General features: G+C 41.8%; 2 protein-coding genes across 3 annotated transcripts; both read right to left on the bottom strand.

The window, feature by feature from the left end:
- Window positions 1-16,051: 16,051 nt before the first annotated feature.
- On the bottom strand, window positions 16,052-61,425 carry slc27a6 (solute carrier family 27 member 6). 2 transcript variants are annotated; one of them, XM_038733305.1, is made up of 10 exons: window positions 60,833-61,420; window positions 59,170-59,379; window positions 53,834-53,992; window positions 49,365-49,489; window positions 40,121-40,315; window positions 25,177-25,267; window positions 24,874-25,072; window positions 23,259-23,356; window positions 22,870-23,000; window positions 16,052-18,692 (listed from the first exon to the last, which is right to left on the bottom strand). In XM_038733305.1, the coding sequence occupies exons 1-10, from the start codon at window positions 61,317-61,319 to the stop codon at window positions 18,516-18,518; spliced, it is 1,872 nt and encodes a 623-aa protein (XP_038589233.1). In that variant the 5' UTR covers window positions 61,320-61,420; the 3' UTR covers window positions 16,052-18,515. The 2 variants fall into 2 exon arrangements, with proteins under 2 accessions (XP_038589233.1, XP_038589234.1); XM_038733306.1 differs by lacking the exon at window positions 40,121-40,315 and having other exon boundaries at window positions 60,833-61,425.
- Window positions 61,426-98,058: 36,633 nt separating this feature from the next.
- On the bottom strand, window positions 98,059-125,887 carry lmnb1 (lamin B1). Its single transcript, XM_038733851.1, has 11 exons — window positions 125,538-125,887; window positions 122,772-122,928; window positions 121,794-121,919; window positions 121,483-121,653; window positions 118,348-118,473; window positions 104,737-104,957; window positions 104,411-104,639; window positions 104,210-104,314; window positions 100,108-100,227; window positions 99,528-99,635; window positions 98,059-99,277 (listed from the first exon to the last, which is right to left on the bottom strand). Exons 1-11 carry the CDS (start codon window positions 125,885-125,887, stop codon window positions 99,236-99,238), a joined length of 1,755 nt encoding a protein of 584 aa, XP_038589779.1. The 3' UTR covers window positions 98,059-99,235.
- Between the last annotated feature and the right edge of the window lie 18,292 nt (window positions 125,888-144,179).

Consider the following 144,179-nt stretch of genomic DNA (forward strand, 5'->3'; position numbering starts at 1 on the left):
TGCAGGGTTACTTGTGGTTTCTAGAGTCTCCAAAAGTAGACTAGGAGCCAGAGCATTCAGCTATCAAGCTCCTCTCCTGTGGAACCAGGTTCCAGTTTGGGTTCAGGAGGCAGACACCATCTCCACATTTAAGAGTGGGCTTAAGACTTTCCTCTTTGATAAAGCTTATAGTTAGGGCTGGCTCTGGTGAGTCCTGGACCGTTAATCAGAAGGTCGGCGGTTCAATCCCTGGCTCCCCCCTGTTGCGTGCCGAAGTGTCCTTGGGCAAGATACTGAACCCCGAATTGCCCCTGGTGGCTATTCCGCCAGTGTATGAGTGAGTGTGAATGTTAGTTTCCGTTTGAGCACTTAGGCTCAGTGTATGAATGTGTGTGACTGGTGAATGCAGATGTAGTGTAAAAGCGCTTTGAGTGGTCGAAAAAAGACTAGAAAGGCGCTATACAAGTACAGAGCATTTACATTTACATAAGCCTAGACTGCCGGGGGATTTCCCATGATGCACTGAGCTCCTCTCTCCTCTTCTTTCTCTCCTTCTGTATGCAACTGCTGTTTATTTAATCACAGTTTTCCCACCTCACAACCTCATCCCATTATTGCATGTTACTAACACAACTTCTCCCCTTTCTGGTAGTCTTGTGCTTTCTCGTCCCTCTCCTCTCTCCTCCTATCACTTCCTGCAGGTGTTTCTGGCTCTAGAGCTGTGGAGTCTGGATCTGTGGCTGCGGGTCACCTGCTGCCCCCGTGTTCCTGCTCGACACCCTCTGCTACAACAACTATTGTTACTAGTCCTATTGTTATTATTGTTATTATAATCATTAACATTACGATTATCATTATTAACACTACTATAAATATCTGTACCATTTTTCATTCAGTCCATAGCAACATACCTTTACTGTCTGTACCTCTCTTTATATATTGTGTAGGCTGCCTCCCTCCCCCCTCTCTCCTTCCATCCATCTCTCTCTCTTTCTCTCTCTCTCTCTCTCTCTCTCTCCTTCACCCCAACCGGTCGAGGCAGATGGCCGCCCACCCTGAGCCATGGTTCTGCTCGAGGTTTCTGCCTCTTAAAAGGAAGTTTTTCCTTGCCTCTGTCGCCTAGTGCTTGTTCTTGGTGGGAACTGTTGGGTTTCTGTAAATATCATCACAGAGTACGGTCTAGACCTGCTCTTTTATGAAAAGCGCTCTGAGATAAGTGTTGTTGTGATTTGGTGTTATATAAATAAAATTGAATTGAAAACACTCATTAGTAGAAAGGCTTGATGTGACAAAACTATGCTAATGCAAGTCTTTGATAGAAGATGTTAAAACCATGAAAAACATGATGACGTTAGCCTTTATTACTTTCATAATTAACTTTCCCGAGAAGACCCACAATATGGGTTTCTGCCACTATCAGTGAGGGAGCCCAGGAGGAGCCACCTCCGGGTTTCCTCTGCTCTTTGGACACAAGAGTTGCCTTTCTCTTCGTATTACTTGTCAGTAGACTTATTTTCTTTTTCATAGCATCAACGCTCCGCTGGATGCTGGATATGTGGCGGTGACTGTGTCCGCTATTTTAGCCCACTCTCTATTTTTAATCTCTCGAGTTAAGTGTTATGTGAATTTGGAATTCTTGACAGAGGTTACCAATACCTCTTGAAGGTCATGAAGTTCAATGTTAGTTGTTATTTCTGCTCCATTTTTCAGTGTATGTTTCATTAAAAAAAAACTACTAAAAAACAACAGTTATAAGGTATTTAGCTTGGCGTAACAGACATTAAAGTTGATAAGCGATGTTGGATTTAGGATTTCCTAAATTGAGATAAGAAAGGATGAAGTAAGCTAAGATATGATTTGCTTCTGTAATACCAAATTGAAAAAATCTTAACTTAAGACTTAAGATAGGAACTTTCAGAAATACGGCCCCAGGTCTGTGGACTTGGCTGCTGGCGCTGGGCCTCAAGCCCTTTTGGACAGCAGAGCTTGTAGTGCAGCGGAGTTGTGAGAGGAGTTTTTTCCTGGGGACAGAGGAGTTTGAAAAATCAGCAGGTGGGGGGTTGATATTCACAAAAGCTGGGAGGATTTTCACTTGCTAGACAAGAGGTCTGGTGGAAGGAAACATTAGCACAAGCACTCTCCTCACAGATGGCTTCCTCTGATTGAGACCGCTGATACTGATGATCATGATGCAGTTAATATGCCATGGATCCTCATTATGGACAGGAATTGATATACCAAGCAGCAAGGAAAGTTGAAAAGTGTGTACACAGACAGTCTGGTCATTCTCATGTGGGGTGCTTACAAAGCGGCTTGCAGAGGAAGCAGCAAGGGTAGACGGGCATAGGAGCTTAAAAAAGGTGCCTTGCATTACATTGGCCAATGAATGCTATGAGGGGAATCAGGTGAGCTGATTTAGATGGGAATGTAAGCTGATCTTGATTTTGTTGCGTGCCTGAACTAATGCTATGCTCAATTTCTTGCCATGTATTGGAAGTGTAATTTGTTTATGCTTTGGGACTGCTAGCGTATTAAAGTATGACTTACATTTCCATCATCAGCTTGGTACAATATACCTTCTCTTCAAAACTGAGTCTAAATTTCTAAACTTTTTACTGTAATATAATAGAACAAAGCGCTTTCAGAAATAACCGGAAGCCAGATGCAAACATGTGACTATAAAGAGGCCCCTGAGCTGTTAATATATTGACCTATTGAACACACTGACCTCATAATACCATGTGAGACACAATTGCTCCACTTTTGCCCTACAAACTGAATTGCAGTAATTAGGTTTGGCTGTTTTGGTGGTAAATTAAATTAGGCCAAGGCAACCTTAGTGGCTTGATACACATGGAATAACTTGACACTGTAGCAAAGGCCGTGGGCCAAAGGTAAAATGAATTATAATGTTTTTACAGCTTTTGTACAAAGTAGCTGAATCAGAATCAGCTTTATTGCCAGGTGTACACATATGAAGAATTTGACTCAGGATTGTACATTGCTCATGATGTGCTTACTCGTACAAAAATACCATAACACAATAATAAAATAATAACAAAAATAAAATCAGACACAAACTACAGTATAGACAACACTAATATACACACTATGAACTAAACAATATAGACATATTGACAAATAGTGCAGTGATCAGAGTGCAAAGGATGCAAGAGTAAACTATTATTCTCATATCTACATGTTGAAGGTAGATATGATATACAGATACACATACATGTACATACACTCACCTAAAGGATTATTAGGAACACCATACTAATACTGTGTTTGACCCCCTTTCGCCTTCAGAACTGCCTTAATTCTACGTGGCATTGATTAAACAAGGTGCTGAAAGCATTCTTTAGAAATGTTGGCCCATATGGATAGGATAGCATCTGGGATGCACATCCAGGGCACGAAGCTCCCGTTCCACCACATCCCAAAGATGCTCTATTGGGTTGAGATCTGGTGACTGTGGGGGCCATTTTAGTACAGTGAACTCATTGTCATGTTCAAGAAACCAATTTGAAATGATTCGAGCTTTGTGACATGGTGCGTTATCCTGCTGGAAGTAGCCATCAGAGGACGGGTACATGGTGGCCATAAAGGGATGGACATGGTCAGAAACAATGCTCAGGTAGGCCGTGGCATTTAAACGATGCCCAGTTGGCACTAAGGGGCCTAAAGTGTGCCAAGAAAACATCCCCCACACCATTACACCACCACCACCAGCCTGCACAGTGGTAACAAGGCATGATGGATCCATGTTCTCATTCTGTTTACGCCAAATTCTGACTCTACCATCTGAATGTCTCAACAGAAATCGAGACTCATTAGACCAGGCAACATTTTTCCAGTCTTCAACTGTCCAATTTTGGTGAGCTCTTGCAAATTGTAGCCTCTTTTTCCTATTTGTAGTGGAGATGAGTGGTACCCGGTGGGGTCTTCTGCTGTTGTAGCCCATCCGCCTCAAGGTTGTGCGTGTTGTGGCTTCACAAATGCTTTGCTGCATACCTCGGTTGTAACGAGTGGTTATTTCAGTCAAAGTTGCTCTTCTATCAGCTTGAATCAGTCGGCCCATTCTCCTCTGACCTCTAGCATCAACGAGGCATTTTCGCCCACAGGACTGCCGCATACTGGATGTGTTTCCCTTTTCACACCATTCTTTGTAAACCCTAGAAATGGTTGTGCGTGAAAATCCCAGTAACTGAGCAGATTGTGAAATACTCAGACCGGCCCGTCTGGCACCAACAACCATGCCACGCTCAAAATTGCTTAAATCACCTTTCTTTCCCATTCTGACATTCAGTTTGGAGTTCAAGACATTGTCTTGACCAGGACCACACCCCTAAATGCATTGAAGCAACTGCCATGTGATTGGTTGATTAGATAATTGCATTAATGAGAAATTGAACAGGTGTTCCTAATAATCCTTTAGGTGAGTGTATGTACACAGTGTGATGGAGCATAGTGCAAAGGATGCTGGAAAAAATAAATAAGACCTATGACCTTATGACTTGAGGTAGGTGTATTGGTATACAGTATATACAATATGACATAGTATGAACAGAAATGAATAAATCAATGAATGAATAAATAAATAATAAGTGGAAACCAGTAAACAGGGGCTTATTAGAGACAGAGTTACTGGGTTATTGCACAGGAATTGTTCCTGACACACTGAGTCAGAAATCAGCTGTTCATCAGAGTGATGGCTTGTGGGAAGAAACTGTTCCTGAGTCTGTTGGTTTTGGCGTACAGTGCTCTGTAGCACCTACCAGAGGGGAGAAGCTGGAACAGGTTGTGTCCGGGGTGAGATGGATCTGCAGTGATGTTTCCTGCCCGTTTCCTGACTCTGGAAATGTATAAGTCCTGAATGGAGGGCAGGTTGGCACCGATTATTTTTTCTGCAGTCCTGACTGTCCGTTGTAGTCTGTCCTTGTCCTTTTTGGTGGCAGATCCAAACCAGACAGTGATGGAGGTGCAGAGGACAGACTGGTGGCTGTGTAGAACTGAATCAGCAGGTCCTTAGGCAAGTTGAGCTTCCTGAGCTGACGCAGGAAGTACATCCTCTGCTGGGCCTTCTTGATGATAGTCAGTCAGTGTTGGGCTCCCACTTCATGTCCTGGGATATAGTGGAACCCAGAAACCTGAAGGATTCCACAGCAGACACAGGGCTGTTGAGTATGGTATTGGGGGGCTGAGCGGGGGGGCTCCTCCTGAAGTCCACGATCATCTCCACAGTTTTGAGCGTGTTAAGCTCCAGCTTGTTCTGACCGCACCAGAGAGCCAGCTGATCAACCTCCCGTCTGTAGGCCAACTCGTCACCGTCCCGGATGAGGCTGATGACCGTTGTGTCGTCAGCAAACTTCAGGAGTTTGACAAATGGGTCTCCTGAGGTGCAGTCGTTGGTGTAGAGGGAGAAGAGCAGTGGGGAGAGCACACACCCCTGGGGGGCGCCAGTGCTGATAGTCCGGGTGCTGGATGTGATGTTTGCCAGCCTCACCTGCTGACTCCTGTCAGTCAGGAAGTCTGTGATCCACAGGTGGAGGCTGGCACAGTGAGCTGGGTGAGTTTGTTGCTGAGGATGTCCGGGATGATAGTGTTGTCCACAAACAGGATCCTAGCATATGTCCCTGGAGAGTCGAGGTGTTTGATGCAGTCCCAAGTTGACAGCATCATCCACAGACCTGATAGCCCTGTAGGCAAACTGCAGGGGGTCCAGCAGGGGGCCTCTAATGTCCTTCAGGTGGGCCAACACCAGTCTTTCAAAGGACTTCATGACTACAGATGTCAGGGCGACAGGCCTGTAGTCATTCAGTCCAGAGATGGAGGTTTTTTTTGGGACCGGGATGACTGTGGAGCGTTTGAAGAAGGAGGGAACTTCACACAGCTTCAGTGATTTGTTGAAGATCTGAGTGAAGATGGGGGCCAGCTGGTCTGCACAGATTTTCAGGCAGCTTTGACCTCTTTGTGTCATTGTGTTCCTGGCCTGGTTTCTGTCCCCACTTCTGAAGGCGTCCTCCTTGGTCTGACGAAGCTGCCTGAGTTTCGCTGTGAACCAGGGTTTTTGGTTGTTGTATATGCGAAAGGTTTTTGTCTGCACACACATGTCCTCACAAAAACTGATGTAAGATGTCACAATGTCAGTTAGTTCGTCCAGGTCTGTGGCTGCAGCCTCAAAAACACTCCAGTCAGTACAGTCAAAGCAGGCCTGTAACTCCAGCTTTGACTCGTTGGTCCATCTTTTCACAGTCTTTACAACAGGTTTAGCAGATTTCAGTTTTTGCCTGTGTGGCGGGAGAAGATGAACCAGACAGTGATCAGAGAGTCCCAAGGCTGCACGGGGAACAGAGCGATAGGCGTCCTTTAATGTTGTGTAGCAGTGGTCCAGTGTGTTAGTATCCCTGGTGGGACACTTAATATGCTGTCTGTACTTTGGAAGTTCATGACTGAGGTTTGCTCTGTTGATGTCTCCAAGAACAATGAGCAGGGAGTCTGGATGTTTTTTCTCCACGTTAGTTATCTGGTCGGCCAGGTGTAGTACGCCTCACTAACACAGGCCTGAGGTGGAATGTAAACGGCAACCAGAACAAACGAGGAAAACTCCCGTGGTGAATAAAACGGTTTACAGTTTATAAATAATGTCTCTAGGTGAGGCCTGCATGATTTCTTCAACACTGTGACATCTGTGCACCAACCTTCGTTTATATAGAGTCTACCTCCCCTTGTTTTTCCCATGAGCTCCCTTTCGCGATCAGCGCGGATGAGATTAAATCCCGATAGGTGAAGTGCGCTGTCCGGGATGCGCTCGATGAGCCAGGATTCGGTGAAACAGAGGGCAGCAGATTTGCAGAAGTCCAAGTTAGTTCTGTTGAGGAGCAGCAATTTGTCCATTTTGTTGGCCAGAGAGCGGACATTCGCCAGGTGGATTGAAGGGAGCGCAGTGCGAACTCCCCACTGTCTCAGCTTAACCAGCGCGCCTGCACTTTTTCCCCTGCACTGTTTCCGTAGGATCCCATACAGAGCTGCTGCTCCTCCAACTAATAACTCCGGGAAAGTTCCAGGGTCAATAAGGAGCGGTTGAATAGTATGAGTAGTTGAAAGTCCAATGTTTAAGAGCTCTTCTATGGTAAAAGTTACCAGAGAGGGACGGCAGAAAACAGCGTTAATTAACAAAAACACAAGCAGCACTACGGAGCATAATCCCGAGGCGGCCGTCTGTGGCGCCATCTTGGCTCAGTAAATAGCAGAACACAAGCCATTGAGTTCAAGCTTTTCATTGTCTCCCTCCCCTCTCTCTCTCCTTACATCCCTCTCTTTTTCTCTCTATTCCTCTCCTGCTCTCTCTCTCTCTCTCTCTCCCTCTCTCTCTCCTTCACCCCCAACCGGTCGAGGCAGATGGCCGCCCACCCTGAGCCATGGTTCTGCTCGAGGTTTCTGCCTCTTAAAAGGAAGTTTTTCCTTGCCTCTGTCGCCTAGTGCTGCTCTTGGTGGGAACTGTTGGGCTTCTGTAAATAACATCACAGAGTATGGTCTAGACCTGCTCTTTTATGAAAAGCGCTGTGAGATAACTGTTGTTGTGATTTGGCGCTATATAAATAAAATTGAATTGAATTGAATTGAATTGTCAATAACTGAATGTCATGTGAACAGAATATGCCCCTCCAGGTTGAACATATATCACAACAACCACAAACAAAAGAGGACCCGAACAGGGAACAAATAAATAAGAAACTTAAGCAGTCGCGGCCACCCCAAGTACAGAGGGGGGTAACGGCAGATGAAGCCAGGTTCAACCTATAAAGCTTGGTGAAGGTTGAATGTGCCACAACCCTCGAAGGGGGATCAGCCCCTACCTGGACAGTGGCTGAAGGGGGTGCAGACAGAGTGCTCTGACAACCAGCTAGAGGTCCTACGAAGGCAGCAGACTTGTCCGAGGTGGACGACTTTGTCTCACCCCCCTTAAAATCTGAGCTACCAGGGGATGTGCTCACGGGGATAACCCATCATACTTCACATAAACAGTAGAAATTGCTGCCAGGCAACCCTAATGGTAGACTCGTCCCAGGGAAAAACGGTGCTGGATAAAGGACAGAGTCACAGGGATGCCACAAGTTAAAGGATTATCCCCCCCAGCTTGACACCATTCCTGAAACACCCTCCACGTGCCGCTATACTGTAGCTGTGTGGACGGGGTCCGTAAAGCCTGCAAGGAGTTCACCATGTCGCCATCGATACCAAGTGCGTGCAAAATCTGCCGCTCAAGGGCCAAACATGAAGCTTCAGGGTCCAAGGTTCCGCGTGCCAGATCTTGCCCTGCACCTGGGACAGCATATCCCGTCTGACTAGAAGCTGCCATGGGCTGTCCTCCAGCATCTTGTGGACCTCCACCATCCACGGTCTCTGTGGCCTACTCGGCGCCACCAGGAGCACCTGTGCGCATAGCAGCCTCACCCTCTTGAGGAAAACCGGCAGAAGAGGAAGTGGGGGAAATGCATATAGCCTGACAGGAGGCCACAAAAGACACAGGGCATCTGTCCCTGGTACCACATCCAGATTATCTGAGGCAGTAAGAGACACAGCATTAGGATGTGGAGGCAAACATGGAGGAGGCCGGTGTGGCATATCCAAAAGGTGGTGGTGGTGTTGCAGCCATGCATTTGATGGTCTTACACATATCCTCCCACTGCCTCTGCATAAAACAACTACACAGGTAGAAAGAAATACACAGACCTCAATAAGCAAACTTTCAACCTGAATGTAATAATAGTCCAACAGGCGGCAATAGCGCACCCACAGGGTGGCTGTTCTACAAGTGTGTGAATGTTAGTTTCTGTTTGAGCACTTAAGCTCAGTGTATGAATGGTGGATGTTGTGTAAAAGTGCTTTGAGTGGTCAAAAAGACTAGAAAGGTGCTATACAAATACAGAGCATTTACAACACCTACTGCCAGTTAGAAAAAGAGTGTTGTTCAACAATACATGGTTACAAGTTCACTGAATGAAATAAAACATCTGACTGTATGATTATTGTCACAATTAATGAGAGCTTATTAATCTACTGAGGCAGAAAACTATACTGATCAATGTAGAGGCAACAAGATAGGGATCAATTAACAATAAATGAAATGGTATGTGGTATGGTAGACAAAATCATATCAAAGAAGAGGAAGACATCTGTTGGCTACCTTTTTAAAAAAATAAATCTTACACAATGTACAGGTGTATGACAATATACAGCTTGGACAGGGGATACAACAAAGTAAAAGTTTTTAAAACTTATCATTAGATTAACTAGACTAGATACGTCAAAGATATCACCAATGTCTGCCCAGTTAGTGATGTTTTCAGTCAGGATGCTTTCTAATGCTCCTCTGTAAAAGCTGACAAGAACTTGGTACGGGAATTTGGCTTTCTTAAGCTTCCTCAATAAATATAGTAATTTTTTAGCTTTCTTCACCAGCGTGGAGATGTGAGACGACCATGTCAGGTTCTCCGTGATGCTGATTCCCAGGAACCTGAAACCTGAGTACTTGAGTGGAAAAGGCGTGTCCACCAATCCAAACTGTCTAGGGTCTGTTTGTGAGGAAATCCAGTTGCAGAGTGTGGGGATCACTTTCATGGGGAGATTGTGTTGAATGCTGAGCTGAAATCCACAAACAGCATTCTGATGTAGAAGTTATTTTTCTCAAGGTGTGTGAGGGCTGAGTGGAGGGCAGTGGAGATGGCATCCTCTGTGGATCTGTTGGTTCTGAAAGCAATTGGTGAGGGTCCAGGCTGGCTGGGATGTTGTTCTTTATGTGCCGAAGAGCTTTCTCAAAGCACATCCTTTAAAATAGTTGATAGCTCTTTATATTTGATTCGACAACAGTGGACTGGACCTCAAATAAAATACGGGTGCTGGTCATATTATTAGAAAATCATCAAAAAGTTGATTTATTTCAGTAATTCCATTCACAAAGTGAAACTTGTATAATGTATACATTCATTCCACACAGACTGAGCTATTTCAAGTGTTCATTCCTTTTAATTGTGATGATTAAAACTGACAACTAACGAAAACCCCAAAATCAGTATCTCCAAAAATTAGAATATTACTTAAGACCAATACAAAAAAAAGGATTTTTAGAAATGTTGGCCAACTGAAAAGTATGAACATGAAAAGTATGAGCATGTACAGCACTCAATACTTAGGTGGGGCACCCTTTGCCAGAATTACTGCAGCACTCCGGCGTGGCAGTGCCACAGACTGATGGACTCATTCTGTGGCACTGCTCAGGTGTTATACGAGAGCCCAGGTTGCTCTGATAGTGGCCTTCAGCTCTTCTGCATTGTTGGGTCTGGCGTATCGCATCTTCCTCTTCACAATACCCCATAGATTTTCTATAGGGTTAAGGTCAGGCCAGTTTGCTGGCCAAAAGAACAGGGATACCATGGTCCTTAAACCAGGTACTGGTAGCTTTGGCACTGTGTGCAGGTGCCAAGTCCTGTTGGAAAATGAAATCTGCATCTCCATAAAGTTGGTCAGCAGCAGGAAGCATGAAGTGCTCTAAAACTTCCTGGTAGACGGCTGCGTTGACCTTGGACCTCAGAAAACACAGTGGACCAACACCAGCAGATGACATGGCACCCCAAACCATCACTGACTGTGGAAACGTTACACTGGACTTCAAGCAACGTGGATTCTGTGCCTCTCCTCTCTTCCTCCAGACTCTGGGACCTTGATTTCCAAAGGAAATGCAAAATTTACTTTCATCAGAGAACATAACTTTGGACCACTCAGCAGCAGTCCAGTCCTTTTTGTCTTTAGCCCAGGCGAGACGCTTCTGACGCTGTGTCTTGTTCAAGAGTGGCTTGACACAAGGAATGCGACAGCTGAAACCCATGTCTTGCATACGTCTGTGCGTGGTGGTTCTTGAAGCACTGACTCCAGCTGCAGTCCGCTCTTTGTGAATCTCCCCCACATTTTTGAATGGCTTTTGTTTCACAATCCTCTCCAGGGTGCGGTTATCCCTATTGCTTGTACACTTTTTTCTACCACATCTTTTCCTTCCCTTGGCCTCTCTATTAATGTGCTTGGACACAGAGCTCTGTGAACAGCCAGCCTCTTTAGCAATGACCTTTTGTGACTTGCCCTCCTTGTGCAAGGTGTCAATGGTCGTCTTTTGGACAGCTGTCAAGTCAGCAGTCTTCCCCATGATTGTGTAGCCTACAGAACTAGACTGAGAGACCATTTAAAGGCCTTTGCATGTGTTTTGAGTTAATTAGCTGATTAGAGTGTGGCACCAGGTGTCTTCAATATTGAACCTTTTCACAATATTCAAATTTTCTGAGATACTGATTTTGGGGTTTTCATTAGTTGTCAGTTATAATCATCAAAATTAAAAGGAATGAACACTTGAAATATATCAGTCTGTGTGGAATGAATGTATACATTATACAAGTTTCACTTTTTGAATGGAATTACTGAAATAAATCAACTTTTTGATGATATTCTAATTATATGACCAGCACCTGTATATTTACAAGGAAAACAGTGGTGTGCCAGGACTTTTTGGTCATTAAGCACCCTCTGTTGGTGTTTTAGAGGCATTTCATGTCCATTCAAAATCATAGAAGTTAAAAGCATTACTTTTACAGTGTATCTCAAGAGCGCAGTGGTAATGGGCTTGCCCTTCAGATTCAAAGGTTGATGAGATAAGACATAACTTTATTAATCCCTCGTAGGAGAAATTTCGGTTGACATAGCAGCACAAAGGAATATAAAAGAACAGATGCCGTATTGTAGAACATTCAGCATAGATGTATACATAAATATAAACTGAAAGCACATTATATGCGATCAATATACAATTAACATTCAGTGTAGAAGTATTAACACACTATTTACACTATATAATCAATAATAATTTTTTACAACCATTTACCACCAGATAAATGTCTGAAATATAATCAGGAACATCCGTCAGTTGGGTGCTGATGGCTGATGGCACAAAAGAGCCTCCAAAGCGCTTTGAGGCTTGGGGCTGGATGACTTTTTGGCTGAAGGTGCTCCTGAGCTGCCTCAGCTCAGCATAGAGAGGATGAGAGGAGTTCTCCATGATGGTTTTCAGCTTCCCTCTCATCTTCCTGTCAGTCACTGTCTGAACACTGTCCAGTTCCATCTCACCACTGAGCTGGCCTTCCTCACCAGCTCGCCCAGTTTGTTGGCGCCACAAGTCCCGATGCCACCTCCCCAGCACACCACAGTGAAGAAGATGACACTGGCCACTACAGACTGGTAGAATATCCGTAGCAGCCTGGTGCACACATTGAAGGACCTGATCCTCCTCAGGAAGAACAGCCTCCTCTGTCTTTTCCTGTAAAAGGGCTCGGTGTTGTCTGTCCAGTCCAGTTTATTGTTGAGTTCACCCCAGGAACTTGTAGTTGTCCACCATCTCTACTCCCTCACCCCTTATTAAAACAGGGGTGTGGGGCTGTGTCTGAAGTCCACCAGCTCCTTGGTTTTTCCTGTGTTGAGCTGGAGGTGGTTGCTGTCACACCATCCAATGAAGCTCTCAATCAGGTCTCTGTACTCCTCCTCGCTGTCATCTCTGAAACAGCCGGCGATGGAGGAGTCGCCTGAGATCTTATTGAGGTGGCTCGATGGATCAAATCCCATTCACGGCATGTTGAACTGAAGAAATATTTCTGAAAATGCATGCATTGATGATGCAAAACTTGCTAAACTTTGCTCGCACACCAGGCAGGCCGACAACCAACAGCAAGTTGGCCGTTTTGGATTTAATAGTCATACTTGGCGAATTACATACTCCGGAGTTTAATGAACTCCTCCTAGAGAATTAGTCCGATCGACTTTGATGATTACTCATTGATGATTACACAATGTACAAATGAGTTTTGGTCGACCGGAGGTGCCCGTGGCATGTATTCAAATATCAATGATTTGTCACGAAACAGGAAGTTGCTATAACTTAAGTGTAAATGCTCACATCTGTACCAAATTTGACACGTGTGATAACAGTCCTACCTTGAAAACAGCCAACATTCACTCAAAGTCATACCGCCATGCGTCATACTGTAATATGTTGGCAATATCAACTTCAAAACTGCCCCAGAAAACCCATAACACAGTGATGATGCTATGTTGTGAAGCTTGTGTGAGTTTTCGGTCCGTGGTGGCAAAGTTCCACACTTCGCCAAGACACAGGAAGGTTTAGTATCTGTATCTCAGTATTGTAAACTGCTGCCAGTTGCATATATTCACCTCCATAAGCACAAAAAAGTTGCCACAATGTAGCTACCTGTCATTTCTCTCTCAAAATTCCATTTTTCCCCTCAGTGGTTTAGATTTACCCCTTAACTGATCCATCCATCCATCCATCGTCAACCGCTTATCCTGCATACAGGGTCGCGGGGGGCTGGAGCCTATCCCAGCTGACATTGGGCGAAAGGTGGGGTACACCCTGGACAGGTCGCCAATCCATCGTTACAGTCAAGCTCCCATTGACTCCAGCAGAAACTATTCCTTCTCTCTCCCAACTCGCAAAATCCTCTTTCCTGTCTCAAGTGTAGACACATGCTATATATTGTCATGCACAGCTGCTCAAGCTCTAACTAAAAATACCAAAATGACATCTGAAAAGACAAATGCACTTTACCATCAACAATACTTAAAATTGTTGAGGAGGGTCATTCAATAGCATAGAGGTAGAGTGTTTGTCCTTATAGTACCACTTCTGGTGCCAGACATGTTCCAGATAAGAGATCAACTCTATAAAAATACCGTCTACTGACCAATCAGTTCTCTTGGAAAATTACCACCTGTGGACGATCCCGCAGACTACTTTAAAGGCTGCTTTTCTGTTTGTTGCGGTGATGCAAATAAAATTTTGTATAGCAATATCATCCTACAGAGACTGATTGAAGTAGGCTACAAGGCCTTGTAGGTTTTTAAGATGTGACAGTAGTCTAAGCCTACCTACCGCTTTGAATGGATTTTATATTTTTTATTGCTCCCAAGTCCGTTTCAAACAGCCTGTTGCATCTGTTAAAATAAATGGGTTTCATTTTTCTTATGTGAGGCTGAATATTATGAGCATAGCATATAGTTTGTTAGGCCTATTGAAATTAAGTTTAATATGAATTTTATTTTATTATATATTTATTTTAGGTTAGTATGTATCTGGTATTATAGAGACTGGTCAAGTCTCTTTTGACTTTTGCGTAGTGGGACAAGCCTTTAGGTAATGTGGGAGAGTTTTCAGTAGCCTAAATCTTTCACCAATATTTGAGCACATTTTATGGCATGAATGGATTTTTCGTTTCGTTGCTTTATGAAGTTAATTTAGAACAATGTTTGGAACATTTGTGTTAAATAGGCTACATTAATGTAATTTTTGAAGTGACTAGAAGTTATTAAAAGGGAGTCTGAACGACCACTTATTCAGTGCCCGAGTCTTTTAAAGTGGAAACGCCGACACAGCTCAAAGACTCACTCACACTGTCTGCGATTTTCTGCATTTCTGCAGCTGTACTACTTTGACTATGTCTATTTACTACTACTACAGTTTGCTCTTTGTTTGTAAAATATGACGCTCTGCTTCCAGTAGACTTGTCCATGTTTGCGATTGGTCATCTGCCTCTAACACCGCCTCTTTTATGTAAACACGCTCATGGCTGGATTGGGAAACCCTGGGTTAACTTACCTAGCTGATAACCAGCTTCATGTGACCACTTATCACAATCTCGATTGTTAGTTAGTGAAGCCAGATAATGAAAAGATATCCTGGGTATGTTGAACTTGCTTTGTGGTTACAGGCCCCAGGTGACAGGTGAACTACTTGAGTTGATGACAACTCGTAACATTACATAATGCTCAACAGGGCTGTCTCAGGCTTTTGAAACATCAAGTGCTTAGCTCAGCCCATTCATTTTCATGCTTTCACCTGTGTGTCGAGGTGTGAGACATTCATGTTGCAGATTGTAAAGCTTTGCCGGTGCAGCTGTGAATTTGCTACGCGCTTCGGACACTGCATTAAGGTGTTATACGTCACTTCCTGTGTCCTCTTTGTGGCGCTGCAGAGCACCTGCCGCTACGACTACAGGTGGTTATTGGTGTGTAGATGTGTTCAGGGCGGAAAAGTTATGAGGCACGCACAGATTGGTACAGATTTGAGCATGTACAGTTAAGTTACGATGACTTCCTGTTTCACGGCTAAACTTCGCCACCACGCCAAGGATACGCTGTTAAAGGAAAACTTACAGGCTTTACAACATGACATCATCAATGTGTTTTGAAGTACATATAGCCAACTTGCAAGAAGTAGTTCATCACAGCGTAAACACAGTCACTTCCTGTTGTCAGCAGGTGGCCCTGTGACTACGGGTGAATTTGGGTTGTAGATATGTTCAGGGCGGGACTCTTATCAAACATGTAGTTTGGTGCGGATGTGAGCATGCAAGTTACAACAACTTCCTGTTTCATGGCGAATCATCTATTTTGGATGCCACGCCACGGGCACGCCATTTCTCGAAAACCCCATTTGTACAACTTTTAATAATCTGTGGGATTAGACTCAGCAGTGAAAATCTGAAGTCGGTCAGACTAATTCTCTAGGAGTTTGTTAAAGTACCGAGTGTGTAAATCATCCAAAAATGACCATAAAACTCATAATGGCCGACTTCCTGTTGGATTTAGGGCATCGCTCCAAGAGGCTTTTTAGTACGTCTGGACATGATAAATTTCATACATGTAGGTGTAACGTGCCACGGACGTTGCTTCGTTAAAGGTCATTTCCTGTTGCCAGCAGGTGGCACTATGACTGTGAAGAATGTCGGCATGTACATGTGTTCAGGGCGGGACTCTTATTAAACATCTAACATTTGGTACAGATATGAGCATGTACAGTCAAGTTACAACAACTTCCTGCTAGGAGTAGTACATTACAACATAAAAACGTGAAGAGAACTAAAACAGAAAAACATAGAATGGTTCTACAGTTTCTAATAATAACTAAAACAGAATTTTCACAGCACTAAAAAACAAATGGGAAAAACTTTTGATATACTTGATCTTGGCAGTATGGGGACTTTATTTTCAAATCAGTCAAGACAGTCAAGACAATATATGGTTATTTTTATTTCCTAAATACAAAATATGAACTGAACAAACATACAGTGTGTGCTGTGATTGGTAGATATAATGTGGGAAATTGTGGATTCAAATCTGATTGGCTACAGTAAAATCAGTGAAAACTAAATATCTGGATAAATGTTGATCAAATTAACATTTGACAAAGTGCCAGGTAAGCTGCAAAAACACATCTGTGAACCATTTCTTTTGTTTGTTACAAAAGTTACAATCCACATTTGATCAATCATTTCTTAAGCTATTAAACTGAATCCCTTAAAGTTAATCAATCAATAAATCAATTTATCAGTGAGTACTGATGTATTTAAGGCACTTTAATGGGAATTTAGGGGAACTATCAGTGTACAATTTAATGGAAAAATATATTATATTAAAGGTATTTGAATGGATTATCTGCACAGTTTAAGGTTGCTACATTAATTATTATAAATGTATTCATTATTTTAGTCCCAATTAGGGTATTGTATAGACCTATTAAAACCTATAAAAATATAATTCATTTGTACCTGAAAATATTTTAGACCCTTAATAAAAACCAAATCCCCAACCTGAATAACACCTTTAACTGATTATTAATGGATTAAAGGTTCAGTGTGTAATATTTCTGAGGATTTATTGACAGTGCAATATAATAACTATGTTTTCAGTGGTGTATAAAGACCTTACATAATGAACCGTGTTATTACCTTAGAATGAGCCATTTATATCTACTTAACTGCAGGTTCCCCTTACATGGAGGTCGCCATGTTTCTACAGTGGCCGAAAACAGACAAACTGCTCTCCAGAGCGTGTTTACTATGTAATTCCGGCAATGCAGATGCCTGTAATAATAATATACAGTCTCTGAGTAGTCATCTGGTTTATAAGAAGTAAGAAGAGAAGTGCAATTTGGACAAATGGAGGAGCACACCTATTATTTAGCACGTGCAAAACATGATGAAGCCAGGCGAAGTCGGGACAGATACAGACAGATGACGGCAGAAATAAAGGATATATTCATTGTGAATTTTCCCAGATAGAAGGCACTGATGCTGGACAAATATTTTCAAAGCGGAGCTGAAGTTCCCTGTTTTCTGCTGGACAGGTAATTAAGTTAGTCCACCTTTAGCGATGCAAATGAAAACTGTTGTTTAATAGCTTTAGATAGAAGCTGGGCATAATCACTGAGAGAAGTGACATGTTTCACCTGTCAATGTTGTGAAATATATAGCTGGATTATAATTTCATTAACTGTTCTCCAGTGTGTGTCATGGCTTTGCTACATCAACTTACGAGAAATGTGCCACTTGCGTTCGTGAGACAATCAGCTGATTAATAGGCAATAAAGCCTACAGAATGGAAGCTCAGATGAGACAGCTTAACTTTTACTGCCCTACAAAAAACATTTAGTTGGATTGTAATTTTTTAAATTATTCTTCAACACTGTGTTGGCCTCGCTACGTGGACAGAAAAGTACCGGTTACATTCGTGAGACAATCAGCTCACGAATCACTGTCATTGGCAATAAAATAGTACAGCATGGAAGTTCCGATCAGCCAATTTAACTTCACATTTTACTGTTCTAGTGGAAAACACTTTACAGCTGACAGCGTTATGATAACCGTGTGGAGAGGAGCCTTGACAATGCTTTCATAAATGTGGTTTATAAAGGTGCAGAAACAGTGAGTTTAAATTTTTTGTCAGTGGTCATACTAGATAAAATAGTTTTTGAGATGTTCTTCATTTACTTAGACCAGATTATAGGAACATAACATGCAACATCATATAGCACTTAATTTTTTGATGTTGCTGTTGTTTGACGGACAATTAATGATAATATTCGCAATAACATATGGTTTTATTGAATAATTAGGTAAATATAATTTCTTAATATATCTATCTAAACAAATCTATCTAATTTCTCGACTGGCTACTCTCTTTTGTCCTGTGTCGGCCACTGTAGCTATTTTATGTGCTTAGATAGAGGAGGGGGGGCGGTGAGTGAGGAGTATTTTTACAATTCATTGCAATTCACAACCCTCACCACTAGACGTCAATGGAAATTATACACTCATCTGTTAAGGGCTTTTAAATAAGGTGTTTCATTTTTTCAAATTAATGGACAAATGAAGGGATTTCTGGTTACCATAACAACTACCTTGTTTCAGGGGAAGCTTTTGATGTGTTGAAGGGTAAATTAAGCATTAAAAAATTTAAGGAGTTGTTTCACTGTGAAACACTCCGGTTCATATTGTTGATCTAATCTAAGGCATATTACTGTTCACGTGTCCAGGTAAATAATTCTACATGATTGTCAGCTCACTGGTTTCTATTAAATATAAAATACTGCAATAAGCAGAGCTAATTTCTGTCCCTCTTTTCGCTGTGTTGTGCGCTGTCATTTATAGCTTGCGTTCTCCGGAGACAATGCTCAGGTAGATACTGTCTGTTAGAGAAATGTAGCTCTTCTGCTCGTAGTCCAACACATAGAGAGGATCAGAAATTGTTGAAGGGTTGAAGCCGCTCTGCACCAGCTGGAACTTCTGCTGCTTGAAGGTGCTTGTCATTTCCATGAACTCCTGAGGGGAAAACACAGTTAGTGTAATCAGTGTCATTTCAGCTTTAATATTTATCAGATTTAATATGAAATATTTAACTGTCTAATGTTTTGGATTTAGGTCAGAACTAAAGTGATAAAATGTACAGTAGATATTGCAGGGGATCATTGCTGACAAGCTCACAATTGTGTATGCCATTACACTAGGCTCAGCTGCTACGGACACATTGACTGCATTAGAGCCGAGACGATTAGTTGATGAGTTGATCCGTCCGTTCCTCGCTCGGGAGGTCCAGGCTCTTGTCTCTCTATCTCGCGCCTGCACTTGTTGCCGCTCACTCCTGGCTGATGTTTCAACCAACAAAGTACTCCTACACTACAACGTTCCTCTGCTCCCTGCACTGGCTACTGGTGGTTGCTCGAATCCCAATCAAGAAATTGGTCCTTGTCTACCATGCTGTGAATTGTTCATGATGTGCTTGAATGATTCTTGCAGTTTGGGGGTTGTATCCAAATAGTTGAATGGTTTGGATAAAAGTATCAGCTAAATAAATGTAATGCTGCTGTCTGATGACTACACAGAAAAGTTCTGACATTCTACGAGTATTTGTATAGCACCTTTCTAGTCTTTTCGACCACTCAAAGCGCTTTTACACTACATCTGCATTCACCATTCACACACATTCATACACTGGCGGAAGGGGCAACCCGCTCTACCTCCTGAGCCACAGTCGCCCTATTATTATTATTGGTAATGTAATTCAATCATATAAAAATATATATTTTGATTTACATATTAATCTGTAGAAGAGGAAAAAATGTGAAGCAAACTGAGAGGCTAAACAACATACATTAAAGGTGTTCTGTGATTTGAGAGGAATGGACATTTCTGTTTGGTGTCTGGAGATTACCAAACAAGTGCAGATGCAAAAAACACAAAAAACACAAACAAAACCAAACTTGCGTTAAGGAAAATTGCAAACACACTGTGCTTGCCCAGGAAAGAAGGGTAAATGGCCAGTCCTATGACAGGTTGCTCTCTGCTTCCTAACCACAGCTGCGGCTACAGAAGGGCATCCTCACTACACAAAAACCCTGTAAGTGTAATGAAACTGAAACTGTCATCTCTTTGTATGGATACATTATTTTGTTTGGTTTGTAGATCTAGTATTATTCCAGACCAAGTTTTATTTGTTATTTGATTTAAAAAAGGCCCACAGATGTCAGGTACGGAAAACCCTTTTTTCTGTAAGGACTTATAAATCTGAAGCAACTTTTATCAATTACTGAAACATTCATGTATGAATGCACTGAATAAGAACAGTTTAAATGTGAAGGCAATTTTTCTATAAAACAAAAATTTATTTTAGTGTAGTGACGTTTCTTATTCCCATGGATGCACAATTGTGATAAACAATGGTGAGCTCAATAACAATAAGAAAGAAATATATTCCAGTTTAGCCACAACTGTGCAGTCCCACACAGCAGCATTATTCATTGCATTAACTCTCTCATTCATAATCCACAGGGCACTAGCAAAATATGGACACTAGATGGTGTAATACATATACTGACTAAGCATGACATGCTGTTGCAAGAGCACAGTGTTACAACACTGATTTCTGTCTCCTTTAGAATGTGTTGTTCCTCATCTCTTGTTTGTTCAGTCTGGTAAGACTTCGGACCAGTAGTTGCCAATATCAGTGCTCTCGGTTCATCCAAACACATGCACAAATGTCCTCTTTGAGCTCAAATTAGTCACAAACCATAAGCCAGTTGTTTCAAAGTGTCGGTGCACAGACTGAATCCTCATTTTATTTTTTTATTTTATCTTTATTTAACCAAAAAAGAAAACTAATTGAGATTAAAAATCTCTTTTCCAAGAGTGTCCTGGCCAAGACAGGCAGCAGCACACTTCACAAGTTTGCAGACATTAAAACATATAACATAAACGTAAAACATATAACAATTTATGATGGGAATAAATAGTGAGTTACAAGGTCATAAAATATCAAAATTTCAGATATATTTACCACAAGTGATAAACAACAAGGATCGTCCGAGTAATCATTCATAACATCTACAGCCAGTGTGTACAGCCTCCATGTCATTTAAAAGAACTTTCAAAGCAACCAGTGAAACCGGCTCCTGAAGATTCAGGACATTTTGCAGCTGATTCCAAGCGCAGGGGGACGCATACTTAAACGCTCCTTTTCCCAATTCAGTTCGGACTTGAGGGACAGACAGTAGTAATAAGTTTGTAGGTATGGGGGAAGCAGACCAAGAATAGCCTTGTAAATAAGAATGTGCCAATGATTAAGTCTACAGGTGGACAATGCAGACCAACCAACTCGCTCATACAAGGAGCAATGATGAGTAAGGGCTCTAAAGTTTGTGATGAACCTCAGAGCTCCGTGGTAAACAGTATCCAACAGTTTCAAGCTTTGAAAGGATGCATGCATGTATAAAACTTCGACATAGTCCATCACTGACATGAAAGTGGCAGCAACAAGTCTCCTTTTCAGTTTTTTCGCCAACTGCTGAATGTTAGGTTTAAAAGAGAAAGAATCATCAATTAGGATACAGAGATACTTCTATTGAGACACAGACTCAATCTCGGAGCCCTGAGAAGTAGTGGTGGGTGGAAGGTTCATTAACTGGCTGCCATCAAAAATATGCTATGAAAAAATCTGTATCATTGTATTTTTACAAAACACTGATGCGATGAGACACATCACTTGCAGCACATTACTGACTGAGAGCAGGCTTTAGAAGAAGTTTTATTTATATAGCGCCTTTCCAGAGCTCAAGGTCGCTTTACATGGTACATTTACACACTAACACACAACTTACAATCACATCTTTAGAATCTTAGGAGTAGTCTGGAATACTTTTAGCACTAAAATGGTTTGTGAGTTACTCTTTTAGGAGTTTCTCTGTAACTCAGCTACTAACAGAAATTCCTTTTAGCCTTAGAATGCTTTGTGAATATTATTTACTAATTTTAATGTAGACTTTTACTTAAACGTAAGTATTTCAGGAAGCTCAACCTGCCTAAGGACCTGCTGATCCAGTTCTACACAGCCATCATCCAGTCTGTCCTCTGCACCTCCATCACTGTTTGGTTTGGATCTACCACCAAAAAGGACAGGAGCAGACTACAACGGACAGTCAGGACTGCAGAAAAGATCATTGGTGCCAACCTGCCCTCCATTCAGGACTTATACATTTCCAGAGTCAGGAAACAGGCACGAAACATCACTGCAGATCTATCTCACCCGGGACACAACCTGTTCCAGCTTCTCCCCTCTGGTAAGCGCTACAGAGCACTGTACACCAAAACCAACAGACTCAGGAACAGTTTCTTCCCACAAGCCATCACTCTGATGAACAGCTGATTTCTGACTCACAGTGTCAGGAACAATTCCTGTGCAATAACCCAGTAACTCTGCCTCTAATCAGCCTACTGGTTTCCACTTATTATTTATTCATCATTCCCTATTTCAGTGCTGTTCATACTGTTATATTGTCATATTGTATAATCTGTATACCAAATCCACCTACCTCAAGTCATTACTCCTGCACAAAATACTTATTTATTCCAGCTATGCATGTATATCACATCCACCTCTGACATGTACATACTCCTGCATCCTATTGTGATTTTGTATTTTTGTATGAGTAAGCACATCATGAGCAATGCACAATCCAGAATCAAATTCCTCGTAAGTGTACACATACCTGCCAATAAAGCTGATTATGATTCTTTTTCTATTGTTTGTTCTGTTAAAGAACACTTTATAAAATCCACCTGTGTTTGCTGACATGTGTACAAAGTATTTCAGAATAAAAATACACATATTTGAGTATGAACAACAGTTTACAACTGGCTACTGTATGTACAATATGTAGTGTAACACTAAACATGCAAAAGACCTACTGATAAGATTATTGTAGTGTTTACGCTCACCATAGTGTTTCCCATTAAACACATCAATGTTCAATTGGTTTTTTTAAGACAGAACATTTTTTGAATTTTTGTAAGTGATTTGTGGGTTTTTGTGCTCTGTGCGAGTTTTGTATTTGTGTTTAGAGTGTTAAGAAAATGAGCCATGCTTTCAGAAAATGTATGTAAGCAATTGAGAAAAACTGTGATAAAAAACACTTGGTATGTCAGCCAGCATGTCTCTGTTTGTTACCTGAAGCCTTATGAACAGTGGACGAGCGTACGCTGGCAGATCCCTCACCACAGTGTGAAACAGTTTCTTCCCATTGAATGTGAGGCCTGGTCTTACAATCATGGCAGCCATTCCTGCTCTGCCCTCATGCCCTGTGGACAACATCCGTCATCACTCTCCAGCTCAGTGTTATTCATTGGTGGGATGTTCATTATTAGGAATGGTACTGACAACATGCATCCCAGCTTGGGCTCACTTAGCTGGACATGATTGCAATAATAAAGTTAATATATGTGGCACATTATTTAGGGAGGATTATTCTAAAACACCTATTTTATATAATTTTGTTGAGATGAGCAATATTTGGATAGCAAGGGTAGACATGCAAATACAAATACTCTTAAACATACCTGGTACTTCCACTCCATACACATTGACTTCTTGAATAAAATCCACAAGCCCAAGAGTCTCTGCTACCTCTGTCGTTGCTACATTTTCACCCTTCCACCTGAAATCAGGGGGAAATGATAGTGATTTCAGTTTCAATGGTGCAAGTATAGTAAGCTTTGCATAACACACAGTAGCTTCGGGACATAGCGCCTCTAACCTGGTAATACAGATCTTGGATTAATGCCTGCGTTCATCCCATTTACACCAAGTATTTAATCATTACTCTCTCTCATTTGAACATCATTGGGTCAGCATATTTTCTTTGCTTTGTTTTTGTTTGTAATCCTTTAGATGCCAGCCAGGGTAGAGAACACCTGTGGTTCCAGTTACTGGTTTATTAAAGACAAAAATATTGTCTGACATGTTAATAATGAAATCATGATGGAGAAACACTCAGCACTGTCTTCTGTATCACATCCAGTTCATGCTGGATCTTTTCCTGTGAATCCCCTGTGAGCAGGTGCACACAAGAGTTAATGACATAAAAGTGTCTGACAATTTATGTAACTTTTTACGAAACCAACATGTTACAGAGTGACTGACCACCTGTGAGGCGGTGAGAAAGTAGCAGGGTTAGAACTCTCTCAAGCTCGTTTTGTTCTTTCATTACATAACTACTTCTGTCACTTTTCATGTGTACAACTGAGAGGAACCCCAGTCTGTGCAAAAGTATTTGCCATTGTTTGCTTCAAGCATATGCACCTTAAGACCAACCTTTCTTTATTTGTTATTTGATTAGACAGGACACTAGAGGCTTAGATTGGACACTAGAGGCTTACCTTAAATCTCAGTTTATCATGTGAACGCACCTGCAGGATTTATCACAATCACAACTAGTTTGAAATTCCTCTTGAATTTCATTTTTACTTATAAAAGTAAAGAGCCATGAAACTAAGAACACTTCCAAATTACATAAGTTAACAATTTAGAAATATGCCTGCAATCATTCAGAAATTTCTGATGAAGTCCTGTCTCCTTTTAACATGTGTTACAGCAACTTAGTATTGCATTTTCATATGTGGGACTCACATGGACAGATTATCAAAACTGAGGCAGCAGAGTAATGATATGCTGATTTTTAGTACCTAGTATCACTAAAGCGCCAAAAACACTGAATCCAGAAGAAGGAGAACATCATTTAAAAGTTGTAACACCGCAAACAGCCATCCTCAACACTCTTTTGTGTACATTACATAACTTACATGCTAACGTAACGTGGTAAGATGACATTACATTACCTCTGTAGCTCAAATTTTTCTGGGTGATGACCCCCCACCCCCCCGTAATATGATGATAGTTATTATTATTAATAGTAATAATACTAATAATAATCATACATTTGTGTAGCCTATCATATTTAATAAATAAAATGTAGAGTGAAATGGAAGTTGTAAAAGACAAAGGTGATGATTCAAATAGATAGATGGCATAACAAGTTAGCAACAGCAAATGAGACAGCTGATAGAGTTTTGTTGTGGGTCAATAAAGGTAGAGGTTGTTTACTGTTGCAGCGTGTTTGGGTCCCCCAATGTTTCAAGATCCTAAAAACACTCGTAGAACCTGCAGTAGACATACCTGAAGGTGTCTCCTACTCTGTCTCTGAAACAGATAAAGCCCTCCTGGTCTTCAGCCATGAGGTCTCCTGTGTTAAAATAGGCGTCTCCCTTCATGAACACATTTCTCATCAGCTTCTTCTCAGTCAGCTGCTTGCTTCCAGCATAGCCAAAGAACGGGCTCATGGCACTCACTTTGGACAATAAAAGCCCTGTTTCACCTGAAGGAAAATACAGAAATACAAATACATTCCTGTAAAGTCAACTTTAAAAGAAATTCTAAAAACAAACTAAAAACAATTCATTTGTGGAGTTACACCCTTACCCCTCTCCACTCGCTGACAGAAACCATACTGATCTTTCAATGGTTCATCTTTCACCAAGTCATACTTTACAAGATCATACTTGAACAGGAGCTACAAAAAAAGTTAAAAGAAAAAAACATTACATTGGGCAGTGTCATTCAAATCTACACTAACTAATGGAATAATTTTACACTAACTGGAAAGGCAGACTTTGTTAAAGTTATTGATTGCAGCTGTGCTTTTCCTGCTAGTGCATGTCAAAATGTCTGATGTTAAAATGTTTAAGCAATTGTAAAATGTGATTTTGTTGTAGTGCTAGTAGCAGACCAAAAAATAAAACTACTTCCTGTATGTATCTAATCGATGAATGGCTGTCATGGAAAGTAGAGTATGAGAGATGCAGTTGAAAGCTCAAAAACAGAACTGCAGCATCAAGCCACCTTGGCCAACAGGAACAATACAAAGACGAGTGTTTCAACAGCCTTTGCATTAACAAAGACAAAACAGATGACACAAAAAAGGGCAGAGCTAATTCCACTCCAAACCCCAAAAGACTCTTCAGCTCGGGTGCCCCATCCACATCCTCAAAGACACTATGATGCTCAGAGGTGAGCATGGGAAGTTTTTTGCTGCTTAATCTCAGTATGATTCAACCCAGTTTAGAATTGTTGTGCAATGTAATCGGACCAAACAGCTGATCTTTCATGTTATATTCACTACATAATTCATTATTCATCAATCCTTTTCCCATCGCCTATTTGTGGCATAAACTTTATATGGACTATTCTGGACACTGTGAACTTCTTACGTATTTCGTATGTCTGAGCCACCTGGCAATTACTAGTAAAGCAGCCTGCTATAAGGAGAGGAAGTAATGTTGATTTAGAATTAGTAATGCAATCAAGTGGGAAACTTCAGGTCTGAGAAGCGAACGCGGTAGTCCCTTAAACCTGCATTCTATTGAATGGCCAGCGGGCGGCGACTCCTCTGGTTGCAAAAAGAATTCCAGTTCCATTTGAAATAATAATAAAATGACCCTACTTCTCACCTGATTTTATTACCTGAGAAAACACTTTCACAATGATTTTAAGGTCTCAATTGCTAGTTTTGTGTCTTCTTTAATACAGCGTGATGTTCATTTAGTAATTATGGCCCCATTTAGAGGAACATAGACCATAAAGCAGAGTAGGCTTCAGGGCGGGACTATCTGTGATTGACAAGTCGTTACATGGCGACCTGTCAATCAGGCTAAAGTGACTTGTATCCACTGCCCTGTGTAAATTTAACCAGCACGGCTGAAAAAGCATATTAGGAGTTGATTTTCTCTGGTGAGTACATTTTGTTTCAAGCCTGTTGTTCGCTAGACAAAATGATCATCCTGGTTAAAATGACAGTTAATGTGAATTACAGATGCACCTATCTAAGCAAGCTAGCTAGCTCCACACAGACCCGTTAGCTCCACAGTCTTTTCCAAATATGGTCACATCCAATGCCGCTGGTTGCAAAAAATCAACATGGTGGCGCCATAATGGCCAAACTTGAGGCTTCAAAATGGCAGTCCAAAAATCACAATGACTATGTCCATTTCTTTTACACAGTCTATGATTGCAATATAGCAGCCATGTGATGGTCTTGCCACAATCCTGTTTCATCCATCGTGACAAGACTTGTTAGAAGCATTATCTTTAAGTAAATGCGTTTACTAGTGATATACAGTCCCCACAAAGATTTTGGAACGGTAAGGCAAATTCCTTTGTTTTTGTTGTTCACTGAAGACATTTGGGTTTAAGATCAAAAGATGAGTATGAGAAGAGTTCAGAATTTCAGCTTTTATTTCCTGGTATTCACATCTAGTTGTGTTAAACAACTCAGGACATATCACCCTTTGTTTGAACCCACACATTTAGCAAAACTAGTGGAACATGTGACTGACAGATGGTTCTTGTTGCCGGTGTTGCCTTTTAGGTTGATTGTCCAAACATTAAACAGCTCTGCATGACTAGACTAAGTTTTCATCCTTGGTTCAACCTACAAAGACTGCATTTCCTGTTAAAGAAGACCAGAGAGCTGTCTATGGGAGAAAAGCAAGCCATTGTCAAGCTGAGAAAAGAAGGAAAATCGACCAGAGCCGTTGGACAAACATTGGGCATAGCAAGCACAACAATTTAGAATGTCCTGAAAAAGAAACAGACACAACAGACGTCCAACAGGTCGGCCAAGGAAAACAGTGGTTGATGACAGAAATATGGTGAGAGCTGTGAAGAAAACCCCCAAAACATCAAGAAGTGACATCAGCAACGACCTCCACAGTGCAGGGTGAAGGTATCACAATCCACTGTTGGAAGAAGACTCAGAGAGCAGAAATATAGAGGCCACACCACAAGATGCAAACCACTCATCAGCAGGAAGAAACGGAAGGCCAGATTGAAATTTGCAAAGACGCTCATCTCTATGAGCTGCAAAAGTTCTGGACCAAGATTAATCTCTAGCGTAGTGATGGGAAGGCCAAAGTGTGGAGAAAGAAAGGAATTGCTAATGAGCCGAAGCATACAAGCTCATCTGTGAAGCATGGTGGAGTAATGTCATGGCTTGGGCGTGCATGGCTGCTTCTGGAACAGGCTCATTAATATTTATTGATGATGGAACTGATGATGGTAGCAGCAGAATGAATTCAGAAGTGGACAGAAACATTTTGTCTGCCGATTTACGGAGAAATGAATTGAAACAAATGGGGAGGAAGTTTATCATGCAGCAGGACAATGAGCCAAAGCACACTGCCAACAAAACAAAGGACTTCATCAGGGGAAAAAGTGGAAGGTTTTAGACTGGCCAAGTCAATCACCTGACCTTAACCCAACAGAGCTGCATTTCAGCTCCTTAAGAGGAGACTGAAGGGAGAAACACCCCAAAACCAACAAGAACTGAAAGAAGCTGCGGTAAAAGCCTGGAATAGCATCACAAATGAAGAATGCAACAGTTTGGTGATGTCGATGGGTCGCAGGCTTGAGACAGTTATTGCAAGCAAGGGTTATGCCACCAAATTTTAAATGATTTACTTTAAGATTATTTGTTCCATTACTTTTGCTCACCTAAGAATGCTGTGGTCTAATACAAACGGAAATTCTGAACTCTGGTCTCATACTCATCTTTTGATCTTAAACCCAAATGTCTTCAGTGAACAACAAAAACAAAGGGATTTGCCTTACCGTTCCAATACTTTTGGAAGGGACTGAAAACAGCATATTTCTAGAGTTTATGATGAATTGTTTATTTTATTAGTTGATGGCATGTGATTGCAGCTGAAATAACATTTGTTTGTTTCCTGACATAAGCTATTATTTTATACCAATTTAATGTGTGCCCGTTATCCGGTTAGTATTCAATATACTTAAAATACTTACCCTTTCATACCTGTAAATTCAACATGTAATTCTGTGTTTGTTACAATTTTACAAAAAAGAACTGCTCAAGTAAACTTCAACAACATAAACCTGCTTCTCCTGGAATTTGTTTTTGAGAAGATGTTTAGGCTGACTGGATAGCATTGCTAGAAGCCGAAGGAGCCTGGAGGAGGCATGGGAGAGGCTGGAAGACACACATGGCTCACCAGAAGCCAGGTAACGCGCTCTTTACACCAAGCTCGAGAATTTCCCACAGGTGAGTGTGGAGCTTTTGTGGATCTTTGTCAAACTAGAAGAACTGTTGCTGGAGCTTGAGGCAGCAAAGGTGCATGGCTACCTATCTGGAATAGAATACTTAAGACACCTCCACCTGGGGCCGGAGGTCGCCAGCAGACCATGATTGTGACATTAAGAAAAGGTCAGTTTCAAGTTTTAATACAGTCTCTGATTCCAAAGTAGGTCTAAAGTGACCTTAGATAATTAAATTATCTCAACTGGCAGATGATAAATGTATTTAGTCTAATAGAGAGGAATGAATCAAAGCAATTAAATGTGTTGAGGAGTTTTCTACTGTCTCAGGCTTAAGAATGAACTTGAACAAATCTGTTTACTACACTACCGCTTAAGGACTGTGAACTATCAGAAGTTAATGGTATCCTGTGAAGTTACATACCTGGGTGTGATAAGAATGAAACAATCTGCAATAACCTAAACTTCAGCCCTATGATTGAACAAATAATGAAAAGGTTCCAAAATGCGGTGGATGAGGGATCTTTCACTGAATGGTTCTACTATCTAATGAGGGAATATCCAGATCTATGTATCCTTATCATTGGAATACTGAAATATACAAAGAATTAGATAAGATCCACTATCGGCTAACGTTAGTAAATAAATCTCTCCACATTTGCTTTTTGCCGTTAAATCCTTTCTTGCAGGCTAAAACAACAGTGGTACACAGAATAGTAACATGGGTGGCGTTAGTTGGTGAAGTAATGTGGAAAGCGTTATAATTTTCAACCAGATAACATTAGCAACTGCTCGCCGTTAGCCGGCGAGCTAACGTGACTTTCTCTGCGTTTCCCCAGCTTTACTAATGCTTTACTAACTTGGGCTGATGGGATTCAGCACATTAACCTTTTGTTGTTTTATGGTATTAGTGGACTGCATGTCGTGAGCTGCTGTTCGCCGCTGTAGTCATAGAGGCTCGGGAGCGCGCGCAGGGCTGAATCCAACTCGGAGACCTCACATTAAAAGCAGAATAGTGGCTGATGCAAGCAACGGAGAAAACAGGCGTGTGCTTAATTTCTGAGTGAGTTTTGAGGCCATTGACAATAAGGCAATGAAAACTTGATTTATTAAAATCAAAAACTTACATATAGTCCCTTTAAGTAATATTATATTTCTACTAAAATGTCAACTACAAAATCGATAAATTACCTCTGAAGTTATCAAACTTATATAAACAAGCTCTACTGGCCTGAAAATGTATAGATTGTATTTTATTCAAGCACATGATTGCTGTTATTATTCAGTCCAATAACACCAAAGTACGAATAAGATAGCGGACCAGAATCTTTTAATTTGGAACCACGCGCGAGGGCGTGAGACGGGATGCTCCACAGTCTTTGGTCGCTGCCACTAGGGGCGCTAAAGATAGTGGTCGCTGGATACTGGTTGGTGTGGTCGCTGCCACTAGGGGCGCTAAAGAGAGTGGTCGCTGGATACTGGTTGGTGTGGTCGCTGCCACTAGGGGCGCTAAAGAGAGTGGTTGCTGCCACACTGACGACTGTAATAAACCTTTTTCATAATTCTTTGTTAAATATTATATTATCGATTATGTCTACTATTGTGCACTATATATTGCAGTTTGTGTGGTTATAGCCTATCTACAGTAACAAATGATCTAGATCATAATAATTTGTTAAATATAGCCTACTAATGACTGATTATAACTATATTCTTATTGTTGCACTGTATAGATGGGTAGTGACTTTCATCCATTGTAATACAGTTGCATAGCATGATGTTTAGATTTAGATAACAGAAGACATCTACATGAGTTGTTTAATGACTCCCACATCATATCACATGTGAAACCATAAGATGATCATGGACCATATAATCAAAAACATTTTTTTGAATCACAATTTTGCCATTTTAAATAGCATCCTTAATCCTCTCTTCCATAGTGAGACTGCGGGGCCTCAGCCAGGAGACGGTAATCATCTACTTAGCTATCAGAAACAGTCATATTATTGTGTTTACATCTTCTGGTATTATTCCTAGAAAGAAACAAGATGGCTGGCTGGTCATGGTAGTTCTATATTTAAACACTTTAAATTTCAGTTTGTTGTGCCAATATTCTGTTAATTTTGGCTAGTCCCAAAATATGTGTGCGATCACCTACCAGGCTGCATCCTTTCCATCACTCATTTAATGTTTCCAGATTTTGATGTAATGAAATGAGATGAGATTCCATGTGACTTGGCCTGTTCACACTGTCAGCTGTGGCTCAGGAGATAGAGCGGGTTGCCCGTTAATCAGAAGGTTGGCGATTCAATCCCCGGCTCCTCCAGGCTGCATGTCGAAGTATCCTTGGGCAAGATACTGAACCCTGAATTGCCTCTGGTGGCTGTTCCACCAGTGTATGAATGTGTGTGAATGTTAGTTTCTGTTTGAGCACTTAGGCTCAGTGAATGAGTGTGTGTGAATGGTGAATGCAGATGTAGTGTAAAAGCGCTTTGAAAGCGCAGTCGACAAGACTAGAAAGGTGCTATACGGAGCATTTACATTCAGAAAAAGATCAGATCTGAGTCACATAAGGGCAAAAAAATCAGATTTGGGTCACATTGTCCGCCCAATTCGGACTTCAAAGCTGCTCTTCAGAAACCAATCATGGTCACAATTTGTGTGACAAGGAACAGAGAGGGGCCTTCCCACTATTTTTAGCGCCCTTAGTGGTAGCAACCAGTAGTCTGTGTGGCAGCGACCAGTGGTCTGTGTGGCAGCAATCACTATCTTTAGCCCCCCTAGTGGTAGCGACCAGTGGTCCGTGTGGCAGCCTGGCAGCAAGGCAGCAACCACTATCTTTACCGCCCTTAGTGGTAGCAACCAGTAGTCTGTGTGGCAGCAACCACTATCTTTAGCGCCCCTAGTGGTAGCGACCAGTGGTCTGTGTGGCAGCAACCACTATCTTTAGCGCAACTAGTGGTAGCGACCAGTGGTCTGTGTGGCAGCGACCAGTGGTTGGCGTGGCAGCAACCACACCACAGAATTGGCTACAACCCCCTCTCCGGAGCTCTGAGGCTCAGCCTGTCGGAGCCATTTGGACAATTCTACATGCAGATACTGAGTGCAATTCCTGTATTTTATTTATGTGTTAACATTTAACAGGTATCACTGTCGGCATATAGCTTGTTAGCTTAGCTTGTTACGCTAATTAGCCAGATACGAGCAGCCACAAGCTGCTAAGTTAGTGTAATTAACGTTAAGTAAGTAAGTTAGTGTGTTCTAACCGCAGCTTTTAATGAGTCAAAGACAAGTCAGCAAGAAGAGAGAAGCCAAAATGTAACGTTATTAGATTAACCTTAGTGTTATACATTAGGGTTAGAATGCTTTGAAGAAAAGGCGTCTGTGTGAAGTTGTAAGTAAAGGCTCAGCTCTCAGTTAGCTGATGTTATGTTAACGGTAACTATTACTAACGGGCGATGTGAGATTCAGCTACGTCCTGTAACGGAATCACTGCTCAGTTAGATACTAGTCAGATACTACTATAAGTGGCTGCATCTGATCCTGATGGACACGAAGGGTTTAAAGGCAGAGAGCCGAGGGGGGAGTGGCTGCGGAGTTCTGCCTGAAACTGTCACACCGAGGAGCACCGATGCCACTATTTGAGCTAGCTGTCTCTCCCGAGGAGAGCCGTGCACCTCCAAGTGTAACGTTACTGTTTAAAAACAATAACGTTATACTGTTCTTTGTGGGGTTCATCAGTGGGGATGATTGATTCGAAGTACATATTAAAGGCCGTTTTGAGTCATCAATAAGTTATTACACTCGGTAGATATAGCTCTCCTTGAGATTCAGCAAACAATCTGAGGGGATAACTGCGTTTGATCAGCAACCTTTCTGATAAGGAGCTTAAGAGGTGGATGCATAATTCGGCAGAACAGCTGTTGGAGGCTACCTGCAGAGATTTACATCTATCTTTTCTGTCAGCATATAATGAGCGTTTAGCCTGCAGACAGGTAGCTGGGCTGTAACTAGGGTGATGGTTTAGTTAGGGTGAGAAATTAGGAGCATGTGAGCCGCCTCTGAGTTTGTTTCTTATAAGGATCTTATTTTATATTTCTTATTGAACTCTCTTTATTTCAAGTCATACAAAACTACTTTTACATTTGTAACCTTTTAATATTGATGTTTAATTTATTGAACTATTTCTTGTGTATTAGGAATACATTGTTAAAATGTATCAGACTAATTATACATAATAAAAATCATTCTTCATTCATCATCAGTTTCCTATTTTAAATTTAAATAGTGCGATCTAAATTTAACAATATATTATAGTTAACAGATGTCAATGAAAACATTAAGATGTTATTTATAGGCTAACATTTTACATATGTTAGCAGAAAGTAAAAAATGAAAAGATTCATGTTATATACTGTTTTATTTTGACATTTCTTTAAGAGACAAATGTGACATTGACTGAGAAGTTACTCTGTAGTGAAAAACAAAGAATTATCTGCACGCTGAATAGTTTTGAAGCCCTGCAGGTGGTGTCATTTATTGCGACCTCTGAGAAGGTCTTGTGTGGTTTACATTGTATAGACTCAGCTATTTGCTACATGTGCATTCGGTCAGCTCTGAGACCTCCAAGTTTGCAAGGTCACAATAAAAACCACCTAGTGGGATTCATAATAACTCTGTGCAGATCAATCTTTGTTTCAGCACTTACCCACAGGATGGTTTGGATGTGCCCACATTATTCTGTTGTTTAAACTTGACTTAGCCACTTAGGCACTCTTATTATACAGTATATGGTTACAGGGTGTATGGCTCCTTATTAATCTTAAAGTATAAGATAGAAAGAAATACTCCTGCACACACAGAAATACACTGCATAATTACTTTTCAACATTTCATGTGAAACATGTTTGGGAGTATTTTCACTTTTTGCACTAGAATGATGTTCTTTAGCAAGAGTTCAGCTGTAATGTTTCATGTTTAATTTGTGGTATACGATTAGCTTTTCAGTAAGTAGTAAAGACAGGGAGCGCTAATATATATAGAAATTACTGCAAGAGAACCATAAACCATATCTTTTTTTAAATGGATCTATGATACAAAAATGGACAGTATTTAACTCAAAGTAAACAGAAGGAGAGAAGGCCTTTCCACATCTGTCCACCCCGTCAGCACAATGAGGACTCCCAGGTCTCTGCAGCTCTCTGGCACCAGGTGGGAGATCTGATCCACAGTGAGACTCTGGGAGGAAAATGTATAATAAATGCTTCAGGTGATATTAAATATTAAGTAAATACAGATGAGTCCTTCAAAAAAGAATATTGTGTTAAGTTAATTTTCTAACGTAATGTAATTCAAAAAGTGAATCTTTGATATATTCTAGATTCATTACACAAAGTGAAGCATTTCAAACCCTTTTTGTTTTCATCTTGATCATTACAGTTTACAGCTCTTGGAAATAAATGTATTAAAATGTTAGAATAAAGACATTTCTGCATTATAAATTATATCCAAATAAGTTAAATTACTCGTAACCGCTCATAACCAACGGTATGTAAAAGGGTTAATTGATTTGCTTCAAATTGTTCGTTTGAGCTGTAATGTTAAGTAAACTTAAGGTAATTAATAACTGATTCATAGTTAACTGTTAACGTTGGTCTCAACAAAATCTAACGTTAGTGTTGCAAAATAACGTTTCCACATTTATATATTAAAAAGCAGTTAAAACCTTGTTAAGTATAATGTCAATAATAGATATGTGAGTTATTTTAATATTCTCCGGTGTCTTACCTTGACTGTGAGCTGGTAATGTCCGTAAACTGGTAACAACACGGCCGCAGGTTCCAACCTCCACCGTACAGCACCGGAAGAGTAGCATGTAGCATTAGCTACTTAGCGGGAGCTAACGTCTCGGGTTACGTATGTAACCCTTGTTCCCCGTGTAGGGGAACAAGACACTGCATCGGTGACGACACTATGGGAACGCCTCTGGGCGTGGCAGGGCTGAACTATGAATGAAACTACTCCAATCCTATTGGTGTTACTATAACGGTAGTGTGTGACGGCGTAACCGGAGGGGGTATATAAGCACGCCGGCACATAGGACACATTAGCCCTTTCTATGAAGCAAGGCACTCCAGGCGGGGTGAGGTGTGGCGGACCGACGCAGTGTCTCGTTCCCCTTCTCAGGGAACAAGGGTTACATACGTGACCCGAGACGTTCCCCTTTGAGGGAACTCGAACTGCGTCGGTGACGACACTATGGGAACGAGATACCCACTTAGGCCATGCCGAAACCCCGCCTGCCCCCAGCGTGCAGAACCTGACGGCAGGACTAGGAGGAGAGCGCACGGGTGCCGGGTGCAGAAGGTAGGTCCAGACTGTAAAACCGGATAAAAGTGTGAGGGGTGGCCCAGCCAGCCGCGTCACACAAATCCTGGAGTGACGCCCCTGCGAGGAGGGCCCTAGAAGCCGCCATGCCTCTAGTAGAGTATGCCCTTACGGCCATAGGTGAAGGCAAACCGCGCACCTGATAGGCCAGGGAAATAGTCTGAACGATCCAGTTTCTGATGGTGTGTTTAGAAGCGGGGAGCCTTGGGGGACCCGAAACACACTTCTCTGACCGGCAGGGCAATTAATTCTATGGCCCCTTTCTTCAGCAGAGAGCGGACTTCCTGTCCCAACACCTGGCTCTGTTCTGCGTGTACTGTAGTCCCAACCATCCCGCAGAATCTGGGGGGGGCAAACCCGGAACTGCAGCCTGTAGCCATCTACTACTGTGCGCAGGACCCACAGGGAAATGTTCACGAGGCTTCGCCAAGCTTCCGCGAACTTCGCCAAGGGGACCAGCCCCTCGGGGCTGGTGGCCGGTGTCCCACGGGAATCCCCGGTGGCGCCTTGAAGTGGAGAACCGCCAGGGAAGGCTCGCCGGTGAACCACGGTTTGTGAGCCCAGTCGTGTTCCGGCTGCCGCCCCTCGGGGCGGACAGATCGTCCCGAGCGCTGAAGCGGTGGGAGAAACAACGCCTGTTGATGGAGCCACCATGAGAGAGGGGACCTCGATCGGCCTCTCTCCGGGGAAGGGGGGCAGGGAGGGGGAGGAGGCGGGGGGTGGTGGTGGTTCCCCCTACTCGAGGTCTCAGGACCTCTTCCCCCCGGGCCCGCCGAGACTGAATGACGGTCCTCAGATCCGTCTTCCCGGGGGGCTGTGGGCGAGTGCGCCGTCTTGCGTCCCAGGTTGGTTGAGGGGGATCCCGCAAAGCGACGCTGTGCTTCTGGTTGTGGCGGTAGGTGCTGGATGAAGGCTGCGTCCGCCTTTCCTGAGCTGTCGCAGTCCTGGAGTCTGACCGGCGGGGGAGATATCGCTCAAACGCCTCTCCCTGAGTTTTGCCGTGCTGGAACCTGTTGACGACAGCATCCACTGCTTCGCCAAACAGGCCAGAAGGCGAGAGGGGCGCATCCAGGAGAAAAGCCCTCTCCTTCCCCTGGATGCCTGATAGGTTGAGCCACAGATGGCGCTCCGTAGCCACCAAAGCCGCCATGGATCGGCCGATGGAACGGGCCGTTTCCTTGGTCACACGGAGAGCCAAGTCCGTCGCTCTACGGAGCTCCGTCAGGTCCTCCTCAGAGGGACCTCCCCCTACGTGACAGTCCCAAAGGAGAGCAGCCTGGTATGCCTGCAAGACAGCCATTGTGTGTAGGCTGGCACCAGCTCGACCCGCTGCCATGTAGGCCTTGCCCACCAAATCGGCCATCAACCGACATGGCTTGGTGGGGAGCGCCGGCGTCCGGAGGGATGAGGCGAGGTTGGGAGAGAGGTAGCTAGCCAGTGCCTCCTCCACTCGTGGCATCGCTCCGTAGCCGTATTGTCTGATTTCTGTAACGTTGCCGTAGTCCAGCCGGGGGGACATAGACAGCCGCGCAGAGAAGGGTTTATTCCATGATCTACACAACTCATTGTGATCATGGAAAAAATGGTAGGGGCCGACGCGGGGGTGGCACTCGGTGTTGCAGAAACCGCTCATCTAGTTTGCTGCCTACCGATAGCTGCTGCACCGCCCGTGGCCAATCAATGTGCAGCTTGGCCACGGCCCGCGTCACCACTTCGAACAACTCCTCGTATCCTGGCGAGGGCTGATGACGTTCCGTTTCCTCCATGCTAAGCACATCTAGCTCCTCAGAGCCAGATCGTGTCAGCCTCTCCGGACTCACCCCTCGAGTGGGAGAAACTGAGAAACGGGCTCCCGATCGGGAATGAGGGGAGGAGGATTCCGCGGACGAGGACCAGAAAAAGGCCTCAGCCGTTCCGGCACCCTCGCGATCTCGCATTGTGACCCCAGGATCGGACCCGCCGCGATGCCTCAGCGACCGCGGGGCCTGTGCCACTAGGGGAGCGCATCCGACCATCCTCTAGGAAGAGAGCCGCTCGAGACCTCAGGACCCTCAGGGGCAGGGCCTCGCAATGGTCGCAGGCAGCCCCCTCGAGAGCCGCCTGAGCATGCGACATCCCCAGGCGTGAGACGCACATCCCATGGGTATCACCCTCCGTGATGAAACGCTCACATGGAAAGACACACTGTCGGAATCACTTCGACATGATCTGCTGCTTCGTCTCGACGTCAGGGAGGATAATGGAGCTTCCAAACATAGCCATAGTGCCTGCTGAATAGAAAGAAGCTAATGTGTCCTATGTGCCGGCGTGCTTATATACCCCCTCCGGTTACGCCGTCACACACTACCGTTATAGTAACACCAATAGGATTGGAGTAGTTTCATTCATAGTTCAGCCCTGCCACGCCCAGAGGCGTTTCCATAGTGTCGTCACCAATGCAGTTCGAGTTCACTCTGTCACGTCGAGCTAGGCGGCAACACATCACCTCAGCTCCACCCACGACCCGCCTCTTTGCCCATTTCTGGTCATCCGGGAGTGACACACGGTGACGCGCTTCCAAGATGGCGCCGCCCAGCTACGCCCAATTCGGGCTTCAAAACTGCTCTTCAGAAACCAACGGGTGACGCCACAGACGCTACGTCCATTTTTATATACTGGGGGCCTTTCCGAAACTAGACCCTCGCCACTTCCACTCCGACACGGAGTGAACTCTTTGACCAAAGTCAGCCTCCAGGCCAAATTGAGCTCCCTAACCCGCGGAGGGTTTAAATACAGCGACAACTTTCGGATGTACTACCCTATCTCCCCTGCATAAATAGGATCTGACGTTACCGCTGCACTCACCGCTATAATACGTTAATCAAATAAATAAATAAACAGTGGTATTAAGATTCAGAATTAATGTTGAGGAAAAGTGTGTTTTTTGCAATAACGAAACTGAAAGCATTTGTCATTCAAGTTTTTTCAGATTACATTTACAAAAATTTATCTATTCTTTTATGAAAAGATTGATATTCATTGTAAAGAAAAGCCTATATATTTGAACCTCTTTAACTTAGCCTATATGAAAAACGTTACATTCACAAATACAACATTTCAGTATAAATCATATGGGCTATGCTGTTAACCTGTGAATGGTGACGTGACAATGTTTGTGTAGTTTTGAAATAAAAAATCCTACATGTTAACCGGCGAAGTCACACGGAACGCAAATTGAAAGAAAGGTCCCCCATCGTGCAGCAAAGGATGTTACACACCTTCAACAAGCCAGCATCGGTGCTAACTCGGCATTTGAGGGTTGAACAACCCACTACCAGTCTGCCCTCATTGGTTTCAGATGGCACTCAATGTGGCGGACCATCCACATGAACGCGCAAACAGAGTGGAAGTATGTAGGGAGAGGGAGTAGCAAGCAGTTTCGGAAAGGCCCAGTCTACGGTACTGATTCGCATTAAGGTTGTACCCAGGTTCCATTTTTCAAAAGCAAGACAATCTGTTATTTTCCCAGGAGTTGAGGATAAGTGTGAAAGATGTCTGAACCCACATTGTCACTTGAGCCACATGTTTTTCCTGTTGAATCTCTGATTGAATGGGCCCCTCTTACAAACCAACTGGCCCCAGCCTGGCCCCCTTAATAAAACTGGTATAGAACTGCCACTGGCCCTGTAGGGGAAATCACAGTGCCTTACTGATGTTGTGTTTTACTTAAAACTTGAGAAAGTTAAGTACACAATGAGAGGAAACACGGACAAGTTTTTTCCCCCATCTGGCAGCCTTTTCTATCATATATGTTACCAGACTAAGTTCTCTTATATTTTGCTGTATGTATAACTTTATGTAAGCCAGGGTGGGAGGGATCTGGGTGGTTTTGTTGGTTATGTTCCTTTTCTTTTTCTTATTTTCTGTTATCTGTTTAAAATCAAAATTTTAAAGGTTGCCCATTTTCATGTAACTTGATTCAGTTTTCAATAAAAAATATGTTGCAACAAAAAAAAAGTCACCTGAAGAAGGTTGTGAATGAGTTACCACCCCTGGATCCTCAAGCAGACATACTTCAGATTCTTGGCAGAGACGTTTTGAGAGTGCATAAGGTCAGGAAAAAAAAAATCAATGGGCCTCACAATGGTCATTTGCTCAGAAGTTGGACCTTGGATGGGTCAATGTGGGAGAGGTTTGTCTTGGGATTGGGGGTGTCTCTCAAGATTACAATCTTAGAGAATGGTCAACCAAGTTACCTTCATCCCTGCAGCAATCAAGTGGAGGTCAAAGAAAGATTTGGCTATATCTTTGGTCATCACTAGAGGAACAGAACCTGGGTCAGTCCATCTTCCATCACCTGAGTACCATTATTCATTTTCCGTCTGTACCACCAATACTTTTAGGGTATGAATTTCTGTGTGGATATTGTGTTGGCTGGACCCCCCAACCCTCTCTTGCCCTCGCTCTCTCTCACATGCTCTAGATGAAAAGCGCAATGAGATAACTGTTGTTGTCAATTAGCTCTATATAAATAAAATATAATTGAATATTAGCTGTCTCATCCAACTTTATTTAACACTGCTCTGCCAAAGGAAAAGCATTGATTCATAATAAAATAATTAATATGTATATCAATAAAGATCCATTGGGAAAACGCAAACATTAACCCCAAACACATTTGCTCTTTTTATGCATTGTAAGTTTTAAGAGGCCTGTAACTGAGTGTAACTGTAAAATCTTTGTCTAAATAGTAGAATAATTAGCAGTGGATGACATGTCATGGTGTATCTTTTCATTTGCCTTTTGCATCTTCTGCAAAAGGCAGAAGATTCTGGAGTCTAGAGTCTCTTGTTCTGGTCTTGCACTTACAGTTAGTACTTGCGTGGCATTCCACCCCCTCATCACATATTGCACACCTCCCACCTTAAGGTTAGCAAGCACTCACCCTGTAGAAAAAGTTGGAGCGACCCACAGTTCCAATCTTGCCGATGTGGTTCATGAAACAAAGGTTTCCCTCAGTGGAGCCGTACACCTCGCACATTTTAATGGCTCCAAAGCGACAGTGGAACTCCCGCCAGACATCCTGCCGCAGCCCGTTCCCGACTCCCATTCGCACCTTGTGAACTTTATCCACCTCTGTCTGATGGAGGGAGAAGGACGTGATGTCATCAGCAGAATACATCTGACAGAGGACAACTGATCATTTCTCAATGATGTGTAACTGCTTGCTTTTCAAGAATGTATTCCATGTACAATGGGGCCAAAAAGTATTTAGTCAGCCACTGATTGTGCAAGTTCTCCTACTTAGAAAGATGAGAGAGGTCTGTAATTTTCATCATAGGTACACTTCAAACTATGAGAGACAAAATGAGAATAAAACAATCCAGGAAATCCCATTGTAGAGTTTATTTGTAAATTATGGTGGAAAATAAGTATTTGGTCAATAACAAAAGTTCAACTAAGTCTCCAGCAGGTTTGCACACACTGTAGCTGGTATTTTGGCCCATTCCTCCATGCAGATCTCCTCTAGAGCAGTGATGTTTTGGGGCTGTCGCTGGGCAACACGGACTTTCAACTCCCTCCACAAATTTTCTATGGGGTTGAGGTCTGGAGACTGGCTAGGCCACTCCAGGACCTTGAAATGCTTTTTATGGAGCCCGAGCGGTGTGTTTGGGATCATGTCATGTTCCATCTTCAAGGCTCTCACTAATGGAAGGAGGTTTCGGCTTCGGCTTAAAATCTCACGATACTTGGCCCTGTTCATTCTTCCCTTTACACGAATCAGTTTTCCTGTCCCCTTTGCAGAAAAACAGCCCCAAAGCATGATGTTTCCTGCCCCATGCTTCACAGTAGGTATGGTGTTCTTGGGATGCAACTCTGCATTCTTCTTCCTCCAAACACGACGAGTTGAGTTTTTACCAAAGAGTTCTATTTTGGTTTCATCTGACCACATGATATTCTCCCAATCCTCTTCTGGATCATCCATACGCTCTCTGGCAAACTTCAGACGGGCCTGGACATGTACTGGCTTAAGCAGGGGGACACGCCTGGCGCTGCAGGATTTGAGTCCCTCTCAGCGTAGTGTGTTACTGATGGTAGTCTTTGTTACTTTGGTCCCAGATCTCTGCAGGTCTTTCATCAGGTCCCTCCGTGTAGTTCTGGGATTTTTGCTCACCGTTCTCATGATCATTTTGACCCCACGGGATGAGATCTTGCGTGGAGCCCCAGATTGAGGGAGATTATCAATAGTCTTGTGGGTCTTCCATTTTCTTACAATTGCTCCCACAGTTGATTTCTTCACACCAACCTGCTTGCCTGTTGTAGATTCACTCTTCCCAGCCTGGTGCAGGTCTACAATTTTCTTCCTGGTGTCCTTCGACAGCTCTTTGGTCTTGGCCATGGTTGAGTTTGGCGTCTGACTGTTTGAGGCTGTGGACAGGTGTCTTTTATACAGATAACGAGTTCAAACAGGTGCCATTAATCCAGGTAACGAGTGGAGGACAGAAGAGCGTCTTAAAGAAGAAGTTACAGGTCTGTGAGAGCCAGAAATCTTGCTTGTTTGTGGGTGACCAAATACTTATTTTCCACCATAATTTACAAATAAATTCTACAATGTGATTTCCTGGATTTTTTCCCCTCATTTTGTCTCTCATAGTTGAAGTGTACCTATGATGAAAATTACAGACCTCTCTCATCTTTCTAAGTAGGAGAACTTGCACAATCAGTGGCTGACTAAATACTTTTTGGCCCCACTGTAATTAGGGCCCGAGCACGACCGTGTGAGGTCCCTATTGAATTTGCTCGGATTATTTTTTTTTTTTTTTTTTTTTTTTTTTTTTTTCTTTTTTCTGCAAAGTAGGCCCAAATGACATGGCCTAAACATACTCGAAAACTCACCAAAATTTGCAAACATGTCAGAACCGGTGAAAAATTTCGTATTCTACAAGTTTCGCACATGGGCGTTGCAAAATGACTCGCTAGCGCCACCTAGAAAATTGGAAAAAATTAGCCCCTCGTTCACGTTCAACCTACATGTACGAAATTTTCTGGGGACATGTATCATGTCAAGACGCACAAAAAAGCCTCAAGAACCCATAGCCTAAACTCAACAGGAAGTCGGCCATTTTGAATTTTATGGCCATTTTTGGATGATTTACACACTTCGTACTTTAACTAACTCCTCCTAGGGATTTAGTCGGATCGACGTCAAATTTCTGCTGTGCCTTCTAAAGGCATTGACGATGAAAAGTTGTGCTATTTGCGCGTTTTCGTCAATGGGCGTGTCCGTGGCGTCGATGATTCGCAATGAAACAGGAAGTTGTTGTAACTTCAGTGTACATGCTCACATCTGGACCAAACTGTACATCTAGGATGAGAGTCCCGCCCTGAACACATGTACATGCCGACATTCACCCACAGTCATAGCGCCACCTGCTGGCAACAGAAAGTGACCTTTAACGAAGCAGCCCCCACCGCACGTTTCACCTACGTGCACGAATTTTCTGTGGTACGTGTATCTTGTCCAGACGCACAAAAAAGTCTTTTGGAGCCATAGCCTAAACCCAACAGGAAGTCGGCCATTTTGAATTTTACGTCAAATTTTGGATGATTTACACACTTCGTACTTTAACGAACTCCTCCTAGGGATTTAGTCCGACCGACCTCAAATTTTGGCTGTGCCTTCTAAAGGCATTGAAGATGAAAAGTTGTGCTATTTGCAAGTTTTCGTCAATGGGCGTGTCCGTGGCGTGGCGTCAAAGATCAGCTCTTCGCCATGACACGGAAGTTGTCGTAACTTCAGTGTACATGCTCACATCTGGACCAAACTGTACATCTAGGATGAGAGTCCCGCCCTGAACACATGTACATGCTGACATTCACAGACAGTCATAGCGCCACCTGCTGGCAACAGGAAGTGACTTTTAACGAAGCAGCCCCCGCCGCACGTTTCACCTACGTGCACGAATTTTCTGTGGTACGTGTATCTTGTCCAGACGCACAAAAAAGTCTCTTGGAGCCATAGGCTAAACCCAACAGGAAGTCGGCCATTTTGAATTTTACGTCAAATTTTGGATGATTTACACACTTCGTACTTTAACGAACTCCTCCTAGGGATTTAGTCCGACCGACCTCAAATTTGTGCTGTGCCTTCTAAAGGCATTGAAGATGAAAAGTTGTGCTATTTGCGAGTTTTCGTCAATGGGTGTGTCCGTGGCGTGGCGTCAGAGATCAAGTCTTCGCCATGACACAGGAAGTTGTTGTAACTTCAGTGTACATGCTCACATCTGAACCAAACTTTACGTGCTTGATAACTCTCCCACCCCGCTATGGAGGACCGATCCTGACACAGTCAGAAATAAATACAGAAATAAATAAATGCTCAATAAATAAATAAGCATCCAATTAAATACACAAAAAAATTAAGTAAATAAATAAATGTAGGTAGTAATTAAATTATACAAGGAGACATAAATGTATATATTTTAATTAGTGCCTTTACTTATTCACCTTTGTTATAATTACCTTATTTGTTTATTCAACTTTATTTATTACTAATTTTTTAATGTATTTATTTATGTGTGTGTTTTAATATTTTTGTCTGTTTTATTCTTCCTTTGTATTTATTTACCTTATTTATTTTCACCCATGGTATTTATTTCTGCCTGTCTTTTTTAAATTTTTGTATGCATTTCTGCCTCATTATGCAAATGAGGAGGGGCTGTGTCTCAAGGGGTCATCTTCTCTGCTATTGGTGGACCAGTCAGACAGGAGAGCTCCTACTCTGCCTGCAGACATCAACGATCTTGCCCCTCACACAGTCAGATGGCTTCCTTCAGTGCGCTGAGGTGTTTAACAACTCTGAAGACAATACTACCAGCAATGTCTTCCTTCTCTTTTCATGTAGACGCTCCAACAGACAGTGCTATCAGTTTGCTGCATGCATGGACACAGAACTGCGGTATAGAGAGAAGCACACGGTCAGCTGGCTGCAGCTAAATCTGGAGTGCACTCGTATTCAATTCTGTATGGTAAATTCAGTTTTAACGGAGCAGAGCGAGCTGACAGGCAGAGTTAGAGACTTTTTCTGTCCGTTTCTCTCTTTACAAAGACGCATGTTGCAGTCAGAGTCTTCTCTGAGATGCGAGCACGACATACAACACAATTTATCAAATTACACATCGGATATACAGTATGAAAATAAGATTGATTGGATTATACTCACAGGAAGTATAAAACCTGTTACATGTGTCTATTAAAAGTAAAGTAACACAAAAATGTCCGGGAAATTACTTTACTTAGATTTAAGTACTGCAGTTGTACATTTGAAATACCTTCCTACCTTTCTGATAGGAAGCCTTCTTGAGGTGGTATAAAACATTTCTTCTTATATTCTGATTTGAGTTGTGGACAACTATGACCACATGAATTAAAAAAATTAAACATTTCACTGCCCAAGTCAGCTATAACACAAGTCTTGTTCATCAGACTACATGCTGTACAATATTTGTGGACAGATTTTGTCCCAGGATTTATTATGCATTTCTTCTTCTTCGTTGCATGATTTAGAATAATAAGGTGAGAAATGGGTCTGTTCTGAGTTCATCCTGCACTGCAGCAGCTAATAAAGTCCATTTAATCCCAAAAACGCTTTTCTTTTAGGCAGGCTGGAGCAGAAAACAACTCACCTTTCTCAAGTTGTACAGTAATGTCACATGTGTATGAAGGTGGATCAAACAAGGTAATCTTAAATGTCAAAGTAGAGAGGAGCCTAGTAGGCCTATTTATTTTCATTCATTACACAATATGAATAAGCTATGCAGACAGATGTAAAGAAAGAACATCTTTTTCTTCTGTTCTCTACTTGTTATAGTTACACAGTATTAGGGGTGTGGGCTGTATTAAAAGTATCCACTGTTCTCCCATGCTCTAACACACAGTAACGATGAAATGTGTGCTGTTCTCACATTCTTCCTCTGTATGTACACATAAACAACAAGGCAGGGAAATATAAAAGGAATTTATTTTATTGTTTGGGTACATTATTGTTCAGTGTACATGGTCACATCTGAACCAAACTTTACGTGCTTGTTAACTCTCCCACCCCGCAGACATCTACACGTCAATACCGATTTATATTCATAGCGGCAAGTGCTATGTAGCTCCACATAGGGGACACAGGAAGTGACATATAACACCTTCATGCGGCGTCGGAACCGCGTAGGAAATTCACAGCCGCACCGGCAGAGCTCCAGAATATGCAACTCGGCCGGCTCACGCGCGGACGCGCTTACAAGTGCGAGGGCCCGCCCAACGCTGCTTGCAGCTTTAATTTACATGTTATCATTAATATAATAGGAATATACAGGAAAAAGGGCATTAAACTACAAAAATTTAATGTACTGAAGATAACGAGCAAAAATTTTAAAGATTCACAATCCAGCTGCTTTTATAGTATAGAAATTTCAATGTTATAATTTCAGTGCAAAGACAATGCTTTTTTTCTGCAAAGTAGGCTTAAGGATTTCCAATTTATTAATTGCAACTTGCAATTAAATTGAAATTGTTTCAATAGAATAAAGGTGAAAAAGTAGTGAAGTTAAGAAGTTAGACAGTCTGCCCATGTCTTTTTGACTTAGGTGCAAAAGTACACTTTTAAAATGATGAGGAAACAGAAAAACTAATTAACAGTGTTTTTTAGAAATCTATATATAGACATGTGATTTACTGTGTTAAAGACATCTGAAGAACAAATCAAAACCTTAAACTAGAAAAGTGCACTCAGTAAAGTGCAGGGTAGCTGAGTCCAGCGTGTATGCATGAAGTAGTGGAATAAAGGGGAGAAAGTTTATTTGTATAGTTTAATGTAAGTTTTCTTATATAGATGTATGCAATAAATCGCATGATCTTCTTGCGATTAATCGCATAGTTATGCGCAAAATTGAATAATGAATTCTAAAGTAGTGTATTGCACACTTTCAATTTAAATGTACTGCTATATACACACAACGTGGTTTGCAAACACTTTAAACAAATAAGGTGCTTTTTACCAGCAGCATTCTCTTTACACAGTAGCAATAAAATATTTCTTGTAAATCTCAACTTAAACATTAATGTAATCAAATCAAATATTAAACCAAAGCTATTTGCCACTGCCAGGGCATTACCTTTTATCTAGCTTGTCTAGAACAAGTTACCATCAGAGTCCAGTTTTCTTGGGGGGGGTTTCTGAACAGGTATCAGCAGAAACAGTTTTCTTTTATCAGGGAGCAGCAGAAACAGATGTTCAATCAGTTGCAAGTTTCCCTGTTAGAGTGAGGTGAAGTGGTCGAGCAGGTGTAGTGACAAACGGGCGTGTTCCCGTGAAACTGTTGCGGTTGTTTTCGCCTCACTCATACGCCCGCCAGCTGCCAAAGTTGAATTGTCTTGAACTTTTTGTACGTGACGCAAAGCACAACCTCACCTGTGACCCATGGTTTGACTGTATGTGTATTCAAAGCCAGTGAGCAACGGACTTTCAAAATAATAATAATTTTTTTTAAAAACTGTTAACGTGAGATAAAATAATTGTCGGCGTTAATTCATGCATAAACGTGATAATAACGTGTAAACGTACCCAAACCTATTATTATTATTTATTTATTTTACTGTGTGAACCTGAAGCAGCATTAGGCGAAACGCATCGCTCACAATAAATATAATAAAGTAATTTCAGTGTGCTTGTTTTCGTTTGTAGCTTGTAGTCTTATCCTGCGACCTACCAGCACCTGACTTTTGTTGCTGTGCATGGGGAATTTCCTGTTTTATTGTTTCTTTGTAACTTGAGCATGAGGATTCATAGATTCTACATGCAACGTCTCATGCAGATCGGATACACTACCATTTTGAAAAACAATTACACGCAGAAATAGACGTGGCCTATGTCACGAGACGCAGTTTAATTCAGGAAAAGGGTCCATATAAGGTTTTTGAATGTGTGACATAATAAGTGGGATACAGCTCAAAATGCATTTCCTTGATTGTTGCGCCACCTGCTGGTTTAGACCAAAGAATGATTTCTACATACGGAAAAATAAAAATCTGAGCGATTTCAAGAGGGATCCCAGCATCACTGGTATTGCAAAGAAGCTGGGCCCCCTTAAACAACTGACATACAATCAGCATGGGGGCTTTGGAGCCCCTGATGGTCTGATGCAGAGGGACAGTAGCCTGCTTTGCTTCAGTTGGTAATCCAGCCCTGCGTGTATCGACCACCGGTGGCAGACAACACACCTTGAGCAACACTCAACTGTGAAGGAAGAACTGGGGCCTGGACCACGAAGCAGGATTTGAGTTTATCGAGGTAACTTCGGGGTTAACCCTGGGTTTTCAGTACCACGAAGGTGGTTCACTTACCGGGGTAGATCACCATGTTAACTTATGCTGAACAGCTTCGGAGCAGGTTATGTTCCAGATAAGAGATCAACTCAAGCCGCCTTCGCAGCTCTCTTGGAAAATGACATCCCCATCTGTAGGAAAACCCACAGACTGTTTTATAGGCTGCTTTATGTTTGCTGTGGTTATACGGATAAACTCTTGTAGGCTATAGCAATATCATCCTACAGAGACTGATTAAAAGCCTTAGGCTATTGTTGCCTACAGGTTTTTATAGTAGTTGTGTTTAATATTTTTTATTTGCTACCAGTTCGTTTCACACAGCCTGACGCAGCCGTTAAAATAAATGGGTTTCATTTTTCTTATGTGAGGCTGAATATTATGAGCAGTTTGGTAGGGATATTGAAATACTAAATTTTAATATGAGGCTATCTATTTTAGGTTAGTATAGCTTTCTTATAGGCCTACTACAGAGACTGTAGTCATGTTCCGTCCCACCTTTTGCGATTTGGTCACAAAAGGTGGGACGGTGAGTTTTCAGTAGCCTAAATGTTGAGATTCAGTCTTTCAACCACTATTTGAGCACATTTTATGGCATGAATGGAGTTTTCGTTTCATTGCTTTATGAAGTTGATGTAGAACATTAATTTAGAATGTTGGGAACACTTTTGAGTGTGTTAAATTAATCTCATTTTTGAAGTGACGACTAGTTTTTTAAAGCGAGGGGGAATGGCCCGAGTTTTTTAATGTGGAGACGCCGACACAGCCGAGCTGAAACAGTAAGGCTAATATTTTCATACAGCTCATAAGAACACATCAAATCAAAGCATTATTATAGACTACGCCTGTTCATTTAGGCATTCACACTGTCTGCGATTTTCTGTCCCCCTGCATGTGTCAGCTGCAGGCGTGCCTCTAAGACCATGTCGTATATCTGTAGTGTTAAAGTTTAATCCTAATTCATAAAATATGACGCTCTGCTGACAGTGGACTTGTTCATGTCTGTGATTGGTCATCTGCTGCTAACACCACCTCTTTTATGTGAACGCGCTCCCGCCTGGATTGGGAAACCCTGGGTTGACTTGCTTTGTGTCCTCAATGATGAGTTCTATAGTATTTGCCATGTTTGCACATTGAACACAGTGCATGATGACAGCATACAAGCAGTAATCAGTACTCACGCTTGTGTGCGGACATTGCACCTTGTGAAAAGGTGCTTATGTCCTCATCTTTTATTTGACAATCAATGGTAAGGACAGTCAATGCCAACCTTCCACCCACATGGCCAAATAACAGAAGAAGAGTGACAAAGAGGACTTTGAGTTTTGCCCTCATACTGTGAGTACGTGCATGTCTATTTGTCCACCATAAGAGGATGCAAATACTAAAAGAAAGGTGTTACTTGATTTACAAGAAGCAGTGACTGTAAATGATTCTCTCTGCCTAATGATAAATGAAAATATAGGATAGACGAAAACACTAAGATACTTTGAAGATCAATGTTTTTGGTTTGAGTTTCAGAATCACGACGAAGCACTTCTTTCTAAACTTACCTAAACAAAGGAATTCCTAACAAGACATGTGAGAAAAAAGTGACTTTGTACATTTCAGAGCAAACCATTTTTTTATGTTAGGAGGGTAAAACAACACTGTCAGTTGTATTTGAGGCATTTTTATTCTAAAATGAACCATTTGGATTTTGATGTTGTCAGTAGGATTGTAATGGTATGAAATTTTTACCATTATACCTCTGCAACCCCAACTGGCCCTAGAATGTCCATGCATTATATTATTATTATTAACACTTTTAAAATTACCTTAGGCTGGTTGCAGAGGTATCTGCAGAGCTCACCGATATACTGGAAAACAGTCACTTCATGTTTCCTGCAGTCATTCCAGAACTGGGAGGCTGAGAACCTCTTCTTCAAGATGCAGGTCGCACCTGTCATAACACAGACAACAATGTCATTAAAGTCACTATTAAAGGATAAAATTTTCATATTCTCCTAGTTCCAATACTATATATATAATAATAATAATAATAAAAGCTGCAAGCAGCAATCTGATATAGGTCGCCGTGCATGGGTGCGCAAAAGTGGCTCGATTGCGCACTTTTGCATTTTCAAAACAAAAGCCCCCTCCTTTCTCTTTGGCCTACGTGCACCAAATTTGGTAGGCATATGTATTGTGTCCGGACTTAGCTGTGCATAGGCCCTTTCAGGTCATGGGCCTCAGTGCTGTTGCACTGGTGGCACTGCCTATATTTATGCCACTACATGGTTTACTTCATGCTAAACCAAAAATATTTCGAGAGTCCAATGAACTGTTTAAGTGATGTAAGAGAAGCTTTCTGATCAAATTCACAATGCTTTTCCAAATAAAATCTACTGCACACAAAGATGAAGAAAATACACCAGGCTAAATGGTTTCAGCCCAATAATCCTAAACAAAACACAATGACAACACAACAGAAAGAACCCATTTACTGAGCTCCCTGAATGGATGCACTCATTACACAAAGAGATAGAAACATTAGTGTAGGTACTCACAGCTAAACTAGAGATAGCTCAAACAGAACCTTACTGAGGTACAAAGTATTAAGAGTGGTTATCTCTTTGGCCCACTAAACTAATCGATTGTTAATAACAAGGACACCATGTCTGCAATGTTATCTTGTTTTTAATGTTAAAAAACAGTTTGATGTTAAGATAAGTTCCTTTAATCAAGTTGCAAGGGCAGCACTCCTTAATTCAAGAGTGAATTAAGGAATAAAATACAATAAAAGTGAAATCAATAATCAATCCTAATCAAATATACAAAAGAATATACACATTATATACACAATTGAAATGTAATATGATATCCTTATATAGTAGTGGATGATGTGGCATTGTGGAGTCTGATGCCTGATGCACAAGTGAGCCTCCAAAGCGCTTTGAGGGGAGGCTAGATGAGTCTGTGGCTGAAGGTGCTCCTGAGTTGCTTGACCTCAGCGTGGGGAGGATGAGAGGGGTTGTCCATGTTTGCTTTTGCATTAGGCTGAAAATCTAAACTAGCTAGCTAGTTTGTTAGCTAGCTAACTAACAAATTTTAAATGTCTTGGCCTTTGGTACGCTGAAATAGGTATTGTTCACTTTAATGATTCCATCTCTAGATATTTGTCTACATTTTTTGAGCATCAGCACAGTCCTCCTTACAATGGAACAGCTCTATGAAGGAATGACTTTATGTTCAGTATGAAAAGGGGGAATGTTTGCAGGGACCATTAACTCTTTATTCTGTTCATTTGCAGAACTCTTTTTTTCCTTGAATAAAGGAGTGAAGGTTGGCATGTGTAGACCTGGTCTGACAATGACAGAACAGCTATCCCAATGTGGAGAATCTAAAGACTAAATTTGACAAATGTGTACAAAGTTGAATACATGGCAACATCTAGAACAGGACAGCAGCCTCACCAAGGTTTGTTAGCACAACCTGTCGGGATGTTGCAAGGACATTGAACTGTCAACTTTGGTAGCAGCTGGAACAAATGCAAAGACCAAGGATTCATCAATAGGAAAGCTGATTAGAATGTGCTGCTTTTCTAAAAACTGTAACATTACTTTTGAGCTTCTTAACATGCAGATTCTACTGTACTATAATGTTATCTAAACCCAAATATGAAAGTTCATTCAGTCTTTCCATGAAGGCAACACAGCAACAATGACCTACAAACAATAATATTCTCCATAATAGTCCCCAGTGTCCACTTCCTGCACTAATTAAGCTGCTAGTTGAAGTGAAACAGCGGGTCCTCAAAGGGGTCACATAGTTTGGCAGTTACACTGTAGTCAGCAGACAGTCCTGACTAACAGTTTGCAAAGAAAATCGCTTCTCTGTACCTAACACTGAACTCAAATCATGACATGTTGTGTGGACACATGCCTTCATCATGTCATTGTCAACCTTAAAACACTCCATCAAAGTCCATTTTGTGCACAAGTTTAAAATAGAAGTGTGAGCCCCCCTTTGATATATTCTGTGACCCGGACCACCTGAAAAACATGTTAAATAATTAAATATGATGTTTGTCTAGGACCAAAGGATAAGAAGCTGTTTGTAGCTTTAGAACTGTTCTATAGCCACTGTATGTACCACTCAATTACAATTAAATTAAGCCTATGACCTATGGCAGGTTTTAATAACCAGCACTTGAAGATTTCTAAAAATGTGCCACAGCTTCATGTAAAGCGGACACTGCCAGTGGAGTTGCAATTCTCTTGGATTCCCCCAGACAAGCTGCAGCTACAAGACCGTGTCTTCAAACGTATGAAATTTGGGAATATTTTAGACAGACACTCAAACGTGGTGCTACTTGACCTCTGTGAATTGGAAATGGCTTCACTGCAGCGCAACTGCTGGGCACAAATACGTGAAGCAGCATGAACACCTGAAGCAAAAGCATTCCCAGAGCACTTTGTCTAGACTGCAGCACCGCAAATCCTGTTAACTGTTTGTCTCCACAAAAGCATGGCAAATTATCAGCAGAGGTAGTAGTCCATTAAAATGTATTGTCTAAATGTTTCTTTAACATTTATTTTCTAAATATTTCTTCGTCACCTCCACATTAAAAGTAATATCTGCCCAGCTGCTGTCATGGTAACATAACATTACTCCATGTGTCATCTAATATTAGGTCGTTTCACATTTTCTGTTTATTTAACTGCGAGAAAACAGCTGAAACTAACATTACAGACAATCTGTGACTGTCTGTACAGTCTGGCAGTGTGTATTTTCCTGCCCATCCTGCCTAAGATTGCACTAAGTACTTGGAACAGCCGACTGAAAAACTTCTTTGGGAAACTCCAGCAGAAACAGATACAGTTTGCTGGAATGACCCAGACTCGAAATGCCAGCAGATCGTGCTTCATCCAGCAATCACTGACCATCCACAGCGTGCCTGGTCGCTCTACAATCTCCTGTCCCTGGCCCTGTACGCCCCAAATCCCCAACTCCTCATTCCCTCTCCGATACCTACAATGGGTTGTGTCGCTATTACGAACGGCGCGCTGTGAACAGTTGGTGATCGTTCCCTCTGGCTGGATGAATTTTACACGTAATCCGTGCACTATGCAGCGGGAGCTCTCCACAGTGCAACACAACTTTCTAAATTCTTCCATCTCAGAGAAAAGAAGTCAGGTCGAAACGACATTTGATTTATTGACATGACAATATTATTACAATATTACAATATATTGCCAAAGCTATAGGAAAATACAAAAAAATAAAATTCAATTCATATAGTTGATCGAATAAATAAAATAATTGTATTTCTATATATTGGATAGAGAATAATATTATCTAATATTTTTCTCTACGTTTTCTTTCCTCACGGCTGTGTCTCCTTCTGGCAAAAATAACAGCAGCTCTCTCTGTGCAACACTTGGCGGTTTGCACCTTCCTTTCAAACATATTAAATACAGAGGCTGTTGCACTCACATGAAATTGCCTTTAGGCTTGGTACATCACATTGCGTGTAGAAATTTGGACAAATGGAGGACTACACGTATTATTTAGCACGAGCCGATAGTGTGTGGATCTTCGTTGCCAAAGAAGCGAAAACATGAAGCCAGACTGTGTTACGACTGTGTGGAGAGGAGCCTTGACTCTCACCTGACAATGCCTTTGTAAACTTCATGTATTATGTGGTTTATAATGGACTGTGAAGAAACAGCTTCATTTTCCTGCTATCTTTCAGTGGTCATACTTGCACTAGATGTGATAGTTTTTGAGATGTTCTTTGCATTGTAATATTCGTAATAACATATGGTTTTACTGAATAATTACGTAAAATATAATTTCTTAATAAATCTACCTAAGATATCTCATTTCTTGACTGGCTACTCTCTTTTGTCCTTTGTCGGCCACTGTAGCTATCTTAAGCACTTGGATAGGGGAGGGCGGGCATTGAGTGAGGAGTTTTTTTGCAATTCCTTGCAATTCGCAACCCTCAGCACTGAAACTTACACACTTAACCTTTAAATCTAAACTTAGACGCTAAGAATCATAGAGAAAAATGCTCCTTATAATCCAGAACTTTCCTGAGAATCATAAAGTTTTCTTCAGTATCAAAGCAATCCAGTGAACAAATACAGGTTAAAGAAACAGCTCATGTTGTCCGTCTGAAGGGGGCCCCACAGTGTCAGACTTTAAAAACCCCTGATCTAGACAGTTTGTTAGATGTTTAGATTTCATCTGACAAAACAGATTAAATGCTTACAACATATAGAGATATTCTGAGGCCTACCCAGCTCTATGGTTCCTCCTATACCTATCAAGGAAGCTGCACTGTGGTAGAGCGGCAGAGGGATGTAAATCACGTCATCTTTAGTCGCCCCAAATGCCCAAAAACCTGCTGCCGCCTTCAAGCTCTGGAGGTGAGTGACCACTGCAGCCTTAGGGAGCCCTGTGAAAATAAAAAGACATAGACAAGACAGATACTTCATTACATGACATTGCAAAATAAACACTTGATGCTTTCTGTCCATTTTAATTGCTGTGCTGCCCTATATCCAGTATTAGGATTAATTGTCTCCATGGCAACACAACACAGTGTCACACCATGCATTTCAATTGTAATTCTACCAATATAATAATTTTGTGGATACTCCTGAGAAGAAACCTAACAGGTTTCTGACTCCAATAATGAAAGTGAAAACTGAACACTGAAATGCCACCATGTCACCCGCCCTCTGTGCTGACCAGTTTTACAAACACTGTTCTGTTTTAAAGCAAATCTTCAGGTCACAGTGATATGCTTGGGATGGAAATGGTGTTGTTGTTCACACAAGCTACAGACATCTGCCGCTCTACATCTTAATAGAGCTCGACTGGTTTATCGTTTTGCAGACATTATCGGCTGATATAAGCTACTTGCATCTTCGTTTATAACAGCTGATAAATGACTATTACAAAAAGAGGAACAGAGAGTCTAGTGAATGGTCCTCTCATTTCTCCCTAGTTCATTACTTCTAAAGCAGTTAATGCTGCCCATTGCTAAATTAGCCACAAAGCCAATGCTGTGTTTATCAGTGGAGGAGCGCTAACATTAATGAGCAATTAAACTAAACTGTTTAACGTATTCTAAATATATCTGCAAGCTGCTTGTCTCTAGTAACAGACAGAAATGATTAAACCAGAGAGGACTTACTTACTGTACAAGAATCTAACACAGCTTCCTGCCTAACAAAGTTCTCTAATGTTACCTCTTCTTTTGAATGTGAAATGTTAGTGTGAATCCCAAAGTTGCAGGTTCTCCTTGTAGACTGTCATGTAGTATTAGATTAATTAAACAGCAGTGTTTCCTCTGGGACACTGCACCATAGACGATATGTTTTAGAAAGTAGTCATTGTGGCAGATTATATGTAAGGTAATACGGTAGAAGCTGCAGAACTGCAGCCTCTATTTATTAGTCACTGTAACTTACACCGTACATTTAACGTTACAGATAAACTGAGGCTTGTTGATCATTTACTCTCTGCTCTGCTCGCCTGTCATTCACTGGTCTTGTGCAGTTTTGCGTGCGGCCAACAAATGCATGCACGTTGCGGGTCTATTTCAAGTACTATTTAAAAACAATATAATATTCTCAACAACTCGGCACAACAGCAGTGAGGCTGGGGCTCCGTCTCTCTGCCTACTACAACATAGGCTACATACACAGACTGCAGGGCTACACACAAACATATACAATACGCCTACACATGCACACTGACCCCCCTTCTTTAAGGGTAATTTTGGATTTATTCACGCACTTTTAAAACATTTATTAAAAGGTGACTTCTGGTTTAGGCCATTCAAGCTTCTGTCTGCTTTACGGTTACAGTAGATAACTTCCAAAAACGTTTGACTGCAACGGATTCCTTCGCAGGGGAAAACTTTCAAAAAATATTCGCTGCTGAAACAGCCATTAAAGCTCTCCAGACACAGAATGCGACACTCCTGGGCCGGATTGAAGATCTGGAAAATTGCTCTCGCAGAGCCAACTTAAGGATTATAAATGTCCTTGAAGACAATGAAGGTAACACAGACCGTTGCCTTTGTGTTAGACATGCTCATGGAAGTTATGGGCGACAAAGTTTTCAACAGAGCACCGGCTTTGGAGAGATCGCACAGAGTGGGAAAGAAACTTGGCTGTGGATGACCGCCCCGTCCATTTGTAGTCTGCTTCCAACAGTTTCAAGAGAAGGAGCAAGTGCTGCGATGGGCCAGACAACACAAACTGAGGTACAAAAAGTCCACATTGAGAATATACCCAGATTTCAGTGTCAGCGTGTCGAAGCGGTGCGAAGGGGACAAGAAGGGGATAAAATTTTGTCTGCTGGTGATGGCGCAATGGATAAGACGCATTCCTTTGGTGTGAGAGACCCGGGTTCAATCCCCCACTGTGACCCATCTACCAATGTATCTCTGAGCAAGACAATTAACCCCTAGTTGCTCCAGAGGCGTGCGACCTCTGACATGTATAGCAATTGTAAGTCGCTTTGGATAAAAGCGTCAGCTAAATAAATAAATGTAATGCTCTGCCGGCCTGCATGGTTTTTTTTGGAGGAGAAACCCTCAAATTAAACACGCCAGAGGAGGCAAAGACTTTCTACAATCAGAAGGTAATGGTTGATGATTCTCGCTAGATTATACGGCCAGATACTAGTTATGTTGGTCGCCTGGGACAATCTTGCTATAAGTGTGTCCACCACTGCTAAGGATTTTGGAACTGGTGAGCTGGACCAGTGAACTCAATCACAATTAAGAGATGTTTTTTGTTTGTTTTTTTCTTCACCAATCTATTACATCACTATGAAATGCAAAGTTCAAAGGTAATGCAAACAACAAATGCATTTGTTGTGGTACTAAGTTACAGCTCAGGTTAATTACTTGTAACAGTCATGACCATTGTGGCTGGTACCAAAATGTTTTTATTGGGTCTGCTTAACTGTGTATATATCAGGTTTAACTGCGGTTTAAAACTATTATGCTGTCGCTAGCTCGATAGCTCCTTAGAGTTTAGGTAGTAGAGTTAGTTGGATCTCTGGAAGACAAGTCCAGGGAAGAGGCCTGCAGTTTGCCCATGTTTCAGAGGCAGACACTGGCCAAGTTATACTTTATGCTGTGTACTGGGATGTTGTATAGTGGGATGGGTCTCCTGTTGCCTTATGGGGGATTTTTTGTTTATTTATTTATTTTGGTCAAGCTTGTCCTTTTGGGGCACGGAGCTGCTGTACAGCATACTGTAACCTTTTTCTTTTTGTATAACCCAGTCCCAGTCCCGGCTATTCTCATCTGTGACACCACGATGGTGGAACGAGCTACCACACGCCATCAGAGCAGGGGCGTCCCTCTCTAACTTCTAGAAGCTCTTGAAAACTCATCTCTTCTGAGAACACTTCCTCTTATAACACCTCTAACTCCTAACCTCTAACATGCACTTCCTGTGCTCTTCTTCTTCTATCCCCTACAATGATCTTGTTTTGATTGCACTTTGTTAACTCTTACTTCCTTCCCTAGGTATCTACCCCATTGATGTGATATGTACTGTGAGCTCTTACTAGTATGTGTTGCTGCTTTTACTAGTATGTATTGTCAGATGTTGATCTGTATTTGATGCTCTGTTGATGCTTGTATGTTGTTCCTCAAATGCTTGGGATAAAAGCGTCTGCCAAATGAGGAAATGTAATGAAACTTTGTATAATGTCAACTGAGGCTAAAACGGGTGCCAGGGAGATAGGTGGAGGTGCATCTGTCCGGTTTACAAACTGAAATGTTAAGGGCACGAACAGGCTGATAAAAAGAGCGTGTACATTATCCCACTTGAAAAGACTAAACACTGAAATAGCTTTTTTTACAGGAAACATTTAACCATAGTGGACCAAATCAGGCTTAGAAAGAACTGGGTGGGGCAGTCTTTTCATTCCAATTTTAATACGAACGCCAGGGGTACAGCAATATTGATTCATAAAAAATATTATTCACTGCCTCAGAAACTATTATTTCAAACCCATTAGGCCAATTTATAATAGTGTCATGACATCTTTTTTATACACCTGTGGTACTCATAAGTGTATATGCCCCGAACTGGGATGACGTTGGTTTTATTAATAAACTAATTTTTCCCAACTTCAATTCTCACAAGCTGATTCTTGCTGGAGATCTGAACGCTGTAACTGATCCTGTTAAAGACCGTTCGCATCCCAAGTTAACGCGTTCCAAAATGTCCCGGGCCCTCTGTGACTTCTTAGATCAGACTGGTGGTATAGATCCTTGGAGGTTTTTATATCCTCACCAGAAGAAATTTTCTTTTCTCATGTCCACCATACATTCAGCAGAATAGATTACTTTTTCATAGACAAAAAGCTTCTCCCAACAGTAAAGAACACAGAATACACTGTCATCATGGTATCAGACCATGCACCTGTGATTTTAGACATCACGTTCTCCCAGTTTAGAACACAGCGCCCAGTTTGGAGATTGAATGTGGCACTGCTGGCATTTGAACGTTTCTGTGAACACTCTAAGGCACACTCAAATCAGATATTTTAAAAATGTTTTCTGTACTTTCATACATTTGACTCTTATTTATCAAAACTTTAATATACTTTGTTGTACTTTTGTTCAAAGTACTAATTATATCAATAACAAAGTTTATTTTTAAACTGCATTATGTCATGGTATCTTGGTGAGGTCTCAACATAGCAAATGTTAGGGATAAACGTTGTTTATGTTAAAATGTTAAAATCCCATATCGGTCGGGCTCTAATTTTTATTGTTAAGATGACAACCATATTATCTGCCTAGAGAGTTCATCTGTGTTTTTGTGTCTGCTGTTTCCTCCAGATGCAAATTCATAAAATGCACTACAGATTTATAAAACCGTGCATGTGTATACCTACAGGTAAATGTCTCTTTTTAAATAACATTCCACCTGGAAATGTGCACACATGAATCAGCCTCATATCCCCCTATACACGCCCACAGTGGACAATAAATGCAAAACACCTTATGAATACTGATGCATATAAATGAGCCTGCTTACCATGAATCACAGCAACAACAACTGAGAGGAAGATTAAAATTATATTTCCTGACACAGAAATGGAGGTGCTTGTGAGTTGGAGGTTACAGCAGCGGGTCACAAACAAAAGACAATTCAATGAGTTTAACAGAATGATATTGGCTTAATCCCAAAAGGGGCTTTAGGCAGAAAAGTAAACTATATTGATGATCATATCCCCAGAGTGGTTATAGCCTACCTATATTTGACGGTTGGCGCAGTTCTGACAGCTTGGTCAGCCTAATGCTGGACCCAGTTCAGCATACAGATCCAAGAGCAAACCATTACTAATTCTAACAGCTTGTGGATAAAAACTGTTAAGCATCCTGCAGGATCTGCAGCTGATGCTTCTGTACCTCATCCCAGATGGCAGGAGGGAGAAGATGTGTTGGGATGTGCTGCTGGTGTAGATCTCCCTTAGGCAGGGGAGAGGTGCACCAAGGGGCATTTTTTGCATTTACACCCCTATTGCAAGTTCTCTAACTAAACAAACATAATGGAAGTAAATCAATATGTTTAAGACTCACAGACTCACCAGTTGTTCCAGAGGTGAAGATGTAGAGGGTGGGGGATTTGAGGGAGGTGGTGACACGTAATGCAGCTGGTACAGGCTGGTCAGAGGCAGCATCGATCTTGTCCAACAGAGTGTGCACCTGTGGGTGCACACTCTGACTCTTCATGGCCCACACCTGAATGTTGTCCTCCAACAGGCTGATCAGGATGCCGTCCAGACATTCCACTAAATCTGGAAGATGGAGACAGCCAAAGGTACATTTCATGAAATTTCTACTTCATATAGGATCAGTGCTTACACTGCCCTCTTCCTGATTTCTTCTATTTTTATATATTGGTCACATTTAATTGTTTCAGATCAAAATAAATAAATATAAGACAAAGAAAACCTGAGTGTCTTGTTTCATAACTTGTTTCCTTCATAACATGACATTATTTAAAAAAACTGTATTTTGTGTTTACTCAGGTTTTCTTTGTCTTAGTTTAAATTTAGTTTAAAGAACTGAAACAATTTTGTGTGACAAATATGCAAAGATAGAAAAAATCAAATACTTTTCACTGCACTGTATTCTGTCCCACATGTTCCAGCTATTCCATGAATTCTTCTCCTGTTGCACTGGGGTTATAGTGACGACAGTGTCCCTGACCAACATCATACTTGTTTGGTTGAGCCATGATCTTCCATCCTGTCACATGGCTGCAGCATTATGAATCCTATTAACTGTACAAATAGGACTGTTCCAGCGGAACATGGGTGGAAGTTAAATGTGGGTTAACTGAATGTCATATTGTTGTATCATTAAAATTGACAGCAATTACAACACATTCATTCATGTTACAGCCTAGCCTTTTTGCATATTGGCACCGTTGACTCCCATATTGAGTAATTCAGCTGAACTCAACACAGTTCACACCAGAGTTTGAAAACAACAACCGTGACCTGTGTGACAGTGGGTGATTGAGGTTCACAACTGGGCATTATAATAAAATCAAGCACTGACTGTTTCTCGAAACTACCTGTTATTTAATGGGCCTATCAAATGTTTAGCATGTGTAAAAAGTACACTATTTGCCTCTGCAGAAACATCACTCTGAAAGGGCAATTCTGCAATAATAGGTACTTTTACATTTTATACTATAAACTATATTGCTATGTCAATACTTTTGTGAATGGTGGACTGTTAATTATTTGATAGATGTAACGTAACAAAGTATTTAGTAGTGCAGTGTGGCTACATTTACTTAAGTAAAGGATCTGAATATGTCTTCCACCACATGAGCACATATTCACTCCTGGAATGACAGCTGGCCACACTGACTATGCAAAGGATATTATAGAAATGCTACAGCACAGCATCAGTGTACAAAATAGAATGGGTTATCTATTTGGATAATGTTAGAATCCGAATTGAATGACCATGTTACTTACTTAGGATGTAGGCTACTCATTGGCTTGTGTTATTGATGACATTACACACAGCACAAATTTAAATAAAGTTAATTTCAAAACATAATATATCCTATATGCTATTTCCTAGTATCCAAGTATCAAAATATTAGAATGAAGAGATCATGGCCTAGGGGACACCTGACCTGCAAGGCACCAAAGTGATAAGAGACGGCGTTGATGAAGCCACAGTGGTGCACCTGCAGGAGAGATAAACAAGCAAAGGTGAGAGCTTTACCTGAACCAACAATCAGAGTTTTGGCTCCACAGCAGTTAAAGCAGTGCAGCAGAGACTTGGACTTGATGTTGATGTTGAGGAAAGCGACAGAGCAGCCGATCTTCGCCAACCCGAACCAAACGCACAAGAAGTCGGGCTCGTTGCTCATGAGCAAGGCAACGCAGTCTCCTCTCTTCAGACTCACTCTCTCGAGGAACACATTAGCGAGTCTGTTGCTGCGTCGCTCGATGTCCCGGTAGGTGTGGATGCTTTCATCGTAGATGACAAACGGCTTGTTGGGGATGCGGTGCGCCTGCTGGATGAACTTCTCCAGAACCGTGCACACGCTTGATGTCATCTTGAACAGCTCCAGCTTCACACCGTAGGTGATCACCTTCAACAGAAAGAGGAGGTCACTCCAAAAGTATGGGAAGCAGAGTTTCTGCAAAACATGAGCGGAGAAAACACCTGCGGCCAGAGACAAGAGCCATCCCAGAGACAGAGCCATGTCTGCGGCTTGGAGATAGCGAGAGGACGCTCATTAACTTACTGCTACATGATGTAAGCCAACGAGTCTACAAACTCCTAACATATGACCGGAACATGAGAACTGCTGCCTTCAAAATAAAAGTGGACAATTCGACATGAAGTCCTGCTTAATTAGCACCTTTCAAAACAGTTAGTGCTTTCCAAAAAAACAGAATACATTTAAAACAAAAATATAATAACATGAACTAAAATATCATAAAACATTTATGAAATAAATAAAAAGTATTTTTTAAAAGGTGGGTTTTAAAAATTGAATTAGTCCATTTAAATGAGACTTTGCAGCCCTGGTTCCTCATGCCTATGTACAATACAAGGCTGGAAACGTACATACGCCACTTCCTAAGTAAAGGTTGTGTCCTATATAAAAAAAAAATTGAATGGAGAATCTGCGATCCACCATGCAAACACATGCGCATACATAGACTGGAGAAATTAGAAACGGCGACTCACATGGCAGATGACTGAAACATTTGAAATGGATTCTCTTGAGTAAAATAAATCGAAATATTACATCTGAGTATAGTCTTAAAGCCTTTCTGAATAAACAAACACCCGTTCGATTGTTTTCCCCTGAAGTGCGCAATAAAAAACATCATATAAGATCATTTGCGGTGCACACAAAAAGAAACAGGATTTAGGATAACAAACAGAAACAGAGATATCTGTTTCTTGAAAACGGCATCAATTTAAATGTAATTTGCCCTACTGTTCACCTTATTTATGAGAATAAATTCCACTGCATGGAAGTGTTAATTAATATAATTCCCGATTAAACTGTACTAAATATTTTAGGTGTTCTTTTGCAGAAAGAACGCCTAAAATATTAGTACATTTAAATTGACGCCGTTTTCATTGCTTCAGTCGAGCAAATACTAGTGCATTTATTGTTATCACATGTTTGTTGCCTTATCGAGCCAAGGGCTGTGCTGCTTGTAAAAACAAGTTATGGAAATATAACACTATTAAATAAATCTTTCAGTGTACCACTTATCACATCAAACAATTTCTTTCTACTCATAGGCAGCCTTGTTAATTGAGTGGTTTGTTTGTTTGGTTTTGTTTGTTTGTATAGCCTAAATAAATGTTTAAACACAAATGTAATGCATTGGGTATTGTTGCGTTTTTTCAGATTTTGAGAAAGGAGAGGCTCAGTCCAATGAAAATTAACAAAAAGATTTAATTACAAAAATTAGTGAATAAAGAGATGGCATTACAGAACAAACAAATAACACTGCAGTGAACTGAAAAGTTGGTCCTCCTTTCAGATTTACAGCTTTCAGTCAAGTCCTAACAGACTGAGGTAAAGCCGCCTCCAGCAGTGGACTGAAAAGCTGCTTCTCCTCTCAGATCCACAGCTTACAGTCCTGATTCTCACAAAATAAATTGTTGATATCCTCCAGGTATGTGGGCGGGTCCATTTTCCTCCAAATGGCTTAGGTCCATAGCCATTGGTCGTTTGGTTAACTTCTTCGTCACCCAATTGGGAAGGGTGTACCTTACTGTTCTACCTTTTGGTCGAACAAAAGAGCACCGATCCCAGACGTGAACCCCCCTTCAATCTACAGGAATAAACAGTCTTTTACTCTAAACTAATCATAGAGAACAACAGGGCTTGTCTACAAAATGGTTGACACCCCATCTTAAGTGTCAATGAAACAGTCAAAACAAAACAGTCCTTCTGGCACTAAACAAAGAGGTGTAAGTTACAAAGAGGATACAAACAATCGTTTAATCAACATTCTAATGCAATTGTCTGGCCTAAAACCCAGCAGGTTTACATTTGAAGGAAAACACTGAAACACTGAAGTACATTAAGTTTGTTGTAACTTTTTAAAACTCAACAGTATCCTCTCTTTTCAAACGGGGGAATACAAATTATGTACTTTAGTCATCCCATCTTGCATGTGTCCCCCTCTACCACCATCACTACTCAGGAGGGGTGGCTCTTCCTGCAGATCGGTTCTAATGGGGTGGAGCTCCGATGCCCCCTTTCTTCCAGAGCACAAGCATTGTGTGCAAGTGTGAGTTTTATCCACCAAACAACATGCTTCAGCTTCACCAAAACGTATGTCAGTATCAGACTGGGTTAAATTTCGTTTTGTAGCTTTTCTGTCAGAAATTGCAATCCTTTTCTTCATGCAGTCAGTAAGTGGTGAATGAATGACCAGAGTTTCATATTAACAGGATTTGTGTCTATGCAGATATATAAAGTATGTATGTGTATGGGAGTCTCATTTCATATCACTTAACAGCTATCGGACTTGTGGTTATGGAGAAATGAAATGAATGTATGTCAATGGCATTTTTTGAAACATCTTTAATCTGCAATAACAGCGCCACCTATGGGCAAATTAGGGTTAACTTTGGTCCCTGGAGTCAGGAGACAATCTTGAACAATTCAGCTCAAGTTTCATGTCAATGTGACTTGTGGTCACAGATGAACAGATAATTGCTGTTACACAGCGCCACCTAGGAGCTACCACATCCCACATTGGGTGCCCAAGTATGGTGGGTGTCGATCGGCCATTCCAAATCTAAGATATGACATCACTTCCTGTTTTTTGCATTTTGACGATCAAAATTTCCTAAACAAACTTTTATCAGCTTCGTCCAGAGATGGTCCTTGTGAAATTTGGTGCTGGTGGGACTTAGAATAGGTTTTTCAGTTTTTGCAATGTTGCGAGGAAAAAATTAGAAGGAAATGGGCGTGGTCTATACCTTTATCAGAATCAGCTTTATTGCCAGGTATTTGTACACATACGAGGAATTTGATTCTGGATTGTGCATTGCTCATGATGTGCTTTGCAAAATTACAAAATCATAATAATAAAAATAAATTAAAATCAGACGCAGACTTCAGTGTAAACAACAACAAATATACACTATGAACAAAAACAATATAGACATATTGACAAATAGTGCAGTGAGTAGAGTGCAAAGGATGCAGGAGTATGTACATGTCGGAGGTGGATGTGATATACAGGTACATATACATGCATACATGTACTGGAATAAATAAGTAAAAGTATTTTGTGCAGGAGTAACGACTTGAGGTAGCTGGGTTTGGTATACAGTTTCTACAATGTGACAATATAATGGCATGAAAAGCACTGAAATAGGGAATGGTGAATAAATAATAAGTGTTAGCCAGTAAACAGGTGGCTGGTTAGAAGCAGAGTTACTTTGTTATTGCACAAGAATTGTTCCTGACACTGTGAGTCAAAAATCAGCTGATCATCAGAGTGATGGTTTGTGGGAAGAAACTGTTCCTGAGTCTGTTTGTTTTGGCGTACAGTGCTCTGTAGCACCTACCAGAGGGGAGAAGCTGGAACAGGTTGTGTCCGGGGTGAGATGGATCTGCAGTGATGTTTTGTGCCTGTTTCCTGACTCTGGAAATGTATATGTCCTGAATGGAGGGCTGGATTGCACCGATAATTTTTTCTGCAGTCCTGACTGTCCGTTGTAGTCTGCTCCTGTCCTTTTTGGTGGCAGATCCAAACCAGACAGTGATGGACGTGCAGAGCACAGACTGGATGATGGCTGTGTAGAATTGGATCAGCAGGTCCTTTGGCAGGTTGAGCTTCCTGAGCTGGCGCAGGAAGTACATCTGCTGCTGGGCCTTCTTGATGATGGTGTCCGTGTTGGGCTCCCACTTCAGATCCTGGGAAATAGTGGATCCAAGAAATCTGAAGGATTCCACAGCAGACACAGGGCTGAGTATGGTGATGGGGGGCAGAGTGGGGGGGCTCCTCCTGAAGTCCACGATCATCTCCACAGTTTTGAGCGTGTTAAGCTCCAGGTTGTTCTGACCGCACCAGAGAGCCAGCTGACCGACCTCCCGTCTGTAGGTCGACTCATCACCGCCCTGGATGAGGCCGATGACCGTTGTGTCGTCAGCGAACTTCAGGAGTTTGACAGATGGGTCCCCTGAGGTGCAGTCGTTGGTGTAGAGGGAGAAGGTATGTAACATAAGACATTTATTAAATTATATTGCATCTTATTATTATTTATCCAGTCAGTAAGATAACTCAATAACTCAATTTCACTGCTTATTTTCTGAAATCATACTGCTGTTTTTATTGACATGTATAGCCTAGCACCACTTAACCAATGTGTTTCATTTGTAGTGGATCAGCCAGTGTGGATTTGTTCATTTTATATCAAATAAATTTGGAGACCCCAAATAATTTAAATTAATAAATAATAATAATAATTTAAATAAGTTTAATTTTCAAAAAACACTATATTTTTCTCTTACTGCACATTGCTGCAGCTCCTCTTTTCACCATATGTGTTGTACGCTCCGCTCTTGAGCTACAGATTGATGCATCTTACTTGTACAAAATCTTTGTTGGGACATGCGCAGTTCCCAGGTAAGGACTACTAGCCAATCAGAAGCAGAGAAGGGCGGGTCGTAAGAAACAAGGTAGTGTGGTCCAAATCAAAGCCGCTTCAGACTGCGACCGTAACCTAGCAGATGATATAAGTTACTCTCAAGTCCACAACCACACATCATCATTGTTCCACATCTTACCATTAGGACTAAACGTTGAACTGTTGCCGGTGTTCTGATGATCTATGCTGCCTTGCCGAAAAATGCTACCATAGCGCAAATTGATAGACTCGACTACTCGGCCCTGCTCCATTTTCCATTGCAGATAGTACCTAGAGATAGTACGTAGTAGGTCGTCATAGCGATTCCATACACAACTGCCGCGACGTAATGTTTAATGCAACACACACACTAGCGATCTTAAACCGTTTCAACATTCCTCAGAATGTAAAGACAGATAAGCGGCATGAAAACTTTCCAGCTGTGTTTTCCTCTGCCGTTGTTGCTGCAGCGGTCTGTGTGACGGCGGGAGCAGAGGGCTCTGTGAGTGGGCGGCTGGCCGGCCTCACACTCTTCTCCCACGGGTTGGCGCAGGCTTCCCCCACAGCCATTCGCGGAGCTCCTCAACTCCGAAAATATTCAAGCACATTTTTGTTCCGCCATCACTTCTCGTAAAACTGTCAATATTCTAAATCTACACAGCTGATTTCTTACCTCAAAACTTCTCAGAAGTGGATTTAGTGATGAAATTCCATATGAAAACTGTAAAATATAAAACTTTCTGTTGCTGGCCTCTGTCTGGTGCAGCAATGATGATGCAGTGAATAGTGAATATTCTATCTGAACAATCAGCAGTCTGTCGTGTTTTCACGTTACATTTTAGTATCTCTCAGCTCGCTTGGAACCTCGACGGAGGTGAGGTGATACGAAAAAAAGTACCTGGAAGCAGGTACAACATTTCTACAATGGAAAACCAAACAAAGGCGAGTCGAGCCAAAGGGCCTCCGCTCAGACTAGCTTGGTTTGAGGGCGTGCCTGAACCACTAGCCCTTGGCAAGCTTTATGACGTGTTTGCATTGTGACGTCACAAGTCAAGGAAGTGAAGGGCTGGACTATGTGAAGGGCTGGACTACGAAACGAGCTGTTTTCAAGCGGTTCAGAGCAGAGTTTTCTGTGGGAGATGGGGACTCCCTTTGGGCTGGACTTTGGGCTTTTCCACTTTGCAAACCTGTTAACTGCACAAAAAAGATATATAACTCAATAAAGGAGAGGGAAAAAGCCAAAAAGCAGAATACCACCTCTTTAAAGAAATAATAATTTGCTATCTTCAGTCTCCTCATGGAACCAGAGTTCCCCCAAGAGGACAAAATAAGTATTACATCATTGTCTGTCTTCCGCTGTTTAAACTTATCGTTTTATTGTTCATAATATTCTGCCATGTTCGTATAACTTGCTGATATATATTTAAGTAAGAATGTTTAACAGCCAATATTATCCAGGAAACTAGTTAAATTCCTTTCATCTGATGTGATTCCTATGAAATGCTAACCATTTTAATGTTTAACTACTGACAATAACTTAATAGTTTCCTTCTTATCAAATGCTTAAAACCAAGAACGGTATAACCGTTTGACATTAAAGGTTTGATTGTGGGAAGATATTTGATTAAAATACGAGCAAATAGACTTTTAAAATTACAGTTAAAGGAAACAAGCCCTCAGGGGAACAAAGCCAAGCCAGACAAACAAAACAACAGAGCTCTTTGTTGCTCGCTCTCTTCTTTGCTTCTCTTCCGTTGTACTTCGGCACGTGCTCAGCGTGCTCCGTCTCCCAGCAACGCCCTAAGAAGTCCGGCCCGGCTTGCCGCAAAGATTCCTTTGTTCTTTTCAAGCCACACATGCGAAGTGCTGCGACCTCAGCTTTTCCCTTGTTTCCAGCAACTTACTTGCTTTATATTTTCTATTGTTTTGTTTGTTAAACGTTATCAGACTGTTAAGTCACGCAATTTCAATTCAAGAACAACCAAGTTCTTTTAAGCTTTATTGTAGTCAAGTGAACTTATACTGCTCCCAACGAAGTTCGGACCCAGCCATGTGCGTCCGTTACGTGAGCAGTAACAAAGGCCCATCAAACTGACAACCCGAGCCCAGGTTAAAAGCCTACCCACTGCAAGTTTTCTTTCTGAGATCTTTCTGAAATAAGAGGCTGGGTTGATGAGCCTCTGGTGAATTAAGAGCAGTAGCCTTGAGAAAGTAGGAAAGTATTAATTCAATTCAATTCAATTCAATTTTATTTATATGGCGCCAAATCACAACAACAGTTATCTCACAGCGCTTTTCATAAAAGAGCAGGTCTAGACCATACTCTGTGATGATATTTACAGAAGCCCAACAGTTCCCACCAAGAGCAGCACTAGGAGACAGAGACAAGGAAAAAATTCCTTTTAAGAGGCAGAAACCTCGAGCAGAACCATGGCTCAGGGTGGGCGGCCATCTGCCTCGACCGGTTGGGGTGAAGGAGAGAGAGAGAGAGGGCAAGAGAGGAACAGAGAGAAAGAGGGAGGGGGATGGAAGGAGAGAGAGAGGGGAGGGAGGCAGCCTACACAATATACACACAGAGGTACAGACAGTAAAGGTGATGTTGCTATAGACTAAATGAAAAATGGTACAGATATTTATAGTAGTGTTAATGATAATAATTGTAATGTTAATGATTATAATAACAACAGGATTAGTAACAATAGTTGTAGCAGAGGGTGTCGAGCAGGAACACGGAGGCAGCAGGTGACCCGCAACCGCAGATCCAGACTCCACAGCTCCAGAGCCAGAAACACCTGCAGGAAGTGATAGGAGGAGAGAGGAGAGGGACGAGAAAGCACAAGACTACCAGAAAGGGGAGAAGTTGTGTTAGTAACATGCAATAATGGGATGAGGTTGCATACAGAGGGAGAGAAAGTAGAGGAGAGAGGAGCTCAGTGCATCATGGGAAATCCCCCGGCAGTGTAGGCCTATAGCAGCATAACTAAGGGATTGTTCAGGACTCACCTGAGCCAGCCCTAACTATAAGCTTTATCAAAGAGGAAAGTCTTAAGCCTACTCTTAAATGTGGAGATGGTGTCTGCCTCCTGAACCCAAACTGGAACCTGGTTCCACAGGAGAGGAGCTTGATAGCTGAACGCTCTGGCTCCTAGTCTACTTTTGGAGACTCTAGGAACCACAAGTAACCCTGCATTCTGGGAGCGCAGTGCTCTGGTGGGGTAGTAAGGTACTATGAGCTCTTTAAGATGAGATGGTGTCTGACCATTAAGAGCTTTGTAGGTAAGAAGAATGATTTTAAATTCTATTCTGGATTTTACTGGAAGCCAATGCAAAGAAGCTAAAACATATAACACATGGTTTAACTGCACTATAGGCTGCTGAGTCCTAGTTTACCTTTTTTCACCCTTTTATTGATAGACAATGTTACATTGTGTGAAAGATTATTTGCTCCAAGTGTGAATGTTAGTGTGAAATTGAACACTATAGTATATGCCAATGTTGTTTTCAATAAAAAAACATTTGCACAAAGCAAGCTGATCCACTTTTCCATGTTGATAAGAGCATTAAAATGAAAAAAAAAATAATGGGACAAAAAGAAATTAAGGGACATTTAGAATGGATAAAAATGTGCAATTAATTGCGATAAATTGCGAGTTAACTATGACATTAATGCGATTAATCCTTCATGTGCGGACCAACATTCCTGGGGACAGTCATCCGTGCCAGTAAGAGGCTCTGCCTTGTAGCGCTCCAGATATTGCTCAATACTGTCCTCCTCTTCATCAGACGAAGACTCGTGTGAAAGCATGAGAGTTGGTTTCTTCGTAGGAGGCTCAGGCGTGACTTGGTTATCCGGCTGTGCAGGCCTCTCCCTTTCCATCTCCTGGAGCAAGGTGCGGATCGTACCCCACACCTCAGCCCTGTCAGGTTTGCTCAGACACTTGTGGTCCTTAAACCTTGAAATGATATGAAATGCAACTTTAATACAAGTACAAGTGCAGGTATAACAAAATTGCGACAATACCCCTATCTCTACAGTGCTAAATTCAAAAATACAAAGTAAAGAAGCAAGCAACCTAACAAAACAAACACACTGAGAGAAACACAATGCTGAGAATGAGGATGAGTGTAAGAATGAAGCATGGCAATCTGACCTTGGGTCAAGTGCTGTCGCAACTCTCAGCCATGTGATGTTATTCTCCTTGCGACCCTCCATGTCTGCTGCAAAGGTTCCCTTGAACTTGATCATGTAAGCTGGGTCATCCTCAGTGACCTCCATCACTCGCAACAGATGACACAATGCTGGCAGCACTGCTGAGCAAGACACAAACTTCTCTCCTCCCAGAAGTTCAGACACATAGCTACAATAATATAGAGTAGCACTTTATTGGGGAACTAGTTAGGCTTACTGTAATTCACACATAGTTCTCTCACTCACCACACTCACACTCCAATCTTTCACACATGCATAGCCTACCTGCATGCACATAAACACACACCCAATCATTAATGATACTGTTCTGACACAGGCTTACTTTGATTATCAAACAAACACATATAATGTTACATATACACACACGACACGGATACACAATAAATTACCTGAAGTGCTCCAGCACAGCCTCGAGCTTCTTCAGTTTCTCCAGCTCAGTAGCTGTTGGCAGGGCGACGTTGGTTGTGTGCACGGCCAGTGCATCTCTCAGAGGTTCAGCATTCTTCATTCATTCTTGTGCAAGTGAGTCTTTCTTCTGATGATGTGCGACTTGTTGCTGCTCGAGCTCCGCTTGGTTTGCTGGGTTGTGCTTAAAATGTCCCACAACTTTTCTGCATTTTGCCAATGCGCTGTGAAACGGGCTGTTGGTTAGAGAAACCGTGATGGCTCGGTGCACACTGTGTGCAATGCACGGCATGTGCTCAAAGGGGAGCTGCCTGGCCGCTGCAATCATGTTGCACTATCCGTGGTCAGTGAGACAACTTTGTGTTCAATGTCCCACTCTCTAGCTACTTTCATAAAGTGCTCTGCAACAGTGTCAGTGAAGTGCCTCTTTTCTGTCTTTGTAACAGTCAAAGCAGTCAAAGAGACTGCAGTTTCCACTGTGGATCAAAGTAATGGGCTGTGACCCCGAGGTAGTTGTGATTACTGAGGGACGTCCAGTAATCACCAGTGAGTGCGACTGCTTTTATCTTCTCCAATGCCTTCTGTACCTTAGCCTTCTCTGTTTCGTGCAATTTCTGTAAGCGGCTTGTAATGGTGGCTCTCAAAGGCAATTCGTAGGTCTAGTCGTTGGATGCGATGCGAATGATATCAGCTAGACCCTCGTCCTCTACAACGTTAACAAGCCTACGTGCAGTAGCCACCCATTTAGCTATGGCTGCAGTAAGTTTGTTCCTAGTTGTGGTATCCATGTGCTTCTGTCTGAATTCATCCATTGTCGCCTGGCGTTGACGAGGGGGCGGAGAATTTGCATCAGCTGTGTGCTTGGCCATCAAGTGGTATTTTAGACTGGATGTGCTGCGATGATAGCTCAGTTCACAACGACAAAACACACATATCACTTTGGTCTTGTCAATGGAACCATTTGGCAACTTTTTAAATGTAAACTTTCCATTTAGAATCGTATTGGCATCCATTTCGGTGTCTTGCGCTCGCCATCCACTCAAAATGTAAGCCCAAACAAGTGTGTGGCGTGCCTGTTGTTTTGTTTCCGGTCTAGCTAGATCCGGTGGGGTGTTGTAGTTTTTCTAACGTTATTCGTTGTTGTAACAGCATGTGAAAAAAACTACAAAGTTTGCTAGGCCAAAAACAACGTTAATCTTGCGATAAAAAAATTGACTCCATTATGGGTTTGCGTTAACGCCGTTAATAACGCGTTTAACTGACAGCACTAGCTTTAATCCTTCATCATTCCAGCCTAAACTCCTAGACAAATTTAACCGAGTTAGTATCATCTAACCTGCGTTCATTAGTTCTCCTTATCCCTATAAATCAAATTCTCCCCACAACAGAACACAATTTACATTGAACTCCACAACATTCTCATTGTTTGCCTCATGTTTGTTTAGCCATTGTTTATTTCTCTGAGGTATATTTAACCGCATTTATATCTACCTTTAGTTAGTTAATAAATTTCACTGTAATCACAGGAATTGTGTGTGTGTATTGTTTAACTCCAAGTCACTGTCACGGAGGATTTACATCCTTCGATATGAGATTGACTGATTGATTTAAGATAATTGAGCGATTATTAACTGATCACTAGTGAATAATTGTGTAATTATTAAACTATAACGCTACCCAGGGGTCCGAAGACCCTGGGCGAACTGATGGTGCCCTTTTCGAGGTTTATGAATTAATATTTTCTGAATATTAATAGTCATAATTTGTATTACAAAAGTAGATATGCTACACATTCATTAGATAGCTAGGAATAAATATACCATTTTGTACAGGTTACCCTAACCTGTACAAAATGGTATATTTATTCCTGCAGCCATGCAGCTGCCCTTATGTTTAAATTTGACAGACACCCAACTGCAGCCAGCCAGAGCAAAGCGTAGAAAGAACAATGTCAAAGGTAGACACAATCTGAATTTAGACAAGATCAGGCCATGTACATATAACAAGGTAGCAGCAGGTATAAATAATATATTTATAACTCTTATTCTTTTCCGCTTAAATCTGATACTCAGAGAAAAGAGCAGGCAGTCAGTCCAAAATAGTGTAAATCACATAGCATCCCTCAAAGGACACTGGGTTGAGTAGGAAAAAACAGACAGGATAAAGTCAGGACTACTGAAGCCCATGGATAACTCTCCTGTACAAAAAAAGCTAGTCTGAGTTCGCTATAACCACGTTATTAGCCAAATTCTAGGTAAACTTATTAGACTAGTTAAACGTCAGGTTAACTAACTAGCAAGACAACATAACGCAACTTAACCAAGGTAACGTTAAGTTAGCTAGTAATTTAAGTTAGTTCGTCTCAGACTTGTACATTGTTCTTCATTCTATTGTTAGATAAGTGTACAACTTAATACATCAGAGTTTTTTGTTGTAAGCTAAACCAAGTGATGTGGGTGATTTAGCGCTACTTACCAGATATGAAGTGAGAACTGCAGAGTCAGGCATTTTTAATTAGGTTCTCGTTCCAGTCGGTTCTTCTGAGGGCTTGTAACCATAGACGTCTGCGGTTGGCGTTAAAAGGAGTGTAAACAAAGGTTCAGACCTTTGTTTACAGATTTTCGATTCTGGCAACCCACTGCACAACACAACATTTTTCATGGGTTTGTTTTTCGGTTCCTTATGACTACTAAGTTACTAAGTTACTACTACTAGATTACTACTACTAAAGTTACTTCTACTTCAAACTACTTATTCTTCTTCGTCTTCTAATTCCAGGCAGTGCGGATACCTTTCTAGCACATTGCTGCCTCCCACAAGGCAAATATATTCCCGTTTATAATCCTGTTATTCAAGGCGGTTGCTGGTCAGCAGCGGTCAGCTTCTGCATCCAACATGCGCAGTTGCACCTGCGTGGCGTCAGTGTGACGTAGTGCGATAATTCCCCTATAGGCCTAGACTGCCAGGGGATTTCTCATGATACACTGAGCTCCTCTTTCCTCTACTTTCTCTCCCTCTGTATGCAACCTCATCCCATTATTGCATGTTACTAACACAACTTCTCCCCTTTCCGGTAGTCTTGTGCTTTCTCGTCCCTCTCCTCTCTCCTCCTATCACTTCCTGCAGGTGTTTCTGGCTCTGGAGCTGTGGAGTCTGGATCTGTGGTTGCGAGTCACGTGCTGCCCCCATGTTCCTGCTCGACACCCTCTGCTACAATTATTGTTATTAGTCCTATTGTTATTGGGTGTGAATGCTGCAAGCATTTTTTTGGACCATAACTAGTCCCACAGCTTTTGCCGTAGAAACTCCGTTCAAATACCAAGTTGTCCAGCTCAGTGGGAATGGGGTGCTATTACTTTTGTTATTGATACCTTGAATACTTTCCAAAATATTCATGGTTTTCCAGGAAAATTTTCCCATTCTAAGTGAATGGAGAGACTGTCGAAATCCTCCTCATACCTACTCCACTTTGAGAGCTCACCAATTCAGCAGACTTTCTGCTACAGACTTGATTTAAACTGTGAATTGGTCACAAGAAGTTAATCTATTAATGATGTATTCAGCGTTTTGATATATTTTATGGTTTGTTCACTGTCGCTGTCGGAGTTTATAATGGGTGTGTATTGCGTGAGTTAGAGTGGGTGACATCATCACTACAGTGTAGCAGGCTTGTGAAATCGTCTTAAACTTTTCTCTTTAACTAGCTGGCTTGACCACAATTTTAACTCTTCATGCATAATTTTACACCAGAAACGTAGTAAATTTTGTTGTGGTTCCTCACATAGGCTTTTTAAATCCCTCAGACTTATAGATTTGGCTCAGCGACCTTCCAAAGGACAAGAGTGACAGCCAAGTCCTCCATTGGAAGTAAATGGAAATATAAAGGAAATAAATTTGTGTCAAAAGTTCTGGAGCAGAGCAGAACGTACCAGTTTTTTAACTCGCTGAAGAGCTCACTTCTTTTTACTTTATCCACACAAAACTTTATCGTTCACAAATGCCTTCTGCTGCTGCTAGTCAGGTCATTTCGCCAATACGACCTATAGTTTAGTCTCTATGGAGGTTTGTTTGACAAAAAGTTTTCCTATCTGTCTCTGTTGTAGATCTGGTGACCTTGGTGATGTAGCAGATGAAAGATGGAAGGACTGGTCCCTCTGTTCAGATTGGTGGACAATTGGTGGGCAAGCTATTTTCTGAACACCTGCTTGTGTCCTCTTCACTGAACACACACACACATGCACACACATTAATACACTGACAGACACAGCACCCCCCCCCAACACCCCCCCCCCACACACACACACACACACACATTAAGACACTGACAGACACAGTACACATACATACACATACAGAGAGCGCTCAAAATATTAAGCTTTAAACTTTACTGCATGTAAGCATAACTGTGTGTCCCAGCAGGTGCACACGCACACACACACACACACACACACACACACACAAATACACACACAGATGTTCATGTTAAACATGGCCAAAGTTCTGCTCTTGGCTCTTAATGATGTCATACAGAGCCAGTTTTCCATATATGGTAATTTGCCTACAACCTCAATATTGTCCAGCTGCAAACTGTAGCACCTCTCAAACCACGCCCCTCACTCACGCCACGCCCCCTGAGCTACTGTCCGCTGCCGAACCGTTCTCAGCCTGGCAACTCCTACGCTCAGTCTGTCTGTACCACTCGGCAGCATAATTTTCCTGCTTCAGGGTCTTGGCCAATCACAGTGGGCTTTTGGAGTGGTGGGGGGAGCATCTACAGCTCATTTCAGACAGAGGCTGAAATGAAAGCTTGCATTCTGGGGCTGTAACCCAGAAATTTATTTTTGAATCATTTTGAATGATTCAAAGCGTCAGCCTTCAACAGCCAGCATTCACACCGCAATTTCTCCAGAAATTGCACTGTCTAGTTATATTTATTATAATCATTAACATTACGATTATTATCATTAACACTACTAAATATCTGTACCATTTTTCATTCAGTCTATAGCATCATCACCTTTACTGTCTGTACCTCTGTGTGTATACTGTGTAGGCTGCCTCCCTCCCCTCTCTCCTTCCATCCCTCTCTCTCTCTCTCTGTCCCTCTCTTGCCCTCTCTCTCTCTCTCTCTCTCTCTCTCCTTCCATCCCTCTCTCTGTCCCTCTGTTCCTCTATTGCTCTCTCTATGTTCCTCTCTCTCTCTCTTTCTCTCCCAGTCGAGGCAGATGGCCGCCCACCCTGAGCCATGGTTCTGCTCGAGGTTTCTGCCTCTTAAAAGGAAGTTTTTCCTTACTTCTGTCGCCTAGTGCTGCTCTTGGTGGGAACTGTTGGGCTTCTGTAAATAGCATCATAGAGTATAGTCTAGAACTGCTCTTTTATGAAAAGCGCTGTGAGATAACTGTTGTTGTGATTTGGCGCTATATAAATAAAATTGAATTAAATTCACTAATCTGCTTGCCTATTGTCCTGTAGCCCATCCCAGCCTTGTGCAGGTCTACCATTTTATCCCTGATGCCCTTACACAGCTCTCTGGTCTTGGGCATTGTGGAAAGGTTAGAGTCTGTTTGATTGAGTGTGTGGACAGGTGTCTTTTATACAGGTAACGACTTCAAACAGGTGCAGTTAATACAGGTAATGAGTGGAGAACAGGAGGGTTTCTTAAAGAAGAACTAACAGGTCTGTGAGAGCTGTAATTCTTACTGGTTGGTAGGTGATTAAATACTTAAATACTTAAAAGTGGTGAACTGTAGTCATGAACACGCGTTGCAGACACCGCAGCAGGACGAGCACAGTGTGACGAGCAGACAGCAGCGGCTCACATCAGGGGTAAGAAAACATCTAACTTTATCATTATAAAAATAAACAACTAACCCAGCTGTTAGTACTCACTATCAAGCTAGCATGTTAATATTGGATAGGTTTAAAAAGACAAGAGTTTTAATTAGTAGTCAGTTTCCATCACTTACACTACACGAACTTCAATTTCGTGTTAGATCCATAACATGTACGTTGTTTTGCAGGTTAGAGCTTCCACTGTGACAGCATTATTGTCTCTGATGAGGACTGCACCCCAGAGCCAAGCACAAACCGGGACAGGACCGGGACCAGCCCGGGGTCGAGGCGAAGCAGAGGAGGGAGGGCTGCCAGGGTCCGAGGAAGAAGAGGCAGGACGAGGTGCAAGCCGAGCAGCACATATCTGCGTCGAGCTTCACGCTCCAACAACAGCATATGAACAGGTATATCTATACATATATATTTTAATATTAGTCTATTGTCTCCCAGTGTACTTGTCTGAAGGTTTCTCTGGTGTTTCCCCCTAAGCCCTTTGACAGTCAAAAATAAAGTGCTTTATATATCTATTATTGTTATTACTTTTTTATTATCGTTTACTGATTACAACAACTAACTACAGCTCTGCTTCACCCATCGGCTCATCTGTGTCATGTACATTGACCTGGTGTGTAATGTGGACACAGAAGTCCTGTTAGAGAACAACAAACCCCTGTTCAATAAAAATATCTGATGATGTTGATGAATGTTCTTTCCAATTACAGAGATCTTTCCCATTTGGGGTTCTAAAAACTATATATTCCTTTACAGACCAGAATCTGAGGACTGTGGACAACATCCAGACTACAGTGTTTCCATGCACCACACAAGGCTGATCTTCCAGACCCAGGACAGAGTAACAGACAGTTCAGTCAGGCAGCATACAGACAGTTTGTAGTGTGGCAGTGTGGAGCACTTAGACAGAGTCATGATACTGAGTTGCTGTTTCTGGAAGATATGCAACTGTTATCCTGATCCACCAGGACAATACAGAGGTTTAATCCTAGCAGGGTGTCAGATGTAATGTCACTAACTGCTAGACAAATAATTCCCTCCACTGTGTGAATGAAAACCTGTACATTGTTTTGTTTTAATGCCCAGGAGGGTAGAAAAAATACAAAGATATTTTTCCCTGTTCTGGATAATATTTTCATTCTTTTTAAAATAAAACATTGAAAATGATAAATGCCTTTTCTTTACACTTGCAGCATAAACAATCAAGCAACTACATTTGTGTCTTATGTCTCTCAATAATGACCAAATGTGGTATAACACTTTTTTTATTGTTACTATATACTACTAAAACTACAACCTATATCACAAATAGATCATTTTTTTTAAAATTAATAAAAATAAGTATATACAGGAAGAAAGACAAGGGGTGTCCAGAGGTATGTTGACTGATTATGAAGACAGTTCAGACTTTACTCGTAGCATCTTATCACCTATCCCAATCACCTCTGACATGATTACCACATTTCAAAACCAACCATATTACTTTTTGTTTTATATTTTGCTGTATCTAGCAAAACAGTTGGAGCAGGGACACCTGACAGAACCCCATGTTGACGGGGATCATCAGGTCTCTTGGTTCTGCTTCTAGGCATCTCCTCAGTAGTAGACAACCGTCGGAGGAGGAGGAGGATGGCACTCTAGAGGTCTGCGATGTAACTGTAGTCCTTCTCCACCTTCAATGAGTACAAGCTCCACTTCCTGGACTTTTTGTTATACACCTTGCTGTACCTGATAATACAGAAAGGAGGATCCGCTTAGTGAAAGGTTTGTAACACCTGACATTGTTCTCTTATAGAGTAATTAGTAAACTATTTCCACATAAAATGCAATCAGTAACAATAAATCAGCACCATGTATCTGTATTCCTCATACTGTTTAATAGTTTTTGACTCATCACTTATAAACATATTGAGTAAAATGCACAAGAGTACTCATAATGCAACACACTGAACTGTGTCATCAGCTTTTCTCCTGGCTGGTCTGTGGACATGGTGGTTGTAATCCAGGCCAACCAGCATGGTCCGATCAGAAGCACAGGGTGTCGGAAGACTGCAGGTGACCCGAGGGCGCAGTAGAAATAAAACACACAGGATTTTTTACTTCTGGTAAAATAGGTAATGGCACAACACCAGTTACAGTAAAAGGTTTTCACACAGTAGGATTAGCTACGAACAATGTCAAACTATATTATAGGTAGCTTATATACCAGAAACACAGATACTTGGGGACCTTTAGCCAGCATTGTTTATGTATACTAACGTTGAAATGTCTTTCTCATAACTACAAACACACAGCTACATCATTTGTAAAAGAGTAACATACAGTCAAACAACGCCTGCAGACACAAGATAATCACACAAACAGATTAGATAAAAGGTGTAAAGATAGGTGTAAACATAGTATAATAAACCCAGATGGTGAATAACTAAACAGGCGCAGTCTACACTTACATTGTCTTACCTAATATTAGCGTTGGAAAATACAGCTCGCTCTGCTGTTTTCCAGCTCACCTACAGCTAGATAGAATTCATTGTCTCTACTCTGGCTCCTACACCAGCCTGCACTCGTAGCAACAGTTAGCTGTATGCTAAGTAGGTAGCTACGTTTACTAGCGATGAAAGTAACAAATCACCATCAAAATGATAAAAGCCAGATTACCTGTCCAGCAGAAATAAAGCCACCACGGTGTAACTTTTCAGCCCCTTGGTGTTCCTCAGTTGTCACGATCGTTGAAAAGCCATGCAGGTATCACCCACCTGTCTGACCGCTTAGCTCGTCGGGTCTGAGAGCAAGCTGACCGGGTGAGCGTATGGAGGCAGCTCCTGTAGCAGCAGGGCTGGTAGCCATGGCAGCGAGGGAGAGTGACAGTCAGCCAGCTAATCATTGCATTAGGTCCGAATGAAACGAGTGGCACGAGTGTTTACTGCAGCCCTGAGAGGACTACAGACAGACAATTTTTATTCTCTCTTTTTCAGTGCACCTAACTTTTTAATATGCATTGATGTTTAAAGACAGTTTCAACAAATATGACCAAAAGTGTTTCAGAAGCAACTTGCCTACACACACTTACTCCAAATTACTGAGTTTAGATATGACTGAAAACAGATCATTGGTACCCATCTCCCGAGCATCAGTGACATGGTGCCTACACAGAGCCCAAAATATACTAAAGGACAGTACAGACCCAGCCACAGCTTGTTCGCCCTGCTGCCTTCTAGGAAAAGATACAGACATTTCTGCCAGCTGCTTACTGTTTATGAAAAGTATCCAAAGTTGAAACTGCTTTAACTTAGTAGTGGTCACAGCATGTACATGAAATAATTTATTAAATGTGCATAGCCCCTGTGAAAGAAAAGTTCTTCCATGTAAGAATTAGAGAATCAAATATGTGATGTATCATTGATTTTGGAACAAAATGCACCTTAAGATTTTAAAACAGTATGATTGTTTTCTGCTGAAAAACTAAATAGTGACACTGTGTCACTTTGACAATCCTCTGGTTCTGGAGAACACACAAATGCACAAATGTGAAAGCAGAACAGAATCTTGAGTCAGGACGGAAACAGAGATGCTAAAATGTGCATTTGCTAAATCAATCTCATAAAACCAACACAAAGCTGATGGAACCTGTGACATTAGTTTTCTTCCACTACTGACCACTACGATGTGCTGAGGTAAGTGTATCAACTCATTTCTGTTTCCGGTGCTTGAGAGTGTTGGTAGTGTGTTTTGCTCTCCTGACAACCAGTTAAATGTGTTAGATTCTTTATTACAGCGGCTATTTATCCATTGCACACTTAATCTTACAGTAGTTCTACTTCAGCACTCACAGTTCTTACCATCTTTAAGTGACTCTCACTAAATCTCATAGTTGTTTACTAGAGTTTTGGTAGTTAATGCTACTGTACTTTACCTTAGCAGCTAGCGATGGCTTCTCCCTCTCGCTCTCCTGCTCTCTCTTGCTCAGTGTGTCAAATGTTTACTCTTCTGCCTCCTTTAACAGTAATGGTACATGTAATAAGTGCAGTTTATTTGTAGCCTTGTAGCCATGGAGGCAAGGCTCAGTGATTTAGAAGTTCTGCTCCACAACCTAAATCAGTTGTTAGCTACTGTAGTTAGCCAGCCCCCAGTAGCCAGTGTGGACCGACCTGAGGTAAAGTATCACAAAAGTGAGTACACCCCTCACATTTTTGAAAATATTTCATTACATCTTTTCATGTGACAACACTGAAGAAATTACACTTTGCTACAAGTTACACATTAATGTCTAAACCGCTGGCAACAAAAGTGAGTACACCCCTAAGTGAAAATGTCCAAATTGGGCCCAAAGTGTCAATATTTTGTGTGGCCACCATTATTTTCCAGCGCTGCCTTAACTCTCTTGGGCATGGATTTACCAGAGCTTCAGAGACTGCCTCATCCAGTCCTCCATGACAACATCATGGAGTTGGTGGTTGTTAGAGACCTTGCACTCCTCCACCTTCCGTTTGAGGTTGGCCCACAGATGTTCAATAAGGTTTTGGTATGGAGACATGCTTGGCCAGTCCATCACCTTTACCCTCAGCTTCTTTAGCTGTTGGAATGTGGATTGTTGGAATACTGCCCTGCAGCCCAGCAACCTGTTGTACCAGCGATACGTAAGTTCTACCTTAAGTTTGGGTGCAAAGTCCACACTAAACAATAAGTTGAAACTAGTTAGTTTGAGACTTAAGCTGTATTGATGTTTGGTTGCACCACCGAGACTTAAGGTCCATCTTAGCTACTCTGGCGTAAGTCCATACATACGTTTACATATCACATGGCCAATCAGTGAACAGCACCATTCTTAACAGTCTCTCTCTCTTTCAACGTTTTGCAATACTGAAGAGGCTAACAACTAAAAATAGCAACAAAACACCAACAAAAAGGTACGTAAACAAGGACAAATAATTATGATTAAGTGATAACTATGAAACCTTAATCTACAGCTAGTCCAACAGTGACATCGCGTGGTAAAACCATTAACTACAACATAGACGTAATTTAACGGTACACGTGTGACACCAAAATGTGTGACCTATCAGATTCTGTGACCCAAATGGGAAGTTAAGCGCCAGAGGTTTTGTTGACGATGTGAAGTGGCCGCAGTTTGGTGAGGTTTAGGCACCAGATGTTCCCCTTCGAGGGAACTCGAATTGCGTCGGTTACGACACTATTGGAACGAGATACCCACTAAACCGTGCCGAAAACCCCGCCTGCCCCAGTGTGCAATAAAGTGGCACGACTAAGAGGAGAGCGCACGAGTGCCAGGTGCCGAAGGAAGGTCAAGACTGTAAAACCGAATGAATGTGTGCGGAGTGGCCCAGCCAGCCGCTACACAAACATCCTGCAAAGAGGCCCCAGAAAGGAGGGCTCAAGAGGCCGCCATGCCTCTGGTAGAATGAGCCCTCACAGCCACAGGTGAAGGCAAACCGCGCACCTGATAGGCCAGGGAAATAGTCTGAACAATCCAGTTGCTAATAGTATGTTTGGATGCCCCTGGGGGACCCAAAACACACTAGCAGCTGGTCAGCCTTCCTCCAACGGGAGGACTTCAGAGTGTAAATACTCAGTGCTCTGACAGGGCAGAGCAGATGAAGTCTCACCGTCCCGCCATCACATGAGGTGGAGGATGAAATGCCTGCAGCACTTTGGACCCTGCCGCACAAGAAGGCACTTTAGGGATGTATCCTGAACGAGGGTGCAGGATAGCCCTAATATTCCCCGGGGCAAACTCCAGGCTTTGCAGGGAAACCGAAAGCGCTTGGAGATCCCCCACCCTCCTCAGAGAGGTGATAGCAAGGAGAAAGGCCATCTTGAGGGTCAAGTGCTTAGCCTCAGCTGACTCCAGGGGTTCGAAGGGAGCCTCAGCCAACGCCCCAAGAACCACCGCCAGATCCCAAGTGGGAACCTTGGACCGAGTCGCAGGTCTCATCCTCCGGGCACCATGGAGGAAACGTACAACCAAGGGAAGTTTCTCCAAAGACCCCTCCCTCAGAGGGGCGTGGAAAGATAAAATAGCTGCCACGTACACCTTGAGGGTGGAAGGGGAAAGACCAGCAGAGAACCGGTCATGGAGGAACTCAAGTACCTGAACCACTGGGCAGGTAACAGGGTCCACCGACCGCTCCCTACACCAAGTGGAGAAAACACTCCACTTCAGGCTGTACATCCTCCTTGTGGACGGGGCCCTGGAGCTGAGGAGGGTCTCGACTGCTCTGGCTGTTAGACCCGCCTCTAGGTACTGTGCCCCCTCAGGGGCCAGACCCACAGTCGTCATACGGCGGGGCAAGGGTGTAGAACCCGGCCTTGCGCCTGGGACAGCAGGTCTCTCCTCAGAGGGACCTGCCATGGCGGGCCGTCCAGGAGCGACATAATGTCCGAGAACCACACCCGGGTTGGCCAGAACGGGGCTACGAGCAGTAGGCCGACATTGTCCTGGCGGACCCGCTCCAGAAGCCTCAGCCACAAATGTACCATGGCATCCAGAAGCCCAACGGGGCTGGAGGAACGAGAGAAAACCATAGCGGGCAGTGCGTAGTCTCTTGAGACGCAAACAGATCCACGTCTATGGGGCCAAACTCTCCGCACAAGAGCTCCAAGACCTCGGGGTGAAGTCTCCATTCCCCGGGCCTCAGCCCCTGCCTCGACAGCAGGTCTGCTCCCTGATTCTGCATCCCCGGGAGATACATCGCCCTGAGCGATAGTAACCTCTGCTGGGACGACAGGAGGATCTGACGCGCCAGTCTGTACAGAGGGCATGAGCGCAGACTGCCCTGGTGATTCAGATAGGCCACCACCGCTGTGTTGTCGGAACGAACCAGGACGTGGTGGCCTTGGAGATTGGGCAGGAAACTCCTTAGAGCCTGGAACACTGCCAACATCTCGAGACAGTTGATATGCCACTCAGACTGATGCACCTGCCAGGATCCCCTTGCAAAGCAGCCGTCCATGACCGCGCCCCAGCCCGTGAGGGAGTCTGTCGAAATGACCAGCCGGTGACAAGACCCTCCCAGCATGGGCCCCTGGGACAGGAACCAAGTTTCCTTCCAAACTGATAGGGAACGAAGACACTTGCGCGTAACCCAAATCAGACGGAAAGGATTTCCCCTCGGGGAAAAACCCTTGGTCCTTAGCCACCACTGCAGGGGTCTCATGTGCAGCAGTCCAGATGGTATTACGCTCGACGCAGCCGCCAGGAGACCCAACACTCGTTAAAAGTGTTTTATAGTGATGGCGTGGCCTAACTTCACCCCTTTCACGGCAGCCAATATGGTGTCGACACGTGCTGGAGACAATTGTGCCCGCATCGTTGTCGAATCCCATACTACCCCTAACGTATTCCGTTGGGTGGGTGCCAGCACACTCTTCTTTGCGTTGAGCCTCAGCCCTAAACGCAGCAGATGAGCCAGAACAACATCTCGATGCCGAACCGCCAACTCTCGAGACTGGGCTAGGATGAGCCAGTCGTCGATGTAGTTGAAAATCCGGATGCCCTGGAGGCCAGTGCTGCATCCATACACTTGGTGAATGTGCGAGGGGAAAGTGCTAGGCCGAATGGAAGAACCCGATACTGGTAAGTCACACCCCCGAAGGCGAACCTCAGGAACTTCTTGTGAGAAGGACGGATGGAGACGTGGAAATAGGCTTCCTTTAGATCTACGATGGCGGGGATGGTGAGCATCTTGAACCTGAATCTCCTCAGAGACCGGTTTAGAACCCTCAGATCCAAAATAGGGCGCAGCCCTCCGTCCTTCTTGGGGACTATGAAGTACCAGCTGTAGAACCCGGCGTCTCTGTCTGGGGGGGAGACACGTTCCACATCCCCTTTCCTCAGCAGAGTAAGAACTTCCTGTCCCAACACCGGACCTTGCTCCGGGTGGACTACAGTCCAAACCACCCCGTTGAATTTTGGAGGGCGGGTTTTCTGTAGTCGATACCCATCTATGGCAGTGCGCAGGACCCATGGAGAAATGTTCGTCAGGCTCTGCCAAGCCTCTGCAAAGTCTGCCAACAGAACCAGCCCCTCGGGGCTGGTGGTCGGTGTCTCATGTGATTTTCTGGTGGACCCCTGAAGCCCCAGAACGGCAGGGGAGAGCCGCCGAAGATCCACGGTGAGTGAGTCTGACTGCAGACCCTCGGGGCAGGCAGTACGGTGTGGACTCGATGGTGGCAGGTGCGTCCCGAACGTGTAAACGGCGGGATAACATCACCCGTTGAGCTCCGTCGGGACTGGATGACAGTCCTCAGATCGCGTCTCTCAGAAGGCTGAGGTTGAGAGCGCCGCCTCGCTGCCCCAGCTCCTCAGGGGGGGGGCCCTGAGAAGCGACACTCTGCTTCCTCTTCCCTCGGTAGGAGCTCGTAGAGGGAAGGGACCTACGCCTGGCAGCCTCAGCTGCCTTGGGTCCAGACCGGCAAAGGAGGTACTGGCGGAACGCTTCGCCCTGTGTCTTAACGTGCTGGAACAGATCCACCACCGAGTCCACCGCGTCACCGAAGAGGCCCGCCGTGCTCATGGGTGCATCGAGGAGGAAGCTCTTATCCTTCTCAGATATGCCCGCGAGGTTAAGCCATAGGTGACGCTCTGTGGCCACCAGAACCGACATGGACCAGCCAATGGAGCGGGCTGTTTCTTTGGTGGCCCGGAGAGACAGGTCCGTGGTTCTGCGAAGCTCCGCCAGATCTTCCTCAGAGGGACCCCCCCTCTGAACCATCTCCTGTAGCAGGTCAGCTTGGTAGGCTTGAAGCACCGCCATGGTGTGCAAGCTCGCACCTGCCTGGCCCGCTGCCATGTACGCACCACAAGGAGAACACATCCGGCCATCCTCGGAAAAGAGAGCCATGCGGGACCTCAGTACCCGCATGGAAAGGGCTTCGCAATGGCCGCAGGCAGCCCTCTCGAGAGCTGCCCGGGCGTGCTCCATCCCCAAACATGAGACACACATCTCATGAGAATCTCCATCCGTGATGTACCGAGAGCAAGGAAAAACACACCTTCTGTACTTCTGGTTGCCGGACATGCTGGTAGACTTCTTCTTCAGGTAAGACACACTGCTTGTAGGACTGGAGCTTTCTTCAAACAACATACAGAGCGCCTGCTGAATAGAAAAAAGCTAATGATGAGTGTATACAGGTGTGCTTTATACTCCTCCGGTTATTCCATCACACCTTACCGTTCTAGCAACAAACCAATAGGATTGGAGTGATTTAATTTACGTTCAGACCTGTTACGCCTAGAGGCGTTCCCATAGTGTCGTAACCGACGCAGTTCGAGTTCCCTCGAAGAGGAACATCGTTGTTTGGGTTTAGTCACAGAATCTGATAGGTCACACATTTTGGTGTTACACCTGAAACGAACGGTAAAAAATATAACTGGAAAGGTGCCGAAGAATCACTGCACAGCAGCAGGAAGGTAAGATATCAGATTGTTACTTCCAATGCAAAGGCTATAACTTAAGGGACATTTCGTTGCTAGTAGACGTTATAGAAGGTTTATAGCTAATGCTTTTACTAATGTGCTTTTTGTTACCTTCATTGGTCAAGGTGGTGTCGCCTCTGTGGTCAGCACAAATGCCTAACTTTAGCTAACAGGCTAGCTTGTAGCCTAGGTAACATTAGCTAAAATGGGTGTGTTAATGATGTAGCTTTATTTACTGAATATTTTATATTGCACCATGCCTAACATCAATGGTGTTAAATGATTCGAAGTATATATTTTATGAACGTTTAGAGTCTTTAATATTTTAATGCACTTAGTAGAAGTACCATTACTTGACATTCAGTAAATGTATGTGGTGATAACGCCGTTTGATCAATGAGTACAGCAGATATTTTGTAGCCTACCTGCCGAGATTTGCATCCATCTCTTTTCTCAGCATAAATGACCGTTATCACCCACAAGGTGCAAGCAACTCTCGGCAGGCAGGCATAATTGCCTGACTGGGAGCTCTGAGCATCTGGGGAATTTATTATTCACGTTTAACGTTACGTTAGCGTTAGTGGCGCCAGAACCTGAGCAGGTGTCGAGCGGTTAACAAAACCGCACTCACAGGCCTAAACAGGACCGAACACTTGGCTCAGTGACCAACGGGGATAAGTGTACAGTAACTGTTAACTACTGAGGTAATTTACAGAATTTCTTTATAGACAAATAGCTTTACTGTTTGCTACCCGTTGCTTCTTGTAGGCCTAACTTATCTGTCTGTATCTGTAATGTCAGCTAGTTTGCTAGCTAGTTCAGTCAGCCCAAGAAAAAAACTTCAGTAATGTATTCCCTGTCGTCAAACTCAACACCACTGGGAGCTGGGTCTAACGTTAGTCTGTAACGTTACAGAGTCTGCATGAGAGATGGGGGTGTACATTCAGCTAGTGGAGGAATGGGAAGTGTGCAATAACTGCTTGTTGTTTTGTTATTGTATTTTTTATTTTACTCGATGTGTTATGAGTGTGTATGTAGCCTACGTGTATTTATTGTTTCTAAAGGCAGCTACTACTATGCACTACGCACTATTCTATAGTGCTACTGTAAATGCCAATCAATATCTGGGACAATTCCCTCCCTAGTTTTTTGTTTTTACAAGAAACACATGACATTACAGCATAAAGCACTCTGCTTTCTGTTTTATGGGAACTTAATTTTGTCTAAAGATCATTCAAACATTGAAAAGACAATAATAGTTGATTATGACGGGCCTTTTTTACAACCGTTTCCGTAAGTTTTAGTTTTAGCAACTTCTTAGCCTAACCTTTATATGTTATGCCTTTCTCAGCTTTGGTCACTGCAGCAAGGAAATTGCAGAGAAATCTGATGATCTGTGGGTGTTTCTCAAAAGTCGAGGTGTTGCTGAAGAGAAAATCACCCAAATGCAAGAAGACAAGGTAATTCCACTTTCATGGCAGGAATGCAGATACTATTTCCTTAAGAATGACTATGTAGGCTAACTAAGATATTAGTTATTAGAAGAGCACATTGCAGGCCTAATAAAATTGGACTATTGAGCATAGGTTATACAAAACAGTGAATAAATTGCCTATAATAAGTTATAAAGTTGGGCTGCATAGCTCTGCTCGTGTTGCATTTAGGAAATCTTGCATCATTAAATCTGGACTAAAGGTCTGAGGTTGTTTTTCAGTTTTGCAGTATGCAAGAGAAAAGTTTGTGAATGGGGAGAGAAGATTTGGAGCTGCAACAAAAAGGCTTTACCAAACATGACATTTTTAAAGGCCTTCTGTTTATCTTTTTGCCAGAAAATGTCATTATAATTTGGTTAGAAAATATCAAATGTATTTGTAATTTAAGTTAATGTGTAATGCATCCTCACATCTTTTCTTGGCTAAATATTTCTTGTGGGATGGACCACAAAGCGGCATGATGTGAACAGAAAATAAGATATTCATTCATTCATTCATATTCATTTACTGGTTTGCAAAGAAAACTAGAAAAGTTTTGATTACAAAATTGCATATAACAGTATACATACTCTGGTAAAACAGTTTGGCAGGTCATTTAAAGCTAGCTCTGGTCATTTTTTATGTTTCTTCCTAAATCGACACATCACTTATCGGAGAAATAGAGGATGCCGACCTTGCACGCTATATACCAGTGTACAGGGACAGGATTGCCACGAGACGATACTGTCTGGACAAGCAAAAACGAAAAGAAGATAAAAGATCAAGGATGTCCCTTCTTGAAAAACTTCGAAAAGAAAATGAGGACAGCAACAGCAAGCCATGGTGAGGAATCTGAACAGGAACCGTGGCCTGCAAGAAAAGCAAGGTTTGATCGATCTAAAAACGCTATAAAGGCTGAACGAAAAATTTAGTTGGGGTGGATACATGACAGTAAACAAGTCAGAAAGCGTCCTGGTGGGGGCACCAGGGTACTTAATGTATCCAAGTCATCCACCAAAAAAGACCCTATGTCTCATGCAAAAGAACTGTTTTTTCCACGTGGTGAGTCAACAAAAGGAAAATGGGAGGAATTTATTCACAATGTTTATGACTTTAAGGAATCAGAACTTGATGAGAGCACTACTGTTGGTTACTTGTACACACTGTCAAAATTCGGGATATTACGGTTTTACCTCAACACGAGTCGGGTAGACCTGACTGACACAGAAGAGGACAATGAGATGGACAGACATGGTGCCACTATAGGAGAACAGCAAAACCAGACAGATTATTTTGATCAGCACCAGGAAAAGCCAGTTTGTGTGAATAAATCACAAGCCGAACAATCTACAACAGCTGAATACAATCATGGGAGCTCCAGTGCCCATTCAACTGTTGTTGACACAGTTGATCTTACCTCCCAGTCTTATGATTCAGAGGTGTTCATAGGTGGCCTAGTAGCTGTATCATCTGCAAGCCAGCTGGATGACACTGTTCCAGTTTTCCTTTCCACAGAGGACGTCATCAGTGTTGCCCTTTCTACATCCACTCCTGTTTTAGGAGATTGTGTTGACCACACTGTCCTTTCAAGTGGTAATGCACACTATGGCCCACTCTCAGAGATCCAGCTGGATGACACTGTTCCAGTTTTCCCTCCAGCAGAGGAAACGATCAGCTTTGCCCCCTCCACATCCACTCCTGTCTCAGAGAACTATGTTCAACATACTGAGCCTTCAGGTTTTGATGCAGGCTATCAGCTACATAGAGTAAATCTGTTAGAGGAAATGATTTGTCAGTTCAAAGATGAGATGATTCTCAACTACCCCTAAAGTATAGCTTTATTAATGCAAAGGGCACAGATACAGATGGTGTGGCCAGAGATGTCTATGCTGCTTTTTGGACAGAATTTCTGGATTGTGCAGCAGAGGGGGCAGAAATGAGAGTGCCGTCCCTGTCACCAAAATGGCAGGAGGAAGAATGGAAGGCTGTGGGAAGAATATTGGCCAAAGGATTTCTGGACCAAGGATACTTTCCATTGCGCCTTGCCCCAGCATTTACCACAGCACTGATATTTGGAGAACATGCTGTGTCAGTATGATATACTGTTTGAATCTATGCTCTTGTATCTTAGTCAGTGTGAGAGAGATTTCATAACAACTGCTTTACAGGAAGACATTGACAGTCATAGCCAGGATGAGTTATTAGATCTACTGGATCGACTGGGAGTGAAAATGGTTCCATCACGAGAGAACCTAAAAGCAGTCCTCCTTCAAGTAGCACACAAACAAATAATTCAAGAACCTAAATACGCTCTTGATAACATGTCAACAGTTGCCGGACAACCCCTGAGGACCGCCATAAGCACAACAACAAAAATACAGGTCATGTATGAAGACAAAAAAACTGACTGAAGCAAGTCCAGTGACTCCAGCTGAGAAACAAGCCCTCAGATTTCTGCAGCAGTACATACGAGGATTAGATGAGGTGGGCCTCAGAAGGTTGCTGAGATTCGTGACAGGCTCAGATGTCATCTGTGTCACAAAAGTTGAAGTGATATTTACAGCTTTGGAAGGACTGGCACGTCGGCCAATTACACACACCTGTGGATCAGTTTTGGAGTTACCCTGTACATACAACTCGTACCCAGAGCTAAGGGTGGAGATGGAGAATGTCCTGACTAGTAACTACTACACTATGGATATTGTGTAGTAAGAGAATATTGTACACATCAGGCAGGGTCCATGTTGCCATTGATAATGTATTCAACTCGTTAATATTTTAAACCTCAGGAAGAAGTAAATTTGAAGAAATGTTCTGTGTCAGAAAGTAACAACCAATATGCTGAGCCAAACTTGCCCTTGTCCCAGTAACTTCTAGAAGTTATAGATTTGATAGCCATTTAACCATGTAACAAGTCATGCAACAACCTCCAGAGAATCTATTGTTCTGCAGTCTTCCATGCAGTATTTTTTGCTCAAATTGTTAACATTTTTTATGTGAAACTACTGCAGTAAATGTTGTGCCTGATAATGAAATAATTGCCATAAATGCTTTGTGGTTTTCATATATCAGCAAGCTAATATCCGAGCAATGTAACAGACTGTGAGGCTCAAAAGTTGTTAAGTTTGCCAACTTGTAATGTTTTCTCAAATACAGAGAGCTTTTGTCAGTAATGGGTGTGAATTTCATTCCTTATGACAGAAAAGAACAACCTGTGTTGTAAAAAATTGTGATTTCCCAGGTTTTTGTTCTTTCCATCAGAAAAGAGCATTATGTATAATGGCTGTCATGTTAATTCATAACTGTAAATTTTCTTGTTGTGGTGATTTCAAGGGTATAGGCTAATTAGTCACTTGAGAGGTGACTAAGTAACAGCACTGGATTCTGTGGTTAACTTTTAACTCAATGATTGTTCCAAAAATATCTGAGTTTTACACAATGACCCCATTTATCTCCAGTTTTATTCCAGTTTATGAGCAAAAAAAATGTTACATACAAATGTTTTATAATGCTCTTGTGGATGGGGCCAATACTGTTTTGGTGGGGTTTCCCATCAAAATATTTTTTATTTTGGCTGTGCAAATATGTCACAGATTTAATGTGTTAATTTTTTGAAATAATACGTATAGTAGTCATAGTAATGGTGAACCCTGTTAGTGGTTATTACAAGATTAATTAAAATGTTATGCCCTGACCTTTTGTACTTTAATGTTAGCTGACTGTACTACCGTTTAATAAATGTATTCGTTATTGCAGCTTGCGTGTGAATTCACTTTAGGGTTAGGTGCCAGTATTTATATTCAACATAGATTAAATTAATGACACACAAACTTCAAAAGAGTTTTTATTTTCTAGCTAAAACACAGTGTTTAGTGATGATTTATATTAATCTTCACTCATCATTTGCAGTTTAGTGCAATTGCTAAACATATTTTATGTGACATGTAATCTTTAAGATGAATTCCACATTAGAGTGTTTGAAAAGCTCTGGGCACTGTTTCTACCAGTTGGTACTTTTAAAAATCAGGTAAAGGGGTTGACAAGTATTTGAAATGTTCTATCAAAAGCTAGATAAGGGCCTATAAGTTGCAATTCTTGTTTTGACCAAGGCCACATAACACATTCCTTACATAATACAAGGCTAAGAGCACCATGACATTCAATACAAATAACAAAATATAGAACAGATGTAATACAAGAAACAAGTTTCATTTAGACACATTTAAGACATATTACCAGATACATATTAACAATGCTATGGCATTTATGAGACTTCAGGACAATTCATGACATTTTAATATTGTTTAGGCCTACATCTACACCAGTAAAACACAACAAACACATTAATGCAGCGGTAATATTAATCCTGTTGCATGGTTGTTGCACAAACTGCTCAAAATTACGGATTACCATGTGACAGGTTGGGAGTGAGAATGGGGGTAAAACACTGACTGGGAACATTTAGGCCTACTACACATAGATCAGGCCTACATTTACTTTTGGTACTTTTACTTAAGTAAGGTTTTGAATACAGGATTTTAACATGTAGTGGACTATTTTCTCTGAAATATTACTACTTTTACTTAAGTATACTCTGTGGGCAGCAGAGTATACTTCTTCCACCACTGCTTTCCTGTTCTTAGGATTATGAGAAGTTGGTAGACCTAATTCACAAAGGAAAGTGCACAATAAAACCAACAACGCAATCAGAACCTGAGGTCCATTAACGACTACAGCTCATTTCAAATTTATGCACGCGTAAGTTTAGTGGAAAAGAGCGCGCCATACATGGTCCAGCCATAGTCTAATAGCCTGCTAGGTTTTTACCTAGTCTTGATGACCGTTTATTTGGAATAGTCTATATTAGATGACCTTTAGGTTACTCCCTTGGAATATAATTTTGCTCTAAAGAAAGATTTTACTTTAGTAAAGTTATTAGCCTTATTCATGTCTGTTTGACAAGACATGTACTGTCAACTACTGACTGTGTGTGCACAGAGGAATGTCAAGAAATAGAAACATGTCAAAACACACAAATTAAATAAGCAACCTTGTGACTTACATTATAAAAAATGCCACTAGCCTTATAGGTTCTCTAGATTAGGCTACTCTTCACAAAGTACTCTTCTTACATCAGCAGTGGCCTACTTGCTATTACAGCTGAGTATGGATGTAGGCTCGTAAAAACAGTTAAAGCTCAATTGCTTCTTCTGGAGTAGTAGGTGGGTGTAAATTGTTTTCTGACATTGGTAGGCAACATATGTCAAAAACAGTGTCATCACATGGATGTGGGCCTCTCGGCAGGCATTCCTCTCTACAAGCTTGTATTTGTTGATGGAATACTGTCTTGAGGTAGTTTGTAGTGCCAAACAGGTGGGGAAAGCTGTACATAATCAGTGGTCGTCCACTTGGGGAAACAGCATTCCTGCTGGGGCGAATTCTGTGGCAGTTCCACAGATGAGCAACTTGCTGTAGCTCCCTCTGGAAAAAAAATTGACAGTTAACATTTACAGGGATAGTTATATTGTTTTTTTTTGCTAATGTGTACCTTTATATCATTATTTCTCTCCATAGAGGCTGCAAAGGGACGCTAATAAATTATATGGAGGAAAACATACAGTCATCTGCAAAATGCATTCTAAAGCTCATCTGAACCTTATATAAGGTTTAAACAGAGAAAGCTGGTGTCTTTAAAACTTACAGTATTTTTTAAATTTTCTTATTATCCTAAGTGTAAAGGGTTAAAAAAATGCAAATACAGTTAGTTAAAATCTGGCATAAAGACATGTTAAAAAGTTATTGGAATAGTACAGTTAATTATGTTACCATTTATTGCTAAAATAAACAAACTGTGTTTAAATAAATCGACACATATAATTTTTTGTGATATTATACCTTAAATGGTTACTTGCCAATGCCTATTTCTTTGTATTTTACTTGTTACTGTGGTGGGGTGATACTTAAACAGGTCACTAGGTGGCGCTGCAGAATAAATCATGCAGTCGAGCAGAACGGAAGCTTAAGTTTTCTGCCTCGTTGTTCCTACATACAGACCTTTTTATATACAGTCAATGATACAGACAGATACAGGAACAGAACACACCCCTCCCCGAAACCCACCAGGGAAGGGGGACAACATAAGCAAAAAAATCCTTTCAGTGAAAACATAAAGAGTAAAAATAGAAGAGAGATACTCCTCTCACTGCTAGTCTCATTTCAGCTTCAGAAGAATTTATGAATGAATTTTTGGAAATAAGAAGGCCAGCAGATTGTGTCTTTATTAGCCTACACATTGGAATTCTGTCAGAAATATGAACAGTAGTCTAGGCTATGGAAAGGATTAATCGTTAAAGCGTCCAATATCTCTACTCCAGTGTGCAAAGTATGAATACTATTGCTTTACTGTAAGACAGAACTGTCTAGTTCATTGAAGTGAACCATGAAGTTAACAATTATACTAATTTATTACTCAGCCAATGCAAATTGTTATCTTAATTCAACCAAAAAGCAGAAAGACTTAGCATACCTAAATTATTTCCCGACAGGTGAACTGTTTTAGATTTTTATCGAGGAAGTCCCCTGAGAAATGGTCCAGATCCTTTAAATCTTGAAAGACATTGACCCAATATTGTGCATGGGGTTTTTTTATACATCCCCACCACTATTCAATCCTTTGGTTATGATTACTTGAGCCAGTGATGTAGCATCTCTCAGAAAACTCGTCTTCATGGTTACCTCTTAAAAATATCTGCATCTGCTCCACTGAACAGTTCTCTGTACCCAGGTCTGACCTGGTAAGCGTGGGAGTGCCGCTCCTGTTTTCCACTTCATCAATGAGGTACCCAGCAATAACCCTGGAATTGCTACTTGTGGAGTAAGCATGTAGCCATATGACCATACGCGAAAATCCGTCGACAGCCCCATTAATACAGATTCCATATGGTTTTAGTTTGTCATATGAATCGACATGTCACATGAAGTTGGGACCTGGGTTTCTGTAGAGACGTCGTCTTAGACGATTCCGTAGCCTCAGCTGTACTCCTTGCGGATCTAGGATTTTCAGCAGGTACCTGATAGTTCTTTGGGACACCACCAAGCCAGCCTGGGTGCTTTTCAGATGCATTAATTTATAGCCATGAAACATCCCGTACTGGTTTAATTGTTTCAGCAGGAAGAGAGCGACTTCCACTAGGTCAGAGTGGGTTTTTCGTCTGAACAACCCCAAGGACTTAATATACCTTCACAGTGTTGACATACTAATATTAATGCCATCCACATTAAGTAACCTCAATATTTCCCAGAGTCTCATACCTAAGAAGAAATAAAAGCATATCAAATCCAATAGCACAGTCATTGTCCACTTTTCATGCAGGTCAGCGATGACTGTCCTTAACTTTTCTCATAATTACAAAATCTTTTCTTATAATAATGAGATCCTGATCTCATAATTACGACATCTTTTCTCATAATTATCTCATAATTATTACAAGATCCTGATCTCGTAATTATGAGATTAGGCTTCCAATTTTTTTTTCTTTGGTGAATGCAATGCGCTTCCGTATAACCAGTCTGTGATCTGCATTTTGCGCTCGGTTATGCAGAAGAGCCCAGTATAATTTGCTCCTCCTGATGCCAGTCACTACCCCTTAAAAACGATGCGCCATGACAACTACTCGACTATTTTATGGAGGACTTTACACCTATTAAGGACTAGGTGTAAGATTTAAGTTGTAACTTATGTCTACGTTGGACGTATTTCAGCTGGTGCAACACTTAAAACGTTAGCAGCACGTAAACTCCGACTTAAGTTAGTAATTACGTTCAAACCAAGCTAAGTAACGTTACACACATAGTTAGTGCAGGCTCACTAAAGGAGGGGATCCTGCTCTGCTTCAGTATGTCATAGTACATGTTGGCATTCATGGTTCCCTCAATGAACTGTAGCTCCCCAGTGCAGGTGTCGTGCCGAAAAGTGATCGTCTGCCAAAAACTTTGGTAGGCCGATGTGTAATATCTTTGTTTATATTTGGAAAACACACTGTAGCCTAATTAACATGACTTACTGCCAACTTAGATAGAAAATTAAGACAATTTTGCTATTATCCATATGACTCTGCATTATTTTACTTGCTGTGTAGGCTTACCAACCAATCCACTCTTTTTTACCCGTTATAATACCTTTAAATGGCCAATACAACACTTAAAATGCAGTATTTCACTTGCCAGAAAGTGATTGAAGAGACTGGGCAATACAGCTCCAGCAGACGGCAATCAGTTTTCGGCAGACGATCACTTTTCAGCACGACACCTGCAGCACTCATGCAGCCCCAGACCAGGACACTCCCACCACCATGCTTGACTGTAGGCAAGACAAACTTGTCTTTGTACTCCTCACCTGGTTGCCACCACACACGCTTGACACTAACTGAACCATATAAGTTTATCTTGGTCTCATCAGACCACAGGACATCCAGTAATCCATGTCCCTAGTCTGCTTGTCTTCAGCAAACTGTTTGCAGGCTTTCTTGTGCATCATCTTTAGAAGAGGCTTCCTTCTGGGATGACACCCATGCAGACCAATTTGATGCGGTGAGCGGCATATGGGCTGAGAACTGACAGGTTGACTGCCCACCCTTCAATCTTTGCAACAATGCTGACAGCACTCATACGCCCATTTCCCAAAGACAACCTCTGGATATAACGCTGAGAACGGGCACTGAACTTCTTTGGTCGACCATGGTGAGGCCTGTTCTGAGTGGAACCTGTTTTGTTGTATAGACTTGGCCAACATGCTGCAGCACAGTTTCAGGATCTTGACAATCTTCTTATAGCCTAGGCCATCTTTCTGTAGAGAAGACATCACTAATTGGTGAACCGCAGTACGGATCCAGAGTCAGCCGCCATCCTCTCTGGACCCCGACCTACAGCTGATTTATTATTGAGAATTACTACCTTGTGATGGAGAGTTTCTATTTTAACCCGGGCAGCTTTTCTAGCATTTAATTTACTGGTTTAGCGGCACAGGAAACTCAAAGACCAATTTCATATGTTCCAATTATCTCATGTAATGCTGCCCATAAGCATCAGAGGACGAGTTTGCGATTGAGAATCACCAGAGAGGAGACGAAAGACAAGAGATTTCACATGGCTTTTAATCAAGAATGTACAGATTCTTACATGTACATTATTTCCATGGGCAGTTCAAAACCAGAATATCTCATATCTCCAATCCTAGCCAGAGCTCATGTTTCTGAAAAAGAGAAAGTAGGAAAGTGGCATGTAAGAGGGAATGAAAGGGGAGTGTTTATTATAAAATTGGTTGAAACTACACTTCATCACTTCAAACTACACTTGTACATGTTTCTGAAATTAAGCTCTTTATTTTAGTTTACTTAAATTTAGAATTTATTATTAGAGCAGTTATTATCCCTCCAGTTTTATGTGAAAACTGACTGAACTGAAAACATTGTTGAAATATTATTTGACAGTCAGTTGTTAACTAAAAACATATGTTGATACAACTATTTGTTATGGTACTGAAGGACAAAGAAAGTTAGTCGTTATGATGTTCCAGACCTTTGCTTCGGGAAACTGAATACCCCTGATTTAGAGCAAGAATTCTTCTTTTCAGATCCCCAGAAAGTTCTTTGCCATGAGGTGCCATCTTGAACTTCCAGTGACCAGTAAGACAGTGTGACAGCGAGAACACCAAATGTAACACACCTGCTCCCCATTCACAACTTAGGGTGCTTTCACACCTGTAGTTTGTTCATTTGGTCCGGATCATGTGGAAAAAAAAAATACACTGTTCTGGTCCGGTTAATGTTCACACTGCAGTTTTACAAACGAACCAGAGAAGTAACCATGACGTTACACAGACGTACAGGTAACTTGTTGATTGGACAGCTTTCGATTGTCATCCTGCATCATCAGGACCCACGTGGGGAAATCAAACTCCGGTGACTGACAGAGGTTTGTGCAGCACTTTAATGCTTCTGATCTGTATCGCAAAGAGCTCATGAAGTGATAATTCATTATAAGCATGAATGGTAGCCTAATGTTAGACCGCAGATCGACCGCATAGCCTATTATGAATAATAACGTACAAACAGGACATGTACTATTACTGTACATGTCCTGTTTTTACGTTATACTGTGGTATCGCGGTCACATTTTTTATGGACTGATAGGGTAAATGGAGTACTACTTGCCCTAAACAGATTTTAACCTATTAATTAGGAAAATACCCGCGCTGACAAGTAGACTATACCTTATAAAATGATTTTCATAATATAGCAGCTTATACAGATCAATTATAAGGTCGCTGAACGCATGTCGCTGTCAGCAGATGGATTTATTAGTGGTTTAGCTTTGGAAATAATGCTCAGATCACATCTCTGCTATCATAAAATCCTGTGTTTGGTTCGATTGCTTTCACACCACAAGCGAACCGCACCAGAGTTTGAAAGCATACCGAGACCTCCTTGAAGAGGTGGTCTTGGTATGCTTGTTTGGTGCGCACCCAACTGTGACTGCTGCGTTCTCACCTGCCCAAACGAAACGCACGAAAGGGGAAAACGAACTCTAGTGCGATTCAACCTAACTAAACGAGACAGGTGGGAAAGCACCCTTAGACCTTGTAAATGGCAAATTGAGCCAATTTGGACATTTCCACTTAGAGGTGTACTCACTTTAGTTGCCAGCATGTTTTTTTTTTTATTTATCACTTCAACTTTCACAGACTTAGAAAACAAGCAGCTGTCTGCTATGTTCTGGTATCTGATGCCAGGTAATTTAAATCAGTAAATAAAGGCAAATAAAGATACATTTATTTTGTTATCTAGCATTGTTTATTCTGCAGATTTCTTGATTGCTGCTTTTTGTTTTTTACTTATTACTAATACATATTTCTTATGAGTAATCCTGTAGTACTGTTGGAATGATGTATGACAAAATGTAAAACAAGTACAAGAAAACATTTATTAAGAATTATTCAACTATTAAGATGACAGTGATTGCATGCACAGTTAAAAACACCAACACAAGATGCACTACAAACACTTCGAATATCAAAAGGTAAGAATACAATCAACACTTCTCAGTTTATGGTGCAAAGCTCATTCAAAGTCAGCAAACAAAAACTCACATTACAGCCGAGTATGCAAAATTTCATGTCAAATTGTTTTGATGCACACATTTCTGTTTGGAGTCCATATTTTTGGTAGTCCTCGAATGACAATTTTTTATACTACCATAAGGAGTCGCCAAATCCAGTTTCAAATCTTACACATAAAGGGATGAAGCTGATGATACACGGGGCAACTTTTAGAGCAATGGTGCAGGGCAACATTGCCGTCAATGGTAATGAGTAAAGATTACCACCGTAATCCCCTTCCCCCACCACTCTGCCACCCGCCCCGCACCGCCACTATCCCGTGACCAGCAACATTGCTCAAAAATTTGCGCCGTGTATCATCAGCTAAAAGCAACTGCTGACAAACATCAACGGTCCACTGACTTCTGTGTGAATACAATCAAGGTATTAACATTTCTTTTGATGCTAGAGGGATGCCACTGAGAAGAGGTTTACATATTGTGTAATTCCAACTTTTTGTCCAGTCTAGGTCAAGGAAGTAATTAATTACATGAACTCCTGGCATGCAGAACTTTTAGTGTATGTCCTTTAATTTATTTTAAGCTAACTGAGAAACTGATCTAAACAAGCCCATGACCTAAACCCATCACTGACATCCTGTGGCTTTTCTAACTTTAAAGGTCTAAAATATAGCTATAATAATATTTCAAATACAAACTTAAATAAAATCCATTAAAAAATGACACTGTTTTCTTAAAGAGACTGCTTATCCTTGAGTTTAGCTATTCATTGAATGGTTTACAAAAGGTTCAGAACTAGAAATACAAATTTTGATCAATAAACTTTTTTTTTTAAACATTTTTCCAGGTGAAAATATATCTACCAAAAGCAGTTGTGCATTTTTAAGAGAAATAAAAAGAAAATAAAAATTCACACATTTTATTGAAATATACTACAAAAGATAGAAAAATAGTTGTAGTATTACAGTGGGCAGGCTGGCTGGGCTCAGAGGAGGTGGTGGCTGGTTGGTGCAATGGGATTACATGATGAAGCAGCCTCTCTTGGCAGCGCGAGGGTCTCCCTGTCATGAAATATTTACAGTACCATTTTAAATAATGCTACAAGCGCTCCGAGGTTTTAAAAACACATCACCTGACCTAACAGTAAACACAACGTTAAAATATAGATCAGCATTAAGGTTTGAGGTTGAATGAGAGACTAACTGGTTTGAAAGTCAGACTAAAACACAGATAACCTTCTGTCTGTGCATCAGAACTGGGTTTTGTGTGAAGTGTTTTTCCAAAATGTGTGTGCGCGGCTGGTAGTCTCACCTGCTGGTGGAAGAACTCTTCTTCAGAGGTCTCCACTCCATTATCATCCTCTTCCTTTCCCTGCTCTTCTACTGCCATGTTGTATGTTGTGGTCCTTTTTGCCACCTCCTGACACACACACACACACACACACACACACACACACACGCATCAACTCCCCCATCAAGAATATAACCAAGGGGATTTAAAGAACGTTAAATTGGAGGCAACTGGACTTGGTTGAAGTTACTAGGAAAAGCCTCTTGGATGAGAAACATCTTCTTCAACCAAGTCCAGTAGCCCCTGATTTAACCTTCATTGGATAACTATGATCTGGGTGACTGAGAACATGAAACAGAGATATCAATCCAAAGTTAATTTGCTTTTCCTTGACACAACTGGCACTGACAAACACCGCTCTTAGATTTTTTGCCAGAAAAACAAAAATGAGAATTGGCAACAAAAAACAGATGTGGGTAAGGTTGGGTGACTATTACACTCTAGCCAAAAGGTGTAAGATGTATGCCTGAACAGTCAGGACACCGGGTCGGAGGCAGAGTACAGGAATGGAGGTGGTGGAAGGACTTGTGTATTGTCTCACCTCTCCCTGTGGGTTGATCAGCACCACATGGACGCCCTCCCCCGAACCCCAGGAGGACTGGTTCTTCCAAACCAGGTCTGTGGGAGGTTTGGAACTCACACCAGCATCAGACGCCCAAACCTGCACACAGCAAACACAGTTACAAGAGGGTTCCGAAAGTCTCAAAGTCATCCTCATTTTCGCCACAGTATTCCCGCTGCACATTCACCGCACACTGCATTCTTAAAATCCAAAGAGACCCCACTGAGACTTTTGGTCAAGAATCAGTTGATGTCAATCAGTCCTCTCCTATATCCACTGGTTGAAAGTCCAGCTGAAATTAAACTGCATGGCTTCTTTCCAGCCACCTTTGAGGGGTAAAAACATTCCCCAGAAGAGAGAAGTTCATATTTATGTTTTTGGTTTGATGACTGCACCCCGATCCTTTCGTTATCCAGTCAGAATGCTATTAAATTACTGTCTATGTAGTAGGACAATATGAACTAAACTCAAAATTGCAATTTTTTTTCGAATACAAATAATGAATGATTAATTTGGCTTTCAGGCTACTGTAATATGTAGCTGAACTAACAAAAGGTGGGATATCTTTTTCAATTCACAAATGCCAAAAAGTGATTTTCCAAATGTTGGGACCACCACAGCACCGCCATTCTTGGTCAAAATTATTGTTGATATAAGGGCAGTGCAATGTGTCTCGGAAAGTGACGCTAAAAGGAAGCGAGTAAGTTGTCAGTCTGGAAGGAAAAGTACAGTGTAGGTCACAGTGTGTCTGTTGAAAGTCAGTCTGTTTCCCCAACTGCTGCTAACAAACCTTGAGCTTCAGACTCAAGCCTGGAAGCTGAGCATGACTGGACAGGGCTGAGTCACGTGACCAATGCATTAGTATGCTTTTAAGGATACAGTACATGAACACACTAGTGGGGAAAATAGTAATAGGATTACAAAAACAAAACATTACATCAGTTAGAGGTTCTGAATTTCAGTTTCGATTACTAGCAGCCTACCAGGGACAAACCTTTCCTCTGTCTGTAATGATTCCAAAATGCCAAAGTCAAATTTAAAACCTGTACCTCTCACTTTATGGTAAGGGGTCGACAAGAGTTTTTCAGGGCCAATACTGATTATTAGTAATTAAGGAGAGCAATAACAGGTATTTGGAACACATTTATATATTTGCTAAAGATGATGCCAAGATTCCAACTGCACAATACTTACTGAACAAATATGCTTCAGTTATTACTATTATTAACTATTACTATTAAAAAAAACTGCTTTTGAAAATGACCATAATGCCAATTAACAAACTCAATATTCCTATTATGGCTAACTGTACATCAGTATTAAGTATCAGCAGGAAGTTTGACAGTGCCATGCAGTTGATTTTAAATGAAAGTTATAAACATTGGTTAGAGTGTGATTGTAAGAGGGGTTTTAAACTTCTTACAGTCATGCTGCAAGGGGAAAATTGTTTTTGTAGACTGATCTTTGTGCATAAGAGAATCCATTTATTGCTGTGATCTTAAGGCAGTAACGTTACAAGATGCACATTTCTCTCTTGCTGCATGTTTAACAATCTGTGTTGGTTCATTCTTTGATTATTCCGCTTCAAACCAAAACCAAATTGGACCCCCCCCCACCCAAAAAAAAAAACAAGTCATTTTTTGGATTTTCTGTTTTAAAACCAAAACAGAAAAATATTGATTTTGATATTTAATGTGTTAATGTATCACTGAATTAATTTGATACTGAAGAAATCTTAACCACAGGATTCTCGGGCAACTTCTGAGGCATTACTTTTCCTGTTCCAGTTGCTAGTGAGTTACAAACTGAACATTGAGCTTCCTGTTTTTCTTAATTAAAAACCAATTTATGTTGATTTGGCTTCACCATGGATGCACTGCTGGGTCAGGAGGGAGACCTTGACGCTTTTACCTCCTCCAGGCAGGTGGTCAGAGTGGATGATGGCAGGGCAACAGAGGGGGTTGAGTTTGTCCAGAGGTAAAGTGTCAGCAGTAAGTTAGCAGTGGAATGACATTCCATGCCAGCTGATGACATGGCCAAGGGGGGAGCATGTAGAAAACAAACAGGGTTGGGCCCTGCACAGACCCTTGAGGGACACCACAGGTGACATTACATGTCAGGGATTTATCATGCTGAGTTCTCCCGGTGAGGTAGGATGAGAACCACTGTCCACAGAGTCGAAAGCTGCAGTCAAGTCCAGGAGGATGAGAAGAGATGAGGAGCGAGTATCTGCAGTCATCAGCAGGTCATTTGTGACCCTGACCAGAGCTGTTTCTGTGCTGTGGCCAGGGTCAAGCGGGAAGCTTCCGGTCAGCGATCTGATGTGAATGTGGAAGTCCCTGAAACCTGCATTCTATGGAACGGCCAGCAGGGGGCAACTCTTCTGGTTGCAAAAAGAAATCTGGCTCCATTAGAAATAATGCCAAAATGACCCTACTTCTCAGCTGAATAATTACCTCAGTAATAATGAGTTTATGGTCTCAGTCACTAGTTTCAAGTCTTGCAAGACCTTGCATAGGACTTCTGATGTTCTCGGTAGCCTTGCCTATGAACAGTGAGTCCTGAGGCCTTGAGGCGCCGCTCAAGGACATGCCCAGCTGTATTCATTTTCCAGAGTTCGCATGTGTACCAGGGGGCTGAGGGTAAGAAGCTGACGGTTCTAGTTTTGACAGGGGCATGGAGATCAAGGAGACTGCTCAGAGATAGGTTGTAGAAGTGAACGGACTCAGTGACTGAGGAGAAATCAGCAGGGGAGAGATTATGGAGGTCTATGGTCAAAGTGTCCAGGTTGATCTATTTGAGTTTCCTATAGCAGATTTGACGCTTGTCTTTGGTGTGCAAGGAAAGGAGTGGCAGCTCCATTGAGATGGCCTTGTGGTCAGACTCATCCAGATCATTCGCCGAAGGTTGCAAATGGGGGCGGAGATTGAAATGACCAGGTCCAGTGTGTGCCCCCTGGAGTGTGTGGAGACATCACTATGTTGTTTGAGGTTGAGGCAGTCCAGTAGTTGCAGAAACTCAGCTGCAAAGTGGCAGGAGGGGTTGTCTAGATGAATATTAATATCTCCAACTATAATAATGTTGGCAGAGGTGGTGCAGGTTGTGTATTTCTAAGATGAAAGCTGAGTTGGGTTTGGGGGGGCGGTAGATGAGGAGCATTGTCATGGGAAAGGGGGGTTTACATTTAAGTGCTAGGCATTCAAATAAGGACAGTGTAGGGGAGAAATCTCCAAGTTCTGTCGGTGTATGAAAGCTAGGCCGCCACCATGACCAGTGCTGCGGGCTTTCTCCAGGTAGCTGTAACTGGGGCGATTGACTTCATTTAGTGCTGAGTAAACCCCTGGTGTGTGCCATGCTTCTGTTAGGCACATTAAGTCTAATCCCTTGTCCATGATGTGGTTTTGTATGAAGGATGCTTTATTTGTGAGGCATTGTGTATTGAAAAGTTCTATTTTGAGTGTTGTTGACACTGGAATCCACTCCATGTTTTCTGGTCTGCTTGGTGTGCAGAGATCTCGCAATGCTTCACGTGTTACTTGCACCAAGAACGACATTGCTCTGATTATGAGGCAGATGTGTGACAGTGATCCAGATGGTTGGAATGTTTGCAGCAGAGTGGCCAGGCTTATGGTAAACAAACTTTCAGAAACATTCACTGCTGTCAGCAGGTGCATGTCTGAAAGGGGCCAAAGGCACAAGTCTTTTCCTGCACCTTGGCATGTTGAATAAGCTACAACATTCACAGCTAATCCCTGCTGTCTCAGAATTATACACATACACTGTCCAACCACTCACAGGCTTGAGAGAAAAACAGCATTTCAGATGTTACGACTTTTCTTCCTTACAAACATAAGAATTTCAAAATGACTGATGCCATTTTTGACTGGATATTGTTAATATTACAGAATGTGGTCTAGACCTCCTCTACATGAAATGTGCAATGAGACCACTTCTGTTCTGAATTGTTGCTATATAAATAAAAGTGAACTGACATCACTGGACTCTTCCTAAACAAGCTACACTTTTAAACTTCTGAGGTTCCGCTGAAATGATTAGAATCTAACTAAAGACAAACTCTTACCGTGACTTTCTGGCCAGCCTTCAGGACATATTTGGGTGTGAACTTGTAGGTGGCTGTAGCACTTCCGATTGTCTTAATCATCTCATATCCCACCATTGCCTGGTCCTGAGACAGACAGTCGTTGACACAATAAATAAATAAATAAAAAGCGTATCTCTAAGTCACTGAAAGCTTGTAACATCTTAACAGCCAGGAGGTCACCTCATCTCCGCTGTTGTGGAGGCAGATGAACTTGCCGTCGGTGTCGATCTCGTCGATGCAAATGGATCCTGTGGCCGAGGCAGAGTGAGTGATGGAAACTGAGCTGCTGGCTTCCTGTTCCTCCACATCAACACGTTTCCTCTTCCCCTGAGTGGTCCGCACGCTGTGGCTGCTGGACGAGGCTCGAGACACCGTGACACGAGATGAAGGACTGGGAGACAGTTTCAGTCTGGGGGAGGGAAACACCACAGATAGACATCAGGTCAGTAATGTAATTCAGCAGGTGTGTCTGTAACATAAACAATGCCACAACTTTGAGTCCTCACCTTTCTTCTTCCCCCTCTAGAAGTTTGCGGTACGCATTGATCTCCATGTCCAAAGCCAGTTTAACATCCAGCAGCTGTTCGTACTCGTTCAGCTGTTGCTGCATCCTGGCCTGGATCTCAGCCACCTCACGGTCTTTGTCTGCCAGCAGCTTGCGGCTCATGTCTTTCTCCTGAGTCAACGCCACTTCAAGCTCTGCTATACGATCACGCCAACCACGAGTCTGAATAGAGACAAAGAGGTATGTATCACAGAGGCTTACGTTCTTCTTTCATTTCTCCTTTATGTAAAAAAGAAAAAATAAGATACAGGTATGGATTGTGAAACAAACTGACCTGACTGGTTGGAAACTACTAAAACTTTTACTCAATTTTGCTGACCACTGAATTTCTTGCTCTTCGATGGATCCCATCACTAGATATCTCTTAGAACTAAATAAACCTCATCATTTCAAAAGATCCTGTTGAAAAAAGTGTAGATTCTATTTATTATGATTCCCATCACCTGCTGAACGCAGGTGGCAAAAAACTAATCTCCAGGTTCATTATGATTCTATAAAGAGAGACTTTGCATTTATAACTTATAAGAATAAGACAAATGGAAGGCGGTCCTTCTTCTCTGACATACGTACCTACGCCGTAGGCTACGCACGTAGCCATGCATTTATACTTCCGTCAATCTGCAATTACATCCCCAAACACTAGTCGGCAGTAGCGCTACAGCGTCCACTGTGTTGACTTTTGCCTGCTGAGCAGGCTAACTTCCGGTTTAGCCCTCCGCTAAAGTGAATGGGGGTAAAATTGTATATGTGCGGCTGGTATAGCCTTTTCAAATGTTACTGACCGAATGGATCACATTCTGATAGCGAAATGAGTCATTGTGATCCACTGTGTTACTGCCGCCGTTTTGGCCGATAGTAAAAGATACTACAAAGCACGGGGCACATCCGGTCGGGTTACATTTTTGAGGAGGTGCACGTCAGGCGAGGGCGTAGCCTCTGCGTAGCCCCATAGCCTATGCCGTCACCTCCGGTGTCGATTCGACGCAGAACTTAAAAAAAAAAAAGAGCAATCTAGACAGGTCACTAATGAGCAGTAACAGGCCCATATCAAATCTGCTGTTTAAGTAAAATCATTGAAAAAGCTGTTTTTCAACAGCTTAGTGCTTTCTTGGCACTAAATAACAATTACACATCTGAGCTAAGAAAAATGACATGTGAAGTTCCCCAAGGCTCCATTCTGGGGCCTCTTCTGTTTAACATCTACATGCTTCCACTGGCTCAGATTATGAAAAACAACAAAATATGTTACCATAATTATGCAGATGACACACAGATTTACATAACCATTTCACCAGGGGACTATGATCCAATACAAGCGCTGAGTAACTGTATTGAACAAATTAACAGTTGGATGCGACAGAATTTTCTTCAATTAAACAAAGATAAAACTGAAGTTACTGTCTTTGGAGCCGAGGAAGAACGATTAAAAAAGTCAGTGCTCAGCTTCAATTGGTAATATTAAAAACCACAAATCAAGCCAGAAATCTTGGTGTAGTCATGGACTCAGACCTGAATTTAAGCAGCCATATTAAGACAATTACAAAGTCAGCCTACTATCACCTGAAGAATATATCAAGAATTAAAGGACTTATGTCTCAGCAAGACCTGGAAAAACGTATCCATGCATTCATCTTCAGTTGACTCGACTACTGTAACAGTGTCTTTACAGGGCTCCCTAAGAAATCCATCAGACAGCTGCAGCTGATTCAGAACGCTGCTGCTCGAGTCCTCACTAAGACCAAAAAAGTGGATCACATCACTCCAGTTCTGAGGTCTTTACACTGGCTTCCTGTATGTCAAAGAATTGATTGATTGAAAATCCTGCAGTTAGTTTATAAAGCACTAAATGGTTTAGGGCCAAAATACATGTCTGATCTTCTGCTTCGTTACGAACCATCCAGACCTCTCAGGTCGTCTGGTACAGGTCTGCTTTCTGTCCCCAGAGTCAAAACTAAACGAGGAGAAGCAGCGTTTAGTTTTTATCCTCCATATATCTGGAATAAACTCCCAGAAAACTGCAGGTCTGCTGAAACTCTGTTCTTTTAAATCAGACTTTTTTTTACCACTGCCTTTAACTAATAGATTGATAACTTACACAGCACTGTAACTTTTACTGTCCCGTTTAGTTTTTCTTTAGATTTTCAGGGAACGCTATTTAAAAAGTATTGTGTATTCCATCATCTCACACGGCTGATCCTCAGTTAACAGTGCCAAGTAGAAGTACAAGGATTAGAGTCCCTGTTTTCTCCGCTGTTAACTTGTTAACAGGGCTCCCTGTCAACTGCTTTTACCAGAGTTTGTAGAGTGGACAATCTGGATTTACAGTGACAACTGTATCTAAGGAATAAGGGTAAGAGTCCCTTAGTGTAACAACAAAAAATGGGGGAGAGAGTGGGAAATGAAGGAGTAATATACGCAAAGGTGAGAGACCTGCCTGTTTTTATTTTCTATTTAACTTTTTTATATTTCCCTGTAGCTTATGTTTTATGTATAGCACTCTATACTATACTACTATAGAATTACCTTGTTTTTGAAATGTGCTATACAAATAAACTTGCCTTGCCCAAAAACTTTGATAAAAATTCCATATATCCTATCCATACAGATGAGAAAAACCTGATAACTGAACTGAAAAACTTCACATCAGAAAACGCCACAAGGTGGCACCATGTCGTTCTAAAGAGATCAACCAGTTCATCAAATAAACAGAAAAACATAAATAGAAGGAATTCCAATTGATCAACAAAAAAAAAAAAAGGGCAGAACATCTAGAGGTAATTTAACTGGAGCAAATCGAGGGAATTTCATGAGACTCCTATACAAATATGAAGAAGCTCTATCATCTCGTAGATAGGAGGTCCTTCTACAATGAGATATTGATAAAATAACATTCACATACAAATATGTTTTGATTATTATGCAGTAATTACCTACATCACAGTGTGACTTTTAAGGATGAGCCAGGAACAAATTAGTATATTATAACATAACCAAAGGCACCTTAGGAGAAGTCAGAAAGTCAGATTCCAGAAAGGTTTACTCAAAGTAAAATATGTTAGTTAAATTTAATAATGAATACTCTGACAAAGACATAGGAAAAAGTCTCAACTTGTGTATCCTGGAATGAATGCCACTGTAACTGATTTGCTGGAACTTGATAATATATCTTCCCCTAACACTTGCATGGGCTACAACAGCTCACAAAATTGAAGCTCACAGTTAAAACAGACAGACAGACTGATCCTCGACTTTTGGCGTTATTCTACAGCAATATATTTAATGCTCTCATGAGTCTCAGTCATACATGGGTTTCGTTGTACTGGCCCACCACAATATCAACATGGAGTGCCGCATATTGGTTTTCTATTTTTCCTCTAAAATGGGTAAATCTTATTGTATTGTAGAGCTGCATTGGTTCACTCTGCCCCTCTTAGCCCTGCTCTCTCTTTCTCTGACTTGGGGTCTTGTGTGTGTCGCTGCTATTTCGATTTGGAAACTGTATCTTTATCCAACTAAATTCTTAGCTCACTAGCTTATCAATTACATTTTCAATTCCATTAAGCATTATAGGCATGAACGTTATGACAATATTATAGTTAATGTAACTAGCCACAGTACAAATGTATTTAGTTATCCTAAAGTTACACTAGATGTAGCTGTGATATTTCTTGTCTCACTTGGCCCCGACTCTCCCTGCAACAAATGTTTGTGAACACAGAACTGTTTTCAATGCAAACTCTGATGACATGCCGTTGGAATAAAGTCTTTTTACTATGCAAGTTATAGAATTTACGGTCTAATACCTATCCATACAACTTACAAGCTCGTCCTCCTCAGTTCTTTCTACTCCTGTGACCTCTGTCCTCTTCCTCTTAAAATGCTGCAGGATGCTTGTCTCTGTGTGAATATTTTGACTACTTTCAAATTGTTTATGGACAGGTAGCAGAGACACATACACACCTCATGGCACAAGTTTTAAAGGTCAAGGATGGCCACAGACGGAGGCAAAAAAGTGGCCCAGGAGTTCCACTCTCCAGACAAAGCATTTGTCGAGACCTTTATTCCTGTATTCTTGAGAATTTTATGCGAGTACATAAATAAATGAGCCATTAAAATACATTTTCAGACTAGAAACACCTCTCTAACCTCCTAAAGTAAAGTAATCACTTCAGCTGAGCCCTTGAGTAGATAAATAAATGAGCCATATCATCATCAGTCTTACCATAAGCTGGTGCTTTGGGCTGTGCTGGCTGTGACTCTGTTCTGCTTTTGACCTCATCTCTGCTGTCTGTCTCATGTTCACCATGACAGTGCTAGTACAGGTGCCGCTGGCCAGTGGCAGGTAGAGTACTCAAAATCTTTACTCAAGAAAAGTACAATTACTCCCACAAAAAGTAAAAGAAAAAAAATGACATACCTATTTCATCTGCTGTTCATCTGGTTAGAAACAGCCGCAATATGGTAATTTCTAGGGAATGCAATTTGCTTTGCTGGTTGATTGTCTTTAGCTATTTCTGTTTAATAATTATTTTCCTTTTTAAATCTCCATGAATGTGTTTTGTTAAGATCACTTTAAAATATCACGCTTGCTGCCCAGCCAACTATTGAAGCCTGTAAATTTTTATTATGGACATGTAGCCAACCAAACCACTTGCTTTGCAGTAGCACAGGCAACCAAAACAATCTGATTACTCAAGCATCTAATAAAGCATCCAAATAATCTTTACAATGCAAAGAATGATTGTAACACGGGAGCAGCTTGTTGTTGAAGCAGGTAAAACTACATTCATAGGAAGCTGTGCGTCATGCGTAAAGCCCAACAGGACTGTTTTATCCACCATATTTTCTCTCTGTGCATCTCAAAAATGATTGTTTCCTGAAAAAATAACAGCTGGTAGCTGATTAGTTTTGCCAGCGACATTCTGTTTATCGACTCACATCACTATTGAACAGTAACCAATGTAAAAAAAAGAAAAACAGTCAAATATCCATCAAAAGAAAGCGATGCTCTTTTCAACAACAGGATACTGTTAATATATCAGAATTAATCTAGTGATCATCAGACTTCGATGTTACAGTGTGAAGTTTACGTTTTCTCTGCAGAGACTAAATACGCTTTTAATGCACCGTTAATGGAAAGTGAAAGTAGGTGCCGGCCGGCTTGTTAAAGAGCGACGCAGGCTGGATTTCAGTTGTATCAGTAGAACAATAAAGCCTTAAACTGAAAAAGGTTTTTTTTTGCCTGATTTTCTAAATGTTTGCATCTGTCCAGCTCATTCATCTGTAATAAGCGCCGTCTCTCTGTACCACAAAGGAGACCTGGTGCTCTTCTGCGTAACTGTGCGCACACAGCCTGGCTGACAGCTCATTCAGTTAACGAAGCCTATTGCAGATTACAGACTGGTGAAGTTATGATGGTATGAATGGAAAATGTAGCGAAATTAAAAGTAGATTACTGGCTCAAAGAAAATTCTAGAATAAAGAGTAAAAGTAGGCTACAGTTTAAAAAAACAAACAAACAAACATGTCCTCCTCATGTATAATGGCTCCTCTGCGTATGGTGCTGGCTAGTGTGTTGTTTTCCTGAGCCTCTGTGATGCGAGTTAGTGTTAAATCACTGAGTCCGAGGACAAGTTGTGGGCTCCTTCCTAATATCAGCTCTTGGCTTTTCAGAGCTATATAGTGGGGTGACTGGGGGTCGCTCATTTTTACATCCTTGCCAGAATTTGAGTGCTCTTTTTTGCATTTTAATAATTAGAGGGTAGTGGCTCAATTCTGCCTTGGACCTGTTAGACATTTTTCTCTAGACCCGGAAGATACTCTTGCAGAACTTCAGTTGGGTGATTGTCCCAATTTGTAAAGTCACATTTTGTGAGGGGACACCACACATCAGAGCATTCGTTATGTATTGTAACCCCAGATTCTATGAGGATAGGCATAGCCCTCAAAGATCTGTCACTATCGGTTTCATCCCCGCGCGCATGCGCAGTCCTTAAGATTTCTTTCACGCCCATGTGCTGTGCACGGGCCTCTCTCAGGTCCCCATATCAGTTATACAACACCTGGTTGGCCTGCAGTTTAGGATGGCTAATACTCATAGAATGGGGTTACAACATGTAACCAACGCTCAATTTTGTATAAGGCTTCGCCCTCCTGACCTGCTATTAGGATAAGGGTGAAGCCAGATGTAGTCAATGCCCACTGAACCACCAGCAGTCATAAACATTAACACACCAGCTTACAGCACTCTAATCACACAATGCATGATAAAAGACCACCAAAAATCCAGCAGCCATACCAATGTACACCTTGCTACTGAGAAGCTAAGCAAGTTCGGGCACATTATTCACATTCCATACACCTGCTGCTGTGAAGGAATTGGAACAACAGTTACGCATTGTAACCAGTCCCAAAAACGAGCAGAGCAGGTGTGAGAGCGGAACGCACACACACCATGGGCACAGGGGTGTTAATGTGGAGGAAAAACACACGGCTCACAAGAGCACCCAGAGTACAAGCACACACAGATGTACACGGTGTGCTTATGTTGAAGGGACAGTAAGGAAGGTTGTTACATATTGTGGCAGTCCCACTGGAGCGCAACTAAGACCGAGGAGAGCCCCAGCAGCCCATGGCATGAGGAGCCTTTATCGACTCATCTACAGTGAAGGCTGTGTAATGTGTCCCGAGCCGCCTGAGTCGCGCCTGGTCTCTAGAACATTCAGTATCGTATGTGTCAGGGAAAACTCAGACACATCAAGTAGATGGAAACGGATACAAGGGCAGGTTGAAGCCTATGATGCCGCTGTGCAAATATCCTCCACAGCCTCAGGGGAGAGAAAGGCATACTGACTGTTAGGAACTGAAAAGAAAAGAGCCATTGTGTCATGCCACGCCATGATCCATGCCAGGGTGACTGCCACCACTGTGGAGAGCGACAAAACGACCATCTCCTTTCCAAATTCGCTGACAAGCTCAGCGGGAAGGGCGTCGGGTTGGACAGTGACAGAAGACATGAACGAGGCCAGCAGTGAGATGTTGTTGGTGGCAGCTGCTGCCTGGGCGGAACACTGTTTGACACGCTCTGTGACTTAAGCTGTAACCTGGTCACGGGCGTAGCCGGCTTCCTCCTGCTGAAGAATGTGGCTTTAGGCAGCAGGATCGCTGTCAGGCTGGGCTCCATAGGTTGGACAGAGGGAAAATTACACTCACTGAGGCCCCTGACCATGGTGAAGTGGACATCTCTCGCAACCGGTGCCTACAGCTTCCCAGGCTCGGCCCAAGCTTCGGAGGGAAAAGGCAGAAGCGGCAGGAAAAAGGGCCATGTGGGGAGGCGAGGTCTGCCGTGAAGCTAACTGGTTTATTCCAGCTAGCATAGTCAGCCTCTTCCTACTGCAGGGCCGCGAAGGCATCAACCTGCCATCGCTTCCAGGGCTCGACAATAACAGTGGCCTGATGGCCTGGGGCCAGTAAAACGTAATGTCAGGACAGTTGAACTAGCAACTCACAGAGTTGTAGTTACGTGAAATGTTATTTCTCTAATCTCAATCATGCAGCAACCCTCTGGGTCGAAAATGGAACCATGCAGATGGAACTAAAAGCTGCATTCCCTCTAACGGCCAGCAGGGGGCGAGTTCCATTAGAAATAATGGTAAAATGTTGCTACTTCTCAGCTGATTTATTAGCTCAGTAAACACTTAAATGAGTTTATAGTCTCAATCGCTAGTTTCAAGTCTTCTTCAACACAGCATGATGTTCATTTAGTATATTATGGTCCTATTTATGGGAAAATAGATAATGCAGTGTATGCTTTTGGACGAACTACCTTGTGATTGACAGGTCGCTACCATGGCAACCTGTTCATCAGGATAGAGGCGACTCGTGTCCGCTGCTCTGTGTACATTTTTCATAAATGGCTGTCAGCAGGAGAGCACGTCTTCTTTGAGTCTGTTAATTTACTTTTAAAAGAAAACATACTGTTTTGTTAACGTTTTTATTTTTTATAATTTTAACTTTGATTAAACACTTTTGGATGGACAGTAAAAATTGTCTTTGGGCCAGTAAGTTTAAACCCACTGGGGCAAATTGGAAAAAAGTTTTACGTTGAGCGAGTAGCCATAGGAAAAGCTCTTTAGAAGGAAATTTGCTCTTTAGACGCTACTCTGCTCTCCAAAGTGACAACAATGCAGCGCTTAAGAAAAAAGGGGAGCACATCTCTGGTCACGCATATATTATATACCTGATATGCAGACCTGAGAGAGGCCCTGTTTCTCTGTAACCTGGAGTGTTTTTGAGGATTTATTATCAGTGCCCATGTTTCACAGAATGTTTCCAGTAAATTCATGTTGTGCCACAAGCCCTCTTTTGTAGGTGCTAGTAAAACTATATCTTCTGCGGCTGTGGCGATAACCGCAAAATTGAAATATCGCGCTATTGGTGAAGCCTACCGCGGAGGATGGCAAGCACCGCAACAACCGCATTGTTCATACTGTACACTTCAGAGCGTGTTAAATTTATAAATTAGAGCTTCAAAAGTTCCACGACCGTCAAATTCCCACACCAAGTTGTTGTCAGCTTTTACAGAGGAGCAATAGAAAGCATCCTGACTAGAAACATCACAAACTGGCTTGGGAGTCGTTTTGCTTAGGAAGGTTCCTAATTGAGTGAAGTGAACCGGAAGTATTTCCGTGGCAGCCATGACAAGTCTGTTGGAATTCTATAAAGGCTAAGGAAAGGAGCCTCAATGCTTCCTTTAACACAGGGTACACCGGACCATCCTTTACAAAAGGAAAGGAGAAAATGCCGTCCCACAATTCCTTGTGGCAGCAACATTTAAAGCGACGCACATTTACAATCTCAAATGATAAAATCCATTGACCACATTTAGCAACATCCTTGCAATACAGACGCACATTATGATACTGTTCTAATGTTCGATGATATGGAAAAAATCCAATTTGGCCTTTACTTTAGACATTGTGTTCTTTTAGGTAGTCATTTATTCTTGTTTTCAGTATGCTGCAGAACACCTTCCTAAGGTTACTGCTAACACAGATGCCCCTGTAGTTGTTTATCACCACTTTCATGAGAAGTCCTTTGTTCCAGGAGTCAGGGAAATGGCCTATATTCAGTATGAGGCTTTAGAATGGCCAGTTTGAGGTCCGTATGTACTGGCACCTCATTTAGGATACCATCTACACCTTTCTTTCCCTCAAGTTCTTTCTGAGTTACTGGAAAGTCCAATGAGTTTTGATTATCCTTTAGAGCACTCAAGGTTCTCCAATCTGTTGGATATTTGTTGTTGGTCAGAATTTAAATAGGCTGGTCAAACAGGTTTGCAAAGTGCTCTTTCCATATAGCTCCGTTTTGGATAGCTAAATCATCGCAAGACTAATTCCAATTTTCACAGAATTTGTTTGAGACAATTGATTCTTCCGACAATTGCTCAGTTATTAGGTTAGAGTTATTGGGTTTCAAAACAAGTGGCAACCTTCCGGTTTCCGGGTTGAACCCAAAAATAACAAAAACTGCAATTCATCAAGTGGCCACTTGAGGCTGGCTGCAAAAGGGAGTCAAGCTCCATCGACCCCCATGTTAAAATGCCCAACTTTACAGCAGAATAACACATTTAAAGCCTGGTTCAAAAAATGGTTTTAGTGTATATCGCTAATTTTGCCCTTCGTGACAATGGGAGTTGAATTTTTTTATAACTCACCTGTTTAAATTATATTAAGCCTTAAAGTTCTGCATTATTAGGGGTGTGGCTGCTTTGACAGGCGACAGGCGGCTCTGGTAGCTGTCACTCCTAGCTGAGTGATTGTCGTTTGTTAGCCTCACTCAGCTAATACACAGAGCTCTGAGGCTCAGCCTGTTGGAGCCGTCTGGACATTTCTACATGCAGATACCAGATGAATAATGGCAGGCTTTGCGGATTATTGGCGAGAGAACCTCCAGGAAGTCTGTGCTCCAGTTGGTGAGTGAAATTCTTGTATTTTATTTATGTGTTATGTTAACAACAATATTTAACAGGTATCGCTGTCGGCGTATAGCTTGTTAGCTTAGCTCATTAGTAAGTGTGTTCTAACCGCAGCTTTTAATGAGTCAAAGACAACTCAGGAAGAAGAGAGAAGCCAAAATGTATTAGATTAGCCTTAGTGTTAGACATTAGGGTGATAATGCTTTGAAGAAAAGGCGTCTGTGGGAAGTTGTAAAGGCTCAGCTCTCAGTTAGCTGATGTTATGTTAATGGTAAACTTTACAAACGGGCAATGTGAGATTTAGCTACAACCTCTAACGGAGTCACTGTTCAGTTAGATACTAGTCAGATACTATTGTAAGTGGCTGCACCTGAACTAGAGGGACACAAAGGGTTTAAAAGGCAGAGAGCCGAGGGGGGAGCGGCTGCAGAGTTCAGTCAAACCTGCTCGCCGAGGAGAGCCATGCACCTCTGAGTGTAACGTTACGGTTTAAAAATGATATACTATTCTTTGTGGGGTTCATCAGTGGGGATGATTGATTCGAAGTACATACTGAAGGACGTTTTGAGTCATCAATAAGTTATTACACTCTGTAGATATAGCTCTCCTTGAGATTCAGCAAACAATCTGAGGGGATAACTGCGTTTGATCAGCTACGTTTCTGATAAGGAGCTTAAGAGGTGGATGCATAATTCGACAGAACAGATATTGTAGGCTACCTGCAGAGATTTACATCCACCTTTTTTGTCAGCATATAATGAGCGTTATGCCTGCAGACAGGTAGCTGGGCTGAAATTAGGTGTGTGACAGCCGCCTCCGAGTTTGTTTGGTGGATTAGAGTTTGCCTAAAAAAGGTAGTAGGTTTTTCTGAAGCCTGTAATCTCTCAGTCTTGTTCTGGTGCTCACAATGAACTTTAACATGGTGTTCAATTTTTATTATTTTTTTGTGTGTTTTAATTTTTTTGTGTTTTAATGTTGACAGCACTATTATGTCACATATGGGAGAAAAAATTTCTATACAAGATGTCTGTCTGATAGTGCTGTAGCTAAATTTAAGGATGCGATTCCATCAGCTCTCAAAGTCACAAAGTAACAGCTAATTTCTGTCCCTCCCAAATCGATCATCTTGTTGATAGTGCTGCAGGCTCGCTGCGAATGACACTGGACTCTGTAGCCCCTCTAAAAAAGAAAATACTAAAACAAAGCCGGTTAGCTCCGTGGTATAATACTGAAACTCTCAAATTAAAGCAAATATCGCAGAAACTTGAGGAATTGGCGTTCCAAAAAACTGGAAAATTATCGTTTAATTTGGAAAGATAGTCTTAAAACTTATAGGAAGGCCCTCCTTAATGCCAGAGCAGCGTACTACTCGTTATTAATAGAGGAAAATAGGAACAACCCCAGGTTTCTTTTCAGCACTGTAGCCAGGCTGACAGAGAGTCACAGCTCTATTGAGCCAAGCATTCCCGTAGCTCTCAGTAGTTACGACTTCATGAGCTTCTTTAATGATAAAATTCTAGCTATTAGAAACAAAATTCACCAAGACCTGCCCTTAACTGGCACCAACTTATCTCTAAACTCATGAACCTTAGAAACAGCTGTAAAACCAGATATATGTTTAGACTGTTTTGCTTCCCTCAATCTTTACCAACTAACTTCAATAATTTCTTCATCTAAACCATCAGACAAAGAACTTGTCTCTGTACTGGTTTTATTAGATCTTAGTGCTGCATTTGATACCATTGACCATCAGATCCTATTGCAGAGACTGGAACATTTCATTAGCATTAAAAGGAACCGCTCTAAACTGGTATAAGTCCTATTTATCAGATCGAGTTCAGTTTGCACATGTTAACGATGAGTCCTTCATGCAAGCCAAAGTTAGTCATGGAGTTCCTCAAGGATCTGTCCTCAGACCAAGCATGTTCACTTTATATATGCTTCCCTTAGGCAATATTATCAGGAAATATTCCATAAGCTTTCATTGTTATGCAGATGATACAGTTATATATATCGATCAAGCCAGATGAAACTAATCAGATCATCTAAAAGCACCTCCGTGACGCATTATCTAAAGATATAGTTTCCCTTGATGGCATCGCCCTGGCCTCCAGCACCACTGTGAGGAATCTTGGAGTTATCTTTGATCAGGACATGTCGTTTAAGTCTCACATTAAGCAAATTTCAAGGACCGGCTTTTTTCACCTACATAATATTGCGAAAATCAGGAATATACCATCTAAAAATGATGCAGAAAAACTAGTCCATGCATTTGTTACTTCTAGGCTGGATTAATGCAATTCCTTGTTATCAGGCTGCTCGAAAAAGTCCGTTAAGACTCTTCAGCTGATCCAGAATGCTGCAGCACGTGTTCTGACAGGAACCAGGAAAAGAGATCATAGTTCTCCTGTCTTAGCTTCTCTGCATTGGTTTCCAATGAAATCCAGAATAGAATTTAAAATCATTCTTCTTACCTACAAAGCTCTTAATGATCAGGCACTATCTTATCTTAAAGAGCTCATAGTACCTTACTACCCCACCAGAGCACTGCGCTCCCAGAATGCAGGGTTACTTGTGGTTCCTAGAGTCTCTAAAAGTAGACTAGAAGCCAGAGCGTTCAGCTATCAAGCTCCTCTCCTGTGGAACCAGGTTCCAGTTTGGGTTCAGGAGGCAGACACCATCTCCACATTTAAGAGTAGGCTTAAGACTTTCCTCTTTGATAAATCTTATAGTTAGGGCTGGCTCAGGTGAGTCCTGAACCATCCCTTAGTTATGCTGCTATAGGCCTAGACTGCTGGGGGATTTCCCATGATGCACTGAGCTCCTCTCTCCTCTACTTTCTCTCCCTCTGTATGCAACCTCATCCCATTATTGCATGTTACTAACTCAAATTCTCCCCTTTCCGGTAGTCTTGTGCTTTCTCGTCCCTCTCCTCTCTCCTCCTATCACTTCCTGCAGGTGTTTCTGGCTCTGGAGTCTGGATCTGTGGTTGCGAGTCACCTGCTGCCCCCGTGTTCCTGCTTGACACCCTTTGCTACAACTATTGTTACTAGTCCTATTATTGTTATAATCATTAACATTATGATTATTATCATTAACACTATTATAAATATAGATACCGTTTCATTTAGTCTATAGCAACATTACCTTTGCTGTCTGTACCTCTGTGTGTATATTGTGTAGGCAAAAAAATTATCTGTAAGAATCCTTTCCATAATGTTGTCAGACACTACTAACAAACTGGGCATGTCAAACTTTTGCATAGTCCAGCCAGATGCAAGGTTTTGGAGTTGTCTTGTTTTTCTGCATATTATGTTTGGAAGAGTTAGGAAGTGCTCAGACTGATGGCATCTGACAAGAGACTGCATTTGCCAGTCAAATCTAATGTTAACAATGTCACAAAATGTCATACTTATAATTAATAATTATTCCAACTTCTTCCAGTTTACTTCCAGAATATTCGATTCAGTATTGACAAAAGTGGTTGGCTTTGGATTTCACAGGGTTTTAATAAATATAACTGCTTAGGAAACAAAAAAAACCACTAAAACTTAATGAGTAAAATAAAATGTCAACCTCTTTCTGCAGTCCTGCCAGCTGAGCACTGAGGTTCTCGATCCTCAGGGAGGACTCTCTGAGCTCCTCTCGGGCCATGTTGGCTGATGCTCCATTCATCTCAGATAACCGACGCAGATCCTCCAGCTGGAGACACAGAAGGTACGAGAGTTAGCAACATCAACACAGGTTCCTTCTCATCATACCCTAAAAGAGGAAGTGTGCAGTGTCAGACACTTCCTGACATGCAGGAAGTTAGTACTATGCTGTTTGGTATGTTGGCTCCCTTACACATATTACTTAGTTTCACTAGATTAAGATTTTTTAACTGAAACCACAGAAAGCAGTACCAGTCAGTACCATAAGCAGCTGGACTACCTGTGTTTTCCGACAGTTTGATTGCTGCCAAATAATCATTTTCATTTTATCAGATCTTGTCTTAAGGATTTTGATGAATAAAAAAAGAATACCTTGACCTTAGTCAAAACAGCAAAATACCTTCTTATTAATGTACAGCATCAAACCATAAGTTCACACATGTAGTCATTTAGTGATGACGAAACTTAAACCTGCAGTGCAGAACCCCCTCTGACAGTGCGAGTAATTTCAAAACACTGTTGACACGTGCTTATGACGTATAAGCTCTGCCATACTGCTGCTCTCGCTCCAGTTGCTCTCCACTCAGCTCCAAAATCAATTATTGCTGGTTGGCATAAAACACATCACTATTAGTTCACCACACTGCCACAGACAGATTTAAAAAAAGGTACATGGTAGATTTATTTATCATGGATGTATGGATGGATAGAAAATATACAACACAATAAATACGCATGAGGAAGGTTACTACATAATTTACAATTAACAAAGGTCCAAATATATATTCAAACTACGATTGGGAACAACAGAAACTCAGCCACGAAGTGGTAGGCCACATAAAATCACAGCGCGGGGTCAGTGCACGCTGAGGCACACAGTGCGCAGAAGACGCCAACTTGATGCATAGTCAATAGCTACAGACCTCTAAATGTCATGTGGCCTTCGTATTAGCCCAGTGCATAGAGAGCCACTGGACTCAAGAGCAGTGGAGACGTGCTATCAGGAGTAATGAATCACGCTTCTCTGTCTGGCAATCCGATGGACGAGTCTGGTTTTGGCGGTTGCCAGGAGAACGCTACTTGCCTGAGTGCCAAGTGTAAAGATTGGTGGAGGGGGATTATGGTGTGGGGTTGTTTTTCCAGGGACTGGGCTTGGCCACTTGATTCCAGTGAAAGGAACTATTAATGCTTCAGCATACCAAGACATTTTGGACAATTTCATGCTCCCAGCTTTGTAACTTTTGGAATGTCCTTGACCTTCGTGCGCATGTAACAGCAGGTGACCACAAATGTTTCGTAATCGTGTATTTCTCTCAAACTACATCTGTGCAAATGTGTGTCTCCTCTCTCTGCCCAGAGCGGAGTAATTGCATATTTTAAGGGCAGTGGGCAGGAATGACTTCCTGTAGCTGTCCTTATTACTGCGGAGATGAAGGAGTCTCCTGTCCGGCCAGTCGTTTAATGCAGATGATTTAAAGTGTTATCCATAATTTTGAGCAGTTTGTGCAACATCTCTCTCTCCACAACTGGAGAGGCTGCAGGGCAGTCCCCAGCAGAGCTAGCCCTCTTGATCAGCTTGTTCTAGCTGCTTTCACACAGAGATCCCGCAATAAACCCAGAACGAATGTCCACCAATCAGCTGCATAATGCGGCATAATCCCACAACAGTGTGTGCTTTCACATATCAATCCGGCTTTCTGGGACAGCAGCCTGTTCCTGCATGCTGGCTGTGGCTTTTCACACAGACATCATTCTGGCTCTGTTACTACCAACATTCCCTGCTCAGAGGCGGCCACACTTAAAATGAGGCGATTATTCCCACATCATGAGACAAAGCAATCTCTACGCTCTACACCACTGACTCACCACACAACGGCAGAGTCATCTGAGCGTTTCTGCAGCTGACAGGACTCAGACTTGTACTGCAAAGGTGAGAGTACAGTCCCCTGTGATGCTCCTTGTGGAGGTATCTAACTGCATCTTTTGGCGCTTCTCCTGCAGTAGTATAGATTGGATTGTGTAAAAGGCACTGGAGAAGTCAAAGATGATGATCTTCACAGTATTTCCAACCGAGTCCAGGCGAGAGTGGGCTCACTAGAGCAGGTAGATGATGGCATCCTCAACACCCATCTTATGGCAGTAGGCAAACTGAAGTGGGTCTAGGGAGGTGATCCCCTGAGATCTGAGATGAGCCAAGATCATTTCCTTTCCAGACTGACATGGCGGTTATCAGGGACAGGATTAACATTATATTAGTTATCTTGAAAAGGGAAAAGTGACGACACCGTCTGACTGCATCTGCACAGAATGTGATGCAGTGCTGACTAACTAGACAAATTACGTGACAACATGCTTTCTGCATTATATGTTCTGCAAAGACATGTTTTAGACGCAACATCAGTACCTTACTAATGTATGTGTGGCTGAATGCGAACAAATCCCTGCAGCAATGTTCCAAAATCTGGTGGAAAGTCTTGTCTACATACTTTGATCATATATTGTCGTTCTGCGCTCTTAGCAATCATACTTTTTTGATTGGTTGGCTGGTGTCTGATCAAATCTTTTATTGAAACGCCTCATACATAATACAGTGTAACTCATGAGCCACGACAAATATATTATATATATTATATTTACTTGCTTTCTACATAAATTCACTGAAAGAGACAGTCATTCCACATTCCTCCTGTCACAGCAGGTACAAACAGAAGACTTATTTCAGTTGGCTCTTTCAAATGGAATGGATTATTATGTGAATGGAAAATATGTACTGAGACAGTAAATATGGGCGGCTGTGGCTCAGGAGTTAGAGCAGGTTGCCCGATAATCGGAAGGGCAAACCGCAAGATACTGAACCCCGAATTGCCCCTGGTGGCTGTTCCGCCAGTGTATGAATGTGTATGTTAGTTCTGTTTGAGCACACATTTATACACCTTGCTCGGTGTATGAATGTGTGTGAATGGTGAATGCAGATGGAGTGTAAAAGCGCTTTGAGTTGTCGAAAAGACTAGAAAGGCGCTATACAAATACGGAGCATTTACAGTGTGTGCGGTAATACTTTGGCCAGGTAGGTGCTCTCCATGTTGTCCTTGTAGATCTTGATCTGCTCCTCATTCTGAGTCCTCATGTCAGCAAGGGCCTGAGTCAGTTTATATTCATATTCCTCCTTTCGACCAGAGTCCACCTCCACCAGTCGCGTCTCATACCGCTGCCGGGCCTCCTTTACTTCCTGCAGCACAGCACACAGTATTCTACATTATAAATGTGAATCTGACTACTTTGTGAATGCACTGTATAATGATGATACTGATGCCATAACCCCAGAGCCAGTCTTGTCTACTGTGGCTTAATAAAATGTCAAATTTTCACCTCCTTGTGCATGCTCTTACGGAAGTCCATTTCCTCAGTCAGACTCTGGCAGCGGTTTTCCAAGTCGACACGCATGAGCATCTCATCTGCAAGGTGCTTCTTGGCCTGAGCGAGACCTGTATCCAGCTGACAACATAGAAAAAAAAAAAAAATCAGGTGGAGCTTTGAAAATAAGTTTGGTGAATTGAAAAGGGTTTTCAACTTTAGCAAATCCTGAACAACTCTCAAGACTAAAAATGGCCATACCATAGAAGAACCTGAGATGCAATCACAAACAACATTGTTCAAAGGAACATCCCCCTTACGCGACTTCCTCTGTTTGGGACACCCAGTGACTGTGTTTAAATTCAAATTAGCTTTATTGACATGAATGTATAGCAACAATATTGCCAAAGCTACATATACACGTACATGTTTATCACTGTGGATATACAACCCTACTCAGTGGTAGAGTATCCAGGCTTTAATCATATGGTCAAAGTGCTTGTGCCCCGCTACTATTTATTCAGATGTGCATTTTAGTCAGCCAGTTGTGTCTGCCCAGCAGCCTATAAATGAGTACAAGCTGCAGTTGTCAGGAATTAACAGGTCAGAGTCACTGGAGGGAGCATTAACGTGGAAACCTTGGTGTTTAAAAAGGTGTTGTTCATTAAATTATTAATTAAATAATTTATTAAATTCCACCATATTCCACGTTTCAGTTTTCCATTTTTATGATCAAATTCTGCCATTCTGTCCGTGTTTTCAGCATCACAGAAATCAAAGCGCACTACCAATGAGCCACTGTTGAATGTTCACAATTTTCAAAATTAATTAAAGAATAGATTAATAAAAATGTTTTCCTGCCAAACCAAGGTACATTTCAAACCTTGAATTGACCTTGAGCTTTGTGTACTATTACACCACTAAAAAGGAACAGGTACAAAGAAAGGAAAATCCTTCCAGTCTTATCATGGTCATGATACAATACTACTGTACCTCCTGCAGCTGTTCTTGCAGATCTGCCAATGTGGCCTCCAGGCCTCTCTTCTCAGATAGTGCTGTAGCCAGCATGGCCTCTTTAGTGTTCAGCTGAGCCTCCAAGTCCTTCAGCCTGGCCTGGGCTCCTGCTGCCTCAGAGTCCTTCTTGTTGTAGCTGTAAAGAGAGGACAAGGCATGGTGAGTGATGGCAGTGACTGCTTGTAAAACCATCCCCTTTAAGCCCACATACCATATAAGCCCTCTTGCAGCAACGACAACAAAAACACCAGGTCATCATTTTTGCTGTGTTATGGTTCTTGCCATTGAAGCTGCTTGTTATATTTTTAACTGCAAGCCAATCAGATCTATTGATAGAAGCCTAAAAACCCGTCTAAAAATGGGTGATTTTGGAACACTCAGAAGATAACATATTTTGAATGGGCAAAGAGGTGGAGCTGAGGCAGGCCAAATGAAGTCTGAGTGGTGAACTACCTAGCGGCGGGCCACCTGAGGGGGAAATCTTAACATGGGGGTCTATGGAGATAGACCTCTGAAGGTGTATAGAGCTTTTGCCAACTGCATAAATTAACATTCATACACAATTTGGGGTCCACATACAGACTGGAGGAGCCAGGTTCCATTTAGTGGGAAACCTGCTCTAGCTTCTGAGCCACAGCTGCCCAGATGGCACACAGACGTTAGCAGCAGATCCTTTAAGTCCTCTAAGTTGCGAGTTGGGGCCTCCGCGGATCGGACTTGTTTGGACTGGCCTGGATTGAGATTTGGGGAATTTGGAGGCCACTGCCGCCAGGGAATACCATTTCCATTCTATCAGAACCAGCATCAAGATTTTCAGCAGTTTGACCTACAGTAGCTCATGTGTTGGATCAGGGCCTTCCCTCCCCACAAGCCCTTGACCTTGTCGCCTGTTCACAGCTTTTCCTTCCTTTACCACTTTTGTTAGGTACTGACCACAGCAGTTCTGACCCAGTTGTCTAGCCATTACAATTTGGCCCTTATCAAAGTTGCTCAAATTCTCACGCTTGCCCATTTTTCCTGCTTCTAACACATCAATTTTGAGGACACAATCTTCACTTGTTGCCTGATATATCCCACCCACTGACCGATGCCATGGTAAAGAGATAATCACTGTTCAGGTGTCATCTCTCTCTCTCTCTCATTATATATATATATATATATATATATATATATATATATATATATATATATATATATATATATATATATATATATATATATATATATATATATATATATATATATATATATATATATATATATATATATATATATATATATATACATACATACACGTGATTTTTCTGCCAGATATTGCAGTTATTATTAGATTGTTTTTATTGAATTGGTTACAGTTCAAAATTCACTGCCAGTCTATTTTTGATGGAAGCCATGTCAAGCAGCACAGAGCAGATGAACCAGGCAGGAAGTCAGACACAGAGCGGCATAGAGAATCTGATTGATTTTCAAAATAAAACACCCGTTGCAGACTCCCGATCGTACATCAACAAAAAAGTTAAACCACACAAAAAAAACAAACAAACAAACAATTTAAGTTCGTAGCCTACTTAAACATGGTAGAAGCAGTGCTTGGTCCCGCAACGGAAGTTAACAATGAAAGAGACGTTTAGTGATAGTGGATTACTTTGCATGGCACATTTCTACACAGTAATACAGAGGCAGTGTGGCCGTCCCGCATTTAACAGGTCCGGGTTCGACCTTCGACTTTCGGGGGGGGGGGGGAGATGGTTGTGTGATTAAACTTTTCTATTGTCAGAACGGGACAAACACTTGATGCCAAACTGTGGATCACTTCACAAATCTGAGGTAGAACATTCAAAACAATTATAATAAAATCTTTTTTCCAAAAAATGATTAGTATGACATATTTTCAGTCCCTTTTCCGCAAAAAAAAGGTATAAAAATTAGGTGCCAATTAGTTCTTGATTCAAATGAATTAAATCAAACATTTATTGATGATATATTGAACATTTGTTTTACTATTGAGGAAAGTTGTAATGCGATAATTATCATTGTTTTTTTGCCCAGCCCTAGGTTAGGTTAATAGACAAACTATGTATAAGTATCTCATTTGTTCAGCAACACAACAGCACCACATCTGACTGTTCACACTGAACAGCAGCTGGGAGTGGTACATGTGTATCTGGAACGCAGTATCCTCTGTTTACAGAGAGTCATGAAGCCTCAACAGTTGAGGCTGCATTAAAGGCTGCACATTGTCTATTCATCCACTTCAGGTCAACAGCTGTCAGTAACAGTTGCTCCTGTCAGATATATGGAATACACACACAGACACATGTGTTTCATGTTTGTGGATGTGTGTGTTTTGTAACTACAAACCCCAGTTTTCAATTTGTATATATAAATTATGCCTTTACATGACTGATGCATGTCCTCAGTAATTCCATACCACTTGTGTGATTTTTAAAAAAAAAAACACACAATTTTTGAATTATTCTCTTTCAGCATCACAGACAGCTGTGGTCGGGTAATGGCCACTACCAATCATTTCAGAAGGTTGGTTTTTATAGGATCAGTTTTTAATAGGCCGAGTTTGAGCGGCGCTCTCAACGGACGGGCTGACGTCACCTCCCCTGACGGGCTCTGTGCGTAATGTTGCAAAAGTGGCTCGAAAATCAAAGTCAGGATAAAGCCTTTAGCGAATCGCCCTGAATTCGTGTCCATGTTGCACTGTATAGCATCATGAAAGTGTTAGAGGCTTACTTCTGTACAAGCTGCTCGTGCTCGGATTTGATCTTTCCCAGCTCAATCTGTAGCCAGGCCCGCTCCTTCGAGGAGTCATCCAAACATCTCCTGGCGTCGGCCAGCTCATTCTCATACAGGGCTTTAAGTCCGGTTACCTCTCGACTCCTAACTTCTTCCTTCTCATTAATTTGCAGGTGGAGTACGTCGTTTTCAGACTCCAGACTGCGGACTTTATCGATGTAAACGGCCAGACGGTCGTTGAGGTCCCTGAGCTGCTGTTTCTCCTGCAGTCTGGTGATCCTGCTGGGGCTCAGCGGTGTGCCGCTGCCGCACGTGCTTCTCTGGGTGGTCGGAGTTGCGGTCGCCATTGTGGATGAGGAGCTAAATAAGACGGGAACCGACCCAAACGATGATACCGCCTGTGCAAGTGTAACGATTTAGATTCAATCGCTCAACGACAACCGGCACTTACGAAAACTACCCGGGAAGTAACGTTATATCCTGCCTTTTCCTAGCCGAATGAAAGAGGGGCTGGATTCCTAATATGGCGGCTCATTGAAAATTTGACGTTGTGTACCAGTAGCCAATAGCGTAGCTCGACGCAATGCGTTCTTCCAACGTTAACGTATGGATTCACTTGTAAGCGTGACCTGCATGTGCCGAAACTCTCGAGAAGCAGGCGGAGTCGATTGCATGCTTACCGTACATTGATTGCAGCGGCTAACCCCCTGTGTTGGCCGGGCGTCCCGGCGTTAATAACAAGCGCGGTTCAAGCGGCTTTGGTTGTAGCAGTATATGCACAAAGGGTGCTTTACTTTTTGTATTTATTCTTTAAATCTATGTTTCTCTGGCAACATCACTGATATTATCAGATAAGGTTTTTTAACGTTTGTACTTAAAATGTCTGTAGTTTCTTATGTAGAATATTTTAGGTCTTTACATTAAATCTATTTAACTTACTAGATAATAATCTGTGTCCGTGCATGACGTATAATTCATCTGCAGTTGTTCACATTGTATGATAAAAAATGCCAGTTTAGGGGGTATTCCCTAATTTCATTGTCCTACTTGTGCTAATACAAGTGTATATTGAACCGAGTGGACCCATTTTTCCAGATCCAATACCGCCTAAATGATGTTAGCACTATGCTGTGTTACTGTCGCATTGAATGAAGACGTACAATGCAATTCAGCGCACCAAAGCGTTGCCGTGTTTCATTATCTAACTTGTACAATGGAAATTGGACAAGGAAGTCTAAAACCGGAAACAGAGACAACTCGCCTTCAAAGTAAAATGTCCGCGTTTTTAACGATCAATGTAAAAAGGAGCAGAAACTAAATAAACAAATAACTTAGCCTTAATATTGAACATTATTCACAATTGTCATATGTCTGTCACTTTACTATACGTTAAATTAGCTATTACATTATTAATTAAATTGTCGATGGGCTCAAACACGGGAATTATATTAGTAATTTATAGGCCTATTAGTGCTGTGATTAATGCCTATGTAATGATCAGTTTATTTATTTGATTAAGCCTACTTAATCTGTGAAAGTTAAAGACTAGTGATGAGTCTAACTGGTAGAAAGAGTTGATTTATCTTGAACTTTGACCTTATTGCTGCCATGACAATACCGCTACTACCATATGCTTATACATTTAACATATATTTTTATATTTAGCTTGACTAGCCAAGCTCACAAAGCAGGTCTCTATTAGCCTACAATGGATTCACAATGTAATAACAATAAAACCGTTTTCACTGTTCAAATCGCTTTACTCTTTGAGAAATGTGACTTTTCCTACCACTGCCCAATGCACGGTGCCAATATTTGGCAAAGCTTTAATTTTTGTGTTATGTGGCCTATGGTTCTCCATGGTTTGGCCTTTAATATTTTGTCACAGAGTAGGCTAAAGTTAGCCAAAGATTCTTGATTCAACTCACTGAACTGCCATTACTAAACAGATCAGTCAAGTTCTGTGTTTTATTGAACACCTTAAAGAACAATTAATTGCCCCTGAATAAACTCAACAAACATTATGTAAAGCCTTGTTGAAACATTCACCATTATTGTAAGCAATGTGGGTGTGTGAAAGAGAATAACACAGTCAAACACTCTGGGTTTTCCCATACATTTATTGAGTACAAATAGGTAAAACAGTGCAGCAAAATCTTTACTCCATCACCTCTCTCCTCTTCTTCTCCCCTCATGGACCCCTTTAAAACAGCACTGGAATTACCAAATATGACATATAACACATGATACAAATTGAACAGTACCCAGAGGTTATGCCACAATGAACAACAACATATTTTAACAAAACTAAACCGACCAAACAAAAGACAAATCATTGGCTACTCAAGGCCTCTCACGATCTCCAAAACCTCTGACAGGCCAGCCACAGACATAGTCCTGTCCTGGGTAATTGGAGTCCTACACTCTGGGCAGACAGGTGAATAGGACTGCAATGCATTGGTGACATCCAATTAAGCTACGGCAACACAGCGCCAGCAGTGGACCTTCCATCTCAGCTGTCAATCTCACAGTCGAAGCTTTGCAATGAAACAAGGATCATGCCATTTTGGCAACATGGGGGTGCTCAACGTCTGATTTTACATAGAACTACCAGTTTTCTCCCAATAAGTTTATATACAGCCTATTACAAAATACATTTCAACGTTTAATGCTGTAAATAAACATGTAAAAAGAATAATAATAATAATAATAATAATAATAATAATAATAATAATGCTTTTAAAAGTGCATAAATAAATCCAAAATTGTAACCCTAACCCTGGATCGTCAGTGCGCATGTGTAGGCGTAGCATGTATCCAAGGAACACTTGCTGAAGAGACTGAGACCCGGCTTCAATGGTGTTGTGCCGAGTTGTCTGTGGCATGCAAGCAAAACTCACCCGAGACCGGTGAATTACTTTACTTTTAATTATTTGTTTAATGAAATGTATGTGGTTGATTGTTATTATGTAGTTTGTATGATGCCTTGGTAATATTGTTGTTATACATTCATGCCAATAAAGCTAATTTGAATTTAATTGAATGACAGGCGAGAGAGAGAGAGAGAAAAGGGTCAACAAAAAGCATCAGTTTAGCTGGAAATTTATAAGTTGAATGAAAAGAGACTGCAGCTCTGCAGCTTCTCAAGATTAAAGCGGAGCTACCGTGTAACTCAACACAATGTAATTCCAAGTCAATCACACTCCTGTGAAATCAAACTGTCCACTTAGGAAGCAACACTGATTGACAATCAGTTTCACATGCTGTTGTGCAAATGGAATAGACAACATGTGGAAATTATAGGCAATTAGCAAGACACCCCCAATAAAGGAGTGGTTCTGCAGGTGGTGACCACAGACCACTTCTTAGTTCCTATGCTTCCTGGCTGATGTTTTGGTCACTTTTGAATGCTGGCGGTGCTTTCACTCTAGTGGTAGCATGAGACGGAGTCTACAACCCACACAAGTGGCTCAGGTAGTGCAGCTCATCCAGGATGGCACATCAATGCGAGCTGTGGCAAGAAGGTTTGCTGTGTCTGTCAGCGTAGTGTCCAGAGCACGGAGGCGCTACCAGGAGACAGGCCAGTACATCAGGAGACGTGGAGGAGGCCGTAGGAGGGCAACAACCCGGCAGCAGGACCGCTACCTCCGCCTTTGTGCAAGGAGGAGCAGGAGGAGCACTGCCAGAGCCCTGCAAAATGACCTCCAGCAGGCCACAAATGTGCATGTGTCTGCTCAAACGGTCAGAAACAGACTCCATGAGGGTGGTATGAGGGCCCGACGTGCACAGGTGGGGGTTGTGCTTACAGCCCAAACAGGATGTTTGGCACTTGCCAGAGAACACCAAGATTGGCAAATTCGCCACTGGCGCCCTGTGCTCTTCACAGATGAAAGCAGGTTCACACTGAGCACATATGACAGACGTGACAGAGTCTGGAGATGCCGTGGAGAACGTTCTGCTGCCTGCAACATCCTCCAGCATGACCGGTTTGGCGGTGGGTCAGTAATGGTGTGGGGGTGGCATTTCTTTGGGGGGCCTCACAGCCCTCCATGTGCTCGCCAGAGGTAGCCTGACTGCCATTAGGTACCGAGATGAGATCCTCAGACCCCTTGTGAGACCGTATGCTGGTGCGGTTGGCCCTGGGTTCCTCCTAATGCAAGACAATGCTAGACCTCATGTGGCTGGAGTGTGTCAGCAGTTCCTGCAAGAGGAAGACATTGATGCTATGGACTGGACCGCCCATCAGAGATGCTCACAAGTCTTTGAGCTAGAGTCCAAGTCAAGTCTCAAGTCTCTCGTGGTTATTACGAATGTTGTATCACCTGCTGCATTCAATACAGGTTGTAAAAAAAAACTGCATGGCTATAAGGAATACTGAGAGCACAACCATGTAATGTGCAATGCAATTAATGACAGCTTATTAAATACTGTAAGTCAATAAAACTGTGACGTTGCATAATCAACAATAAACCTGTCTGTTTTTAGTGAGTGAGTTCCAAACCCAGTGTAAAGTTACATTGTCAACAATAAAGCCGTAACCTGTTTTTAACTTACAGAGCATAACCTGTGCAATGCAGTTAATGACAGCTTATAAACTACTGTAAGTCAACACATCCTCCTGACTCTCAAATAAATAAACTGTAACCTGTTTTTCACAGAGCACAACCATAATGTGCAATGCAATCACTGACAGCTTAAACTACTGTAAGTCAACACACCCTGTAGACTCTCAAACCAGTGTAATGTTAGGCTATAACTAAATAAAACTGTAAGGTTACACTACATGATCAACAATAAATCTGTAACCTCTTTCCAGCCAACGGCAATAATTAACGTGATGGCAGCCAGCGGGACGTAATGATTATGTTAATTGACCACCACAAGTTTGGCAAGTAAACAAACGCTTGTTCATCTTTTCATAACGAACGACAGTCAGAGTAAACCTCATAGCTGAAGCAAGAAGCAAGCTAACATTAGATGGCCAATGCTGAGCTAAACATGTTCACTCACCACATGTTTGCGTTCGGCGCTTCTTTGTTTGGGTCTTGCTGTATGAAGTTTTAAAGCCAAAGTTTATGATAAATGGCACAGCAGCTGCCGCTATTTCTTGTCCTCTCTCACGTGCGGCTGCGCGCAGCAGATGCTACATAGGCAGGTTATAGGTAACAGAGGGAGGGAATAACGGCAAGCTCATCAGACGTGTCCTAAAAAATAAACACTGTTCACGAGTCCCGTGCATCGAGTCCAAGTCGAGTCTTAAGTCTTTTGAGGACGAGTCTCAAGTCGAGTCTGAAGTCACTGTGTGTGCGACTTAAGTCGCACTCGAGTCCGAGTCTCTAACTCGAGTCCCCATCTCTGCCGTCCGTTCCCCAGACCTGAATCCAACTGAGCACATCTGGGACATCATGTCTCGCTCCATCCACCAACGCCACGTTGCACCACAGACTGTCCAGGAGTTGGCGGATGCTTTAGTCCAGGTCTGGGAGGAGATCCCTCAGGAGACCATCCGCCACCTCATCAGGAGCATGCCCAGGCGTTGTAGGGAGGTCATACAGGCACGTGGAGGCCACACACACTACTGAGCCTCATTTTGACTTGTTTTAAGGACATCACATCAAAGTTGGATCGGCCTGTAGTTTGGTTTTCCACTTTGATTTTGAGTGTGACTCCAAATCCAGACCTCCATGGGTGTTTACTATGTAAAGAAAGGAGTATTTAATGAGATTATTTCATTCATTCAGATCTAGGATGTGTTATTTTAGTGTTCCCTTTATTTTTTTGAGCAGTGTATTTTACATGGTATGATAATTATATGAGTAATAAAATGTGACATAGCTGAACATTTTATTTTTATTTTTATGCTTATGTATGTTGAAAACTGTGGGAACAACAGTTTTAACACTTGCAGTGGTAAGTGTGTGGAAGTCAGTGCAGACTTACTGCTTATACTTTGCTGAATATAGTGCTTAAGCTAAAACAAATTTGCTAATTTACTTGTTTCAAGTTGTATTGTAAACTTGACTTGAGGTTACAAAGTCATAGGTCAGAATTATACTTGACGTTGACCTCACATCAGCATATGAAACAAGGGAAAGTGGCCTTCAAGGTCTCCACCTGCTGCCTGGTGAGTATATCTCGCATGCGCCCTGCTTCCCTCATCTCTGCTGCCACAGTAGGGAGAGCTTCAGCCACCTGGATAAACTCTTCAATGCCACTTGGACCCCACACAGGTCACTCTGGCTTGACCTTAAAAAAAGGCATACATGTCAATGTTTTGCTCTGTCTCTGTCTCACAGCTGTAAGTCATGTTCCTCACAAAATGTGCCACTTTTTGACAAGACTATATATATAGACTGCAGAAAGGGCATGCATCAGGCTATTTGGTAAAACTGACTTTTTAATGGATATTAGTAAGTGTTTTTTGTAAGCAAGTACATTTGAATTGTAATATGTTATTCCCTTTACCTTATGTTACCTAATGTTATTCACTTGCTCCTTAATTACTGAGCTAAAGTGAAGCATGAGCAACTTAAAACTAAGGACATTCAGGTGTGGAATACAAGGAGCGAGGAGATGCTGCAGGATTGCTTTGAACAAACAGACTGGCAGATGTTTTTTGATGTTGTAAAAATACAGACAAACTAACAGAGAGACTTTAACTGAATACATGAAGTTTTGTGACGCTAATGTCACTACTAAGAAAACCATAAAAGTATACCCTAATAACAAAACAGAGGCTTCTGCAGCCTGCGATGTGCTGGCGACCTGTCCAGGCTGTACCCCGCATTTTGCCCAATGTCAGCTGGGATTGGCTCCAGCCCCCCGCAACCCTGTACGAAGAATAAGCAGTTGACGATAAATGGATGGAGGCTTCTGCAGAAATGCACCATTTAATTAAGGAGAGGAGGACGGCTTTTATTAATGGGAAAATGGTTCTAATTAAACATAAGAGAAAGGAACTAAGATGAATTTTAAAGAAACATAAGGTAAAATAAAAGGTAGAGACTCTTTTGTTCTGGTAATGTCCGGGAAGCCTGGGAAGGACTCAATTTTATGATGGGCAGAGAGGGGAAAAAACAAGCTGTCCCAGTATTAAAGGGGTATCCTTTTCTAACGAATCAGTTTTATTCTAGATTTGATAACCAACAGTGTTCTGGCTCTAAAGATGACTTTGACATATTCAATAACACTACTGATCACTCCACTATTGTATGGACAGAGTCAGAAGTAGCAAGTCTGGCCAGAATTAAATCTAATAAAGCACCTGGACCAGATGGTTTAAGGGCCAAGGTGATCAAATCGTGTAGGTTTCAGCTCTTCACAAAATTATTCCAGAACCCTTGGTTGTTAAGATTATTGGGAAAGGGCAGAAACACTTAGAATGTATATATAAAACGCAGGTGAAACAAAAAGGCAGACAAAATGCATCTGATTCTGTACACCACTTGTTTAATGAATTTATTAAATTGCCCTCTGGAAGGCGCTATAGAGCAGCTGCAACAACTAAGAACATTTACAAAAAGTCTTTCATACCAAATGCAATAATCTTTCTATATTCATAATGTCTTCACTCTGGAATCCTATCCATTATGATCTGTACTGTGTATGTTCTGTTATTTATTGAGTTTTGTATTTTTAATGTTTAATGATGTGAATGTTTAATGATGTTTAATCACCCAATAAAGACATTTGATATACACATTCAACTTTTGTGTCTGGTGTAATACAATTACACCTGGTATGACAGACAAAGTTATTAAAATACACTGAATTGAAAGCATTTGTCTTTCAGTTATGTATAGGTGAAAATGTATTAGATTGGAGCATAAAGATAATATCTAGACACCAAAGTTGCACACTGATGAGTAGCTGATAAGATCAGTTAGATGCTATAAGTATAATACATTAATATACATGTTTGAGGTTCTTACCAATGTCATAGAGTCATTAAGAATAGTAGTACTTACAACAAAAATAACAATAATAACTTACCAGATGCCCCAGAGGAAGATATGAAGCTAAATGGAAGTACATATAATGAGATCTCGTTAACTCTGGTGCCCATTGGCGCTGAAAAGGGCGCCCCTGTCGCCAACATTAACAGAGAAATGGTCTGGTGGATCACACGTGGGGGAAAACCACAACCCGTCAACTTGATATTGCTGTGGAGGAGGCCGTGCAACAGGTAATAATCACAGCTTTACACCACTTTATATAGCCTAATTATTATTTGTGGTTGTTACTTAATAGCAAGGTCTGGCTGGCCTATGGCTCTGGCCCATGTTACAGGTGTTACACTTTTACACTCTTTTTTTAATAGCTTACTGCAGTTGGCATATATTAAGTGTGAAAATCCAGGCTGAATCGCAAAGATAAAATATGGGCCTGGGAACAGTAACGTTATTGTATTTTAACAATACCATTGTGCTTTTGTTTCTAAATTAGGTTGGACCAATGTTTGGGAGGAAAGCATACACGTTAGTGAAGAGTGAGTGGGAGCACCATTACAAACTGTTCATCCTCAGTGAAGCTCACCAACAAGTATGCCACAGCCCATTTCTATGTGTTCTGTACATCGTGTGTGTGTGTGTGTGTGTGTGTGTGTGTGTGTGTGTGTGTGTGTGTGTGTGTGTGTGTGTGTGTGTGTGTGTGTGTGTGTGTAGGGGGACTTCCAATTCCTGTTGTTTGATTGCCACTGCAATAGCTATAATATAGCAACTCTTATATGACATTTGCAAGGGTGAGAGGCAGAGATTTTGTACAGGGTCAATACCTGAAAACAGCATCGTTTTTGGCTTCATCAAAGTTGTGACAGTGTGGTCAACCGATTTAGCCTGGTGTCTTCGATAATAATTCTTATACTGATATAGGGTGCCAGGAACCTGAATCCCACACCATAGAGGGCTGACTATAGCGGACAGAAACTTCATATAGACCAAAATGAAATTATGGTTATATTTGGGGTGACCCATGTTGTACCCATTGATGCAGGGTTCTTGCACCATTTTAAAAGTGGAATTTAATACTTTTTAAGACCTTTTAAGAGCTCTACAAATATAAATTGAAGACTTCAAATCTTGAAACAATTTCTTTGATAGAAAAGAGACTCTTAATGTACGATGCAATGCCATATTTGGCATTATTATTTTCACCACAGGTGAATGACTTTGCATATTTCGAATCGGGGAACATAGAGGCTGTTTACAACTGACATTAAAATGTATTTTGGGTGATCTGATTGTGATTGGGTAGCACTTGACCACAAGAAAGTATATGTGTAAATGCACCCGAGATGCATTGAGGACAGATGTGATCCAATCAGAAAAACGAGCTCTGCAGGTGGTCAGGGACACCATGACCACATGGATGCAAAAGCGTTGTCTATCCACATACAACAACTACTTGAGCGGAAATATGTACCAGTCACAGTCTTCTGTAAATAAAATACAATAGTCTGACAGTGCAGACAGGCGCCTAAACAGTGTGTCAGTGTTGTGCATAAACGTGCTCAAACAGTGCCGATTATTGCTGCATGCTCATGTTTTGATCATGCTCAATCTGATCGTGTCTGTGAACGTGAACTAGAGCTGGGCAATAAAACAATAATGATAAATGTCGCGATACAATCTCCTCAATAACAATATAACAAATGTTCAGTAAATATTTGATTTAATTCATCTGAATCACAAATTAATAAGTACTTTATTTTCTATTAAGATATTTATTGTGTTGAGGACAAGGGACTGAAAAAAGATTTTAATTTTTTTTACTCATGCATATTTGTTGTTTTGAATGTTCTCCTTTGATACCAGGCTGCTTTTTGGCATCAAGTATTTGTCATGTTCTGACCATAAAGAAAAGTTTAAAAGCACAATTAACCATCTGGCTTCTTTAACGTGCACTCAGGAGCAAAAATCACCCTCTAAAGTTATAATAAAAACAAAAAGATTAAATAATTATTATTTAATTATTAATTTACTATTTATGTCCATATCGCCAGTACTCATGCACTGCTGTGTAAAACTAAATATAAACTACAATAACAACAGGAAAGAGTAACTTACACATAAAGAAAGGTAACAAGAAAACGATACCGGACCAAACTTAAGTTTCACTTTCACTTTCCGGCCGAGCTAATACACAGGCGCACCGCTATAGAGAGGTGATCCATGGAGGAAAACAAATGACGGTGAAAGACATACTTTAGAAAGTTATTTTGACCTGTAGTTATAGATCATTTTTTGGACCTGCGCAAATGAGAGTAGGACGTGTAGGCTACAGTTGTTTGAACTAGACAGAACGATCGGTTCTTCCTCCAACCACTTCCTAGTCGGTTTCACACAGCCTGTTGCAGCCGTGAAAATAAATGCGTTTCATTTTTGTTGTGTGAGGCTGAATACTATAAGCATAGGCTATAGTTTGGTAGGCCTATTGAAATTAAGTTTAATATATCTGTTTATTTTAGGTTAGTAGCTGTAATAGAGACTGGTCATATTTGCAATTAGTCCCCTGCTGCACGGCCTCTTTTAAGTGAAAAAATCATGGCTGGATTGGGAAACCCTGGGTTTGATTTACCCAGTTGATAACCAGCTTCATGTGGCCGCTTATCCTGCTTCTGTCTTATGTGTAGAATTGTCTGCCTGTGGGTGTCAGCATGTTTTCCTGTTAGTCTGCAAATCTGCCTGTTTTTTACTTTGGAGTTGTCCGTGTCTGCTTGTCATGTCTGGCTTTGCTTCTTGCTGTGTCTTCCTGTCTTGATTCCCTCCCTGCTCTTTAGCCTTCTATATATCCTGCTGTTCGGTTTTGTCTTTGCTGGATCATTGCCTTGTCATGTGTTGTTCACCTCTTGTTTTGTATCTGTTCTCTTGCCTGCCTGAAACTCTGTTTCTAATGCCTTTGGGATTGCAAGAGAATGTAACTGAGTAATTCATTTATATACTTGAATTATACTGGATTATATTCTAAACTACAGAGAGATTTTTAGTATTCTAATAAAGTCCAATAAGAAGCCGCAACTCAGTTACACTATTGATAGCCCCTCACTGGTATTTGATAATTTTTTTATTCTTTACTTCCAGAAGAAATACACGTCCACACAACAGCTTGCAGTAAGTGTCTTCAGAGCTGCTGTTGTATGGATGTTTCTTTCTTTTGACACTTGATGTGGATATGCTTAACATTGCCTTTTGTATATATTTTTTTCAGAACCATCAACAGAATGTTAAGGCTACCTCAGTTTTACAAGTCACGTGCCTCCTATTTCTGCCTTGCTCTGATCACCATTCTTTGCCCTGTGACAGTAACATTGTTATGTATTTATACTTTAAAATATTGCAGGCAGAGGAATTCCAAATGTGTTGGCTTCGGGTGGCTGTCCAGTCAAGATTACTGAGGATCTGCTTCCTTGTGCGTCTGAAGTGGCCGACTGGAATGACGCAGAGAGAGGCTCATCCTCGAAAAGAGTATCAACTTTTGGGACTGATCCTTTTACTTTTGAAGAGGAGAGAGAGTTGGCTAGAAGCCGTTTCACAGAGGCTTTTGGAGATCTGTCAGTGTTGTTTAACAACACTTTCAACAACAATCCTGAGCCATTGCAGGATGCTCTACAGCGCCTTATCTGTGTTTCATCCTAAAATGAGCACTGAGCAACTACAGTGGGTACGGAAAGTATTCAGACCCCTTTAAATTTTTCACTCTTTGTTTCATTGCAGCCATTTTCCAAAAATCATAAAAGTTCATTTTATTTCTCAGTAATGTACACTCAGCACCCCATCTTGACAGAAAAAAACAGAAATGCAGAAATTTTTGCAAATTTATTAAAAAAGAAAAACTGAAATTTCACATGGTCATAAGTATTCAGACCCTTTGCCGTGACACTCATATTTAACTCAGGTGCTGTCTATTTCTTCTGATCATCCTTGAGATGGTTCTACACCTTCATTTGAGTCCAGCTGTGTTTGATTATACTGATTGGACTTGATTAGGAAAACCACACACCTGTCTATATAAGACCTTACAGCTCACAGTGCATGTCAGAGCAAATGAGAATCATGAGGTCAAAGGAACTGCCTGAAGAGCTCAGAGACAGACTTGTGGCAAGGCACAGATCTGGCCAAGGTTACAAAAAATTTCTGCTGCACTTAAGGTTCCTAAGAGCACAGTGGCCTCCGTAATCCTCAAATGGAAGACGTTTGGGACGACCAGAACCCTTCCTAGAGCTGGCCGTCCGGCCAAACTGAGCTATCGGGGGAGAAGAGCCTTGGTGAGAGAGGTAAAGAAGAACCCAAAGGTCACTGTGGCTGAGCTCCAGAGATGCAGTCGGGAGATGGGAGAAAGTTGTAGTAAGTCAACCATCACTGCAGCAATCCACCAGTCGGGGCTTTATGGCAGAGTGGCCCGACGGAAGCCTCTCCTCAGTGCAAGACATATGAAAGCCCGCATGGAGTTTGCTAAAAAACACCTGAAGGACTCCAAGATGGTGATAAATAAGATCCTCTGGTCTGATGAGACCAAGATAGAACTTTTTGGGCTTAATTCTAAGCGGTATGTGTGGAGAAAACCAGGCACTGCTCATCACCTGTCCAATACAGTCTCAACAGTGAAGCATGGTGGTGGCAGCATCATGCTGTGGGGGTGTTTTTCAGCTGCAGGGACAGGACGACTGGTTGCAATCGAGGGAAAGATGAATGCGGCCAAGTACAGGGATATCCTGGACGAAAACCTTTTCCAGAGTGCTCTGGACCTCAGACTGGGCCGAAGGTTTACCTTCCAACAAGACAATGACCCTAAGCACACCGCTAAAATAACGAAGGAGTGGCTTCACAACAACTCCGTGGCTGTTCTTGAATGGCCCAGCCACAGCCCTGACTTAAACCCAATTGAGCATCTCTGGAGAGACCTGAAAATGGCTGTCCACCAACGTTTACCATCCAACCTGACAGAACTGGAGAGGATCTGCAAGGAGGAATGGCAGAGGATACCCAAATCCAGATGTGAAAAACTTGTTGCATCTTCCCCAAAATGACTCATGGCTGTATTAGATCAAAAGGGTGCTTCTACTAAATACTGAGCAAAGGGTCTGAATACTTATGACCATGTGATATTTCAGTTTTTCTTTTTTAATAAATTTGCAAAAATTTCTACATTTCTGTTTTTTTCTGTCAAGATGGGGTGCTGAGTGTACATTACTGAGAAATAAAATGAACTTTTTTGATTTTTGGAAAATGGCTGCAATGAAACAAAGAGTGAAAAATTTAAAGGGGTCTGAATACTTTCCGTACCCACTGTATGTCTGTGGCTGGCCTGTCAGAGGTTTTGGAGAACGTGAGAGGCCTTGAGTAGCCAATGATTTGTCTTTTGTTTGGTCGGTTTAGTTTTGTTTAAATATGTTGTTGTTCATTGTGGCATAACCTCCGGGTACTGTTCAATTTGTATCATGTGTTATATGTCATATTTGGTAATTCAACAAACCCTGATCAGAGGACCTCAGGTTCCTCCTGGTCCCCACGACCCTGTACGCAGGATAAGCGGTTGATGATGGATGGATGGACATAATAGCATACATAATAACATTTTGAGAATAAAGTTGAAATGTTGAGATTAAAGTCAAAATGTTGAGTATAAAGTCAGAATGTCGAGAATAAAGTCTACTCCTTTAGTGCATCACATCACGTTAGAGCGACTGTACGCCATGCCAGCTGCCATCTAAGCAACATCATAGACAAGGGTTACATCCTTGGAGTGTAAAGGTGAGTTTCTGAAGAGGTGCAGCTGTATTCTTCACTGGAAGCGAAAACTGCATCATATCAATAATGTGAAGCCTATTTATTTACGCTTGACCTTACCAACAATTGTGATTGTCGTTACTATTAAACTATAAACTAGCCTACTAGATGTGAAACTCTTGTGACTCTGTTTTATCAATTTTAAAGGACCAGAATTTGCTAGAACACAGATTCCCTGTACCTGGCAAAAATGTCCTTTCCTACGAGATCGGGGGTCCCAGAGGAAGCTCTCACACTAATGGAGGAGCAACAGGTGCGTGTGGCAGCTGAGATGGAGAAGTCCAGTAATAATAAATTTATTCTCTGAGAATAAGTTAATTTAACAGGATTCTTAATCATGCTCCTGATAAAGAGCTTGAAGATAGAAATAAATAACATGATGATTAACTTATAATTATAATATGGCTGAAATTAAAATTGGTAATTGACATTTTAATGACAAAGCCTTGTGAAATTTCATATCCAAAGTAACAAGATGGAGCCTTAAACATGGAACTTCCTGTTCCAGTCTAGTACAGTAACAAATAATAGGCTAATCTACGTTGTTCAATTGTGGATTTGTATTTCTTTTCCCTTATCATGGTTTTCCTTTGCTTCAGAGATTGACATAGATGTCGTCCTGCTTATGGACGATTCAGCTTTGGCCATATACATTCCCTCATATGGAAACAGAATTGCACTTTTCAGTTTTTGCAGACATCAAAAGCCTGTTTCAAAGAGAAAAATGGGTCTTCTTGAAAAGCTCAGGGAGAAAATTAAACTAAGAAACCCAATGCTGGACGAAGGCAAACTACATGGACTATTGAGATAGGAGATCGGCTGGACACACCAAGGCAAATGTGAAACTAAACAGGTTAGAGCAAAACAAGAAGGGGGCACTAGAAAGGCTGTTATGGACACCAATAGTGGATTTAATGACATCCTGAAAGAGGGAAAGTCTTTTTTCCCCAAATGGTGTTTCATGGATGAAGAAAAACTCTTTTCTTTTCTGAGATTCTGCACAGGGTCTGATTTGATTGTGTCAGACACCATCACTGTTGAATTTACAGAAATGACTGGTTTCACAAGACGTCCAATTGGATGGACACGTGGAATGTTACAGCTACGTGGCTGACTTTCGTGCTGAATTCAATGAAGTATACCACCATATGTTGCCCCTCAAACAAGACTGTGGCCATACTGTTGCCAAACCAAGGTTTCTAAAAGGATTGACACAAAAAGCTGCTATTCTGACTTTGAAAGCCGTTTATAGGTGCAGTTTGTCTTCAGGTCTCCTGCATTCATGCAGTAAGTAAGGGCCCTAAGTTTTTTGTCAACAAGTAGGTACTAAAAAACAGAATTTCAGGTTAATCTGAATTTTTTGCCTAATTAAAATGCATTTTGTGGTTGCAGCTTTTCATGCACACAGGCCCTTCACAGTCATGCTACTTACAAAAGGGAACTTGAACTGGTTGTGAAAATGTTTTGTTTTTCTAATTTTTTCATAATTATATATTTTTATTTTCATTTTATAAAACAAACACAGGCATAGTACATGTAAAGCATGCACAGATCAGCTATGTTTGTTAGATTACACTTCAGTTGTTTTGTGTATAAACTGATTTGAATTTTTTATTTGTTTGTTTTATACAATAAGGAACAAGACATCTGAGCACAAAAATGGACCAAGACATGTTCATAATTTGATATTAAAAGTTCACCGATTTCATTCGCGTATAGTTTTTAACTATTCATTAAGATAGAGGGAAAGATTCAGAAGTGTCAAGCACCTTTATAGCATTTCTAGTGAAAAATTTGACAGGTTAATGCGGTAATTAATCTAGCACCTGATTAATTTGGTGAGAAATGACGTGCACATTGTCATCCACGATACAATAAAACCTTTGATTAAAATTATGCTTTCACTGTGTGGCCTACATAGTCTCGTAGGATCCAATGATTCTCCTTACTGCAAAGATGCCTCAGATATTTAGCAGTAGGCCTATTTCAGTTCTCAATGAGGTGTACAGTTCAGCAGCGGAAAAAGCATCTCTGGGAGCTTCCCATCCTTTTTCAGAGACAGCAGAGATCAAACATGTTTTCTTCATATGGTTATTGACTTTTGGGGGTGCAGTCCTCCTTACAAAGGGCTAATTCCTCCATTTAAACTGTTTTGAGATTGTCCTCAGCACCATACATCTATGGAAGTGTGTTCATCAAAATACAGCAACCTCCTATCACACCATGCCCTGGCTTTACGCTTATGTTGTGCGAATTCCAGGTTGTCACGACTTCATCAAGTTCATGCTGTATAAAAAGCAGACATAACCTGAGAATTTATTCATTATGCAAGGTTGCAGATATGAGATATATGCCTACAGTATGTATGTTTTATTGGTTGGAGGAATGCAAATTCATTTAAATATCTATAGGTTGAAAACTGTTACAGATGGGTTTCTGTGCAACGTCATCACAGAGATGCACGTGCAACCAGGGGGCAGAAAGCAGCACTCTGGCTGAGATAGAAGTAAGTGTCTCTCGACTTTAATTAAAGTTACTGTTTTGTACATGTATTTTTAACGGAAGTATTCAGTGCTTTTACAAAACACAAAATGTTGTTAACGCCACTCTTTTCTGCCGAGTGGATTCATCACTGGCAGGAGCGGCTGGAGTTTCTTTCTACAGGCTATGTTTATTGTTGCTGTGATGCTTTAGCAGATGCTTCAGTACAAAATTGTTGAAAGCTTTTTCCTGGTCACACAAAGTTTACAGAAGACAATGTTCTTTAAGTGTGACACAGTGTGACTTTATTCTCGAAATGGAAGATAAATGAAAAAATCTTACTGACTGAGCTACTGGAGAGAGATTGTTTCCACACACATTCTCATAAATTGAGGCAATGAAGTCACGTTTGGGCAGAGAACAATCTACTGCTCAACGTCAGCAAAAACCAAGGAGCTGATCATTCCTTAATTAAGGAAAAAGCAGATTTGACACACACTCCTGAATTTTAATCAGTTTAGATTTTGGCTTCCAACGATTATAAACAAGTTAATCGAAATGAAACGATCATGCCGCATCTTGTTTCACAATTATGCTTGTTTGTCTTATGTTATAAATCCAGCGCACCCTTTCCTTTACAGCGGTGTCCCCAGCCCCTCCCTAAAAGCCTAAACGTCCTCTCATCCAGCCTGTTGAATGATTAGTTCAGGAGCCACCATGATGGGGTTATAACTGCTGCAACTTTTTAGTCACCATTACGCCCACGGCATTTTACACTGTAGATATTAGCCCAGCGGCTAGCGGACACATAGCTTAACAATTTCTATATTATTTATGCTTATACTAAACCTGGTGTGTTAAGCCTTGCTTTACCTGGTCCGTGCTTGTAAAATATTTGCAGTGTCTGTATTACCAGATTTTCACTTTTCTCAATGTTAGTTTAAGTCACTGCATCTCCAAACAGAAACCATGGTAAAATTTCAACGTCATGTAACGTTATAAGTTGTCGTAGAGTAGTTCATCTGTCACCAGAGGGCTGTTTCACAGTGGAGTGGAGGATTGAACCCGGGTCTCTCAACACGTTATGGTGGATAGATTGCTTGGTTGGAATGACCAAGAGTTCAGTCTGAAAGAGGTTTAATTGAAGGTGGCAAGCCTTCTTCCATGCAGATATGTCTGTGATCCACGCAGAGAAGAGACGGTGGGATTATCTGGCGGGAAGGATAGATGGAGTTGCGTATCGTATGTGTAGCAGTGGTAAGAGAAGCCATGCGAGCAAATGATCGGCTCCAGTGAGGTGGTGTAAATTGAGAAGAGAAAGGGCCCTAGCGCCGAGCCTTGGGGCCCCCCTGTGGAGAGGCAGTGAGAGGAAGATAATTGTGCTTGTCACAAAATTTTGTAGGAACGTCCCGAGAGGTAGGATTCGAACCACAGGAGTGCACTGCTCGAGATGCCCATTGCTGAATGCGGATAGCAGGATCCTGTGATTGACTGTGTTAAAGGCCGCTTATAGGTCAAGCAGGATAAGAAACGAGGACTGGGCTGCAGCTTTAGCTGACCTTAGGTCACAGACAAAAAAGAGCCATTTCAGTAGAGACAGCCATGCTCTGGGATTGAAGACAGCACTGCGTCTAGCTCGTCCACAAAGTTATCCATTTGTCCCGGTGGACGGTACATGACAATCACAGAGACGTTTACCGGAGCAGACACCAAGACAGCATGATACTCATAGGTGGTGTAGTGAACTAGCCAGTGTTGGTTTAATTATTTTATGCCAAAAAGGAAGAATCCAGAATCTCTCTTAGTCTCTCCCTGAGACTCGAGGGGACAACAGACAGCTGAAGCGCCCCAAAGGAGGGGGTTTGCTCCACTCCCAAGTGCTGTTTGGGCAGTTTCGACCATAAAACCTACTTCCTACGGTGAAGTTGAGATAACAGACTCTATGTATGACTGTTAAAATGACAATATTAACCTTGTCCAGAGACTAACCTCATCCTGAACTAAGCTATCAGGACCTCTTGGACAGAGGTCAGGAAACTCTAAACTGCCCCCCCCCCACACACACTCCCCAGGATGAACAAGAATATTGTCTCCTTATAAACATGCCTTATTGCCTTGTTTGAATTAAATAATCTTTGTTATGTTGCTTAGTGGCCTGCCACTTCAATTTGAGTACTTCTATTACCATGTTCTTGTTAGAAACTGTGTTGAAAAGAAGAATCCATAAATAAGTTAATTTTGCAGTGCTCTTTAATCTTCAGCAATGCTCACCGGAATTCTGGCATTTAATGTTGTAACTAATGTTGTTCCAAGCACCTTTATATACTTTCTTTATGAATGATATGGTACGGAAATATTGTCATGTGTTAAATAA

This window comes from Micropterus salmoides, unplaced genomic scaffold, assembly GCF_014851395.1.
Source record: "Micropterus salmoides isolate LMB-PRFRI ecotype aquatic unplaced genomic scaffold, ASM1485139v1 Ms_hic_scaffold_20, whole genome shotgun sequence".
NCBI lineage: Eukaryota > Metazoa > Chordata > Actinopteri > Centrarchiformes > Centrarchidae > Micropterus > Micropterus salmoides.

What these genes read in the sequence shown, in the direction of transcription:
- slc27a6 (XM_038733305.1), bottom strand. Translation starts at nt 61,319, where the DNA reads ATGGCTCTGTCTCTGGGATGGCTCTTGTCTCTGGCCGCAGGTGTTTTC. An exon ending in AACTCTGATTGTTGGTTCAG is followed by an intron (nt 59,380 to 60,832) that starts GTAAAGCTCTCA and finishes TCCATCTTCCAG; the next exon opens with ATTTAGTGGAATGTCTGGAC. An exon ending in ACCTCTGCAACCAGCCTAAG is followed by an intron (nt 40,316 to 49,364) that starts GTAATTTTAAAA and finishes TCCCTCCATCAG; the next exon opens with ACAGAGGTGGATAAAGTTCA.
- lmnb1 (XM_038733851.1), bottom strand. Translation starts at nt 125,887, where the DNA reads ATGGCGACCGCAACTCCGACCACCCAGAGAAGCACGTGCGGCAGCGGC. An exon ending in AGGCTGGCCAGAAAGTCACG is followed by an intron (nt 100,228 to 104,209) that starts GTAAGAGTTTGT and finishes TGCTGTGTGCAG; the next exon opens with GTTTGGGCGTCTGATGCTGG. An exon ending in AAGAGTTCTTCCACCAGCAG is followed by an intron (nt 99,278 to 99,527) that starts GTGAGACTACCA and finishes ATTTCATGACAG; the next exon opens with GGAGACCCTCGCGCTGCCAA.